Here is a 121,896-nt window from a genome sequence, read left to right on the forward strand (position 1 = left end):
CAGACAGGGGCCTTCGATCTCAGACAGGTTGTTCAGACCCTATGTGTGCGTTTAGTCTGCTAGCGCCGCACATTCCTGCTTGGTACATTAGCGCCACGCATTCCTGTCTTTTCCGTCATAGATATTCATTACTATTTCATCACTTGCTGTCCACACCAGTGGGTGGAGCTTGATGGTACGTATCTAGGGGTGTTTATGGGGGGTTGTTGCTGCTTTGGTCACTCTTGCCCCAGCCCTCCATGATATCCATTTGTTCGGTTTTTCGTTTTAAAAAAATTAATACAGAGATCTCATGCAAGAGTGATAAAGAGGCTTTCCATGAGATGTCTGCAGGATGATTGTGATGATGATTACAGTGATTTTAAGTGAGGTGTATGTGCTGTGATTGCAGTCCTCAGGGCAATCTCCCACACATACTTTGCGGAGATCCTAAAAATGCAGCTGCTCCTAACAGGTTTTCATAAATTCAAACATGCCTTCAATATACAGTGGTTAAGAACTTAATTTGTTCTGGAGGTCCGTTCTTAACCTGAAACTATTCTTAACCTGAAGCACCACTTTAGCTATTGGGGCCTCCCGCTGCCGCCGGAGCACAATTTCTGTTCTCATCCTGAAGCAAAGTTCTTAACCCGAGGTACTTTTTATGGGTGAGCGGAGTCTGTAACCTGAAGCGTATGTAACCTGAAGCGTCTGTAACCCGAGGTACCACTGTACAGTGGTACCTTGGTTCTCAAACAGCTTAGTTGTTGAACAAATCGGCTCCCAAAAGCCGCAAACCCAGAAGTGAGTGTTCCAGTTTCTGAATGTTTTTCGGAAGCTGAACATCCGACGCAGCTTCCACTTGAGTGCAGGAAGCTCCTTGGTTTTTGAATGGTTTTGTAATTCGAACAGACACCCGGAATGGATTAAGTTCGAGAACCAAGGGACCACTGTACAGCAATTTCTGTACTGTTTAGGCCACTCAAAACAAAATGGCTAGGTTGTGCTTAGATGAGAAGCAAATGGAAATAGGACTGTAGTAGCAGAGATGACCCACAGAAACGACCTCAGAAGAGATGGAATGATATTTTTGGTTAAAAATATGAAAGATGAGAGTAAAAATAAATTACAAGATGTGTCTGGATTAAAGATTGAAGGGAAAGTTAAGTATTTAGGTGCATGGTTAACAGCAAATAGTATAAATCTGTATAAGGGTAATTATTTTAAAACTTGGGAAGATATTAAAAGAAATTTGCAGATTTGAAACAGAATGAGTCTTTCACTGTTAGGCAGGGTGGCAACTATAAAAATGAATGTATTACCAAGAATGTTATTTTTGTTTCAATCGATTTCGGTGATCGGCAAGGCAGATTGTTTAAACGTACGGCAAAAAGATATTTCTAAGAGTCCACACAGTGTCGTTGGCATCACAATATAAGCCTGGATTTCCCCCCAAATTAAATGCGGATTTACTTTCTACTGGAAAAAAATCAGGTGAGTTTGATTAAAACTCTTACCTGTGACCCATTTGTGATATGTGAATGGCCTGTTTGCCACATTAAGTCCCTGTTTGGAGGAAGTTTACTTGTGTCTTGGCTATTTGCAGGCTAGGATCACTGCAGAGATAGGTTTTATCTCCCTGCAGATCTTTTTACATGTAGTGCTTACCTGTTGATCACAAACATGGCTTACCTCACCCATGGGTCAAGAGATCCACCGCTCAGTCTTAAACAAAGTGTGAACACAGCTGCTCAAGGCCGGGTGACATTTAATCCTTCGCTGCTCCCGTGGTTCGAAGATGCAAGAGGGAACTATGAAGGTTTCTTGGCCCTAAGAAAAAAGGCCGGTCTTCAAAGTTCAGAAGGTGATACAAATTTAATGGGAGAGCACAGAAAATGGTTATTTGGGGGCAGCCACAAGCGTTTAAAGTGGTATGATACAGCTTTAAACGTATAGTTCTGTTGGGACTGCCAATGTATGTAATGACTCTGCCTCATGGGAGCATCAATCTGTTAGGAAAATAATATAAACAGAAGATATTGCCTTGTGGAAACATCATCTAGCCCACCTTTCCTTCTGTTTTCCAGAGTTGCCCAGCAAGTATTTGTCTTCAGAATCTGGTGTTCACAGGTATCTCCTTTTACAACAGTTTCTCAAAGAGAATATACTAAAACAAGTCAGCATTCCTCTGAAGAGCTGCTACTATAACTTTAAATGCACCTGTTAGGGCACATTGGACAGTTTCGCATTGTTGAGAAGTGTTATGTACTGAGTTGAATAGGACCCAAAATGCAGCAGTCTGATTGGTCTTAGAACAATAGGATTCAGAATGCAGCAGTCTGATTGGTCCTAGAACAATGCAGCACTCTGATTGGTTCGCAGGAGCCACCTAATTCAGGTGGAAGTGAATCCGCAACCTGATTGGCCTACAGGAGAATCTCGGAATTAGCCAATCATGTGCGGCCCATTGTGTAAATAATGTATATAAAGCAGATATTGGGGGAACTTTCATTCCTCCTCACTAATATGAGCTGAATAAAGAGCATGAAATCCACACTCGACTCCGAGTATATTTCAAGAAGTAAGCTTCAGTGGGCTTGATGAGGCTTATTCCCAGGTTACCAGACATAGCTGAGCTGAGGAACCAGGAGGTCCATCAGATGTCCTTGTCTTCAAGCACCCATCAACCTCAGCCAACATGGCCAATGGAGCAACATCTGGAGGTCCTCAGTTTCCCCAGACATTGCTGCCACCACGGCAGTAGCACTGGCTGATGTACTCCTTGGAGGCCAGATCCGTTGCCCCTGTGAATTTTCCACCCGAGGCAGTTGCCTCACATTGCCTCATAGGTGGGCCAACCCTGCTCAGGAAAGGCTCAGCTACAATATCAATCAAGCGTGAAGTCGTAGAAAGTGTTGAGAACTGGTTCCTAGTTCTGCATTCCAGTTCTCTTTTTAAGGAACCAAGGGTAGAGGCTAAAACAGGAGTGGGGAATGTTATGTACTGAAGTTCTCACCCTGGGCCACCAGGGGGATACTGTAGATAGTTCAGGTCCACATATGCAAATAAGGGATTGAAAGTGACGTTCAGTGATTGGATAGTTACAGAAAATGGTTACTGTTGCGTTCTAGTCTATATAAGGAGGCTGGCTGAACCCTTCAGTTCAGTTCTGTTCTGGCCTGTGAATAAACAAGAGCTGTTTGAAGAATCGCTGTGTCATCTGATATGTTCACCCACAACTTAACAGGGAACCTATAGCCCTACCCCCTAAATGCTGCTGGAGCACTGCTCCCATCATCTCTGACCATTGGCGATGCTGGCTGAGGCTGATGGGCATTGGAATCCAGAAACATCTGGTTCTCCACCTTTGAAGAATGCAGTGGTTGTATACAGAGCTGACACCCCACTTGCGTAACTGAAGAGGGCCGGGAGTGAGTGGATTGACACGCTCAGTGAGTTAGGTCAGATCTGGAGGTTTTACTGTGCTTAAGGCTAAGCTGCATATATTGCTGTTATGCTGTGAGGGGCAGTAGACTGAAATCCATCCTGGATTCCCAAATATGCAGGGTTGCCCAAAGAGACATGGGTCTCTAGCTTCTTCTCTTTCTTTGGACTGCAGTTCCCATCATCCCTGACCACTGGTCCTTCTAGCTAGGGATGATGGGAGTTGTAGTCCAGCAACAGCAGGAGACCCAAGTTTGGGAAGCCCTTTTCCTAAGGGTTTGAACACATTTCCCTCCTTAGCGTAGGTTTTCCAGATCGCTAGATGCCATTCCCTGACCTGAAAGACGGGAGGCCAGTTCTATTTCTGGCTTTGCTACCGATATGCTGAGAGATCTTGGAAAGGTCACCTTTAAAACGATCAGAGGAAAAATCATGTGTGAGAGAGACTTTTTTGGCAGGAGTAAAAAAAAAAGTGATAAAAGTGCTAATGCGTATGAGGGTTCTAATATAAAAGGATGAGGGCTTTAGCTTAAAGGCCGTACAGCTTTGTGGGTTTCTTTTTCAGTTATGGATTCAAGCCCACACTTGCTTTGTTTTAATGTGGGGAAGGGAAAGATTAACAGAAGGGTCAACCCAAAAGGCCAGAGATCGTGACAGATCAGCAGCACAGCATGGAAAGTACAAAACTGTAGGACCAGAAATCTGATTGCCACAATGGAGTCATGCACGATACTTACCTATTACTAAGCGACAGTTGTGATGAGGGTTGCTTGGTCAGGATCACCTCAGACCCTGACATAGGTAAAACGTAAAGGGGCCCCTGACAGTTAGGTCCAGTCGTGGCCGACTCTGGAGTTGCGGTGCTCATCTCGCTTTATTGACCGAGGGAGCCGGCGTACAACTTCCGGGTCATGTGGCCAGCATGACTAAGCCGCTTCTGGCAAACCAGAGCTGCGCACGGAAACGCCGTTTACCTTCCCACCGGAGCGGTACCTATTTATCTACTTGCACTTTGACGTGCTTTCGAACTGCTAGGTTGGCAGGAGCAGGGACCAAGCAACGGGAGCTCATCCCGTCGCGGGGATTCAAACCGCCCACCTTCTGATCAGCAAGTCCTAGGCTCTGTGGTTTAACCCACAGCGCCACCCACGTCCCTTCAGACACTGACATATCAGGGCCCAAACCTGAGATCTAGGGGTGGTCCCTGGTGAAGGGACAGACAGGTGGCGCTGTGCTCTAAACCACTGAGCCTCTTGGGCTTGCTGATCAGAAGGTCAGCTGTTTGAATCCCCGCGACGGGGTGAGCTCCCGTCGCTCTGTCCCAGCTCCTGCCAACCTAGCAGTTTGAAAGCACGCCAGTGCGAGTAGATAAATAGGTACCGCTGCGGCGGGAAGGTAAACAGCGTTTCCATGCACTCCGGTTTCCGTCACGGTGCGCCAGAAGTGGTTTAGTTCTGCTGGCCACATGACACGGAAAGCTGTCTGTGGACAAATGCTGGCTCCCTTGGCCTGAAAGCGAGATGAGCGCCGCAAGCCCATATTCGCCTTTGACTGGACTTAACCATCCAGGGGTCCTTTACCTTTAGCACCTGGAGACAGAGCTTAATTGGGAGAGGGGAGCAGAGAAGGCAGGCACCCCCACCCACCCCCAGATAGTGTATGCTATAACTTGTAGCCAGCTCCTGCCAGGCTGAAATTTGCACTCTGCATGCACAGTCTTCTTCTTCTTCTATAAAATTAGAGGCTCTCTTGGAAAAAGCAGACTGGCATAAACGTTCCGGTGGACATGAAAAGAGCTCAAAAACAGCTTGCATTGTAGAAAAGCCTTGTGCTTACAATGACTTGCACAAATGGGAGTTTTTTTGTGTGGATTTGGGATAGCTTTCCGCACACAATGTTTGTCCGCTAAGCTGGAAGCAGCCTTTCTATGAGCGAGAGAGGGGTGCGTTTGGATCCAAGCCAGTGTCATTAAAGGCACCTAATTGGTATTAAATTATCTTGAGTATGCACGGGGCTTAATCTGAGCCGTTCCTGTTCCTTGGAAACCAATTAATTGCCTTGCCAATGTTTAGGTCTGGGAGCATATGGAGTAATGAGAAAATAATGTCTCTGAGGTTAACTAATACCCACATACCTGGGATTAGAGGCAAGGTGTTCAGGTAGTAGAGCACAGCACCTGCCTTTTGAGAAAGCAAAAAGTGAGTACTCTGATACGAATCCTGTCTGCATTACGGGAGCCTTTCTAGGGCTCGTCTACAGGATGAAAGTTGGGGGTTTTTTATTTAATTTTTGCTCATCTATTAACACAGGGAGATGTTATTCTCCCTCTCCCACCAGAACTAGGGGTAGGGGTGGGAGTTATCCAAAGCAATGGTGGGAGATTCACAACAAGCTAAAGGAAGGACGTCTTTGCTCTGCGCCTGGAGAGGCAGTGTCGTGTAGTGGCTAGGTCTTCAAATCCCCACTCAGCCAGGAAGCTCACTGACCTTGGGGCCAGTCACATTCTCTCAGCTCTAACCTACCTCACAGGGTTGTTGCAAGGATAATAAGTAGGTGGTGGGTGCAGAGCCATATACGTCCCCTTGAGCTCCTTAAAAGAAACGTAAGATAGCACACGTCCCTCTCAACTTAGGGGGCAGGGCCCAGTGTGTGTGTGTGATGTCACATAGTGGGAGGAGGCCAGACAAGGTCTGTCGTAGATGTGGGAAGGCCTGGCAGGGCCCACCATGGCTTCAGGGGGGCCATGCGGGCCCCTGTGTGGCTTTGAGTAGGGGCCTGGCGTGGCAACATGTAGGTCCAGTGGGGCTGCAGAAATGCCTGCTGCAGGCTGTGGGATATTGAGAGGTCCTGGCATCCTCCTTGAATTCTTTTTGAGGGGCTCTGCCCCCTGCCCCCCCAGATGACACCCCTGTAGGATGGATAGATAGATAGATAGATAGATAGATAGATAGATAGATATAGACAGTGAAATATACTCGGAGTCTGGTAGTGATTTCATGCTCTTTATTGCAGCTTGTAAAACAGTGATTGAATTGCCCCTCAAACCTCAGGCTTTTATATACATTATTTACACAATGAGTCCCGTCTGATTGGCTGATTCTGCTTCCCTCCTGGAGCCTGATTGGTCTTTTCCTGCAAGCCAATCAGTTGTTGTGTTCTAGGATCCTACTTGCCTATTGTCTTCTAGGATCCTACTTGCCTATTGTTATAGGATCCATGCTTAGTACATAACAGACAAATAGATAGATAAGGGTTGCCATATTCTTTTAAGTGATAATTTGTTTGTTTGGGGTTTTTTTGCCAAAGTTGTTGAGCTTTTATGGCAGAATTGCAAAAGAAATAATGAGCTCTTTTAAAGGAAAATCAGCAAAAAACTGACACTGCCGACATTGGTTGCCATAGGTCCGGATTTTTCCCTATTTCCACCCGGATGCTGCTTCCGACTGCTGTATTCCAGGAAATTCCGGATGTATGGCAGCCCAGCAGTTAACCAGTTGACTCTAAGTGCTGAATGGTCAGCCCCCCTGAAGGTAAACTATCTTAGTTAGCCTCCGCTTCCCCAGGGTCAAAGGGCAAGCGTGCCATGAAGGACACATCCCAGCAGAGTCCACCGTGGTCGCCAGGTTCCCCCCAGAAATATTTAGGAATTGTTGACTCTGCGGTGTCAGCGAACTCAGTTGACTAAGTTAATGTCACAACAAACTGTCACCGGGCCCTTTGGAAAGGGACAGAGATCAACATGGTTGATAGTGGAACTAGAAAACAGAGGCTTTGAGAGTGTTCTCTTGTAACCTCCAGTTTGGATTACTTGAAGGAGTTATTCGTGGGGCTGCCCTTGGAAGACGAATCGGAAGCTTCAGTGAGTTGTCACAATGCCATCTGGACCAGCCAGGGCAGATCATATTGCACCAATCCTTAAAGAATTGCATTGGCTACCTGTCTGCTTCTGAGGCCAATTTAAGGTGCTTACCTTTCAAACCTAAATGACTTAGGACCTGAATATCTGGAACAATACCTCTTCCAAGTCAGTCTGCTTCTTCTTTAACATCGGTCGAGGGTGGGGAGCAGGGTGCCAACTTGAATAAAATTTTGTGGGGGCCCAGGTAAGTTCTGCTCTGCATCATCGATCACATGAGGCAGTGTGCACACCCCATTTAAATGGGAATGCCCCTCAAATATGTTATTGTTGGGGCCGGAGCCCCCATGGCCCCTAGGAGTTGGCTTCTAAGATGGAGAGTCACCATTTCTTTCCCACTACTAGGAAAGGCCTGTTTGGTGGTGGCGCAGGATTTAGAGATGGGATAGACATTCAATTCAGTTTGCAATTACAGTGGTACCTCAGGTTACAGATGCTTCAGGTTACAGACTCCGCTAACCCAGAAATAGTATCTTGGGTTAAGAACTTTACCTCAGAATGAGAACAGAAATCGTGCGGCGGCAGCGGGAGGCCCCATTAGCTAAAGTGGTACCTCAGGTTAAGAACAGTTTCAAGTTAAGAACGAACATCCAGAACAAATTAAGTTCTTAACCCGAGGTACCACTGTAAAGCCGAACCCTCGCTCATTTGCAAGTCCCAAAACCATACGAGAACTGAAACAGGGCTGCCTTTCAAAATTTGCAATGAAATTCTCTGGGGGTGTAATGTGTACAGTGCAGCATACCATAGCAAAGTACACAAGAAAATGCATTTGCTAGTGACAAAAATGCAGTATATATAGGGAATGTGTCTATATTAATCAAAATAGCATACAAATGTGAATATCAGAAGAAAATTGTATTAAACTGCATAGCGGCTTTTTAATAAATATATAAATCACAAAGTGAGGTGGAAATGTGGGGAACTTAACATAAGGTTAGAAAAATGAGGAACTGAGAGAAAACACAATTGACAGATTCACCTCTCCCAAAAAAGGGTAAGTCCTTCTCCATGACAATATCCCTTCTAGGGAAGGTTCCAGCACTGTTGCTGATTGCTTTCAGTAGCTGACCTTCCAACTGAGTAGGCTGGCGAATGCCACACACACCCCCGCCCCCGCAACCCCATCTAAGGATGCTGGTACAGTGGTACCTCGGGTTAAGTACTTAATTTGTTCCGGAGGTCCGTTCTTAACCTGAAACTGTTCTTAACCTGAAGCACCACTTTAGCTAATGGGGCCTCCTGCTGCCGCCACGCCGCCGGAGCACGATTTCTGTTCTCATCCTGAAGCAAAGTTCTTCACCCGAGGTACTTCACCCGAGGTATTTCTGGGTTAGTGGAGTCTGTAACCTGAAGCGTATGTAACCTGAAGTGTATGTAAACCCAAGGTACCACTGTATCTAGGTGTCTGTATATGAAAAGAAACTGCCATTTTTGAGACTCAGAAAGACCCAATGAGCTGAATTTGGACTGTGGCCTCTCCAGACTGGGTTGGGTTTTGTTTTGTTTTTCTGCAGATGTATTCTGCAGCAGGTGATTGATGCAATATTATTGATGCAATAACAGTGGTGGAATTATACTGGCTGGTCCACATATTACTTGTTCTGTGGTGTTTCCCTGTTACTGCCATCTGGAGAGACACTCTTGCACTAGATTAGGGTTGCCATACCTCTGCCATCTATGCTCATCCCGTATCTCTGTAAATCAATGCAAATAGAGCAAAATGCCAATAAGCTTCCTGCAACCTCCTTCTATAGGAAACCAAGCCCAGGTAAGTGCTGCGAACCTGGAACTTCTCATCACTTGGAGAAGAGAGGTAGGCGTAATCATACGGATATTACAGCCTTCTTTCGAGCATCTAACTGCAGTTGGTGCAGTAGGCAAGATCCCGGAGAAAGCAAATTCTCGTGGAAAATAATGCTTTATCCAAAGTCAATTGCTGGTCCAGGAGCAGCTGAGTTCTAGGTTAAGAACATCACATGCTGCCATAAGGAAAGAGAACGGACAGTTTGCTCCGGCCAGGCAGCTTAGACACACTGAGAGCCCTTCGCGGTTGCCATGTGATAGTGAGTAGCTCTGGTTATAGCTCAGTAAACAGGGCCTTAGCTGCTGCTTTGCTCTGCTAGCATGACATCAGGGAGCTGCTTCATAATGCGTAATGATTAACCATATTGTATTAACCGTCTATTATGAGGGCTTGTGGGGTGCCTGTACAATTTATAATGTGGTCCTGTGTGTGCGTGCGTGTTTGATTTGTAGTCCAGTCCACTTTGGAAGCTCATGTTGGGAAAGCTAATTATATAAACTATAATTTCCCTCTAATAATATAATACAGTGGTACCTTGGGTTAAGTACTTAATTCGTTCCGGAGGTCCGTTCTTAACCTGAAACTGTTCTTAACCTGAAGCACCACTTTAGCTAAGGGGGCCTCCCGCTGCCGCCGCACCGCCACCGCGCGATTTCTGTTCTCATCCTGAAGCAAAGTTCTTAACCTGAAGCACTATTTCTGGGTTTGCGGAGTCTGTAACCTGAAGCGTATGTAACCTGAAGCGTATGTAACCCGAGGTACCACTGTATACCAAACTTTATATATGTAATTGTTGTTGTTTTAATTGTTTTATATGTACTCATTGTTGCTTTTGAATAAATAATATAAATAATAAAATTATTGTTATTATTTAACAAAAACATAGAATAATGTTAGATATGCAATTGTTTTCACTGTTTTTAAATAGCCAGCTGTTTTTCATGTGTTTCTGTTGTATTGTAAATTGCTTTGAGGTTCCTCATGGGAAGCAATTAATAAATGTTGTTGTTGTTGTTGTTAAATAATCAATATAAAAATGCCTAATGCACAATAAACAGTTTATTCCTACTCATCAGGATCCAGTTATGATAGGAAAGATTTACAATGTCTCTAGTTAGTACAGTGAAGGGGGAAAGTATTTGATCCCCTGCTAAATTGGCCTGTTTGTCTGTTGTTATTCTGTCTCTCACAGCTACAATAAACCTACCATTAAAATTATGGACTGGTCATTTCTTTGTCTGAGGGCAAACGGGCAAATTTAGCAGGGGATCAAATACTTCCTCTCCGCCCCCCACTGTAGATGATCAGGCTTTAACTGTGGGGCCGCCACCAATAAGTTCTGTCTGCTGGGTAGCCATGGGCAAGCCATCACAAACCTGCTGCGATGGCAAGCAGCCCTATAAGGTGAACAAAGTGCTTAGTACTCTGATTCAGTGCTATTAGCATTTTTAGCTTACTCTTTAGCCCCCCCCCCCCCGCCCAGCAAGGTCAGTGATAACACAAAAGGAAATGAGATTGGGAGCGAGGAGGAAAAAGAAGGCAGTGCTTCTTGGTTATAGGTTTCTTGTAATGACCATCCGAAACAGAAGCATACTTATAATTTTCCTAAGGATGGCACAGCGAATTGGCAATACTTACAGTATTAGAACTGAGTCCTAGTACTGGTTAAATATTGTCGCTCACCAGCCCAATCCCCAAGTGGTGCAAAATTCCAGGGGTCCAGGGGCTAACCCAGGGGTTGTGTTTCCTTTGGAAATGTGGCACAATGGAGACAGTGGTGTCTTTATGATATATGGTTTATTTGCACATATATATACAACCTGAGTCTCTGATGGACGGGCTTATAGTATTACACTCCAAGAGGTTCTTGCTTCTCCCATGGCCAGTCCTGGATGCCAGCAGAAACCAGCCATGGTTTCTTATTTTCACAGTATCTTTTATTTTATTTTTAATGAGGTGGTTAAGCTGAGAGAGCAAGACTGGCCCAAGTCCACCCAACAATCTTCACCTGAGAAAAGGAATTCAAATCCTGGTCTCCCAGGTCCTAGCCTGACACTCTAACCCAGGGGTAGGCAACCTAAGGCTCGGGGGCCGGATGCAGCCCAATCGCCTTCTAAATCCGGCCCGTGGACGGTCCAGGAATCAGCGTGTTTTTACATGAGTAGAAGGTGTCCTTTTCTTTAAAATGCATCTCTGGGTTATTTGTGGGGCAGAGGAATCATTTTCTCCCCCTCCAAAATATAGTCCGGCCCACCACATGGACGGTGGACCTGCCCCCTGCTGAAAAAGTTTGCTGACCCCTGCTCTAACCACTACACCACGCTGCCTCTCAGGAGTCATTAGCCCAGGATTTTATTTCACGCAACTAATGAAGTCTACCGGGGTCGGCTTAACCCATCATAAAATTAAGTTTCTTAAATGCCACAAGGGTCTTATTTTTAACTCGTGTTTGGCGAACTCTGGCAGGCGAGATATTCTTTTGCGCCGTTTCCACGTGCGATTAAGGCTGCTGCTACTTTTTGAAGAATCCGCTTCCACCAGCGCAGATGCGCCTGTCAGTGCATGGAAGCGAAGCGCGCAGCCTGCCCGTCTCACGTTGCTGACAGCCAGAGCGACCAATAGCCTGGCCAAGCCCGCCCAGCAGGGCGGAGCTCAGGAGTGGGAGGAGAAAGGGGCGGGGTTGCATCAGAGGGGAGGGGCGTGGCCTAGCCGCGGTGGGCGTGGCCCTCCGCCCGTCTCCAACCCCGAGAGGCTTCCCCGGGGATTCAGGTTGCGGCTCCGGTGTCGTCGGAGCTGCGCTTCTGCTGCAACTTCTTCGCAACTTTCCCCTGGCTTGGCCCGAGTCGCGGCCGCGATGTCCTCGGTGCAGGTGCTTTACCCTCCCAACGTGCACCGCTGCAGCATGCTCAGCTCGGCGGCGTTCCCCAAAGACGAGCCGGCGCAGGGTGAGTTGCTCCGCGGCCGCGGCGGAGGCGCTATTCGGGGGAGACTGGGGCGGACGCGCGGGAGCTGCGAGAGGGCGCCGCCTCCGAGGTCTGCAAGGACCCACCGCGGCTTGATAAGAGTCGGGGTCAGAGTGGATCCCTCTGCTTGCAATGGGGTCTGACTCGTCTTCGCCCTCTGGGGATCCTCACGCTGCCCACCGGGGGGGGGGGGCAACAGGCTTCCTGCTGCCCGGTGTCAAAACTTCTGAGAGCCCACCAAAATAAAAAGGGGGGGGGATACTTCTTAGCTGCACCACAAGCTTATTATATTGGCTTTGCATTATCGGTTTAATTCTCGCAGCCTCGTGCAAACTTAATTTGCTGAGAGTTTTCTACGAGAGGTTCCCTAACTCCTTGCACTCCTCCGAATGAGCGACAGGGAGATCGAATGAATAGCCGTCCCGCGGAAGGTGACATCCCCTCTCTGATCGGAGGCTGCAGTGCGTGGCCGGATCGTTGACACGAGTCTGCGATCAGATTGCTTTTAGTCAGCGCTGGGGATCCGTGGAGCGACGACGCGTCCCCGCGCCAAATGCTTTAAAGCCGCTCGCGGGGCCGTGAAGCTCCGCTCCTCCTCCGCTCCTTTTCTTTGATCCGCTTGCTATGAATGCGAATTAACGACGGAAGCCCAATCTTGGGCTGAAAGACCCCCGCATTGCAGGGGGTTGGGATGGATGACCCTGGTGGCCCCTTCCAGCTCCACGGTTCTATGATTCCGTCAGTGTGTCGTACATTTGCAGAAGTTGGAGCGGTTATTTCCTTGGCTTGTAGGAGGGGGCGCGCGGCTCTTGAGAAACTCCGGGAGATTTCCATTCGGTTGCCTGTTGCCAGGTGCGACGAGGGGAGCAGCCGAGTTGCCGCTCAGTGCTGACCTCTGCAGGCTGGTTTTCTGCGTTCCTTTTCTAGTGCGTTTAAATCTTCTTTTTTCTTCAACCTGTTGCTCACCGTTGGACTCGCAACTCCCATCGTCCACAAAACCCTTGGCTGTACTGGTTAGGACTGGCAGTAGTTGAACACCATCCAAAAGGCAACAGGTTCCCCACCCCTGGCAAACCAGTTTGGCGTGACACTCACTGGGTGACTGTGGGCCAGTCACCATTGCTCTGCCTAACCTACTTTTTACAGGACTGGTGTTGCTAAGAGGGCAAGATGGAGGTGAGGGGAGTAAGCCATGCAGAGTGGCCTTTGAGCTTCTCTGCAGGAAATGTGGGGGATAAAGGTGTACACAAATTAAACACCCATTGGTGTCCACTGAGTTGAGGGGAGGGGAGGGAGAGAAGAAACCTGGCTTGTTTTCTGCACATGGCCTTGAAACCATCCCAGAGTGGACTCCTTTGTGTCACAACAGCTGTTTAAAAAAAAGAAAAAGCAGTCTGCTGGCTGGGTCCGCAGGCTTTGCTGACCAGAAAGCGTGTCACCCTTGAAAATAATTGACCTCTTCTTCTCTATTGCTGCTCTTTCAACGTATTTCAAATAATGGCCTCCTTTATTGTTACGACGACCCTGTAAGATAGGCCAGTAATGTTATCTGCATCGGTGAGTTCGTAGCAGAGGCAAGGTTTAAAGGAGGCCTTTCTCAGCTCTCTGCCTTTTCCGTCACTCAGCTGCCCATGCAATAACAGGGCCGGCCCAAGACACTTCGCTGCCTGAGGCAAGGGACATGGCACACACACACACACACACAGGCTGGTCAACCTCACCACCTGTCCCCGGACAACACCATCCACCTTCCCTGAGGCTTTCTTAGGGGGACACTCCCCCCCACAAGACTTTCTGCTGCCTGAGGGAGTTACCTCTGCCTAATGGTAGGGCCAGGCCTGTGTGACACCCCCAGCCCCTTTACCTATAGTAAATGGGGTTCTCCTTTGTTTTATTGACACAGGGAGATGACTGAAAATCTGAGCTACCTTTAGCGTAACTGAGAGTGGGGGGGGGGGAATACGTTGGCATGATCCTTTCCTCTTCTGCTCAATGACTGCTTGCCCATGAGGAAGAAACACACTAGTGTTTCGTCGTATTTTGCATCCCTCTGGGCCGTTCCCAGTGATTTATTTTTGGAATGATGCTTTAGGACTTTGGCCTCGCAGCTTTATCCCACGTGGCTGTGCTTGTGTTGTCTCCCACAAAGGTACACAAACAACAAAGGTGCCTGTTTCTCTGTCCAGTAGGCGGGAAACAGCATGTTTCCTGGGAATCTGGTGCGGCAAAGTCCTGTCCCGTCAAGGCGCCCCCTCCCATCACCAAACCCACAGACTAGCCCTCTCTCGGGGCTGAGCAAACATCGCCTCTGCCTCGTGGCCCTGCCTTGCTGCTGTGCTCTGTGACGTGGGCAGTCCCGTATCAAAGCGTTTGTGGCTATTCCTCCCTGTCTCCAGGGACATTTCTGGCATTCCAAAGGAGCTTAGATAGATATGACAAGGCTTGGCTTATCATTTGGAAGCTTATCATTTGGAAGCCCGCCTTTGCGGGAAAGTGAAACTTGCTCTGCTGCGATGGAAAAGGTGATGTGGTCATCTGGTGTGTCGCTGGATGATTTACACTGATTTGGGGGTATCTGCTCGGCTGCAACGCACTCCTCGCTTTATTGAGTCAATGGGGTTGTTGTTGTTAGTCATTTCCGTAGCTGGCTCACGCCCTACTTGAAAGAGGAAAGGATTTATGGCTAAGAATACGCAACGTGTGCTCGGATTGATCAGCCCCAAGTCCGTGCACTGGTGGCAGATATGCATTGAGGCCGATCCTATAATATTAGTAAAATGCAGCCTTGTGAAAGGAAGATGTGGTGAACTCCTGCTATGCAGTAGCTAAATACAAAGCCTGGGTTTCTTTATTATAGCATTGGAGGCTGGCCGCTGGTGATATGTTTTGGCTAACTTTTGACCTAAGCAGCCAAGAGTGTGGTACACGCCAGGGCATTTTCACTTCCATTTCCAGAATGCAAAAGTGGTGTCATAGAACGGGGTGCATTGGCTAGTGCCGTGGGTTTGCAAAACAGCAGTTTTTGTCTTTGTTGACATATGTTCTGAATGGCTGAGCGGCTGGTCTGAATTTGGGGCAGGAAATACTTTGGGTCAGCTAAGGTAGTTGGGTCCAGACCTTGAGAGAGAGCGCTGCTGTGCTCCTTATTAGGGAGAGCTGTGCAGAACAGGAAAGGACCAACGAACTGCAACAAGACTGCAATGCCTCTAGGGCCGCCTTTCCCGGTCCTTGAGGTTTGAACTGACCCTGTGCTTATCATTTGAGGCTCTTCTTCATGAGAGGCCTGGAGGGAGGCAACACAAGACTGGGACTTTTCTGCAGTGGCTCCCCACTTGTGGAATGCTCTCCCCTGGGAGGCTCACTGGATGCCTTCATGACAGGCAAAAACGTTTCTCTATAACCAGGCCTGGAGCTATCAATCCATTGTCTTTTAAACTGTGTGTGGGTTATTGATTTTGTTTGACACTATGGTATTTATAGGGACGAGGGTGGCGCTGTGGTCTAAACCACTGAGCCTAGGGCTTGCCGATCAGAAGGTCGGCGGTTCAAATCCCCGCGACGGGGTGAGCTCCCGTTGCTCGGTCCCAGCTCCTGCCCACCTAGCAGTTTGAAAGCACGGCAAAGTGCAAGTAGATAAATAGGTACCACTCCAGTGGGAAGGTAAATGGAGTTTCAGTGCACTTCTTTGGTTCGCCAGAAGCCGCTTAGTCATGCTGGCCACATAACCCAGAAGCTGAACACTGGTTCCCTCGGCCAGTAAAGCGAGATGAGCACCACAACCCCAGAGTTATTTGCGACTGGACCTAACGTTCAGGGGTCCCTTTACCATTTACCTTTACGGTATTTATATTTGTGTTTTTATATTGTAAACTGTCTTGTGATCCTCAAATGAACAGCAGTATAGACATTTAATAAATGAATAATAAACAAACTTGTACCACCATGGCAATGAAGGGGGCGCCGGGAGAAACTCAGCTAGACACTCAGGGTCTCTGGTCAAGCAAATCTAGTGGAGTGGGGGGGAGCAAATCTGTATTTTAAGACTGCAGGTATTTTTTTTAAGTGGGTGGGTGGGACACTGGAAGCAATGGGGGCACTTGCTATTTAATTAAAGAGGCGGAAGGCGAGCAGAGTGTCCCTCTCGCCCCGTGAATCAGTGGAGGCGGAGGGCGAGGAAAGGTTTCCCCACCGCTTTCTCCTACTTCACAGCCGTTGCTGGTTGCAACTCAGCCCACACTTCGGAAAGACGAAAGAGGGCTGATTGAGCGATGGCTTTTGATGTCCAGGACAGGAGAGCTCCCGAAGCTATCAAGAGCTGGGCTCAGGCAGCAAGAATGCGGGGTGGGGTCCGGGGAGCGCGTCGGTGCAGAGCATTTGCTAGCGGACTTTGCAAGCGCCAACTTTAAAATAGTATATCGCACGTGGGTCAACAAGCGGCGGCGGCGGCGAGGAGAAGCGTAAAGGGCCCTCGCGCGCCTCTCCTCGATTGGCTGCCGTTGCCTTTCCAATTCGTTTAAAGGACTCCTGCCTGCTGCGCACCCCGCCCCGTTTTCATTGCCGTGCGCGCTTCTCCCTCGACGGTTTCAAAGCCTCGCCCTGTCGGCGGCCGAAAAGAACTCCTCCTTTTACCCCCACACACGCCTCTTCTGATTGGCTCGGCTTTTTCGCGGCTTCCTCCAGCTCGCCCCGCCATTGGCTGAGGTCGGCGTGGAGTTGGAACGTTCGTAAAAGCGAAGGAATTCCGAGGCGCACGCGGTGGGGGAGGAGCGGCCACACACATACACACAAGCTCACGCGAGGCAATATTGGCCGGAGAGTGACCGACTGACCTGGCCATGCTCTTGGCTCAAGGCCCCATTTGCCACCAGGGTCCCGAAGGGCCGCCGGCCGCCGATGCCGCCGAAGAGGAGCCTCGCTCCGCGGGTAACAACAAGGAGCACGTGGGGCGGTTTTTGTGAATGGAGCGAGCGAGCGTGGTTTTCGTTGTTGTTGTTTGCAAGCAAACCGCAGCCGGTGTGGGTGTCTGGCTGGCTGGGCGGGTCCCGGCACAACTCGCCACGCTGATGCGCTGCTTTCCTTTTCTCCATCCCCTGCAGGGAAGGCGACCTTGGAGACGCGCTACCGCTTGGGAGCGTTGATTGGGAGCGGCGGTTTCGGCACCGTCTACGCGGGGACCCGGCTCAGCGATTCTCTCCCGGTGAGTGACCGATCGGCGTCTTTTCTCTCTCTGTAGATATCAGTCGCGCGTGCATGTGTAGATACACGTATTATGTACATTATAGAGACACACACACAAACTCACACGTAAATATACATAATGCGTATATCTACACGTGCACTGAAATGACCAAATGCAGCACCAGGAGTCGACCGGCGGCTTTTAGGAGAGAGGGAAATAAATGGTATACAGTGGTACCTCGGGTTAAGTACTTAATTCGTTCCGGAGGTCCGTTCTTAACCTGAAACTGTTTTTAACCTGAAGCACCACTTTAGCTAATGGGGCCTCCTGCTGCCACCGCACGATTTCTGTTCTCATCCTGAAGCAAAGTTCTTAACCCGAGGTACTATTTCTGGGTTAGCAGAGTCTGAAACCTGAAGCGTCTGTAACCCGAGGTACCACTGTATTAGGGTTGTGCGGTTCTGGGGGCTGGAGTGGAATTAATGATCCGCGCAGAGAGAGAAGAGAGAGAAGCCAGCAGGGAACAAAAGGGGAGGGGGAGGCGTGAGTCTTGCTCCAATTCGGGGCTGCACCATGCGGGCCGGCTGCTTTGAATCCCACGTTATCGTCTGGATTTCCCTTTCTCCAACCTGTTCTGCCTCTCAGAGGGTGTGTTAGTGTCCTGGATGAGTGATGCTCCTGAACTCCTCGCTATGCTCTGTGTTGCTCGCTAAGCCTTTGGCTCCACTTCCGGCGCTTGGAGCACACAGTGGCTCATCAGTCTGGTTTCCTGGTAATAATTATTAAGGAAGGAGAGAGAGAGCGCACAAGCAACAGTCATCCCGTGACGAGGAAGGCATCACTGCTGTTTAATATATGTGCAGTAGCCATGCAGGGCTATGCTGAGTTCCAAACTTGGAAATCAATGCAGCGGTAGCAGTTTAATAATACACAGCTGCAGCAAATAATGATGCACACCTGTTTATCTGTTATTGGCTGTGCTTGAGTTACAAAATGTATGCATGTTGCATTGGTTGTGTGTGACTTGCAGGTGTGTTAAGTCACTGCTGTCGGTGGGCAAAATCCTGGGTGTACTGAAGGGAGGGGTTGAGAAGGTGTGGAAATTCCCTGGTTCTGTTATTTTTTTCAAGAACATATGGGGTAGCAGAGTCAAAAGCATTAGGACTGGATACTGAGGCAAGGGGCAGTATGCTATTTTGAAGCTTGAATAAAACAAGCCCTGAGAAGAGAAATTGTGGTGGTTTTCTCTTTGGAAGGGAGTGTAGCTCCATTGTGGGGTTTTTAAAGGTATTCTTAGGGACGCGGGTGGCGCTGTGGGTAAAAGCCTCAGTGCCTAGGGCTTGCCAATCGAAAGGTCGGCGGTTCGAATCCCCGCGGTGGGGTGCGCTCCCGTTGTTCGGTCCCAGCACCTGCCAACCTAGCAGTTCGAAAGCACTCTCGGGTGCAAGTAGATAAATAGGGACCGCTTACTAGCGGGAAGGTAAACGGCGTTTCTGTGTGCGGCTCTGGCTCGCCAGAGCAGCGATGTCACGCTGGCCACGTGACCCGGAAGTGTCTCCGGACAGCGCTGGCCCCCGGCCTCTTGAGTGAGATGGGCGCACAACCCTAGAGTCTGGCAAGACTGGCCCCTACGGGCAGGGGTACCTTTACCTTATTCCCAAAGGGACAGAATGGCTACTACACCAGTGTTTCCCAAATTTGGGTCTCCAGCTGTTTTTGGACTACAATTCCCATCAACCCTGACTATTGGTCCTGTTAGCTAGGGGTGATGGAAGTTGTAGTCCGAAAGCAGCTGGACACCCAAGTCTGGGAAACATGGATCTATACTTTTAAGAGCTCTCGATCAAGTAAATTCAGGTGTTGCTAAGAAAAAATAATTACAAAAACACCACCACCACCCCTGCTGTACATTTGCAGCCATAAATAGAAAATGCACTATTTCCAACAAATAGTTCTCTCTATTCCTAAGGGGTGGGGGTAGGGAGGGTCAGTATACTTTTCCAGCAAGGAGACGTTAAGACCTTACTTCTAATAGAGAGCATTGAAACAAGTAATGTGGCATGCTCTTTCCTTCAGAATCTTACATTATAAGGGACATTTCTGTTAGAGCAATCTCAAGCCTAAGATGACATGTGCTGAAATTGAAGAATAATCAATACTCTCTCGGCAGAGCCTTTGGTAAGGCTTGGTAACGAAATGCAACAACTCCATGAGAAAATACCACATTGTTCAATTTAGACATTTCAGTTTGTTGAAATTCTGGTTTGCATGCCGTTAAAATATTTGTGAGAAACTCTGCATTAGACAGGTACCAAGCAGGCCTTATTGATAAACTTGCTTATATATAATCTTGAAGCTTCAGCAACCTGCCATGGGTTGGAATCCTTTCATAGCTTGCGGAAGATGACTTTCCTTTGTGCAAAGAGTCCACTAGACGGTTGCTGGATCTGGGTTGCAGCAGGGCTGGCTTCAAGTTTGAATGGGGTCTTGAGTGAAGCGCCCCCTGGTGGCAGCATGGCTGGCAGCTGGGTCTGGCCACCATATAAATCATTCCTCTCTGGGGTATTGTGGGGAAATGGCAGCTGGGCTTGGCTGCCCAGTGCTGCTTGGAGCCCTGAGTTGGAAATAAAGAAATACAGTGTTACCTCAGGTTACGTACACAATTTGTTGTGGCATTTTTTGTGTGTGGAACAGAGCCTTTTTGAAGTACAGTGGTACCTCGGGTTACATACGCTTCAGGTTACAGACTCCTCTAACCCAGAAATAGTGCTTCAGGTTAAGAACTTTGCTTCAGGATGAGAACAGAAATCGTGCTCCGGCGGCGTGGCAGCAGCAGGAGGCCCCATTAGCTAAAGTGGTGCTTCAGGTTAAGAACAGTTTCAGGTTAAGAACGGACCTCCGGAACGAATTAAGTACTTAACCTGAGGTACCACTGTGAACAAATCATAAGGGAGCCCAAGGCAGGTGTTGGTGGCAAACCCCTAGCAGTTGCCCAAGAATGCCTAATAATAATAATAATAATAATAATAATAATAATAATAATAAAAAATTATTTATACCCTGCCCTTCCTGGTTCAGAAAACCGGGCTCAGGGCAGCTAACCACAAATTTAAAACACTTAATTCATGCAACAAAAACAGCATAAAATACAGTATAAACCGTGAATAACAATAAATTCAGAATTCAAAAATCAATTTAGGGGGGAAATCTTGGCACTTCCCCCAGGCTTGCAGCCTGACCCGAGACGGGTCACAACAGCCATGCTTATCTCCCTGCATGGTGAAATGGGGTTTGTGCTAAAGGTGGATCCCAAATAGTGCTGTGAATTCTGCAGTAGGCTTTGCCTCCTAACAGCATTCTCCTTCCTTCCTTTTGCAGGTGGCCATCAAATATGTTGCCAAAGACAGAGTCTTGCAATTCCAACACATGGTGAGTTGCTGCCCTTTTGTGCCGTTTCTCTTCCCATTGAGGCAGCCTGACTCGTTGAGCTGCGGTGCCAGAGGTTGCTCTCATCCCTGTCTCCCTTTCTCTCTCTTTCCTTCCTTCCTTTCTTCTCTTTCCTTTCCTTTCCTGCTGCTTGCCTTCTATCACTGTGCCATTGAGAGCGTGCTCACTTATGGCTTATGTGTGTGGTACGGAAGCTGTACTACCCAGGACAGGATGGGGTTGTGCAGGGTTGTTAAGGCAGCAGAGAGCATTGTTGGCTGCCCACTCTCCACCTTAGAGCAGATTTATGCCACAAGGTGCCGTAGGAAGGCACTGGACATAGTAAAAGATCCATCGCATCCTGGTCACTGTCTCTTCGAGCTCTTGCCGTCGGGACGGAGATACAGGACGATGAAGACAAGAACGAGCCGTCTTAAGAACAGCTTCTTCTCCAGAGCGATCTCGGCCCTGAATGGGAAGCCCGGACTTTGAAAGTCATCTAATCTCCCTTGCTGTATTATAGTGTATTGTTTAATTAGTGTTTTTATGGAGCAGTCAAGTAATTTCGTTGTCCCCGAAGGGGGCAATGACAATAAAGATATTATTATTATTATTATTCCTTCTCCAGAACGGCACCCTGGTCCCGCTGGAAGTGGTGCTGCTGAAGAAGGTGTCTGCCTCAGGCTGCCGAGGTGTCATCCGCCTCCTGGATTGGTTTGAGCAGCCCGACGCCTACTTCATCGTGATGGAGCGCCCCCTCGTCTCCCAGGACCTGTTTGACGTCATCACCGACAGGGGTCCACTCCCCGAAAGCCTGGCCGCTGGCTACTTCCGGCAAGTGGTGGAGGCGGTGCGCCACTGCCACCTCTGCGGTGTTTTGCACCGAGACATCAAGGACGAGAACATTCTGGTCGACCTCCTGCAAGGAGACCTAAAGCTCATAGACTTTGGCTCGGGGGCTTTGCTTCGGGATGCTCCCTATACAGATTTTGATGGTGAGTGTGTGCGCGAGAGAGAGAGAGAATGCCAGAGACCACCGCTCGGCGACAGGGCACACACACGCTTTGCTTGCAAAAGGGTCCTGGGTTCAAGTTCTGACACCTCCAGGCAGGGCAGAAAGATTCGACAGCAGCTACACTGTTGTCGGTGTAAGCAAGCTGTTGCCAACCTTTGGGCTTGTGGTTCTTTTATTTTTATTTATTCCACCCCCCCCCAAAAAAATGCTTTTTATTGAGATTTAAGAACACCAACAGCAACCAACAAAAACATCAAATCTTATTACATATATCCTACTTTATGCTCCATATAGCCGTTGACTTCTGTCCTTCCCTTCCGCAAGTTTTCTTATTCCAATCTATAATTCACAGTTTCTTTTTTTTTTGTAATAATTTTTATTAGTGGTTTTGTGGTTACAGAAGAAAAAAGAAATATGAGAGAGAGAGAAAACAATAGAAAAATTAACAAGCAATACATCATCAACAACAAAAACAACACATCAAAACAAGAAAAAACAAAAACATTTAAAAACACATCCAATTTCCTATAATTCACAGTTTCATTGGTTAAAAATTACACCGTGACATAAGATTTAATTCAATCCTGCCAACGTTTTCATATTTCTACAGTTCTCGCTTATATAAACCATAAATTTACTCCATTCTTTTTGGTACTTCGTCTCCTCCTGATTGCAAATTCTGTGTTTCAATTTTGCCATTTCAGCGTATTCGACCAGCTTTATCTGTCATTCCCTTACAGTCAGAATCTCCTGTAACTTCCACTTTTGGGCTTGTGGTTCAAAACATCTGGTTGGCACCAGGCAGATGGCTGCATGGGACTCAGTGCTCCCGATGCAAACGGTGGCAGGTTTTTGGTTTTGCAGAGAAGCACCCAGGAAGGGAACAAGCTAGGAACACAAATCAATGTTGGCGGGTGAGGAGGTCAACCTCAGCCAAATTTTTTGCAGGCTTTGGCCTAAATCTGAACCATAGTTCAGACCTCTGGCAACAGCTGATTGTCTCTTCCTCTTAGCAGCCTTCTAGGAAGGAGAGTGAGATGAGGAGATGTCAAAAAAGAGAGAAGGGAGAGAGAAAAGGGGTGGCAGGAAGCGAAGGAAGAGTGGAAGGGGATAGTCCCGCCCACTGCTGGCTTCATCCTCTCACAGACAAGAGTGTGGCCCTGAGGAATATGGCCGTTGGTGGGAACAAATATTTCCTCCCCACTCCAGTGTCAGAGGAACTGCCTGAAAATGTGCTGCAGTCTCCCTATGAGAAGTACAGGAAGTTGTTATGTGGAGGTTTGAGCAATTCAGTGTCACCCCGCGTCTGGTTTCCACATAGCAAAGCACATTATGGGCCACTGCCCATGTAAAATCAGAGGCTTTGGGTTGTGCCTTTTGTATTTGACCGAGGGGGGGGCGCGTGCAAAGTATAGATCTGAAGGTTGTCTTCTGAGCGTTTGTAAAGTATCATAGAATCATAGAGTTGGAAGAGACCACAAGGGCCATCGAGTCCAACCCCCTGCCAAGCAGGAAACACCATCAGAGCACTCCTGACATATGGTTGTCAAGCCTCTGCTTAAAGACCTCCAAAGAAGGAGACTCCACCACACTCCTTGGCAGCAAATTCTACTGTCGAACAGCTAAAGGCCTAAAGGCCTAAACGGTCTGCTCTGTTCATAGGTTGCCTGGTCTTTTTCTTGCTGAGAGATGCCATTGTTGCATCTTTTGGATACACACAGGTTGCAAAATAAAGTCTTGCAGCAGCTTAATTTTTGGCCTGAAGGTGTACACTCTTATTGCTGTCACGTTGGGTGAGTTAGTCCTTAATTCAGTGTAGCCATCCTGGTTTACACTCTCCCCCCCGCCCCGCCCCCAGTGTTTACAGGGAGAAGAAATTCCAGTTGGTCAGTGGTAATTGTTAGCTGGTCTGTTTGTATGCGCAGTTGCTCCAGATTGCCTCATCTGTATTGGTGTTCTCTTGTGTGTGCGCACCCTAAGGTCATTGGCCTAGATGTCACTGGCCTGTAAACCTGATTTCACGTTGCAGTACCTCAAAATGCAGGTAAAGGTTCGTACGATGGAATGTTGTTGCACAGAAATCAATTCTCTCTCAGGGCATTTATTTACCGTATTTTTTGCTCTATAAGACTCACTTTTTCCCTCCTAAAAAGTAAGGGGAAATGTGTGTGCTTCTTATGGAGCAAATGCAGGCTACACAGCTATCACAGAAGCCAGAACAGCAAGAGGGATTGCTGCTTTCACTGCGCAGCGATCCTTCTTTTTGTTCTGGCTTCTGAGATTCAGAATATTTTTTTTCTTGTTTTCCTCCTCCAAAAACTAGGTGCGTCTTGTGGTCTGGTGCGTCTTATAGAGCGAAAAATACAGTATTTATGGAGGATCGTTTATAATCTTGAGGATGTTTCCAACTCAGAGTGGATCCGCTGAAATCAATGAGTCCCTGTCTGTTAATTTCAGTGGGTTTTTATTCTGAGACACGACCCGCAATTTCACTTATCCCCTCGAAAATCCCTCTCTTCCCATCTCTCATTCTGCTTGTGCCTTGCCTTTTACATTGCAAACATTTCTTATTATTGGTGCTTTGTAAGCATAAAAACACTTTTAAGTAAAAAAGACTGTCGAGAAAACACCCCATTTTACAGATGGGAGGACGGGAGACTGAGGCTGGAGCAGCAGTACACCAGTGCCAATTCATCGTGGAAGTCTCATATATGGGGGAACCTGCTGCCCTAGGCTTCTTTGGGAAGAAATTGTGGGATATAGATTTAATAAATAACACAAACATTTCATATCTGGTTCTTGAAATTTAGGCAATGGTGGTGGCCCTGCTCAACATGGGTGAGGAAGGGGCAACCTGGGAGGGATTTGGTAGCTCTGTTTCTGGTTCCTTTGATGCCTCTCCAGGTATGTATTCACCGGCTCCTTTCCATTCTTACAGGCACCCGGGTATACAGCCCTCCTGAGTGGATAAAATACCACCGGTACCACGGCGTGTCTGCCACTGTGTGGTCCTTGGGCGTGCTGCTCTATGACATGGTGTGCGGGGACATCCCTTTTGAGCGCGACGAAGATATCCTCCTTGGGAAACTCCATTACCACTGCAGGGTATCCTCAGGTACGGACGCTGTCCTGGACCCAGGCCAGTGGATATTTGAAAGGGTGCAAGAAGGGGCTGTATCTCAGTTTACCTTGAGATAGATGTTAGTCCACAGAATGCCAAAGTTAATTAGTTGATCTTTAGCAGGGGTCAGCAAACTGCGGCCCACCGGGCTCGTAAATCCGGCCCGTGGACCCTGCTGCCCGTTCGGTCAGTCCCGGCGCGGCGGCTGACTTTCGTGACACTGGCACGGCTTTGGATTGGCTGTAGGAAGCTCCTGCAGCCAATCCAAAGCAGCGGATGCCTCTGGGCGACACCCTTTCCTTCCCACTGAGACGGCTGTGTGTGGCCAAGAGCTGAGCGGGAGGAAGCGGTGGCACCGGGCAGGCTGCCTCCACCACCCAGGCCAGCGGTCTGGGCTCTGGACCCCTGGCTGAGGCAGAGGATGATGACGCTGCCGAACATGCGGCGGGGGGAGGGTCCTTTCAGGAGAGGGTGGGTCCGGCCCTCACAAGGTCTGAGGGACAGTGGACTGGCCCCCTCCTGAAAAAGTTTGCTGACCCCTGATCTTTAGTTTTCTTTTTCTTTCTTTCTTTTTCAGTCAAGATGCTTATTTTTGTCAGACCAGCAATTTCACCCCTGGGTTCCTTAAGAATTCTTAATGTATGCTTCTTGAATTTGGCAACTCCTTTGTACTTAATTTGTCACTGAGCCCTGGAGTGCCACAGTGGTTTGGACTATGGAGCGTTGGTAGGCTCATGTGACAGGATACTGCCCTTGGGGGCGGATTGGCCTACCTCATAAAAGCTGATTGAAGTCTGCTCCATATGCATAGCACTTCCTGCCTCGTTCAGTTGAAATGAGCGTTGTTGAATTGAATAGACTGTGCTCTACTGTAAATAATATCCTGAATACCCTTAGGGAAACTAATAATCTTCCGACTCCTATTCTTATCTCTTAAAATAGGACTAATTGTCAGGCATTTTGGGATAAGTTCTTAATGAGGTGCAAGGCACAAAGTGCTTTGCAAGACAAGGATAACATAACTCAAGTCGGCAGATCATGAGGCTGTTAATCTCAGAGTCATGGGTTTGAGCCCCACTACAACTCCCATCGGGACGCGGGTGGTGCTGTGGGTTAAACCACAGAACCTAGGACTTGCCGATCAGAAGGTCGGCAGTTCGAATCCCCGCGACGGGGTGAGCTCCCGTTGCTCGGTCCCTCCTCCTGCCAACCTAGCAGTTAAAAAACACGTCAAAGTGCAAGTAGATAAATAGGTACCACTCCGGCAGGAAGGTAAACGGCGTTTCCGTGTGCTGCTCTGGTTCGCCAGAAGCGGCTTTGTCATGCTGGCCACATGACCCGGAAGCTGTACGCCGGCTCCCTCGGCCAATAAAGCGAGGTGAGTGCCGAACCCCAGAGTCGGCCACGACTGGACCTAATGGTCAGGGGTCCCTTTACCTTTACCTTACAACTCCCATCATTCCTAGCTAGTGCAACCCAATGGTCAGGGATGATAGGAATTGTAGTCCAAAACTGCTGGAGACCCAAGTATGGGGAACACTGGACTTAGATGATCCTCGTGGGCCTTTCCTGCAATTCTTTTATTTGATGATATGAGGAAGGGCTGTAGCTCACTGGCAGAAGGCCCCAGATTCAATCTCTCCAGGTAGGGTTTTGTGGAAAAGGATCCTTCCTGAAGTTCTGGAAAGCTGCTTGCAGCCAGAGTTAGGCCACAGGCAGTGTTAGAAACTCAGATATCTAAGCTTAGGCACCAAATGGCTCCTTAAACCAGGGACAACAGTCACCAAAGCAGAATGTCTGGCTGCCATTTTTGGGCATGATGGCTCTAAAGTCTTATATTTCAAAGGATGGGAGTGACTGTGATTGATCAGTTAAACATCTGGCTAGTTCAGGTGGCAACCTTGAGCTACAAGTTAAGAACTTTAAACAAGAAAAGTCACTTGATCCAGGGACAGTCCACATATATATTGGACCTATTCCTACCTCTTTTTCTTAATGGTGACACGGACCATTCATAACGTAACAATATTCTTCACAGCTGTGTGAGGAGGGCAGTGGGATGGGTTAATCGAAGATGAGCTACAGCAATCAGCTATAACGTCGTTCGCTGCCCCTGCTCGGGCTGCACAGGGAAAGCATTTGGTTCCTGAAATTCATTCCAATTGTGCCGATAAAATATAACGGACAGAATTCTACAGGATGTGTTATTAGTATGTGGAAACAGTTGAGATCCAAGGATCCCCAGGCTTGCACCTCCAGATGGTGGAGATGTCAGGCACCGTCCTGGGGCCAGGGCACCTTCACTTGGTCGCGAGTGGCCAATAGCCAGGTGCAAAATACACCTGGCTAATTTCGAACACTGGCCCACGGGTCCAAAAACTGTGGTCCGCGAGCTTCATTCAGGTGATTTGCAGTGCGGCCACATTCAATGTTTATGTTTTCTCGAAGTATGTATTGCTTCTTTTGTTTCTTATGTTGTGTTTGATGCTGTTCCGATACGGTACTACAATATCTAAGAAATGAAAAAGCCATAAAAACACAAAGCACATCACAACTACTACAGCAGGCAGAAAAACCATCAAATGGGGTGCCAAGACCCTCAGCAGTTTCCACGTGGGCCCTGGTGGTTGTGGAAACAGGTTAGGAACCCCCGGTGTAGGAAGAGTTGAGCTTTCCAGAGCAATGCCTTGACTCCGTGCAACTTCCTGTGTGCTCCTATTGGGCGGTGTAATAACCATGGTTCTTTCCTGCTTTGGCAGACTGCCGTCACCTGATTGAGTGGTGCCTCTCGCTGGCCCCAGAGAACCGGCCTTCCCTGGAGCAGATCTTGGCCCACCCGTGGCTCCTTGCCTTCTTGGAGCAAGGCGGACGCAAAGCCCAGCAGCCCACAGTCCCCAAAGCCGGCACAAGCCTGTGACTCTGGTGGCCTCTGGACAGCAGTACTGGGACGGGCCATTGCAGAATGGATGGACGTATCTCGGTTTCTCCTGCGACGACAGGCTGACATACTCGTTATTCCTGCTGATAGCTGAGTTCCTGCCCCTGGGTGGACGACCTATGAAATCCCAGGCCTGTGGCAGGGACGCTGCCCACCCCGACTAGACAGGGGGTCTGGCGTGCAGCCCCTGGCCCCCAAGACAAAAGAGACCAATGAGCTCTGCTCTGTTTACACAAGGACTGTCCCCTGTCTTCACCAGTGAGGGCTGCAGAAGACTGGCAGCGAGTGAACAGTGTTTGAAGCCGTCCCTGCTGGCTTCCTCTTGTTACGCCTTTCAGTATTGGGAGTTTGGTGGACCTCTGGACCGACCTTCATGCGCCAGGACTGGATTGGCGTTTTGATGTCACGCCGGGTACGGGGGGTTGTTTCTTCTGGTGGTCAGATGCTTATTTATTTGGCGTGACGTTCCTTTGGTGGGGAGCCCCGGGGCCTTCCTCCTCCTCCTGTTGTTGTTTTTTTGCTAAGCCATCATCTACCTGCTGTGGTTTTTTGGGCATAGAAACATTTTCTCTGGCCCAGCTGGGAAGTGACGTGGTTATTGTGAACAGCCCCCTGCTTCCATTCCTGTCCAGCCATTCCAAGTCCGAATCCAGTTTCCTCCAGTGCCTTGACTTGATGGGTGTGTGTGTGTGTATGTGTGTTTTACCCCCTCTTCCTTTCACTTGGGGGAAGTTAAAGGGGTGGCAGGGGGAAAGCGGGCCCCACTTAACCTCATCAATAAGTGAAAACGAGGAAAAAAATAAATCCATGAGTTGCTGGGTTTCTTTGTCGGAGTTGATCGAAACCCCTGGTGCCAGGACTGTCCCGTACAAATGAGGACCTTGAGTTGTGTTTGCCGCTTCAAATTTGAAAGGCAAGATTTTGGAACTTCAGAAAGCACTGGCGCTAGGTATTTTGGCCCTGCCAGCCAGCCAACCACTGACAGCTTGAATAACTTTCTGTTTCTGTCTCGGCAACTTGGCGCTCACGGTGGAAGAGGGGTTAGCCAACTTGGTGCCCACCAGATTTGGAAGTTGCTGTTAAGGCTCCCAACTTGCATGACTGATGGTCGGGGGATAACAGTGGGAACTGCTAGTCTGGTGGGTACCAAGTTGGCTATTCCTGCTGTCTACTTTTCTCACCAGTTCCCATCTGTCAGCTCCTCCTTCCGGGAGATCTTGAAGTTTGGTCTTCTGCTTGTGGCTGCGGCAGAGTGTTGTTTTCTCCCCCCCCCCCTCGCCCCCCAGTGGCTCTGATCCCAGTCCACCCAAGTGGTAGCCTGTAAACTTGAGGTCTTTATTAGCAGAGAAGCAGGCCCGATGGCGCCACAGATATTTTTCTGAAGCTGAACAAATCCTCATTTAGCCACAGGTTGAGTGTCTCCCCACCTTCGTTTGTGTGTGTGCGCGCTTTGGAATCTGAGAGAACAACATGAGCCTATAGCATTGACTCTGAATCTTGGAAGTATGTTTCCCTTGGGGGCACCTGAAATAATTAGGCCAATGCCTTCTTGCCTTTTTAATGGGAGGTTGTTCTTCGAAAGAGTGCTGGCAGGGCCTTCGTCAGCTCCTTGCATTGGCCCCATAGAGTATCTGGGATATGTATTTTTAAGGATAGCTAGTGGGGCCCAGCCTCTGGCAGATTCAAGCCTGAGTGGCGGATCAACGCCCTTCTCTTAGCCCAACTCTCCTCCGATCACTGTAGAGTTTATTTATGCCAAATCACAGGAGGAGAGGCCGATATTAGCGCCAGGGGCCACTAAATCTGACAATGGCGAATTGACTTAGGCCAAATTCACGCTGTGCATTTCAAGCACCGTGATATGCTTTTAAACATTCATGGCTTTTTCCAAAGAATCCTGTGAGCTGCAGTTTAAGGGTGCTGAGAGTTGTTAGGAGACCACCCCCAATTCCCCTACAGTTCCCAAAATTTCCTATGAAGAGGGATTTAATTGCTGTGAAGGGACTAGTGGCTTCTGAACAACTCTCTGCACCCCTTAAACTGCTGCTCCCAGAATTCTTTTGGGGGGAAGCCATGGTTGTATCACAGTGCTTTAAACACACGGTGCTAAGTGGCCCTGGATGCTCATCCAGTTATGTCCTCATTAGCCAGGTATCCACGAATCACAGCCAGCCTTAAGAAGCAAACCTATTGCGTGCTGGTCACAAACCTGCCCCTCTGCAGTATGAAAGGGACAAGGGTCTTGCATGATGCCACGCTGTGTTCAAGATCCAGGGGTAGCTTCCTTTTTCCAGTTCTTACATTGGAAAGGAGAGCGAGAGCTCAAGCCACTATCCTGAAGACCTTTGGGAAGCAGTGAAGAAAATTTTTGCAGGTGTTTCCAGGGCTCAGTGTGGCCACGAGACTATTCCCCCCTCACACACACACACTAAGGACGATGCTTCCCTTGCCAGAATAAAGCATACATCCCTCAGGGGCGATCCAACAAGTGCCTGTGTAGATCTCTGCGCGCGCGCACCAGTGTGATACCCCTGGTGAGTTGAGCCAGCCTTGCAATGGTTTCTAATACTGCCTTAGGCATACTGACACAAGCAGAGTGCTAGCCAAGGGAGATGGGAGCCGTCAGATTCCAGCCTGGGAAAATGCCAGCATCGCTTTCTGAGCCTGCTACCTCTGAGCAATGTTGCTGAAGAATTATTTATATGCCAGTTCAGGATTTGATTTCCATATCTATGGATTTGTGTGTGTGTGTGTGTGAATTTTGTTACTGCCTCCTATTTGTGCAACCATATAACACAGTGCCTCGCCCGTCGTGGGCTCCATCATCTACCAAGCCCCTTTCCGGGATAAAATAAACTTTTTCTAAGAAAAAAGAAGCAAATCTTGTCTTTCGTTCTTACGTGCAGTTGATCAATCGCAGCGCTCTGCATTTCTGGCAGGGCCGGATTTAGGTTTGATGAGGCCCTAAGCTACTGAAGGTATTAATGGGGCCCTTTATATGTCCAGCTGTCCTTTGTCAACAACAAATTGTCGCTGTTTTTTGTGTTGAATATATGCTCTATGGTAATTTATGGACCTAATAGGTATCTGAAGCCATTTGCACATGCAGAATGTAGGCACCCTATATCTAGAAATGAACAAACCAGTGATATTTTAGGGAGCAGGCGGGGCCCATTACTTATATTATAGGGGCCTACACAACACAAAACACTCTTGCTGTGTGTAGGTTTCATTTTATTTGTTTGTTATATTTTGGAAATGTACATTCAGCTCCCCCCCCCCTTTAGTTTTTTTTTGGGGGGGGCTTAAGAGAGTGGGGTCTTAAGCTATAGCTTGTTTAACTTATAATCCAGCGCTGAATTTTCTGGTGCTGCATGTGTACCCGCCGCCACCATATCAAAGCTGTGGGTATATGAGTTTAAGGGTTGCTTTGCAGCTGAGGAGCACCCTTGCATTGAGTTCAAATGAGACCAAGAAATGGAGGTTGGCTTGAGGCGTGGTGGTTGGCTCAAGGTCACATAGAATCATAGAATCATAGAGTTGGAAGAGACCACAAGGGCCATCGAGTCCAACCCCCTGCCAAGCAGGAACCACCATCAGACCACTCCTGACATATGGTTGTCAAGCCTCTGCTTAAAGACCTCCAAAGAAGGAGACTCCACCACACTCCTTGGCAGCAAATTCCACTGCCGAACAGCTCTTACTGTCAGGAAGTTCTTCCTAATGTTTAGGTGGAATCTTCTTTCTTGTAGTTTGGATCCATTGCTCCGTGTCCGCTTCTCTGGAGCAGCGGAAAACAACCTTTCTCCCTCCTCTATGTGACATCCTTTTATATATTTGAACATGGCTATCATATCACCCCTTAACCTCCTCTTCTCCAGGCTAAACATGCCCAGCTCCCTTAGCCGTTCCTCATAAGGCATCGTTTCCAGGCCTTTGACCATTTTGGTTGCCCTCCTCTGGACACGTTCCAGTTTGTCAGTGTCCTCCTTGAACTGTGGTGCCCAGAACTGGACACAGTACTCCAGGTGAGGTCTGACCAGAGCAGAATACAGTGGCACTGTTACTTCCCTTGATCTAGATGCTATACTCCTATTGATGCAGCCCAGAATTGCATTGGCTTTTTTAGCTGCCGCGTCACACTGCTGGCTCATGTCAAGTTTGTGGTCAACCAAGACTCCTAGATCCTTTTCACATGTACTGCTCTCAAGCCAGGTGTCACCCATCTTGTATTTGTGCCTCTCATTTTTTTTTGCCCAAGTGCAATACTTTACATTTCTCCCTGTTAAAATTCATCTTGTTTGTTTTGGCCCAGTTCTCTAATCTGGTGAACATTGTGCCCGAGTGAGGATTTGAATCCAGGTCTCCCGATCCCTTGCCTGACACACTAAGCGCCATGTCACACTGTAATTCAAAGCACGGGAAAGCTTGATGTGCTCTGACCAAACTCTGGCCTAGCAAGTTTGGTCTCTTGCAACCTGGAAGTCTGCGTGAAGCCTTTCCTGCTTCCTTCAAAGTTGCAGTGGTAAACCTTCCCAAGGGTGTGAAGGGAATTAACTGGCGGTGTTGCAAGAACACCTGGAAACAGCTGCAGCGATTGACTTGGAGTTGCACAAGCTTTTGAGACTGATTCAACCCGTTCTTAATCATCTGTGGTTGCACACAGGTTGATGAAGCTGAGGGAGTTGTCCCTAGAGCCTTCGCTGGGGTAGCGTCCGGTGGGAGGGGTGGAAAAGTTGGGACGAGGTCACAAGCCAAGCCTACCGCAATCTGCGGTAGTCGCCCTGCTAAGGAAGTGGCCAAGAGTTTGTGTGACACGATTGTTGCACGCCCAGGGCGAGGGAGAATCTGGCTCCCCAAGATGTGTGGGATGTGTCTGCTGTTGGCGTGAGGCAGATAAAACCTGTAGTTTTGCTCTTCAGGTCCTGACAAGATCAAAGCCCAGCCTTCAACGCCCCATTTAAAAGGGGTGTGTTTGTAACACGGGGATATAAACACTTCTTGTGCTGGGATAGTCGTTTTTTAAGACACAAAGCTGTTGATGCCAGTCGTCTCGGGTAAGCCACGCCACCTACCTAAAATGGGGTTTAGGGGTGGGGAGAGGGGTGTCCTGCAAACTTTGTGGTGGGTTGCTAACAGTCTGGCTAATTCAGCCTGGTGATTTCTGAGCAGGATTGCTTACCCCACAGCAAAGGAACCGAAGAGTCCATCCAAATTTACCCAGCCATTTGCATTTTGTTATTTTTTCTCTGATTCATAGAGTACAATATTAGAGTAATCTCGATTCAGTCTTTGAGACATAGGTGTCAACTTTCAGATTTGAAAATAAGGGATCAGCAGCCTCACCTGTCCCGGGGATAGTTTACGGGATATCCAACAATCCGGGATAGCAGCGGGAAACGGCGCTGGAATAAGGGAATTTCCTGCAAAAAAAGGGAAGGTTGACAGCTATGCTTTGAGCGCAGGGTGAAAGAGCTGAGATGCCAAGTTCTGCATGCCCCTCCCACATTAAGATCGCTGCTGAGATTTGGACCAGCGGCTTCTAATTTATAGGTGATGGGCCTAATCGCTGTTCTGTGTCAACTTGCACACTTTTAACATGTGCGGAAATGTTCTCCTTGATGTAGATCGTTCTGGTTTTCAGCTTTCACAGCATTCGGAACACTTGGGCAACGTGTACCGCAGAAGAGAGGGAGAACAGCACAGGGATATAAGTCCTAAAAACAGGACATACGAGTGGGATCTGCAACAAAATGTTGCAGGGTAGCCTCACCTAACAGGAATGCTCTGTTTGGGGTTCCGCCAGCCAGCTATGCCGTTCTCTAGGGTGGAATGTTTCACCCCACCCACCCCCATTTTCTGACTTTGTTATCTATAGCTTATTAGGGTTTTCAGCATTGTTTACAATTTACAAGCACAGTGTGCAAACAGACATTTTACTTTAACCATGATTCCTGAGCAAGCTTGGTCCTCACCCATCCCAATTTAAAATAATAATAATAATGCAAACTTCGTCTTCCTCTGAGCGTGCTTATACCACCCTTCTGCTTCTCGGTGGTGCTATTTTAGATACAGTTTTGTCGGCACCCACCCTGAGTTTGGTATTAGAGGGAGTGATTATGTTTGTGTATCATTTTAGCGAAAGAAGCTTAGAAACCAGTATCTTGAGCCTTTGTTAAATGCAGGAAATATTTTTTTAAACTTTAAAAAATAATAATAATTTTGCTCTTTGCCTGCAGAGAAATTAACCGAACCAACTATAGTTCACTGCCACCTCATTGAGAAGCTCTCTGCAATGTTCTGTAGTTACTTGAAAGTCAAAGGAAGAGGGAGAGAGTGGGAAAAAAATTGGTCCACACACACCCACAACTATAATTTCAAATAGTATATTGGAAGTAGGGATGGAGGAGAAACTCAACTCAGTTCGCATTCAAAGGTGAATCTATCAAATCTACATTTGAGGTTTGAACTGAAACTTAACCATCCTTTTGAAATTTGCATGTATCTGAATTTTGCAATGCACTCATCCAACCAATGTTTACCCCCCCCCCCAAAAAAAAAATATTAGGGGAAGTCCTGCATGAAAATGAATATGCTCATGAAAATTGCTTGCCAGAATGTGTTACGTTAGTCAAAGCTACCCCTAAATGTGTGTACTGGGAGAAATTCCGATCTAAAACACTGATGGATTTTCAAGAGGGTTATTTTTCTTAATTGCAAACTTGCTGCTGGAATGTGGAAAGCTGAATTTGATATTGGAAAAATGAAACACCGAGAGAACCAGTGTTGTTATTGTTATTATTACAACAGTTAAAACACAACGATCGAGCGTTCGATTCCTGATGGGAAAGGAAGAATTAGGTGCCTGGTGGTGGGAGCACTTAGTAACTTCAGTTTGGTCTTCCTTTCTGCTGTTTTACAAACTCATTGCCTGCCTCATGCGTGACTCTGAGCCTCTGGGACAAGGAACCAAGTGGGAGTTTGGGGCATGCTAATCCTGCAGTCATTAGGTTTATTACTTGATGACTTGTTTGAAACTACCATAAGTTGCCTCGCCAGGCTTTCTTGGCGCCCTCGGGTGAGAACCAGCCAAGGCGGGTAGTGCCAAGAAGAAGCAATGGCTTGGTTTACTCACACACCCAAGTTGGCATGTTGGAAACTCAAGCAGGGTGAGGAATCTGCTGCTCATCCAGGGAAGGAGTCAGGTCATTGCTCATGAACTTATCCGGCTTGAAACCTAACACACATTTCCCAAGTCAGTGGAGAGCAGCCAAGAGCATCGGTGCGGTAAATATTGTTTTGGGGCATGTGCTCAGCATGAGGTTGAGTTGGGTTTACCTGTGAGAGCCAGTGTGGTGTAGTGGTTAAGAGCAGTGGACTCGTAATCTGGTGAACCGGGTTCGCGTCTCTGCTCCTCCACATGCAGCTGCTGGGTGACCTTGGGCTAGTCACACTTCTCTGAAGTCTCTCAGCCCCACTCACCTCACAGAGTGTTTGTTGTGGGGGAGGAAGGGAAAGGAGATTGTTAGCCGCTTTGAGACTCCTTCGGGTAGTGATAAAGCGGGATATCAAATCCAAACTCTTCTTCTTCTTCTTCTTCTTCTTCTTCTTCTTCTGTGCAGCCACATAACCTGTATTTTCTACGGTTGTGTGAATGAGTCCTAGGAATATTTTACATCACTTATATTGTTTACAGTGGTACCTCGGGTTAAGTACTTAATTCGTTCTGGAGGTCTGTTCTTAACCTGAAACTGTTCTTAACCTGAAGCACCACTTTAGCTAATGGGGCCTCCTGCTGCTGCCGCCGCGCCGCCGTGCAATTTCTGTTCTCATCCTGAAGGAAAGTTCCCGAGGTACTGTTTCTGGTTTAGTGGAGTCTGTAACCTGAAGCGTATGTAATCTGAAGTGTATGTAACCCGAGGTATCACTGTACTTCAAAAAGGCTCTGTTCCACACACAAGAAATGCCACAACAAATTTGTTAAAAGGCTATGGATAAATATGATGCATTTTTTGGTGTGGAGTGGCTTGTGGGGGGAAGTACAGTCGTACCTTGGAAGTCAAACGGAATCCATTCAACTTCCAAAACGTTTGGAAACCAAAGCACGGCTTCTGATTGGCTGCAGGAAGCTCCTGCAGCCAATCGAAAGCTGCAGAAGCCCCATCGGACGTTCAGCTTCCAAAAATAGTTTGCAAACCAGAACAGCCACTTCTGGGTTTGTGGCTTTTGGGAGCCAAAACGTTCAAGAACTAAGCTGTTTGAAAACCAAGGTACGACGGTAGTTCTGTTATAGTCCTCTGAATCAAGGGAGACATGGTTGTCTGAATGCTTCACTATCATAATCATATCCTGATTTCTGCTTCTTGTGACATGCCCATGTTCTCCCACACCAGGCGCTTACATTTTCCAAAACTTAGAAGGGGTGCAATAAATTGGGTTTTGCGTTTGCATCTGTTGACCCAAAGCAAGGGGTGGGGGATGGCATTCGGCCTCACTTCTTTCCACCTAGAAATTAACTGGAGTCCTGAGTTCAGGGGGGCTGCGCGGCCAACATGGTGAAACTGGCTCTGATACATTGAGCCTTCAATATCTGCGAAGGAGTAGGTTGGTTTCTTCCTTGGAGCCCTAAGCTCATTGCGTTGTAAATCTATATGGCTTTGCAAACAACATACATTTAAAGCAGCGTCTGCCCCAAAGAATCATGGGAATTATAGTTTGCTAAGGGATGCGGGTGGTGCTGTGGGTTAAACCACAGAGTCTAGGACTTGCCGATCAGAAGGTCAGCGGTTCAAATCCACGACAGGGTAGGCTCCCGTTGCTCGGTCCCTGCTCCTGCCAACCTACCAGTTCGAAAGCACGTCAAAGTGCAAATAGATAAATAGGTACCACTCCGGGGGGAAGGTAAACAGCGTTTCCATGTGCTGCTCTGGTTCGCCAGAAGCAGCTTAGTCATGCTGCCACATGACCCGGAAGCTCCCTCGGCCAATAAAGCGAGATGAACGCTGCAACCCCAGAGTCGGCCACGACTTGACCTAATGGTCAGGCGTCCCTTTACCTTTAAGGGTGCTGGGAACTGTAGTTCTGCTCCAAGAGTAAGCTACAGTTCCCATTATTCCTTTCTGGGAGGGGAGAGATTTAAAGGTGCTTCAGAAGTGTGCTGTGTCTGCAGCCGAAGTGGCAACGCAGAAGATATCCAGACTGTTTCAATCCAAGCATTGCAATACAGGGGGAATGGGTTCACATCTGTCACAAGGCTCAGATCACCTTCCTCTCTGGTGAAATGTATTCGGCTACATCATTGCTACGGGGTTATAGCGGACAGAATCCTTTTAGAAAATGGGAAGATCAGCCAAGAGTGTGTTTTGGTTTCCCCAAAAAGGCCAACCAGATGTTCCAGGAAACTCTCAAGAAGGTGATAGTGAGCCTTTACCTCCTTCCTGATTCCTATGCAGTCCCCTCAAGAGGCAATTTTGAACGATTTGCTAGTCATTACTTGACTACCCTTCCCCTCCCATGCTCAGTAGTCTTAATCATAGGGCTGCCAGACATCTGGATTGTCCCAGACATTACTGGGATTTCAAAGGCGGGATTAATGTCTGCATCTTAGGCAAGTCAATCAAAAAAATTCCTCTTTTTTTTTCTTTCAGGGTGTTCTGGTCTTTACTTTTGGAAACAGAGCAACCCTACCTGATCATTAGATATAGCATAAAAGTGTCTCCCTGCCTGCGCCACAATCTGCTGCTTCCTTGACAGCTCAGTAATTTAGATTTTTTTAAAAGCAGCATAGCATAAGAACAGAATAACAGTGGTACCTCGGGTTAAGAACTTAATTCGTTCCAGAGGTCCGTTCTTAACCTGAAACCGTTCTTAACCTGAAGCACCACTTTAGTTAATGGGGCCTCCCGCTGCCGCCGCACTGCCGAAGCACAATTTCTGTTCTTATCCTGAAGCAAAGTTCTTAACCCGAGGTAATATTTCTGGGTTAGCGGAGTCTGTAAGCTGAAGTGTATGTAACCTGAAGCATATGTAACCCGAGGTACCACTGTATTAAAATACAATAACCTATTAAACATTAAAAGCTTCCCTAAACGGGGCTGTGAAGCAGAAGCTTATACAGTGGTACCTCGGGTTACATACGCTTCAGGTTACATACGCTTCCGGTTACAGACTCTGCTAACCCAGAAATAGTACCTCAGGTTAAGAACTTTGCTTCAGGATGAGAACAGAAATTGTGCTCCTGCGGTGTGGCAGCAGCAGGAGGCCCCATTAGCTAAAGTGGTGCTTCAGGTTAAGAACAGTTTCGGGTTAAGAACGGACCTCCGGAACGAATTAAGTACGTAACCAGAGGTACCACTGGCCTGTCAACCCCAGCTTCCTGTTCTCACCCTTGTCTACAAGAAGCTTGTAAGCAGATCCTGAGTGCGACAGCACTATTCCTGCAGGCAAGATTCTCGGAGACTGGATTTCAAAGGCGCATTGCCTCCAAATGTGGATGGAGAACAAAGCCTATGCGGGAGTGAGTACAGAGGTCTGTCCTGAAACTCCCAATGTTTCATGAGATGGCACAAAGCTTCGTTAGATAGCAAAAAAAAGTTATAGCATTAGGAAAGCAGGAGAGAAAACATGTCTCTCTCCACTTTCTACACACACCTTGATTTGGTCCCAATAATTGGACGCAGGGCCCATCCTGGCCAGCTCTGCTAAAGGGAAGGCCCAACTACTCTTAGCTGTGAAACCAGCATTTCTTTAGCATCCACATTTTAAAGAATAATTACTTTATTATTTCTGGGCGTTGAGCCATCCGATCAGTATTTGTGGGCTAGGAATGGGTGAAACTTACCAAGTTTCTCTCAGTTTCCTGTTTCCTTGAGTTTGTGATTTATTTTTTTATTTTTAAGCCGACATGGACATTCGCCAGCATATTAGTATAATTGTCTCCTAATATACATATTTTTGCAATGTTAACAACAACAACAATTTTATTTATACCCCGCCCTCCCCGGCCAGACAACAACAACAATAATAATCAATTTTATTTATACCTCGCCCTCCCCGGCCAGACAACAGCAACAATAATAATCAATTTTATTTATACCCCGCCCTCCCTGGCCAGAGCCGGGCTCAGGGCAGCTAACACCAGTAAAATTACAATAAAAACATAGTAGGGGGAAAAACCAATTTAAAATACAGGTTAAAATGCAATTTAAAATGCAACCTCATTTTAAAAGTAGCCCATAGGTCAAAACCATAAGGGGAGGGAAACATAAGGGTTAGACTGAGTCCAAGCCAAAGGCCAGGTGGAACAGCTCTGTCTTGCAGACCCTGTGGAAATATGTCAAGACCCTCAGGGCCCTAGTCTCTTGTGACAGAGCGTTCCACCAAGTCAGGGCCAGTACTGAAAATGCCCTGGCCCTAGTTGAGACCAATCTAACCACCTTAGGACCTGGGACCTCCAAAATGTTCCCTAATATAATGCATGTTTGCATGTTATTTCACTAATATATGCATTTCAATGCACACTTTAGCATTCGCATACTTGCACACATTCCTCATCCAAGAGCTGTGTTGCAAAATTCAGAGAAGCATGAATTTTCAGAGGATGAATGTGTTTTGATTTGTGTATTAGGTAGATTTGCCTTTGCATGAGAACTTAATCAAATTTCTCTCCCATCAATACTATTGGCTTCACTTCAATGATATGTTAATTTGTGTGTCATCTTGGCTGGTTGGCTCTTTTTTTAAGTCCATGGAAACTGTTTAGATCTGGTATGTTGACAGAAGAAAGTTTCATGCATGTACTGAATGGAGAGGACAGTTTGAAATGTAATCTCAGTTTATGGTACAATGAGCCTAGATGCTGCTGCACCGTAAAATATCTTAATCCTGTCTGTCTACTGACAACGGAAAAAGACAACGACAGTTGGGTGGGAATGGTGGCAAAGGTAACAACAGATGAGGGCTTTTGCACTTTTGTACATTTCAGTTACAAATGGGTGTACAGTGGTACCTCGGGTTACATACGCTTCAGGTTACATATGCTTCAGGTTACAGACTCCGCTAACCCAGAAATATTACCTCAGGTTAAGAACTTTGCTTCAGGATGAGAACAGAAATCATGCTCCGGCGGTGCGGCAGCAGCGGGAGGCCCCATTAGCCAAAGTGGTGCTTCAGGTTAAGAACAATTTCAGGTTAAGAACAGACCTCCGGAACGAATTAAGTACTTAACCTGAGGCACCACTGTATTTCAGTTAGGGGTGAGGACTAAGGCCACATTCACGCCATACATTGAAATCATTATGATACTACTTTAAACACTTGTGGCTTCCCCCAAAGCATTCTGGGAGCTGTAGTTTGTTAAAGGTACTGAGAGTTGCTAGGAGGTCCCTATTCCCCTCACAGAGTACTTTAGCAGTCCTCTTCTTTTCACAAGGAACTCTGGGAATTGTGAGGGGAATAGGGATCTCCTAACAACTTTAACAAACCCCAGCTCCCAGAATTCTTTGGGGGAAGCCACCAGCGTTTAAAGGAATATCATAATGCTTTTAATGTGTGGTGTGAATGTGGCTCTATTTTCACCAAAAACATAGATTATTCTTTTTAGAAGGATTTGGAGGAAGAGGGAGAAAAGTCGCCCCATGCAGATGCATGCAAAGGTCTTTGTTTCCATGTGAAATTGGTACAATCGAACCAAGAAAGTAAATCTTTCCACTTTCCCTTCTAGCAGTGGAGACCTGGGCAACACCACTGTTTCTGACTCCCATTTGCCATGGGAGACGCTCCTGCAGAGGTTGTGATGTCTGCCAGACAGCCCAGCGTGAACAAGATAATTGTGTACGACAAGGCCAATTTTCAGGGGCTCAGCAAAGAGTTCACCTGCGACATCCCTGACCTTCACGACCTGGATTTTGGCGATTGCATCTCCTCCCTGAAGGTGATTGGGCAGCCTTGGGTGGCCTACAAAGCCTCCAAGTTTGAGGGCGATGGCTTTGCTTTTGAGGAAGGGGATTACGCAGAGATCGACAAGAGCAACAAAATCTCCTCCCTCCGGCTGGTCCACTACGATCTCTCTGACCCCCAGATCACCCTCTACGAACTCCCCAACTATGAGGGACAGAAGAAAGTGGTGAAGGAAGAAACCAACCTCGCCTACGGCTACTTCAACGACCGGGTCTCTTCCCACGTGGTGCAGAGCGGCGCCTGGCTCCTGTATAAGCACCCGAACCGTGGCGGGTGGTACCACATCGCCTGGCCCGGGGAGCGTGTCCACGACTACAAAACGGAGCTCGACTTTGACGACAGCTTGTCCCACTTGCGCCCCCTGCAGGCCGGCCGCCCCATCGTCACTGCCAAACTCCTGTGGGACCAGAAGAAAGTGGAGGACGAGAAGGACGTTCTGATCGACGAGATTGTGGGAACCAATTGCACCGAGTACGAGCAAGCGTTCACCGCCAACACTTGCCGGGAGTACAACGCCACCGTCATCCAGAGCTTCCACTTCAGCAACACCACGTCCCTGAAGCTCGGCTTCTCCTTCCAGGTCACCGTGGGAGGTGCCAACGTCTTGGCGGTGGAGAAAGGGAAGCACGAGTCGACCACCACCAGCGAGAAGGTGGAGGTTATGCTGCCTGCCAAGATCCCTCCTTGCACCCAGCTCACGATCCACGTGGTCAAGAAGGAGACCACCACCTCGGTGCCGGTGGAGCTGACCATCTGCCAGAATGGGAAGGAAAGGAAAGAGCATGCGGAATACCGGTGTGTGTCTGGCCGCACCATCAGCACCAGGTACACCATGAAGCCTGCCTCAGCAGCGCAGGGTGATGCCTTCGCCAAACCTTCTCGTGTGGAAACAAGGGAGCATTCCCATGCTCAGCCTCAACCAGGAACATCTGGGGAGAGATCCTAAACCCCTGCCTGAATGAACTTTTTGGGTGTTGCCTGAGGACCTCTGTGGGGTGGCCACTCCCATATCATACTCTGCGGGTGAAGGGGAAAGTCTTATTTCAAGGGTGTGGGACCTGTGGCCTCCAGGTGTGGCTGGACTCCCAACCCTCATCCTCCTCAGCTGGCAAAACCAGCGGTCAAGGGATGATGGGAGTTGTAGACCTGCAACGTCTGGGGGGCCACAGGTTCTGCGTCCCTGCTAGGCTGTTATCGCTGGGCATGGTGATGGTTTCTGGGTTTGTAGGGTTCGTTTAGAGAAGGGTTGAAGATAGCATTGCATGGGAGTAAGCTACTGTGGTAGTTCAGAGGGCAACCTCCACATTGAAAAACACATGAGGTTGACTAACAAAATGTAAATAAACGAATAAACGAATAACGACTCAAGTCTTCTCTCAAGGATGTTCCAGCAGACAATAACAAAGCCAAGAAGGAGTCTACTGAACTGCCTCTCCACAAACATCTCCCAGTATATTTACGCTTATCTGGCAGGAGATGGTCAGGGAATGGTCCACCTTGGAGGAAGATTAGTTGAGGCGTCTCTTTAATCCTGGGCTTTCCAGTACCAGTCCTAGAATAGCAGCAGTAGAATAGCAGCAAGACTATCTAGGTCAAAGGTGGCAGGACCAAGAAGAAGGGCCATAGCTCAGGAGACAGAGCCCGTGCTTTGGATGCAGACGGTCCCAGGTTCAATTCCTGGCATTGCCAGACAACAAGGCTGGGCAAGGATTTCGGCTGAAGCTCTGGAGGGCTATTGCCAGTCATTGTAGGGGTAATACTGGGCTAGATGGAGTGATGACTCAGGATAAAGCAATTTCCAATGACTTTACCTACCCAAAGAAATGGACTACAGTGGTACCTTGGTTCTCAAACTTAATCCGTTCCGGAGGTCCATTCCAAAACCAAAGCCTTCCAAAACCAAGGCGCGCCTTCCCATAAAAACAATGCAAAATGGATTAATCCGTTCCAGACTTTGAAAAACAACCCCTAAAACACCAACTTAACATGAATTTTTACTATCTGACGAGACCGTTGATCCATAAAATTAAAGCAATAAACAATGTACTGCAGTCATACAATCAATCGATCAGTAGCTGAACTGGGTTCCACACAGTCACAAGAACAAAACAAAAAAGAGCCGCAAAACAAAAATGCAGAATAAATAGCAAAAACAGACAGACCTCGGTGTAACACTCAAAATGCAAATTCTGGTTCTAAACACAGCATAAGGAGTCTCTATAGTATATTTTATTTTAAAATGGGGTTTCAGAGTTTTTAGGGGGTTTTGAATGTCTTATGTAGATTTTTCAGTTTCGTTGTTCTGTATGGGACAATGACAATAAAGATATCGTATCGTAAAACGGAGCACATTTGGCTTCTGAAAAAAGTTCACAAGCTGGAACACTTACTTCCGGGTTTGCAGTGTTTGGGTTCCAAGTTGTTTGAGAACCAAGGCATTTGAGAACCAAGGTAGCACTGTACATCATCCAGGATGTCTGGTTGCATGAGCATTTAAGGTGCACGACATCAGCATTGAAGGCAATAAAACAAAATTCTAATGGTTTGAGCAAGTGAGCACAGGTTACAGAAGACTCTTCATGGTCCCCTGTCAATTCTAGGATTCTCTGGTTTGTTTGTTTCTTTGACCATGCATCTGCTTGGGATAAACAACTTCACTGTCATACTGGGTCTGAAACAGGATTGGGCAACTTCTGGCCCACCCAATAGTGTTGGACTACAACTCCCATGATCCCAGGCCATTGGTTATGCTGGTCTGGGGCTAATGGGAGCTGTATCTAGAAGACCACAGGTTCGCCACCCCTGGTCAAAAAGAACTGAGATTTTTCTCTGCCGTCTGCTTTCCAGGAAGAAAGGAGGAGAGGAGCACAAGGAGTCTTGATTTAAAATAAAATAAAAGTGCTTCGTGCATCCGCATCTAATCTTGACCCTTTCTAAAATTTATTTATTGGCATGTGTGTGTTTTTTCTCTTTGTAAAACTACAAAACAATAAAATTAAATGGGGATTAAGGGTTTTTCTCAGGACAGTGGAAAGTGTGCTGTGTTCCATGTGGTGGTGGCACTCATCCTTTTTTGGGGGGGGTAGGTTAGTGAGAAATGCCCCTATTTTCATCTCAGGAATGTTGGAGAGCATAGCATTCTTTGTTCCTGGCAAAGCCAGTGTGGTGTAGTGGTTAAGAGCGGTAGTCTCGTAATCTGGGGAACCGGGTTCGCGTCTCCGCTCCTCCACATGCAGCTGCTGGGTGACCTTGGGCCAGTCACACTTCTTTGAAGTCTCTCAGCCCCACTCACCTCACAGAGTGTTTGTTGTGGGGGAGGAAGGGAAAGGAGAATGTTAGCCGCTTTGAGACTCCTGAAGGGGAGTGAAAGGCGGGATATCCAATCCAAACTCCTCCTCCTCCTCCTCCTCCTCCTCCTCCTCCTCTTCTTCTTCTTCTTCTTCTTCTTCTTCTTCTTCTTCTTCTTCTATAAAAGTGCTCACTTGCACCCATCTCTCTGTGCTGAGCTTCCTGCTCTGCCCACTGTGCTAATTCTCACCCCAATTTTGAACTCACCTGGTTGTGCAAATGTCAAACGGAACAAAAGGCAGATGACTCAAAATTCTGAACCCACGTAGGCTTAAGTAATTGGGCGGCTGGCACAAGAATTGGGAAACGAACAGGATATTGTATGGGGTTTCTGAGAAGGATTGCTAAAACGAGAAGCGTCCCCGTTTGTTGAGTTTGTCAGAAAGAGTTTCCAGCCCACGGGATTGCACAGAGGACCTTAAGATGCACCATGAATAATGAGTACACCTAGATCCAAGAACAGGAAACCACAGTAGGATTAAATGGATAGTTCTCACCATGGAGGGGTCCCGCCTGGGATTAAATGCCAGTTGAGAAAGAGAGAGACTACAAATGGGAAAGCTAAATCAGCCCTGAACTTTCTGACAGTAAGAGCTGTGTGCAGTGGCAGAGTGTTCCCCACTGTAGCTGGGATGGACGTGTATGCTGTGGAGGCAGGGGGCACGGCCGGAGCGACTCCCACCCACTGGACCTAAACAGGACCATGCTGTGTCACCTGCCCAGTGGGGAGTCTGGCCGGCTGACATGGCCCTGCTTTGAGGGACGTACCTGAGAGCCCAGCGCTGCTTTGTGAGACTCATTCAAACTGTGCAGGGCTCTCAGGGCGCTGTGAGCTGTTGCGTCCTTCTCAAGGTGCCCTCCAACTGGTGGGCAATGTGCGAAGGACGCGACAGCTCGTGATGCGTCAGGGCATTGTGAGGAATGTGACATCCTCAGACTGTGCCCTGGGTGATGGTTTCTCCCAGCCTTGCCCACGCTACACCACAGGCTGTGTGGTCGTGGACAGACTACCCTGGAAGGTGGTGGAGTCTCCTTCATTGAAGGATTATCAAGAGAGGCTAGGTGGCTATCTATCAGGGATCCTTTTAGCTGTGATTCCTGCATAGCTGGGAATCAAGACTAGTTGAGCCTTGGGGTTCCTTCCAGCTCTACAGATCACCTTCAGGACATTGTCAAGAACAGCGTGGAGAAAATACAAGTCATTTCACTGCTCTGGCTCCTGGTTGTCCTCGCTGTTTCTTCTTGCTCACGCTGTTGACCCTTGGCTTGCACCATGCTAGTATTAAACTATGACCCCTCTGGGGTTGTCATGTGAGTTTCAGGTGCACGGCAGAATAACACATAGAGTTGCCAGAGAGGAGGAAAGGTCCCTGCTGTTCATTCAAGTGTTAAGGAGAGCAACTCTGCACTTGAGCCCCACTCCCTCTGTGGGCCTTGGTCCACCCATTGAGCTTGCGATGGGGGGGGGAGGCAGTTAATGGGGTCTCTTGATGTTGCCGCTGGAACTGAAAGTTGGCCCCTTTCTGCTCTTCGGAAGGGTCAGGTCACCACTACTTGGTGATTCAGTGCTGTCAATCATTGATCCGGCGGAGACCTGGCCGTGTCGTAACCTTTGGCCTAGTTAAATGTTTTGCAAGGAGAGGGGAGAATCCTGCCTGATGAAATTAAACAGCCCTTTGGTCTCAACAAGGCATGACATTGATGACTCTGTGGAAAAGACGCAGACATTTGGCCCAAATAATAATAAAAAAATGTTTACAGCCTTGGGAGCCCAATCCCTCTCTTGCAGGGACTGCTGAATCAAATTTGGTGAAAGGACTGAGTCCACCTCCTGATATTATTCTGGAAGGCCTCATGTACAATAATATGAGGAGTGTTCCCTCTAGGATATCCACGTTGCCCCCTACCCATTAGTTAACGGTTGTCGCGTCCATATAAGATGTATAAGAACGAGAATCAGCATTCTTCATTTTTTAATGTGATAGAAAAGCTGCCTTAGTTGTCCCACGTCTTGAAATGGAAAGGTTCCGAGCTCAGTTTCTGGAGCCTCAAGACCAATGTGCTGGAAAAGATCTCTGCTGTAGACTCCAGAGAGCTGCTGCTTTTCAGGGGTAGACATTGTCCTTGAAGCTGACCCAGAAACTCCAGCGGGTGCAGAATGCTGCGGTGAGGCTCCTTACAGGGTCCTTGCCGCAGGATCACATTCATCCAGTGCTTTACCTGCACTGCTTTACCTGCACTGCACTGGCTCCCGGTGGAGTACAGGGTCAGGTTTAAGGTGCTGGTTTTGACCTTTAAAGCCCTATGCGGCCTAGGACCCATGTACCTAAGGGACCGCCTCTCCTGGTATGCCCCGCAGAGGAACTTAAGGTCCACAAATGACAACATTTTGGAGGTCCCAAGTCGCAAGATGGTTAGTTTGGTCTCAACTAGGGCCAGGGCCTTTTCAGTACTGGCCCCGACTTGGTGGAACGCTCTGTCACAAGAGATTGGTCCCTGGGGACTTGACATCTTTCCGCAGGGCCTGCAAGACAGAGCTGTTCCGCCTGGCCTTTGGTTTGGACTCAGTCTGACCCTTATGTTTCCTTCCTCTTATGGTTTTGATTTTTGGGCTATGATTAAAATGAGGCTGCATTTTGAATTGTATCTTTAACCTGTATTTTAAATTGTTTTTTTCCCCCTATTATGTTTTTATTGTAATTTTACTGGTATTAGCCGCCCTGAGCCTGGCTCTGGCCGGGGAGGGTGGGGTATAAATAAAAAAATATTATGATTAAATTACCGATGCCGTGCGTAAGCCAAGACGTATAGAGGGGTTTAAAACTGTGTAGAGAAAGTGGCTTGGGAAAGGTTTTTTTTTCCCTTTTCTCCTTCTCTCTTATAATGCTAAGGTCACAAGAACAGGAGCCTGCTGGATCAGACCAGTGGCCCTTCTAAACCAGGATCCTGATTGCACTGTGGCTGACCGGATGTGTGCGGTGAGCCTACAAGCAAGACCTGAGTGCCACCGCCACTCTCCCCACCTGGGATTCCAAGGTACGCAGAGGCATCATGCCTCTGGCAGTGCTAGTCAAGCAGATCCTCCATGAATTTGTCCTAATCCCCTTTGAAAGCCATCCAGTCATCTAATGAATCTGAATGGCTGACAAAATGAGGTCTTCAAACACCACACAGTTAAACTAAGTTGCTCCCGTGTAATGTGATGGCGGCCACCAACGCGGATGGATTTAGAAGAGGGCTGGACCCATTCGTGGAGTATAAGGCTTCTAGCCACGATGGCTATGATCTACGTACCTCTAATGTTGGCAGCAGTATGCCTCTATAGCAGTGCTTCCCCCCCCCTAAAAAAAGGTTTAGGGGTACTCTCATTTTGACTCAAGAAAATCACAATTTTTATAGTTCAAATCGGGAAAAATAAATACAGTAAAGGGACAAAAGTACAAAGATTCACAAACTGTTTAGGGGAATGGGAAAGGAGAATGTTAGCCACTTTGAGACTCCTTCGGGTAGTGATAAAGCGGGATATCAAATCCAAACTCTTATTCTTGGCTCCTGCTTGTGGGCTTCCTAGAGGTACCTGGCTAGCTGCTGTGAGAGCAGGATGCTGCACTAGATGGGCCTGATCTGCCAGGGCTCTCCTTATGCTCTGATTGCGCCTATGGAGGCGGCGCATGGTTCCGTGTGACAAGACTGTGCTTCTGCCCCTCGTCTCCAGCTCCGAACCTGCCTCCTGCTTGGCCTCCTCCCATTGACTGGTCTAAGTTCTCTCCCATCCCAAAGGAGGCTCTGTGCTCTCAGGAGGGGCAATGGAGAGTGCTGGTGGATCTGCTCCCCTTTTTCCAACATTTGGAGTCACAAGGGGAGGACCTCTATACCCTTCAAGCTGTCCCGCCCTGCTTCTTCTCCTTCCTCCTCTTCCATCCACAGCCATCAAACCATGCCAGATCCTGATGGAACAGAGGGCTCATGGCAAAGTCTCCTTTTCTATTTTTCAGCCATTTTGCACTTTTGGGGCTGAGCCTGACTTATCCTATGATCTGCATGGTGCCTCAACAAACTATTTCAAGCATAATAATTTGTGTGATTATTAAAACAGGCTGGTGCTGTTATTTCAAAACCCTTCCCATCAGTTCAAAGTACTTTCAAAGTGGTTTATGATCAACAAAAATTTAAGTGTATGTAAAGGTAAAGGTAAGGGACGCGGGTGGCACTGTGGGTTAAACCACAGAGCCTAGGGCTTGCCGATCAGAAGGTTGGCGGTTCAAATCCCCATGACAGGGTGAGCTCCCGTTGCTCGGTCCCTGCTCCTGCCAACCTAGCAGTTCGAAAGCACATCAAAGTGCAAGTAGATAAATAGGTACTGCTCCGGGGGGAAGGTAAACGGCGTTTCCGTGCGCTGCTCTGGTTCGCCAGAAGCGGCTTAGTCATGCTGGCCACATGACCCGGAAGCTGTACGTCAGCTCCCTCAGCCAATAAAGCAAGATGAGCGTCACAACCCCAGAGTCGGCCACGACTGGACCTAATGGTCAGGGGTTCCTTTACCTTTTAAAGGTAAAGGTAAAGGACCCTTGGACGGTTAAGTCCAGTCAAAGGCGACTGTGGGGTTGTGTCACTCATTTCGCTTTCAGGCTGAGGGAGCCGGCGTTTGTCCACAGTCAGCTTTCCGGGTCATCTGGCCAGCAGGACTAAACTGCTTCTGGTGCAACGGGACACCATAACAGAAGCCAGAGTGCACAGAAACGCTGTTTACCTTCCGACCGCAGTACCTATTTATCTACTCACACTGGTGTGCTTTCGAACTGCTAGGTGGGCAGGAGGTGGGACCGAGCAATGGGAGCTCACCCCATTTCTGGATTCGAACCGCCAACCTTCTGATCGGCAGTCTCAAGAGGCTCAGTGGTTTAGACCACAGCGCCACCTGCATTCCCACTTAAGTGTATGTATGACACAGCAAGGACAATAACTAAACCAGGGCAACAGAACTGGAAGAAAACAGAAGCCTTGGTGCTTTTAAAAGGAATCTGTCCTAACCAGACAACAATCAAAAGTGGTTTCACCAGATGCCTTATTTTCTTTCACGTGCTGTTGATCTTTATCTTCTAACCTGCCCTGGGACCTTGTGGTGAAGGGAGGGCAAGGAATCCAAGTAAATAAATAAGTTCAGTCCTAAATCAAACAGACCCTGCATTTCTGTAGCAGTAGTCTGCTTTAGGCCTGCTATTCTGTTGTGAGATACAGAAATGTTATACTGTTAAAATGGACTATAAATTAAATTTGCTTCCATTTTTTGTTTCCCCCTCCAGAGCTGCTTGCCCCAAAGTCAAATAGTGAGTTAAGCCTTGGATTTCTTCTGGTGAGCAGCAATCAGGGTCAGATCTTTCATCAAACAAGGAGTGAAGGTGCTTAGTCTAGCCTGTTACTGTGTGTTACTCTCCTAGTAGGCAAAAGTTGCTTCACATCTTAACCCAGGCACTCTCTCCCTCTCCCTCTCTCCCAGACATAAACAAGTCCTAGACTGACAATCCTTCTGTCTGAAGATGGGACTTCCTGATGACTTTTGACACCATTTCTCTTCTCCTTTGAAGGTTGCAACTGCCAGCTTGCTCCCAGGGCTCTATGATAGCTATGATTTCGCAATAGCACATGGTCTTATTGTGTTGTGAGAAATCCATTTCTGTTGGTTTGTAAAACATTTCCACAGTCTTCCATCAGCCTCTAGCAAAGGGAGAGATGAGACTGCAGGGCATTTCTGTCAGCTCTGATGAGAGATCAACAACTTTTGGCTCCTTTTCTCCAAATGGTTCTGTTCCAACTGGTCATTACAAGAACGAGTTGCCAGGCTTGCTTCCCCCCCCTCTGCCCTCTCAATCACTTTTCCTTTTGTGTTATGTCTTTTAGATTCTAGACCTCAGGGTGGGGGCTGTTTTATCGCTGATATTTATAAGCTGTCCTGGAAGCCTTTTCTGACTGAAGATGAAATATGCTTGGAGTCGAGTGTGGATTTCATGCTCTTTATTCAGCTCACAGTAGTGAGGAATGAAAGTTCCCCCAAAATATCTGCTTTATATACATTACTTACACAATGGGCCACACATGATTGGCTAATTCTGGGATTCTCCTGTAGGCCAATCAGGTTGCGGATTCACTTCCACTTGGAGCTGGATTGGGTGGCTCCTGCACACCAATCATACCGCTGCATTGTTCTAGGACCAATCAGACTGCTGAATTCTGGACCCTATTATTCTAGGACCAATCAGATTGCCGCATTCTGAATCCTATTGTTCTAGGACCAATCAGACTGCAGCCTTTTAGATCCTATTCAACTCAGTACATAACAGAAGAGCAGGATGAAAATGCTATAAATGAATATTTTTTAAGCCCTGCAAATGCTTCCTGACTGAGTGGTCAATTAAAATCATTCTTATTGAATATAGGGTGGGAAAGGTTCAACAGTATTATCTCTATATTGTGGGTAGTGCAGTTATCTGTATTGCGGGTAGTCCAGAATTATTTGTATTTCCAGATGTGGGGAGAGGATTCGTGGTAAGAGAGAGATGATGCTATGTAGTCTAGAATTATTATTCCCTACTGTAATACTACAAAGAACATCCTTATCGAGACAGAAAATTAGGGATGTTATCAGAGTTTAAACTGCTGCCTTCACTAATGTCCAAAAACACTGCTGCAAAGGATTATTCTGGTTGCTGCTAAAACCCAATGCCAGCTCTCAAAAAGCAGGTAGCTGTGCCCATGCCCCATTTACTTGCACAACACTCAAGACTTCCCATAATAAACATCTTTATTATAAAAGGTTTTAAAGTGACAATGTAGTGCAACGTCAAGGTTGCAGGTTCAATCCCTGTATAGGACAGTTGCATAGTGCTCAGGGTCCCTTCCAACTCTACAATCCTATGATTACACAAGTCAAAACATTGGCCCATTTAGCTCAGTATTGCCTACACTGACTGGCAGCAGTCCTCCAGGATTTTGGGCAAAACCTACCTGGAGAGGTATAAGGGACGCGGGTGGCGCTGTGGGTTAAACCACAGAGCCTAGGACTTGCCGATCAGAAGGTCGGCAGTTCGAATCCCTGCGACGGAGTAAGCTCCCGTTGCTCAGTCCCTGCTCCTGTCAACCTAGCAGTTTGAAAGCACATCAAAGTGCAAGTAGATAAATAGGTACCGCTCCGGCGAGAAGGTAAACGGCGTTTCCATGCACTGCTCTGGTTTGCCAGAAGCGGCTTAGTCATGCTGGCCACATGACCCGGAAGCTGTACGCCAGCTCCCTTGGCCAATAAAGCAAGATGAGCGTCACAACCCCAGAGTCGGCCACGACTGGACCTAATGGTCAGGCGTTTCTTTACCTTTTAAAGGTAAAGGTAAAGGACCCCTGGACGGTTAAGTCCAGTCAAAGGCGACTATGGGGTTGTGTCGCTCATTTCGCTTTCAGGCTGAGGGAGCCGGCGTTTGTCCACAGTCAGCTTTCTGGGTCATCTGGCCAGCAGGACTAAACTGCTTCTGGTGCAACGGGACACCATAACAGAAGCCAGAGTGCACAGAAACGCTGTTTACCTTCCGACCGCAGTACCTATTTATCCACTTGCACTGGCCTGCTTTTGAACTGCTAGGTTGGCAGGAGCTGGGACAGAGCAATTGGAGCTCACCCCATTGCTGGATTCGAACCCCCAACCTTCTGATCGGCAGTCTCAAGAGGCTCAGTGGTTTAGACCACAGCGCCACCTGCATTCCGACTTAAGTGTATGTATGACACAGCAAGGACAATAACTAAACCAGGGCAACAGAACTGGAAGAAAACAGAAGCCTTGGTGCTTTTAAAAATAAAGCGAGATGAGCACCGCAACTCCAGAGTCGGCCACAACTAGACCTAACGGTCAGGGGTCCCTTTACCTTTACCTGGAGAGGTCAGGGATTGGACTCAGGACTTTCTGCTGCCTTTCTTTCTACTCTTTCTTTCTTTCTTTCTTTCTTGATAACAATTTATTAATTTTCCACAAATAACAATACAGGAAAAACCAAGAAAAAAATCATAACCAAATTAAACCATAAATTTTGGTCGACTTCCCTCCACTCTCCGTCTTGGTTCCATTATAATATACTTGTTTATGCACGTCCATAAAACCTTATAAACAATCTATTTTTAAAACCTTCTTCATCTTATTACAAGTGACTTTTAATGTAAAAATCTGTGCACAAAGCTCTCTCTACCCTCTTTCTATCTCTATGGCCACCTGATCCCTCGCTCTTCAAAAAAAGTCACCTTCGAGTAATGATGCAACGAGAAGCAACCCGCCGCCCCGCCCAGCGCCACATACGCCTCTCTCGGATTTGTCGCGGGCCCATGGGGAGGCGGGCGTTCCTGGCGGCGCTTCCCATTGGTCGCAAAGACCGAGGGCAGCCTCGGGTTGGCTTTCCCCCGCTCCTTGCCCCGCCTCCCTACCTACTTTGCGCATGGTTGGTTGGGCTAGGAAGCCGGCGCGCCCTACGTCGGGCGGAAGTAGAGGCGGCTGTGAGGAGCAGCATGGCGGCCGAGGAGCCGGGCGCGCTGGAGCTTTTCGTTAGCATCGGTCTGAGCGAAAGCAAGGCTCGCGAGACCCTTCGGAACCAGGCGCTCAGCGCGCTGCTTCGCGAGGCCGTCGTGCAGGTACCGTCGCTTTGCCCCTAAGAGACTCCGTTGGTTTCAGTTCCCAGGCTGCCAGCTCTCGCCCTCTAGTCTCTCTCCCCACACCGGTAGTGCTCCTGTATCTTTGAGAGCAACCTGAGAGGCTGAAATCCAACAGGTGTAGCTCACACCCATCACTGCATTTCCAGGCCAGAAAATGCTACAGAGGGGCTGAAGTTCTGCTGGTCATATAGCTTCTCGAAGGAGGAGTGGGGGGAACCAACCCCTAAAAAAACCCAAAAACAAAAAACCCTTCACTCTCCTCCATTCCTCTACAGTGGTACCTCGGGTTACATACGCTTCAGGTTACAGACTCCACTAACCCAGAAATAGTGCTTCAGGTTAAGAACTTTGCTTCAGGATGAGAACAGAAATCGTGCAGTGGCAGCACGGCGGCAGCAGCAGGAGGCCCCATTAGCTAAAGTGGTGCTTCAGGTTAAGAACGGACCTCCGGAACGAATTAAGTACTTAACCCGAGGTACCACTGTATACAGGTGGTACCTCTGGATACAAACGCGATCTGTTCCGGAGCCCCCTTCGCATCCTGAAGTAAATGTAAGACTCGACTGCGTGGGTCGCATTTCGCTGCTTCCGTGCATGCGCCTGATGTCATTTTGAGTGTGCATGCGTGAGCGGTGAAACCCGGAAATAACGCGCTCCGTTACTTCTGTGTCGTCGCGGAGCGCAACCCGAAAATACTTACCTTGAAGCTACTTCAACCCGAGGTGTGACCGTATATGGCACAGTTTTGAATGATCTCTCATTTTTATCATGCTTCAGTGAGTCTTCACAGAGATAACGCAGTTTGGCGAAGCCTCTAAAATTAGGAGATCTGCAAGTCTTCATCAAAGAGAGGGCAGAGGATAGATAGACTGGGTGTGACTGTAAGAAAGGATGGCTTCCAAGTTCAGTGTTCTATCCTGTGATCTCCTGCAAAGGACGAGAAGATCTTTTTTATTTTAAAGGTTTCTTTAAAATCTGAACTTGCTGCACCATCATGCCTCAGGAGCTGTCCCTAGCTATTTTAGCAATGCAATCTTAAATGCACTTCCTGGGCAGTTGGACCTCTTGAGCTGAATGGCACTCACTTTTGAATAAGCCTGCATGTAGTCCTGTCCTACTCAAGATGTGACTACTGTTGAATTCAGTGGGGCTTCCAGGTCAGTGGGGTTAGACACTGGTTTGGGGAGACCTATCTATCAGTGAGGCCAGTTGAATACAGCAAGACTTATTTCTAAATAAGCATGCTTAGGATTATGCTGTAAGACTGGATTCTGTCCCGGTGGATTCTGTATGGGGTCACTCTGGAATCTGTTCCCTGCCACTTGCTGTTATATGTTTTAACTGCCTGTTTTCATCTGGGACTCAGATTGATGCTCAGTTTGAGAATTGGTGGTCAACTATACCTCTGCAATTTCAAACTCCCAAGAATGAAAAGGAAAAACAGAATAATAATATCAAATGTTTAATAAGTATTATCTGTTGGGTTAGGAACTGAGTTTTGGAACTGAACTTATTAGGGCCTCCTGTGATTCCCCAATGGAGGTGATTCAAAGCACGGATAACTTCTCAGGAGCCTTTTGTAAGTCCTCTGACTTGTTTACTGTTGTAGGCTGGACTCAAGTTCAATCTGTGGTTCTGTCCCATTTCATGAACTCTCTTGTTTTTATTCGCCTTACATCCACTTTGGGACTTTTTTTGGATGAGGAAAGAGGTAGAAATGCTTCAAATAAACAAATTTCAGTTGTTGTTTCAGATGATCAAGTTACTATGAGTTTTTTCCTGCTTCTACATGAAGGATAGGGACGTGGGTGGCACTGTGGGTTAAACCACAGAACCTAGGGCTTGCCGATCAGAAGGTCGGCGGTTCGAATCCCCACGACGGAGTGAGCTCCCGTTGCTCGGTCCCTGCTCCTGCCAACCTAGCAGTTAAAAAACACGTCAAAGTGCAAGTAGATAAATAGGTACCACTCCGGTGGGAAGGTAAACGGCGTTTCCGTGCGCTGCTCTGGTTCGCCAGAAGCGGCTTAGTCATGCTGGCCACATGACCTGGAAGCTGTACGCCGGCTCCCTCAGCCAATAAAGCGAGATGAGTGCCGCAACCCCAAAGTCAGCCACGACTGGACCTAATGGTCAGGGGTTCCTTTACCTTTGCCTACATGGAGGATACATTTCATTTGCTTGTAGCATGGCTTGCAATTTGTGGTGACATGGGAAGGAGAGAGAAAGGGAGCTATGTGTACTTGGGCTTAATTCAGTTTCAGGATGAGGACTAAAAAGCAGGTGTGCATTCAGATTTACTGTTAAGGTCAGCATATGCTTCTGTGTTTATGTGATAAAAGTAAGGTTGGTGGAAATGTTTCCAACATATTCTAGCTTACCACGTTGCAAGCAGTGACTTTTCAGACAGCATCAGCCCTGTTCTGCAGCGGAATTGCCTTCTAGTTTCCAAGAATCTGAAAGTGAAAGTCCTGCTGGTGCTGAGAGGAGCTCCTTGAGAATAACCAAGAAAGCAAGAAGTCAGCTGATATTTGCGCTTGATTCCTGTTTTTCTTGACCAGGATGAAATCATTGGGGTGGGGTGGGGTGGGATTGGCCGGTGTCTACTTACAAAGCAGGGTGTACCCATTCATTCTGTCATTGGAGAGTAGACTGTTTAAATTATAGTTCCCAAAATGCACATGATTAACCTACATTGCTGCAGAGAGATGCAAGAGTTTCTTCACAGGGTTTAAAAAACCACAGCCATATCCGTTTGGGGCTGTCGTAATGCAACAGCATGCTGGAAATTGCTTGTTGCATAGTTATCCCTTGTGCATAGGCACCCAAACGCAACGGTGCAGCAACCCAGCGAAACGACATGGGGGTTACATAAAAATCCCTCTGCTGGTGGCTGGGACTTTCCCCTCTGCAACCAGGGCAGTTCTGTAATGCTGGCTCTTAAGTTAGGAAGGGGCAGGGTAGAGATGGTGTCCTGCTGTTGCACAAGAAGTTAACTGGGAAGAGAAGGATCATAGCTTAGTGGTAGAGCATCTACCCAAGTTCAATCCCTTGAAGGTAGGATGGGGGACGTTTTCTGCCTGAAACCATGGAGAACTGCTGCCAGTCCGTGTAGACAATACTGAGCTAGGTAGACCTCAGTGGTCTCACTCAGTATATAGCAGCTTCCTAAGAGCTCCTCTGTCTCATTCTTCAGAAACCTCTCCTGTCACCTCTTCTTAACATCTTTAGACGGACATCAGCCATTACAGTGGTACCTCTGGATGCGAACAGGATCTGTTCCGGAGCCCCATTTGCATCTAGAAGCAAACATAACAAGTGGCGGCACGTCTGCGCACGCATGCATCGCTTTTCGCCCCTTCTGCACATGCGCATGACGTCATTTTGAGCGTCTGCGCACGCGTAAGCGACGAAACCTGGAAGTAACACACTCCGTTACTTCCGGGTTGCTGCGGAGCGCAACTCGGAACGCGCTCATCCCGAAGCACATTCAACCCGAGGTATGGCTGCACACCAAACCAGCTTTTAACTCTCCTGTTGACCCCTCTCTCCCTTTTAGGCTCGAGGAATCCTTGGCTCAGCTGCTGACAAGACAGTTGGCACCCTGTTATACAATGTGGCCTCCAGGCTTAAGGACCCAAAGCACCTTGGCTTCCTTGTGGAGTATATCGCTACCAAGAAGATCGTTACAGACCTGCAGCTCAACGGTACACATTTAGGGTTTACGCCGGCTGTGGCAAAGATGTTCCCTTCACGAATTTCACCCTTTTAATTACATAGCTCTGCCTTAAGTCACCAAGCCTTGCACTGAATGCACAACCAGGCGTTAGGGCAAAGGTCGCCAACGTGGTGCCTTCCATGTGTTGTGGACTACAACTCCCATCATTCCTGATCATTGGCAATGCTGAATGGGAGTTGTAGTCCGAAACATTGGGAAGGCACCTTGTTGGCTGTCCGTATATTAGGATTGTGTCTCTCTTCAGTTTCTGGAACAACAAAGTTCTCCGGCAATGTAATTCACAGTCCATCAGGACTTTTCATCTCCTGCGGCTTAATCCCAGTGTAGTCAAAATGGTGCCCTCTGGATGCTTCAGACTACAGTTCTTATCGGCCCCACTCAATGGGGCCAATTGTCAGGGATGGTGGGAGTGGTTGCCCAAATATCTGGAGGCCAGCACATTGGCTATCCTAGCAGCCTCCTGAACGTAGGGTGTTCCATGCAGAAAGCAGTGTTTGGCCTGGTTCTCCCATGCTGAAGCCTTCTGAAAGTGGCATAGTAAAACAGTCCAGGTGGCTCACACAGACTGTCACAGGGAAACCTGGCACAAGAACCTGCCAAGGCTGCTAGCTAGTCTTGCCTGTGGACAAATCCTTCCTTGAGCCCAAGCTGCGAAACTTACCGGAAAAATAAGAAATCAAGATAACCAACTTTTTATAAAAGAATGGAAACGGTTTGTTGAATATTTCCAGATAAATTGTAAACAGATGAAAACATTAGCAGGATTATTGTAATAACCTGCAGTTTTATAAGAGCATATATTTACAGTAGATAATTAAGTGAGCAGGTTAAATGAATTTGGATATGCAGAAGATATTAAAAAATAAATTTAAGGAACCACAGAAAAAGGGGGGAGGAAGTCAAATTTTGAAATGTTAAAATGGTTGTAAATCTAATGAAAAGAGTAAATTTGAAAAGTATAAATAAAAAACTTTTTAAACAAGGAACTGAATCATGAGCATAATGCAAAACGCCGCCGCCTGCCTTGCCTTGAGAAGGCTTGTCTTGCAGGGCCAGGGCTGCTGCTTGTTCCTCCCAAGGACTTTCCTTTCTTTTGATTTGTTAATGTGTTGATTTATTGGGGGTAGCTCAGTTGGGTAGAGCATGAGACTCTTAATCATAGGGACGCTGGTACGAGCCCCACATTGGGCAAAATATCCCTCTGTTTCCAGCTGACCCTCGTGGTCCCTTCCAACACTTCTACAATCCTATGGTTTAATTGTGGTCTCGCCCTCCAAGGAGTCGGGGGTGATGAAGATTGGCAATTCCTCTCTCCCCACCCCGATGTTACCTTCATAACAACCTTGTGAGGTTGGTTAGGCTGGGAGACGCTTAACTGGCAGAGAACACCAGATGAGCTTTATGTTAGGATATTCTGTATTTTTCGCTCTATAAGACGCACCAGACCAATAAGACGCACCTAGTTTTTGGAGGAGGAAAACAAGAAAAAAAATATTCTGAATCTCAGAAGCCAGAAGAGCAAGAGGGATCACTGCGCAGTGAAAGCAGCAATCCCTCTTGCTGTTCTGGCTTCTGTGATAGCTGTGCAGCCTGCATTCGCTCCATAAGACACACACACATTTCCCCTTACTTTTTAGGAGGGGAAAAGTGAGTCTTATAGAGCAAAAAATACGGTAGTTCCGTTCCACCTTAAAAGGGAACAGGCATGACTGTTGTGTGTCACATGCCTCTTTACTTTCAGCGCAGTCTGCTGGGAACTTCCGTTTGTATGTTGCTTTTGCTATCTTGCTGTTTTGCTGGAGATGAAGGGAAGCAGACATGTTTTTTCCTTTGTTCCCGAACTATGCTGATTAAATGCTGTAAATAATGCTTACACATGTCTTTGTCCGCCACTTCTGTTGTGAGGATTTATTCACTCTGCTGATGAGAGCGTGCAGTGGCGTAGCGTGGGTTGTCAGCACCTGGGGCAAGGCAAGTAATTTGCGCCCCCTAACCCGTGGATTTGCGCCCCCTAACCCTAAATCCCAGATGTTGCGCCCGGTGCAGCCGGCCCCCCTGCACCCCCCATGCTACACCACTGAGAGCGTGCACAGCTTCTAAACGTATCTGAGCCTCGTGTCGCTGATGGATGCTGTACTGGGAACCAGAGTGTTGCCCGGCTGCCGACCGGTAGCTAGAGCCAGCTGGGAGCCTGCCAAATGCCCCCATCTCCCTGGCAGCATCCCAACACTTTATAGCTAAGTGCGGATTTGAACCCAGGTCTCTCTCCAGTCCACTTTATCCACTCTTAACACACAGGCGTTCCTTCTCGTAATACACCTGCGTTCTTTGTGCTTGCAGCGGCTCTGGAGTACGTCAAAAGCCACCCCATGGAGCCCATTGATGCAGCAGACTTTGCCAGAGAATGTGGCGTTGGCGTGATCGTGACGCCAGAGCAGATCGAAGAGGCGGTGAGTGTCAGCCCTTGCTAGGAGCAGCAAGTGACGCCATGCTCCAACATGGGCCCATCTTCCACGCTTGGAGCTGGGCAAAGGGTGTCTACCCAGGCCTCTGTGTGTCGTGGTTTTTTTGTCAAGAGAGACGTGTGCAAGGCAAGGTCTGTGTTGTTGCTTAAGCCTGAATCACAGAGAATCCTGCCAACCACATCCACTTGGGTAGTTGCCTGGCCAAAAGGCTTTTAGGAAGACTCAGATATCCAGGGAGCATCTTTGCCCAAAGGTGGGAAGTTGTCCTAATGGCTCAGTAACTTCCCTCCAGTGTCGGGGAGGGTTTGGGGAGCTCTGTCTGGCAGGAAAGAGGCTCTATTGGTCGGCAAAAAAGGAAGAAAAGTGTGTATAATAATAATAATAATAATAATAATAATAATAATAATAATAATTTATTATTTATACCCTGCCCATCTGGCTTGGCTTCCCCAGCCACTCTGGGCAGCTTCCAACAAAATATTAAAATACTGTAATGCATCAAACATTAAAAGCTTCCCTAAGCAGGGCTGCCTTCAGATGTCTTCTAAAAGTCTGGTAGTTGTTGTTCTCTTTGACATCTGGTGGGAGGGCGTTCCACAGGGCGGGTGCCACTACCGAGAAGGCCCTCAGCCTGGTTCCCTGTAGCTTGACTTCTCGCAGTGAGGAAACCTCCAGAAGGCCCTCGGCGCTGGACCTCAGTGTCCGGGCAGAACGATGGGGGTGGAGACGCTCCTTCAGGTATACTGGACCAAGGCCATTTAGGGGTTTAAAGGTCAGCACTAACACTTAGACCTTCCCCACCCCACCTTATTGCCTTGTATTTAGCCTTGTCTGGAAGCCACTTGAACTGGCTCTAGTTTCTCTCTCTCTCTCTCTCATTTTATAATCAGATTTTCTCTTTTCCTTCCTAGGTGGAAGCTTCCATCAGCAAACACAGAGCCCAGCTCCTTTCAGAGCGTTACCGCTTTAACATGGGGCTTTTGATGGGTGAGTGACAGGCCGGGCAGGGGAGTCTGCAAGTACGTTCCCATTGTGAGACACCTGCTTACTGCTGGTGCGTCACTGCGCTCATTCTGCAACCTGGCCTTGTGCGCTTTTCCAGACTCTGCTCGTTTCTTCTTAAACCCGCCCACTCCCTTTGCAAACTCAGCCAGCGCACTCCGCAATAGGACTAACCGTGAACACAGGAACATATCGGAAGGGGCCATAGCTCAGTAGTAGAAAATCGCCCTTGCATGCAGCAGAAGATATCTGGTTAAATCCGCCCCCCCGGTAGGGCTGAGGATGCTTCCCTGCCTTGAAATCCTGGAGAGCCGCTGCCAATCAGTCCAGACCAGGGTTTTCTCAAACTTGGGTCTCCTGCTGTTTTTGGACTACAACTCCCATCATCCCTAGCTAGCAGGACCAGTGGTCGGGGATGATGGGAGCTGTAGTCCAAAAACAGCGGAAGACCCCAGTTTGGGAAACCCTGCTCTAGACCAAGATGGACCAATGGTCTGATTAAGACAGCTTCCTGTGTTCCTAATGTACGAAGAGCCCTGCTGGGCCAGACCAAAGGCCCCTCTAGTTGGGCACCCTGGTCCTGCAGTGGCCAGCTATATGCCTCTTGGAACCCCACAAGCAAAGCATGAGGGCAGCAGCCATCTTCCACCCGTGTTTCCCAGCTGCTGTTATCCAGAAGCCCTAAGAACACCAACAGATCCTTGCCAGATTAGCACATCATTCCAGCGTCCTGCTTTCACAATGGCCAGCGAGACGTCTCTGGGGATCCTGCAAACAGGGCCTGAGGGGTTTGTGTGGCTCCATTGGGCCCTGGACTTGTGCTTCAGAGTCCTGCCCAGCGGATTGTCAACGACTGCTCTGATTTCCTTTCTCTTTTGCAGGGGAGGCGCGGAGCAAGTTGAAGTGGGCTGATGGGAAAATCATTAAGAACGAGGTGGACCTTCAGGTGTGTCAAGGGGGCCCTGCAGATCTAGACAAGGGATTTTGGAGAAGGCAGGTGGGGATTGGCCGGGTCGTTGCAACAGAATCAGCAGGTCCTCCCCCTTAAAGAACCAGTGTGATGCAGAGGCTGCCAAGGGTCAGCCCTGTGGAGACCCAGGTTCAAATCCCCGTCGGCTGTGAAGCCCAATGGGCCAGTTGATCTCTCTTAGCCTAACCTACATCGCAGGATGGTTGTGCAGATAATATGAGGTGTGGAGAGAGCCCTGTGCACCACTAAGCTCCCTGGAAGAAGGGTAGGGTTAAGAACGTGTTTTAAACAACAAATAGTTTCCATAACCAAGACTCTGCACTGCAAATTTCTCCTGCAGTGCCGCCCTGTGACCTCTATATATTATGTAACTACATTTGCATGTATATCCGTTTCTCAGATTTTTGGGAGGGGCCAAGGTGCTAAAGGTCTGCCTAAAGGTCTGGACTACAACTCCCATCATCCCTAGCTACCAGGACCAGTGGTCAGGGATGATGGGAAATGTAGTCCCAAAACAGCTGGAGGGCCAAGTTTGGCCATCACTGTGCTAAGACAACTGCCTTGGTTTCTGAGATCTTCATCAGCATCACCCACATCCCTTCAGGTCTATTTTTGTAACTGGAAACTTAAAACCAAAAATTAAAAACCCTGGCATTCTCAGGATGCTGTTTTTTCTGCCGAATGCTTCCTTACCCAGTAGAAACACTGGATTCACAACAGAACCACAACTGCATCCTCCTATCCGAGTTCAAATCGGGAAAGGAGGCTGTAGCATCAGACTAAATTTTGTGCTCCTGCAGAGGCACGCTGACATTTACGCCAGATCAGTGGGTTTTGCTTTCTTGCTTTGGCCTGGTGTGTTTTTTGTAAGGCAGTGTTGGGCCAGCTGTCGCTGAACTCCATTGGCCAGGCTGAGGGGGGCTGGTGGCCAGCAGTATCTGGTTCCCCATCTGTGACATAAGAAGAGTTTTGCCCTGGGGAGGGGAGGTAGAGAGAAGGAACTTAAGAGGGCCAGGTCAAACCCAAGGCAACCAATCAATTCCTTCCGTCTGTGCTTTTCCTCTCCTGTAGGTGCTCCACTTGTTGGGCCCAAAGACAGAAGCTGATCTGGAAAAGAAATCAAAGGTAAGTGTTTATCTTCCTTCCTTCCTTCCTTCCTTCCTTCTTGGGGTGTGTTAGTGGTTTCCCCTCCAGGTGTGCAATAGAGTGCAGAGGATTCATCTAAAACCCCCAATCCTGCGGCCCTCCCAGATGCTGACTACAACTCCCATCATCCCTGACTCTTGGCCATGCTGCCTGAGGCTGATGGGAGCTGGAGCTCAGCAACATCTGGAGGGCCCGCAGGTTCTCTCCATCCTTGTCTAATACGGGCAGACGCCATTAATGGTGGGGATGTGTGAGCCTTTCTTTGAAACGTCCGCTGCCTCGGGGTGTGTAGGTAGTGGCACCTGTGCTCAGGGCAGGAAGTGGTGTCTGAGGGGCCAGTGAAACATCCATCCCACCCCAGTCTTTTAAAGCATGCTTTACGGATTCTTCCCATTTATTTTGGCCTGCGTGTCTCTGAATCTGGGAATAAGGCAGCGTTGCAAACTTGGGATTTCCATTGTATACAGTAAGTCGGGGAGAGCAAAGAATTGTCACTTGACATAGGGATTCTAGGGCAAAGGTTGAGAGACTAGGGTAAAGTTCTTTTTAGGAAAACATTGGCCTCCTCGCCTTTAATTCCCCACTCTTCCTTTCACTGCCATTTCCCCCCAACCTTCCCTGGTCCTTTTCTTTTTAAAAAAGATAACAGCAGCAGGTAAAGCTGCTTCTTTTTTTTTCTTTTTTTTAAAATAATTTTTATTGAATGGTTTTATGTTACAAAAAACAATACAGCCATACTACCACTAAATATAATTAAGAAATAAAAATTACATACATCGATATTTAATTTGTTATTTACCGTCTTATTTCCTGCCAAACATTACATACAACAACACACATATGTGCAGACACCCACACACCCACACAGAAAATGATAATAATGAAAGTAAATATCCCCCCCCCCTTTATCTTCCAAAATCTTTTCTTCAACTTTGACTTCCTGTCAAGTCCCTAGGTAAAGCTTCTTCCATGGCTTGCCTCTGCACCAGGAAGAGCTTTGCCTGCTAGATTTCCGTGTGCGGGGCTGCCTTTAAAACCTTGGCTCCTCTTCACCACAGAGGCCCTCAAGGCCAGGTCTAGTTAAACTCAGTAGCTCTACCTTGTTGCTTTGTCAGGCCCCGAAGGCCCGTGCCACTGAGCCAGACAAGAAGGGAAAGGCAGCAGTGGTGGAAAACGGTAAGTCCTGGGCTGAACCTGCTCTCCCTTGTGTTTGTTTTGGAGGCCTCATAGCTGCTCTGGATGTTTGCCTGTTCCTGGCAAGCACACAGCTCTGCCGGACCCAAGCGCCCTTCTCTCTTAGGAAAGGGCACACAGAGGACTGGGAGGGTGGAATGCTGGCAGCAGTATCTCCCCATTGTGTTTGCTGTGTCGCTTTTAAAACAATAATCACGCAGCGCACTATAGAACCCGCTCCCCCAGGAAATCGCAGGAGGGCATCATGTGCTTGTGGCTCATGCTCTGGTCGCTGGTTTCCCCACAGGCATCTGGTGAGAACTAGATGCTGGGCTGATCCAGTGAGTGGCTCTGATGTTCTTAATAATAACTTGCTGCCGTGGAAAATTCCGCTCACCTCCTGGACTTCATGTGATCAGCTTTGGCAGAGATCTAGTGCGCCCTCTAGTGTTCTCGAGAAGTAATTCATCGTGACAACAGCCTTACAAAGGCTTTCTGTAGCTGTGACAAAACTTGGTTTTGCTTCTCTGCCTTTCTCCTCTTGTGAGAAGCTGAAGATCGTATATATAGGAAGGGCAGTAATTCAGTGGTTGAGCATATGCTATGCATGCAGAAGGTTCCAAGTTCAGTAGGGCTTGGAAAGGGAGATGCTCTGCCAGCCAGTATAGTCAGTACTGAGCAAGATGGACCAATGGCTTTTGTCCAAGGCAGCTTCCTACATTCCTGTGTAGGGAGATCGATGTAGGCACAAAACAGACCCAGGCCTGCATTAGGGAGGCTGCTGCACCATGTGACCTGTGACCATAGCCAGGGCTGTGAGTCCTTCAGGCTGTAGCATGTAACACAGCTGGAAACAAGGTCTATGAGACTCCTGACAAATGCTTTCCTTTTACTTCTGGCTGTCTCTACCCCCACTATGAATGCTGGCTCTCTGTTCTACAGTGTTAGTTAAGGTACGTGGCCGAGTGATGAGCAACAAGAGAGAAGCCCTGCGTGGGGGAGTTTCCAACGGGAGTAAAGACATAGGAAGCTGCCTTATACTGAAACAGACCATTGGTCCAGCTCAGCATTGTCTACACGGACTGGCAGCAGCTCTCAGAATTTCAGGCAGGAGGCTGCTAGCTGTATGTGGAGATGCTAAAAGATGCAAGGGAAGGAAGTTATCCCAGTTGCTGCTGCAAAAGGGGGTCTGTTTCTTGAGTCTCTGGCTTCTGACCTCAACTGCTTTCCCTCCAGGCGATGCGTGCCAAGAGACGAAATCCCTTATGGAGCAGCTGAGGGGCGAGGCGCTTAAATTCCATAAGCCAGGTAAGCTGCCCTGGAGGCCGTGTCTCTTCTCACCTTCACCGATGAGCTCCCTGATATGCCAGGAAACCACAGATATTGCCTGATGTCAAGGAAAGGAGTGATTGGGGTTAGGAGGGCCAGTATCCGGCTGTGCTGTGCTCATGCATATGGTTGTGGGAAATGGCACACCAGGAGCCTGCCTGTGAGTTTAGGAGATACTTTATTTATATATTGGGATATATTTGCACCCTGCATTTCCGTGACAAGACAGAACTCAAGGCAGCTTACCGTACAAATCCTTGAATGTTATCATTGTAGGCTGTGGTGGGCCTATAAAGACAGGTGAAAACAAAACCGTACAGCATTGGTCAGTATCGGGTTACAGTTTTTTCTTTGATCATCATCATTTATTATTTATACCTCCGCCCATCTGGCTGGGTTTCCCTAGTCACTCTGGGTAGCTTCCAACAAAACACTAAAATACAATAACCTATTAAACATTAAAAGCTTCCCTAAATAGGGCTGCCTTCAGATGTCTTCTAAAAATTTGGTAGTTATTTTTCTCTTTGACATCTGGTGGGAGGGCGTTTCACAGGGCAGGTGCCACTACCGAGAAGGCCCTCTGCCTGGTTCCCTGTAACTTGGCTTCTCGTAACGAGGGAACCACCAGAAGGCTGGACCTCAGTGTCCTGACAGAATGATGGAGGTGGAGATGCTCCTTCAGGTATACTGGACCGAGGCCATTTAGGGCTTTAAAGGTCAGCACCAACACTTTGAATTGTGCTCGGAAATGTACTGGGAGCCAGTGTTGGTCTTTCAAGACCCGTAATGGAAACGTCCGTCCTCCCCCAATAAAAACTTTAATACATGCCTACAGGCGCACGGATATGCATATATAGAAGCTAAATCGCCACAGAATTTAAAACAAAATGGTAGCAAAACAGCATCATAGCACAATCTGATTTGGGGCAAAATTGCTGTGGCCTTGCTTGTGCTTTTGAGTGTGGGCCTGGACCTCTGCTTCCAAGCCCTGCTCTGATGGTGACACTGCTTATATTTAGGCTTTCGGTGGCTTATCTCTTGTAGGTGGAGTTGGCCCCACTTGCCACCAGGCGGCACCCAACAGCACCTGCCTCTGCCAAAAAACAAGTGCGTTTGGGGGTGGTAGGTAGGGAAGATTGTTTATGAAGCCACAACCCCCCATTACTAAGCCCCACAATCCTGGGCAAATGATCAACTAAAGAATGACAGTGAAGAAACTTGAATGCAAAATTATCCCTGTTCTGTGACTTGTGTGTTTTTTGTTTTGTTTTGTTCCTTCTGGGCACAGAGATTTGATTTTAATGCAGAAGACTATTCAGCCGCCACTGCCTGCAGTTTGCTGATTTGCATACCGTGTGCTGATCATGTCCCTTGTACCTTTCCAGGTGAGAACTACAAAACGGAAGGCTACGTTGTCACACCCAACACCATGAACTTACTGAAGCAGCATCTGGAGATCACAGGCGGACAGGTGCGCTTGGGGGGGGTGTGCGTGGAGATCTTCCGTCCTTCTTCCTTTGGGAGGCTGGGTTCACGGAGCAGTTGGCCCCCTTAACTTGCATCTCTCAGTCCCTGTGAAACCTTGTGCCCACTGAGCTGCTGTTATGGCAAAACCCAGATTTGGGGAAGCAGTGAGATGCCACAGATGCATAGCTCTAGCAGGCGTAGGACAAGGGGGTCTGTGCATGGGAGCAAAACCCCGGCATTTTCCAGGTGCTAGATTTACTGCCCAGCAACAGAATAAATTTGATGCCAATCATGTGCAGGTGAACAAGGGTTCGCCTTTGCAAAGGTTTTTGAGAAGCAGCAGAGACCTCTGTTTTCCCTAGTCCTCACTTCCTCGGTGGTGAAGCTGCTGTTTTCCATGTCCTAAATCCCTAAGGATGTGCTGTGCATAATGAGAGGGACCAGAAGCCCTGCAAATGAGGCCTCGTAGACAGCCAAATTCTCCCCCCTGCCTTTAGCACGTATGTGATGTCAAGTTGTATGAAAAGAGGACACAGCCATGGTTGCTTAGTGAGCTGGATGTTGCTGCAGACTCCTGCAAGGTCCGCTGTGGTCTAAACCACCGAGCCTCTTGGGCTTGTTGATCAGAAGGTCAGCGGTTCAAATCTCCATGACAGGGTGAGCTCCTGTTGCTCTGTCCCAGCTTCTGCCAACCAAACAGTTCAAAAGCAGGCCAGTGCAAGTAGATAAGTAGGTACAGCTGCGGCGGGAAGGTAAATGGCGTTTCTGTGTGCTCTGGTTTCCGTCTTGGTTCTCCGTGCACCAGTAGCAGTTTAGTCCTGCTGGCCACATGACCCGGAAAGCTTTCTGTGGAGAAACGCTGGCTCCCTCGGCCTGAAAGCGAGATGAGTGCTGCAACTCCATAGTCGCCTTTGACTGGACTTAACAGTCCAGGGGTCCTTTACCTTTACCTTTTTACCTAGCTTTTTGTCATAGCTTATGATCTGGGGGGAGGCCCCGCCCTGGCCTTTGGGTGGGGCTGGGTGTGGTGTGTCTTTGAGGTTTTGAGGGGGAGACTGCATCCAGAGAGATCTCAGTTAACTGCATTGAAAATGTTTTCTGCCACAGGTGCGCACGCGGTTCCCTCCAGAGCCCAATGGCATCCTGCACATTGGCCACGCCAAGGCCATCAATTTTAACTTCGGCTTTGCCAAGGTGAGAGACTGGGCACTTTTCCACACTCTTCCCTGCTGCAGACTCAGCTTTTTGCTGAACTGGGGTTGGGGTGGAAGGCAATAGTGAGTGGGGAGGGACAGCCTCATCTTCATCTAGCGATGTGTGTTTCATTTTTTCAAAAAGATAGGCCCCAAAGTGGCTCATAGCATATAAGAACATATGATGGACATATAGGCCAGAAGACATAACAGTAGGATTATATGTACCTTGTTTGAAAGCACGCATTTATTAATTTGCTTCAGTGTTTTATACATTGTTAGTGTGCACTGTACTCCCTACATGTTAAATTGAAGTTTTAAATTGGAACATGTTAATTCTACTTATTTATTTTTTGAGGTAACATCATTTTTCTCCATTTTCATCTTTAAACTGTTTTAACACATTTGCACTGAGCTATATCTTTGTTCACATTAAAGCATATGACATGCAACTATTACATAAAATTAAAACTAAAAATTGAAGAGTGAACACTCAGATAAACATTTCCGAATATATCAACCAAGTTGCATCAAAGTGTGTGTGTGTGTGTGTGTGTGTGTGTGTATTTCCCCCCAGCATTATTACAGATATGAAATTATGTATAGCAACGTGCATTGCTTAAGTTGGCGGCCAAAAGGGAAAGGTATTTTGTGTCAGTAATGATTAGAATTTAAAGGGATTTGTAGGAAGAGGGGCGGGAGGGGAATAACAAAATGGAATTACTTTTAGGGACCAAGCTGACGTCTTGCTGAACTCGTGGGTGGCTTAATTGTACGGCTTATTTTCTCTCCCCACAACCAGGCAAATGGCGGGATTTGCTTTTTGCGCTATGATGACACAAATCCTGAAAAGGAGGAGGAGAAGTACTTCACAGCCATCAGGGACATAGTGGAATGGTTAGGTATGTGCATCTTGTGCTACAAAACGTGGAAATGTTGCCTGGGCGAAAGAGAGGTGTGTCTCTGGGTGGGGTGGGGGGAAGGTTGTTGGCTTTGTGAACCCCATACTAGGTCAACATCAGTGCTTTCCTTCTAGAAAAACAGATGCCAATACTCAACATGCAGTTGTTACAATAAGTGCCACACTTTTAACCAGTGGCTTCTCTCCTCTTTTTTTTTTTTTAAATAATATTTATTAGATGTTTAATAGTTACAGAAAGAAAAAAGGTGAAGAAATAACAAAAAATTTAAGAAACAATACAAGAAAAAGAAAAAACAGTACAACAAAACAACAAGAAAAAGCAAAAACATTTTAAAAACACATCCAAATTTTCATATCTTTATCTTTCATTTGCTTGTTTCCTCGACTTCCTCACACCTCCCTTTTTTGTATTCTAGTTCAAATTAGCTGGTTCAGCAAATCCTTTCCCTCTTTCTCCATTTTTTGTTCTATAATTTATCTTGACACAATCTAACTTTGAATTCTCCACTTTAGCCCATTAACAATCAGTTTTTACATAATTCTTAATAACATTTCTGCTAAAACCATATAACTTCATTCCAGTATTCTTCTAACATTCATTAATTTTGCAATATTTCTGTAAATATACTTTAAATTTTTTCCAATCTTCTTCCACCGACTCTTCTCCCTGGTCTCGGATTCTGCCAGTCATTTCCGCCATTTCCATGTAGTCCATCAGCTTCATCTGCCATTCTTCCCGGGTGGGTAAATCTTGTGTCTTGGCTTCTCTCCTCTTTTGTTGGAAGCCGCCCAGAGTGGCTCGGGAAACCCAGCCAGATGGGTGGGGTATAAATAATTTATTATTATTATTATTATCATCATCATCGAAAAAAACGGCGTTGGTACCCGCAGAAAAAACAACCACTGGTTAGCCCAATTTGCACCATGGTGTGAAGCTCAAGTGCAACAATGAGGCCCTTACAGATGGCTTGTTTACATGAAGCTTTTAGAAGTAGCAACAGCTTGTTTACATGAGAGGAGCCTGCTGGATCAGGCAGTCAATGGCCCCATCTAGTCCAGCAACCTGTTCTCACAGTGACCGATCGGATGTCTGAGAGGGGGTTTCGGGGTGTTGTTGCCCTAAGACGTGGGCTTGAGGAGAGTGGTGGCGACTTCTGGTTCAAGAAAGTGGGGCACACTTTCTTATGACCTGGACTTACTTCCCCCAGGTTACACCCCCTATGCGGTGACACACGCCTCCGATTACTTTGACCAGCTGTACACCTGGGCGGTGGATCTCATCCGGAGGTGAGGAGGGTGGATGCTGAAAAGGGGGAAAGGGTTAACACCCGACTTCGGCCACAGGTGCATTCTTCCTCCCCTTGTGACTGGTTGTGTCCTTTCCCTCCCTCAGGGGCCATGCTTACGTTTGCCACCAGAAGGTGGAAGAAATCAAGGGACATAATCCGCCTCCTTCTCCATGGCGAGACCGGCCGGTCGAGGAATCGCTCCTGCTTTTTGAGGTATTCCCATTTAATGTGGGAAATCTAGGGTGGCTCCCCCTAATAATTTATTATTATTATTAAACATCTTGAAGGTCCCAGGCCACAGAGAAGTTAGGCTGGCCTCAACTAGAGCCAGGGCTTTTTCGGCCGTGGCTCCGATCTGGTGGAACACTCTGTCACAAGAGACCAGGGCCCTGCGGGACTTGACATCTTACCGCAGGGCCTGCAAGACAGAGCTGTTACACCAGGCCTTTGGCCAGGGCACAGCCTGACTCCCTCCCTCGGCAATCTTTGCGGAGCTCTGGCCCAATGGTTGCCAGTGGCTTGAATTAATTAATTTTATAATGAATGATTTTAGAGTGTTGTTTGTGCTGTACTTTTGTACTGTTTTATTGTTGTTAGCCGCCCTGAGCCTGGCTTCGGCTGGGGAGGGCGGGATATAAATAAAATTTATTATTATTATTATTATTATTATTATTATTATTATTATTATAGAGTTCAGCATTCTCAGCCTTGCCTTTTTGGTGTGTGTGTTTTTTTAGAACAACCACCACAAGTTTCTAGCCCTCATGCCTGTAGTAATTGATGATGGCTCAGAAAATTATACAGGTGTGCTTCCAGCAATCAGAGCCCTTATTTTATACACCTTTCTCCCTGCCCTCCTTAGATGGCTATTGTCCTTTGTCCTAATCTGGGGGTAGCCAACATGGTGCTACAACAGCTTTAGCCAGCGCGGCCCATGGTCAGGCATGATGGGAGTTGTACTCCAACAGGTATCTGGAGGGTCGCATGTTGACGACCTCTATCTGGGCCCTTCCACTTAGTTTATTTCCTTTCATTACTGGTCAAAAACTCATTGAAATAACTGAATCTTGGAAGCAGGATTAATTTTTTTTAAATAAGCAAAAAAACAACAGCAACATGTTGCTCTGATTGCATTCCTTGGGCTTCATTGGCATGAATTTGGCATTTTGGGGAGCAGCCTTTGTTGCACAGTACAGTGGTACCTCGGGTTAAGTACTTAATTCGTTCCGGAGGTCCGTTCTTAACCTGAAACTGTTCTTCACCTGAAGCACCACTTTAGCTAATGGGGCCTCCTGCTGCTGCCGTGCCGCCGGAGCACAATTTCTGTTCTCATCCTGAAGCAAAGTTCTTAACCCGAGGTACTATTTCTGGGTTAGCGGAGACTGTAACGTGAAGCGTTTGTAACCTGAAGCATATGTAACCGAGGTACCACTGTATGTGTCTGCCTATAGAGCAGAACAACTGGAAGGTTGCTCCTGCCAGGGCAAAAACTGAGGCGGCAGAAACTGCTGTTTTTTAACCTCGCGGCGAGCTTTCATGTCTGACTGGCTCAAAGGTCCGGTGTGGGTTCCTCCTCCGCAGGACATGCGCAAGGGGAAGTTTGCAGAGGGCGAGGCCACCCTGCGCATGAAGCTGGTGATGGAAGACGGCAAGATGGACCCCGTCGCCTACCGCATCAAATACACACCACATCACCGCACCGGGGACAAGTGGTACGCGAGGCGGGGTGTGTGTGTGTGTGTCTGGTGTGGGTACTGGAGGATTGGGTGGGAACCCTGTGGAACATCTCGCTTGGGGTTGCTGTTTCAGAGATGGGTTAGGTGTTTCTGGCCCACATTTCCGGTTGGGATGGATGACTGTGCCATAGGGCTTAATGTGTCTGCAGCAGCCCTTCCCTCCCATCTCCGGGGCTGCTTAAGAAAGCCCTGCGTGCCCTGAAGGGAAATGGAAGTGAGGGAGACTAGGCCGGGGAGCACACGTACCCCAAGGCCCTGAGAGAACCATCCATGGCCTGAGGAGAACCATTGCGGCGAGAACCTTCCCCTAAAGACCTGCGTACTCTGAGGGAAGGTGGAAGCGAGGGAGGCCAGGCCGAGGATGCCCCCATACCATCGGCTCCCAGTTGCCCCCCCCCCCCATGGGACTCTTGTCTCTTTACATTTCATATCATGTGTCTGTTTTTGCTGTTTAAAGCTTACAAACCACCTCAGGGGCCTTGGCAAAATGGCGGCTCACAAATCCAGCAAACATTTTTGGCAACTGTGGCTCAGAAACTTGTGCTAGCACTCTCGGATTTGGGGATGGTGGGAAGTGGGAGTGCTTCTGAATTTGGGCAGGATGCCATCCCCTTGGCCACAGTCGACCCTTGCTCTCCTCAGGTGGGAAGGCTGGGCTTTCCCCCAAGCAGATTAAAAAAAAAGGGCACACGCCATGGTAGGACAGTGGATCTGCAAGAGCATTTTGAGGGATGGGGTTGATGGCTGGGTAGGGTGTGGGTGGAAAAAGAGCTGAGCTGCATAGAGGTGGGCTGGTTCTTGTTCTGGAGATCTTGACCTTACAGCTGTACACTGGCTTCCAGGTGCATCTATCCCACCTATGACTACACACACTGCCTCTGCGACTCCATAGAGAACATCACTCACTCGCTCTGTACCAAAGAGTTCCAGGCCAGGTGAGAGACAACAGAGCTCCTTGCTCGATTGGGAAGTGGCTGAGACGCTCTCCTGTTGTGGGGAGCAACCACAGGCCTGAATCCCTTATCCTATGTGGAGAAATAGAATCCCATATTTAGGAGGCTTGGGTTTCTATGGATGTAGACTCCTCATCTGTGCAGGGGCAGAATCTGCCGCTTGGATATCCTATCCTGAGGATTCTGGTTTTACCTCTAGTGCAACACAAGCTTCTGGCCCTCATGGCAAAGGTGAAAACTAGATCTAATGGGCTTCATTTAGAGAAAGGAAGATTTCAATTGGATGCTAGGGGAAACTTCCTGAGGATGAGTTCAGTGGTGGAACTAATGACCACTCCTTCAGTGGAGGCCTTTGAACAGAGGTCAGATAGTCGGCTGTCTGTCAGGGGCGCTCTGCCTCTGGATTTTCTGCCTTGAGCATGCAGCAGGATTTTAGTAGGTCCCTTGTGACTGGGTCTCTGTCCTGCTCTCATCCTGACCGCGCATAATTATTTTTGCTCAAAAACAGGAGTCCCGAAAGCCAAACAAATTCTGCGAAGCTAGATAGTCACAAGCAGGTAGCCGACGTCAGCCTCTTGACAGGAATCGATCTGCTTTTCCCTGTCACAGGGGTGTGGAGTCTTAGGCCCGGGAACCAATGTGACTGCCTCAAAACTTTTTTTGGTCCAGCCCTCAGGACTCACCTCTGGCCACACCCCTCACTATCCAAGCTTTGTAATTTCCTTGACTTTTTTTTTTCTTTTGCCTTGTTGAACTCCAATAAAACCTCTTGGCTGCATGTAAGGAGGATAGGGAAAGCTGTGTGACAGTGTAGAAAGCAGACTGAAGGCAAAATGCTCCACGTGCTCCTGTGACGGGTTTTGCCATGCGGCCCTCGGAAGGTTGCCCAGCACGGAATCTGGCCCCCGGACTGGAGAAAGGTTCCCCGCTGCTGCTCTGACAGCTGTTGCTCTTCTCTCTCTTGGCAGACGCTCCTCCTATTTCTGGCTGTGCAATGCCCTGGATGTCTACTGCCCTGTGCAGTGGGAGTATGGGCGCCTCAATCTCCTCTACACGGTGGTCTCCAAACGCAAAATCATTCGCCTGGTGGATTCAGGGGCTGTCAGGTGAGAAACAAAGTTTGATTTTTAAAATTATTATTATTTGAAGTACTTGTATGCCACCTTTCAGGGGAAAGCACCACTTCCAAGGTAGTTCACGAAATATAATCGGCTTCAGATTCATAACAGGAACATGAGGTTCCCAAGTACAGTGGTATCTTGGGTTACATACGCTTCAGGTTACAGATGCTTCAGGGAACAGACTCCGCTAACCCAGAAATAGTACCTCAGGTTAAGAACTTTGCTTCAGGATCAGAACAGAAATCGTGCTCCGGCGGCATGGCAGCAGCAGGAGGCCCCATTAGCTAAAGTGGTACTTCAGGTTAAGAACAGTTTCAGGTTAAGAACGAACTTCCGGAACGAATCAAGTACTTAACCCAAGGTACCACTGTAATTTTATGGAACAATCCACTTGCAATATACCCTGAATGAGCTTCTTTTTACCCATCTCTGGGCAAAATATGTGATCCATCCCCTTAATGCTGCCCCTCCCCACAGCCCTGGGTTCATGTCCCTCCTTGGATGGCCCAGTGCCTCAGGCTGTGAAGTTTCGTTAGAACAGTGGAAAGGGCCTTTGTAATATGAGCAGCGCTCCCTTCCTGGTATGGTGCGGAACCAGGTGCCTGCAGACGTCATTGGACTACAACTCCCATAATCCCTTGCCATTTAGCCACGTTGGCTGAGGCTGGTGGGAATAGCAGTCCAAGAACACCTGGAGGGCTTTCTGAACACCAAAGCCCTTCACATCTGGAGAGCCAGTGTGGTGTAGTGGTTAAGAGCAATACTCGTAATCTGGTGAACCGGGTTCGCGTCTCCGCTCCTCCACATGCAGCTGCTGGGTGACCTTGGGCCAGTCACACTTCTCTGAAGTCTCTCAGCCTCACTCACCTCACAGAGTGTTTGTTGTGGGGGAGGAAGGGAAAGGAGATTGTTAGCCGCTTTGAGACTCCCTAGGGTAGTGATAAAGCGGGATATCAAATCCAAACATTTGCCTAAGAAGGCAATAATTCAGCTGGATAGAGGGGTCCTTTGCTGCTGCGTCCTCTCCCTCTGGCGGCCTCAGACATTTTAGAAGATCGATAATCCCACCTTTTGATGTAATGATCCTCAAGGTGGCTTATAGGAGAATCTAGCACATGCATACTTCAAACCTACTCATCCAAGCGGCCCTTAGGCCCTTGGTTGCCAAACAAGGCCCTATTTCACTTCAGCGCTGTAGTCCCAGGTTTGGGGGGTGGGAAGAGGGGATGCACGCATGGCATGCTGGGAAGGAACTAGGCCGGTATGTTTTGGAGCAAGGCCTCTTTCTGCCTCTTGCCACTCACTGCTGCCATTGCCATTCCAGGGACTGGGATGACCCACGACTCTTTACGCTGACAGCTCTGCGGCGCCGGGGCTTCCCGGCAGAGGCAATCAACAACTTCTGCGCCAGGGTAAAGACATGTCCTTTGGAGTTCGGTGCAGCTCGGCCAAGGGGAAAGCGTGGGTGCCTAAATGCCATGGGGTGCTGGGTACAGAGTTCAGGCCCTGTTCCGGGTTTTGCTTGCGTGTCATGGAGCTTACGCACCACTTTTTCCTTTGGGGCATGGTGTGAGCAGCAGGGCGCACCCCCAGCACCTTTGTTGTGGAGATGCTCCTCAGTTACATGGCTTCAACGTGGACCTGGCTAAGGAACCTCTTGGATTCCTGCTAAGCAGCCGCAGGGTGCCACCTCTGTCTCCATGCCTCCAGAGGCAGCAGGGAAAAGTGCCATCTCCCTGGAGCCATATGGGCATTGGAGAGATTGGGATTGTGGCCCCTGAAAACGGCCTGGGTGTTGGCATAGGAGCCTGCCTTAAACTGAGTCAGGCCATTGGTCCATCTAGCTCAGTATTGTCTGCCCTGATTGGTGGCGTCTCTCCAGGGTTTCCCAGCACTGCCAGGGATTGAAGCTGGGGCCTTCTGAATGCATAGCAGATGCTCTGCCACTGAGCGACAGGGCGGCCATCTTCCCCTTAGAGCCGGGATGAAGAACCCCTGCTCCATGGGCCTAATCCGTCTTGTCAGACTTCTTAATCGAGACTGCCCCGCACTCCCTCCCTCCTTCCCTCCGCCATTCCTCTGCTCAGTGAGCTGATCATTCAAGAAGAGATTTGTTCCCATGTTCTCAGATCCCTTTCTTTTCTGTTTCCTGTCTCTGTGTGGGAGCCGAGCAGAGGAAAGTTTGTGAGCGAATGGGGTGTGTGTCTTCTGGCACCTCCAACTACAAGTGTGTAGGCCCCCCAATTCCTCTGGGGACCACTTTCCCCAAAGGGAGTTCAGCCCTTGGAGCAGCCTTTCTCAACCTGTGGGTCCCCAGATGTTGCTGGACTACAACTCCCATCATCCCTGAGCTCTGGCCTTGCTAGCTAGGGGTGATGGGAGTTGTAGTTCAGCAACATCTGGGGACCCACAGCTTGAGAAAGGCTGCCTTGGAGAAAGAGAGAGAGAGAATATGTCTCCCACCTCTTGCTTGGAGCCGGTAGGTTGGCCTTTCCCTGTTGCTTGGCTCACTCCAACCTCTTCTTGACAGGTGGGCGTGACAGTCGCCCAGTGCACAATGGAGCCTCATATGCTGGAAGCCTGTGTGCGGGAGGTGCTGAACGAACAGGCGCCCCGGGTCATGGCTGTGCTGGAACCACTGTGCGTGACCATCGTCAATTTTCCCGCACCGCACAAAGTAAGCCTGTGGCCTTTGCAGCATGGGGGCTGGGTGTCTTGCCACCTTGCCCACCTCCCTGTAAAATCTAGACCTCTTTTAGCACCTCCGTCGAGTGTGCATCAATCCTTCCTTTTTTCTTTATAGACCTTAGAAATCGACGTACCCAATTTCCCTGCTGATGAGACCAAAGGTTTCCACAAAGTCCCCTTCCAGCCAACCATCTATATTGAGCAGAGTGACTTCCGGGAGGTGAGCCTGTGGATGGGGGGGGGGGGAGGGAGAGGCAGTGCATTGAGGAAGAGAAAGAAGCTGATATTTGTGACGCTGGGGGCACAGAATGGGGTGCTGCAAAAATTGTGGGCGCCTGAACCGGATGCCAGCTGGGCATGCTTCATCCTGCTGTAGGACTCTGGAGCAGATAAGGCATCATCTCTTCCTTGCTAGAAAGCGAGGTTTGTAAAATGCGTCAGCATAAAGGCTCTCTCTTATTTTAAAGGGACTTTGCTGTCTCCACCGACCTCTCCTGTATGGGAAGGTGTTTTAGGGTATGTATCTTCAAGTTGCCCATAGTTCCTGGTGGTCTTGGCAGTCACCACTGTCATTTGCGGTTCCACCTTTTCTTTTTCCCCAGCGATTTTGTGTAGTTTTTGCATTCTCTGGATGGCAGCCATGGCTGCACTGCAGATTAATTCACTTCTTTTTGTAGCGCCGGCTCCTCTGACTCGGAGAGTGTATTTTGAATCTGTCATTGGCTGTTTGTATTAGAAGTCCACCTTGTGGCCACGTCTACTGGTCTAGACCATCTCTGCACGATCTTTTAAAAATACAGATTTTAAAAATTAGAACCATGCACACAAGAAAACGTCTTGTGGCACCCAAAGGGGCCCTGTTTATGTAGGTTGGCTTTCCTGCCAAAACTAGGCCTGGTGGTAGATAAGCTGAACCCCAGATCTATGTCCTTTGCTCTGTGCTTGGACAGATTGGCAGCTTGTAATTGGTACCTGTCTTACGTGGGAAGATGCTCCTTGTCCAATACAGTCATGCCTTGGGATAAATACGCTTCAGGTTGAGCGCGTTTGGGCTGTGCTCTGTGGCGACCCAGAAGTAATGGAGTGCGTTACTTCAGGGTTTTGCCGCTCGCGCATGCACAGATGGTCAAAATGACATCACATGCATGTGCTGAAGCGGCGACCCATGCTTGCGCAGACGCGCTGTCGCATCTTACATTATGTTCAGGATGCAAACGGGGCTTCTGAACGCATCCCGTTCGCATCCCGAGGTACCACTGTAATACTACATGTGAGATAAAAAATACTTAAAAATCACTGCACTGCCCAATATAAATGTTATACATTTATATGTTCCTGAGTGTTTGTATACACACATGGTTATATTATTAGAAAGTATGTTTTGTCGTGCAAGCACATTATAATGAGGCTTATTCCCACCCACCCACCCAACCTTCTAAGGGCACACCTTTCCCTCTCTTGTTTTCCGTCTGAGCTTCATTTGACAGTCTCTTAAACTGGAAGCAAATTGTTTGCCTTTTTCGTCTGGAATATCCATGCCCACTCGTACTAAGGGCTGTTATCTGACTGCCCACACCAGGCTACATTCTGCAGGCATATTAACCAGGTCATCATCTTGGCCAAATTTCACCAGGAGCCCTAACTCTGCCCCCTTCCTGTGATCGGTGAATCCTGAGCTATGACAGGACCTGTTCTTACAGAGCGTTGGAGAGTTCAGGTGCCCAGTTGATTGCTAGCTGCGCTGTTCTGGCTGAGGCCGCCATGCCCTGTGGAGAGATTCTTCTGAAGAAGCATCTCCACCCCCATCGTTCAGCCCGGACACTGAGGTCCAGCTCCGAAGGCCTTCTGACGGTTCCCTCACTGCGAGATGTGAGGTTACAGGGAACCAGGCAGAGGGCCTTCTTAGTAGTGGCACCCTCCCTGTTGAATGCCCTCCCATCAGATGTCAAGGAAATAAACAACCATCCGACTTTTAGAAGACATTGGAAGGCAGCCCTGTTTAGGGAAAATTTTAATGTTTGATGTTCTATTGTGTTTTTAATATTCTTTCCACAGGGCTTGTAAGACAGAGTTGTTCTACCTGGCCTTTGGCTTGGAATCGATCCCTTTTCCCTCGTTCCTTTTTCCTTTCTCCTTCTGTGATGGAACTCCTATTTGGGGACTTCCCTGGCTTTTTTCTGGCCCACGTGGGACCAGTCTGGATAGTTGGCCTTGGTGAAGATTTGACGTTTTCATCCCCAAAAAGTTTTTGGTTTGAGTTTCTACTGAAATGAGGCTGCATTTTAATGTTGTATTTTAATCTTGTTTTTAAGTTGTATTTTAATCCGTTTTTATACCTGGTGTTAGCCGCCTTGAGCCTGGGGAGGGCGGGATATAAATAAAATTTATTATTATTATTATTATTATTATTATTATTCTGTTGGGAGCTGCCCAGAGTGTCTGGGGAAACCCAGCCAGATGGGCGGGGTATAAATAATAAATTATTATTATTGTTATTATGGGGATCTCTGAGAATAACTACGGGAAGCTACGTTGCAGATCCATGCTGTGAGGGAGGTGCCTGGCCCCATAAGAACTGGCAATTTAGTACAGAACGTTTTTACATCCATGTGCCAGCAGACTGAAGTGATTTGATTCCCCTTGTTTGGTCTCCACTGACGTTAGCATCTCTTCCCTGGCAGGTGCCAGAGAAAGGTTACAAGCGCCTGGCGCCCGGCCAGCCAGTGGGTTTGAGGCACACGGGCTACGTCATTGCTATCCAGAGCATAATTAAGGTGAGTGTGCCATGGCATCTCCTTACAGCCCTCTTACCGCAGCTCTGCAGCTATCCCTGTAGATCAGGGCCTAAGAGCTTCCCATAAAAGAAAACATCAGCTGTGGCATTCAGCTTAGATCAGCCTCATGGACCGTTCCAGCAGCTATGCTTACAGCTTTGTATGGACACTCCTTGAGCCAGCTGTGGCTCTGCTAGGTCTTTCTCCCAATTCGCTACCTGCTTAGTGGTTTCTGTCTGTCTGCACAAGCAAGCGGTGAAATCTAGTTCTTTTTTTAAAAAACAACAACATACCTTTTGATCAAATAAGCCTTGAGGTTGCTGCAGTAGTAGAAAACGAAATCACACCCACCCACCGCTTGGTTCTCCTCCAATGATTTCTGAAGCTTAAGTTTATCTCTCTTGCTAAGGCTAGAACTACCCAAAGTTGCTGCAGGCACTGTGTGATTAAGCCCATCTGCCCCAACATCCTGTTCCTATGTTACATTCTCCACTTGAATATTTCATCCCTGAGATTGGAGTAAAAGACGGGGAAATCCATTTTGCTGCCGCCTATGCAGTTGCATAAACCAGTACTATTACTATGAGGAGTTATCTGCAAGAGCACAGCAGGGCCTTTTCTGTGGTGACCCTCTACATTTTTCTAAATGAAACTCTGCTGAGTCCAAGTCTGTTTATTGGAGTTTCCTGCCCCCCGCCCCCACCCCATGCTTTTAAAAGGAAGTGTTGTATGTCCAAACATTTTCTGGCGTTTGATATATTTTTGTGGCCTGATAATTTTGCTTTTGGTTCCTGTTGGATTGTGATTTTGATGAATAGTGTCTTGAAGCATTTCATATTTGTAAGTTCCTAGTTTCTTCTGTGTCCTGTTGAAATAGCTTATATGTGTGGCAGATCAGCTCTGAAACAACTTTTTTTTGAGGTGGGGGGGTCATCTTGCAGCCATAGAACCACCAAAATGTCTCTTGATTGTGAAGCAGAGTGTGGAAAATAATTTCTTGACTTCTCTGCAACTGGCCAGATAAGCTAGCGCCAGTCAGTTAAATGGAACTGCAATGAACTTTTAGGGAGATACAGACATGGATTTGAGGTCTGCAATGTTAAATGGAACTGCAATGAACTTTTAGGGAGATACAGGCATAGATTTGCGGTCTGGGCTCATGCGAGAGCAAGTGAGCTGGTCATCGCAAATGCATTCCCTTCTTCTGCACTGAGCAGAAGAGATGAGGAAGGCAATCTGCTCCACATTGCAAGGGAGTGTTTTCTGAGAGGCGCTAGATACCCGAAGCATGATGGCAAAGTGGCTGGGTGGATGCATGGAAGTGACCTTCATCTCCTTGCCTAGGACACCAACGGACGTGTGAAAGAGCTAGAGGTGACCTGTACAAAGTCGGAGGCAGCAGAGAAACCCAAAGCCTTTATCCACTGGGTGTCAAATCCTCTCGTGTGTGAGGTTCGACAGTATGAGCGACTGTGAGTATTAGGATCGCTACCTCTTTGCAAATCTGTTGTTTGAGAAGGCTCCCCATGTGCCTCCTGACCTTGGATCTTATTATTCCTGGGAAGAAGAATAGGCAACAGGAGTCAAAACCACTTCCTTATCTTGTCTCTCTCCTCCCCTGGGTTTAGCGCACAGATGCTATATATTCAAGCATTGCATAGTGGTATTATGTATTCAAAGGCGGGTTGACAGAACTAGATACCAACACTTTCTGAGTTTACCTTGAAATGCCATCTGTTTTAATCAAACTTACAACTATATCCGGAAAGGGGGGGGGGGGGTCTGGGGAAACTGATTACAGTGGTACCTCGGGTTGAGTACTTAATTCATTCTGGAGGTCCGTTCTTAACCTGAAACTGTTCTTAACCTGAAGCACCACTTTAGCTAATGGGGCCTCCCGGTGCTGCGCCGCCAGAGCACGATTTCTGTTCTCATCCTGAAGCAAAGTTCTTAACCCGAGGTACTATTTCTGGGTTAGCAGAGTCTGTAACCTGAAGCGTATGTAACCTGAAGCATATGTAACCCAAGGTACCACTGTATACCGTTCCATTTTATTTACTTGTTTCCTTAGGGAATTTGTACACTGCTCTTAGAACTATTCTTTCGAAGCAGCTCAAATAACTAAAATAGCTCTAAAACTCATAAAAACAGAGACAGTAGAGCTGCCGGCCATGTTTGGATGAACGATGCACTATGTACAAGCTTCAGGAACCTGTACATGGCTGCTTTGCTTCTCCATTTGCAGGGGTAGCAAAATAAGCCAAGAAGTCATAGCTAACCATAGTTTCCTGTTACGTTCAAACTGGGAAACCATGGTTCTGAACAAGCCAGGAACCACAGGCCAATTTTAAACCATGGCTTCAGATTCCAGCTTGCTTGGAAGACATTAGCTACCATTTCCCAGTTTGGACTACTGTTAACTATGGATTCCTGGTTGTTTGCTCAGTTGCGTGACGGGAGCAGCGAAGCAACTACGCAGACGTAGCCTTATTAAACCAAGATTCACTAATCTGTACTCGGCCATAGTAAAAGTCGGGTTTAAACCGTGCAGAACTCCTGTGGAATTCTGGGTAGTCTGGGCAAAAAGAAAGCCATCTGGCACCAGAAAGACTTCAGCTCAGTGCCTCAGAAGTCTCCAGGGGAAGGAGGGGGAGGTGTTCCAGATGCTACGGCTGAAAGAAGCCTAATACTGGAAAACACACACACACACACACACACACACACACACACCCTATGTAGGGCCTCTGAAGGTGATCGTCATGTTTCATCCTTGATATTCAGACAAATTTATAGGGAAGTAGGGCAGTCTTGGAGGGCGCTGGGCCCAAAGATATGTAGGGCTTTCAAAGTTAAACCAAGCACCTGGAAATGAATTGGAAACCAGTGCAGATCTTCATAGATTGGCAAAATAAGACTTCCGGCACTCAACTTGGCAGAGAAAACCCAAACCGGCAAGGCTAATTGCCTCCCGAGCTACAGCAAAGTGTCTCCGCTCCATCGGCTTAGTAGCTAACGGGGGAGTTTACATCGAGTTTGTCAGCTGCCCCATTACAAAAGAGGAGTTTCTCCCTGAGATAACGCTTTTGCTGCTGCTTCCTGCCAAGTCAGGGTTGTGATGAGCTCATTGAACATGGGCTGGACCTTCTGTGAGGCTGGCCGTCTGCACTGCCCAGCTTTCTCCATTCAGTGAGTAGACTTGACACCATGGGTGGAAGTAACATCGAGCCCAAGAAGGACTTGGCTCGTTCCCCAGGGCCTGCAGAGAACATCTGGAAGAGCCATGCTTAGGATACGAGAGTGCCATTGGCCGGCCTGTGCAGCAGAAGCTTCTTGTCTTCTGTTCCGGCAGCTGAATCTCATCCTCAGTGTGACTGTAAACCCTTTTTTTGGCTTGCAGGTTCCTGCACAAGAACCCCGAAGACCCTGCAGAGGTGCCACAGGGTTTCCTGAGTGATGTCAATCCTGTGAGTGCTGAGCCCAGAAGAGTGTTTTATTATTATTAATGCCTTGGACTAGGGAAAACAGAAGGAGGGAGGAGGAAGAGGTGGAGCTATGTTGGGAGAAAGAAATGGTGTGGCTTGAGAAGCAGGGGGGTACTCAATTTTTATTTTTATTTTAAATGGAAAAGTAGAAAATTGCAAGAACAAGAAGGCATCACATTCCATTATATAATATGACAAGATTAAAGGAGAGGAATGAGAGGGAATAAAATATTAGAAATCAACATTTTTATTATTAAGAGGTGAGGTTAACAATGCACAAAGAAACTGCCAGGGAAGCATCTCATTGTACTAACATTGTACACCTTGCTAAGGAGTTTTGTAAAGTGGTTCCTGCTAGGCCAACACCTGTGTGTGGGCGTGCAATTTGGTAGGAGGTATAAGTGAATTAAGGGACGCGGGTGGCGCTGTGGGTTAAACTACAGAGCCTAGGACTTGCCGATCAGAAGGTCGGTGGTTCGAATCCCCGCGACGGGGTGAGCTCCTGTTGCTCAGTCCCTGCTCCTGCCCTCCTAGCAGTTCGAAAGCACATCCAAGTGGAAGTAGATAAATAGGTACCGCTCCGGTGGGAAGGTAAACAGCGTTTCCGTGCGCTGCTCTGGTTCGCCAGAAGTGGCTTAATCATGCTGGCCACGTGACCCGGAAGCTGTACGCCGGCTCCCTCGGCCAATAAAGCGAGATGAGCGCTGCAACCCCAGAGTCGGTCACGACTGGACCTAATGGTCAGGGGTCCCTTTACCTTTACCTATATAAGTGGATTGGAGCGTGTGGATCAGGGTGCGCCTGCCAACCTGGGCATCTCCTCCCAAGCAAGCCATGCAAAAATTGGTGAAGGCGGGTAACCACAAGAGTTCATGCGCTGCACCCGTGAGTAGCAGGGCCGGCCCAATACACTTCGGCACCTGAGGCGAACTGCAAAATGGTGCCCGCCCCCATTCCGGGCCAGGGAAGAAGGGATGAGTGAAGATCTACATTGGGAACAAGGGCAGAAGGAAAAGACTGCTGTAGAGGCAGCATAGTGGGGGGCTTCCAAGGAGGCGACAGATCTGGTCTCACAGGAGCACGCCGTCACTGCCACCTTGGCAGCAGCAGGTAGCGCATTCCTTGGAGGCCGGATCTGCTGTCTCAGTGGATCCCGTTTCCTGAGGTGATCACCTCACTTTGCCTTCTGGGTGGTGTGTCTCTGGTGAGTAGAGAAAAGTACTGTTGCTTATTTTAATCAGCAGGGCTAAACAGTGGCGTAGCGTGGGTTGTCAGCACCTGGGGCAAGGCAAGTAATTTGCGCCCCCTAACCCGTGGATTTGCACCCCCTAACCCGTGGATTTGCGCACCCTAACCCTAACCCCCAGATGTTGCGCCCGGTGCGGCCGGCCCCCTCTGCACCCCCCACGCTATGCCACTGGGCTAAAGACTCTTTGGCCCGCCCATCTATGAGAAGTTCTGCTGCCTTGTTTTAGTCTTCCCTGTCCCCTCCTTTCCATCTTTCTCTGTCTCTTCTCTCTCCCATTCCAGAACTCCCTCTCTGTGATTGAGGAGGCTCTGGTGGACAGGTCTGTGTGTGGGGCCAAGCCTTTTACCAAATTCCAGTTTGAACGCCTTGGCTATTTCTCAGTCGATCCTGACAGCACGAGTGCAAAGGTCAGTACCCAAAAGATGCAAAAACATGGAAGGGTTGCCCCCCCCCCTCCCAGTTCAAATGACAAGGAAAGGAAAATTCAGCTGCACATGAGGGATAACTTATTGACAGGACGAGCAGTTGGACGGTGAAACAAACAAACTGCTTTGGAAGAAGTCAGACTCTCTCCTTTGATAGAGGTTTTCAGCCAGAGGTTGGATGGGGCCTCCTGCCAGGGATGATATACCAATAGAGACCCTGTGCTGACAGGGAACCTTTGACTTTCCAGGTGTTGCTGAACTACAACTCCCATTGCCCCAGGCTGTGTTGCCACTCTTGCTGCAGTTGATGGGAGTCGTTCCCCGGAACCTGCCTTTGAGCTTCCTTCTATCTCTTAACGGTTCCTGTAAGGCAGTGTTTCCCAACCTTGGGCCTCCTGCTGTTTTCGAACTACAATTCCCATCATCCCTGACCACTGGTCTTGCTAGCTGAGGATTATGGGAGTTGTAGTCCAAAAACAGCTGGAGGCCCAAGGTTGGGAAATGCTGCTGTAAAGCCTCAAGGTCTGATTAGAGAGAAAAGCCACTCACTAAAATGGGAGGTGATGGGGAGGAAGAACTTGGCTGGCAAAGGACTCTTGCTAATGTCGCTTGCTTTCCCCCCGCAGCTTGTGTTCAACCGGACGGTGACTCTGAAGGAGGATCCTGGGAAAGTGTGATGATGCTTCTGCCGGCGGTGTCTCACCGTGCCCCAAGTTGCTCAGGAGTCACGTTCTTCCCCTGCATGGCAGGGGGTGATGGTCGCATGCAGCACCAGCACAGTTGCCTTAACATGCATCCTGGTTTCAGATCCATCACATCAATAAAAGGGAGCCTCTTTATGTTTTCCCGTGTTATTGGCTATTGCATGCAAGGGTGTGTGTGTGTGTGTGTGTGTGTGTGTACACTGATTTGAATCTGCAGGTTCAAACAATATTTATTGCCTTTCTGAAGTGGAGCTGCAAACTAGAATTATGATTCCTCCCCTTCAATTTCTTGGTGCTTGCCCCACACCTGACGGGTGTGTTTGGAGAGGAGGGCATGTCGTGGAGAGAGTCCTGATGGGCAGATAAGCTGCATCCAATTCTGGGCCTCTCCACACCTCCTCAAGCCACAGTTTCCCACAGAAGTAAAATTCTAGGTGGGTTGTATGTCTAGGACTAAGGATGAGGCTACCACCCACACTTAAAGGTAAATGGACCCCTGACCATTAGGTCCAGTCATGGCCGACTGTGGGGTTGCAGCGCTCATCTCGCTTTATTGGCCGAGGGAGCCGGCGTACAGCTTCTGGGTCATGTGGCCAGCAGGACTAAGCCGCTTCTGACGAACCAGAGCAGCACAAGGAAATGCCATTTACCTTCCCGCCGGAGCTGTACCTATTTATCTACTTGCACTTTGACGTGCTTTCGAACTGCTAGGTTGGCAGGAGTAGGGACTGAGCAACGGGAGCTCACCCCGTCGTGGGGATTCGAACGGCCGACCTTCTGATCAGCAAGTCCTAGGCTCTGTGGTTTAACCCACAGCGCCACCCACACTTAGATGGGGCTAAAGGTATGAATGATTTTTTAAGAGTTGTCCTCATCTCCTTCAGAGATTATTTCCAGCTCGCATTCCTCCTTGCAGTCTTTCCACATTTTATCTCCATCTGAGAGTTGCCTTGCACTTCAATAGCGATGGATCAGAAATGGGCAATGGGGAAGAGAGCCTTTCTCATCGGTATTTTAAATCAGACCACTCTTTCAACCAGAGTTGTTTTCAATAGTGTTTGTAAAAGAAGGCAGCCAAGGTCTGACCTCGTAGCTCTACTTTTACAAGGGAGGACATTTGTTGGCCATATGTTCTCTTTTTCCAGGACACATCCTCTTTTTTTCACGGATCTGTAAAATGAGTTGTGTCGCAGCAATCCATAATTAAAAGCAGAAGTCGGCAAATGTGTCCTCTTTTTTGCTCTTCAAAATATGGCAACCCTATAAGGAGTGCCAGGTGGCACAAATGGTTCCCCTTGCAACTCCCCATTTTATATTTAGAACCATGAGTTTTGGCCACGTGTTGATTTTGTTAAATTAAACAAAATCAACACTGAGGATGTAAGACAAGCCTGCTCCATCCATCCATCCAGGGTCCCACCTAGTCACCATCCTGTTATCACAGTGGCCAAGCAGAGGCCTTTGAGCAGCTTGAAAGCAGGACCTGAATGCAACAAAATTCTACCCTCTTATGAGTCCCAGTAGCTGGCATTCAAGGGCATACCTCCTCCAGCTGTGGAGGTGCAGCCTTGTCCTCCATGATTCAGATCTAGATACCCGAAATTCTTCATAGAAATTATGCGGGCTAGAAAACGGAAATGTCAACAAATCCCCACGGACTGAGAGCAGCTATTAAAATATTCAGAATGGGCAGAAATAGATAAATTAACTGAACTGATAGAAGAGAAGGAAGATGGCAGAATACCAACTTTGTTGGGAGGTGGACTTGATTTGCCAGTTATTGGAATTTACGACCGATGGCAACAAAAGTAAACCATAGCAGTGAACAGCTGAACAGAAATTAGAGTATGAGAACAGAAATTAGACCTAGAGTATGCCAACAAAGGTCCGTATAGTAAAAGCTATGGTTTTCCCAGTAGTGATGTATGGAAGTGAGAGCTGGACCATAAAGAAGGCTGATCGCCGAAGAATTGACGCTTTTGAATTATGGTGCTGGAGGAGTCTCTTGAGAGTCCCCTGGACTGCAAGAAGATCAAACACATCCATTCTTAAGGAAATCAGCCCTGAGTGCTCACTGGAAGGACAGATCCCGAAGCTGAGGCTCCAATACTTTGGCCACCTCATGAGAAGAGAAGACTCCCTGGAAAAGACCCTGATGTTGGGAAAGATGGAGGGCACAAAAAGAAGGGGACGATAGAGGACGAGATGGTTACACAATGTTCTCGAAGCTACAAACATGAGTCTGACCAAGCTGTGGGAGGCAGTGGAAGACAGAAGTGCCTGGCATGCTCTGGTCCATGGGGTCACGAAGAGTCGGACACGACTGAACGACTAAACAACAACAACAGAGTATGGGGGAGGGTAGCAGAAGCAATCTTGGGGTCCAGAGAGGAGGAAGTGAGTTCCTACCTTGCACTCTGCTCTCACCTGGGGCTCCTAAAAGCTGTCAGTCTGTGACACAACCAGCAGACAGCTTTGCTGGCTAAACCAGGGGGGCAGTGGGGCAGATGGGGCATGTCAACCTCCTCTGCCTTGCGGGACATCTGGAGGGGGAGGGGACCCTATGGAATAAACCCTACACAAATCCCTAAGCGGGTTGGCAATTCCTGCAGCCAAGCTGGTGCATTGCTCTGCCTTCCTTTGGACCGCATCGGCGAGTCTTGTCCCTACACACTGCCCACCCAGACTGCCCACCCAGCCCAGGACCTCCCTACACACTGCCCACCCAGACTTGCACCCTGCAGAGGTCACTTTGGTGCTGCTAACGCAGCGCTTTGGCTTCAGCCCCGGAGGTGCACGCCATTGTCTCTTTAGATCAACGGATGCCAGCAATTCCTGGTGTCCGTAAGCCCCCCCCCCCTTCCCCCGCAAGCCCTTTTATCAATGACAAAGGCAGGAACGCTCCTTCCGCGCCTGTCCAGCTCTGCAAAAGGCAACCCTTTCAAGCGCTTGATTTGCAACCCAGCCCAGCCGAGCGGTGCCCTTTCGGCTGCACCATTCCGGCTTTCTCCCTCTCCTCCTCGCCAAGCCCCGAATCGAGCCCGCCCTCCGCTGTCAAGGCCTGTCTGGCTTGCAGTACCCATTGCGGCGCTTGCTTCTGGGAAATGCGGATCGCTTCCCGGCTCTCCGCCCTCGCCTTGCCCGCTTGGAACGGAGCAAAGCCCACGACACCGGCTGCGCCATCGCGGGGTCCGCGCGCGTAAGAGCCGCCGCTGCGCACGAGGCTAGGGATCCTTCTCTCTCTCTCTCTCTCTCTCTCTCTCTCTCGGTTCACCTTTGGCCCTGATCGGAGAGGCCTGATCCCGGGCCATCGCTCGCTCCCTCTTCCCCGGGTGACTCGCCCGCCGCCGCCTCCTCCTCTCCTCCCAGAAAGCAAGGCTGGATGCGGGAGGGTCGCTGCACCTTTAAAGTCCTGCACATTTTCTGCAGTGTGTACAAACACCGAGGTCTAGCCGCAAAGTTAGCAAGCCTAGGCCCTTGTTAAGGTGGGCTGGAGGAGGGTTGGCTCGGAAAGCCGCGCGGGTCGCTCTGTGCGCGCCCCCCAACCAAGCAACCCACGCGCGACGGGTGCTGGATGAGCAAGGTCGCTGCTGCAAAAGAGAGCACGAAATGCAAAACCCGCGCGCCAGGGGAAGCTTGGCCGGAGGAAGCCGAGCAGCAGCGACGGCGGCGTCTCGCTCTGCTGGAGGGATGGCAGCCGAAGTTGTGTCACCTGCTGCTGCTGCTGGCCCGTGCCACCTTAAGGGCCGGTTGTTGGTGCTGTGGAGTGGGAGGTTGTCAGCAAGCACATGGGGATATTAAAGCAGCCTGTGCTTTTCCTTTGCAGGCTTGGCACAGCCCGGCCTGGTCCCTGGGGTGCGGGGCCGTAAGAGATGGAGGCAGGCTGGGCCCTCTCCCTCCTGGGTGAAGCACCTGCCGGAAGCCTCGTGGCAATCGTCCCCTCGGGCACACGCAACAGACACCGGGGCCAACGGAGCGTGGTGGGTTAGGATGGCAAAAGCCTCTCTGATCTGCGCAGGAAAGCTGAACTTGCACCAGAGCCACCTCTGACCCACATAATGTTCTATTGCAAGCTTGTATTTTAGGGAGCTGGTTTCTTGTTTTCAGCCTTGCAGCAGCAGTACCCAGCTGCACACACCTAATGTGATCTCACAATAACCCTAGGAGGTAGGCCATGATTATTCCCATTGTAGAAGAGAGGGGAAATGGAGAGATATAATGCCAGTAGTAGTATAAAAATGTCCCCATACATGGACCATACAGGTTTTCCTCCATACTGGAGAGAAGGTATATTTGATACTTTTCTAGCAAACTATGCACATACCTTACATTTAAAGCCCATGAACTCCCCCAAAGGATCCTGGGAATGGTAGTTTTTAAAAGAGTGCTGTGAGTTGTACCTTTATGAGGGGTAAACTACACTTCCCAGCATTCACTGGGGGACATCATGTGCTTCAGATCTATGGTGTGAGTGCAGCCTGTGACAAAGGGGAGGAAGCTAACCTTCGTGTAATTTTAAAAAAAGTACCAACTAGTTTCACAAATATGGCTTAGATGCCTTCAATGCTCTGCTGCAGCAAGCTGGGGGAAAGTAGTTAATAGTGCCAGCCAAGCAGTGTAGAGTTATTTCATCCAGATGCTAAATCATTTCCCATTTTTAGCCACAAAACAAACTTGGACATGTTTATTAATTTGTCTGTACTGACTTCTGGTCTCTGTGTGGCATGTGAGCTGGCTAGGTTTGGTTTGTCAATAATGTGATACTCTTCAAGAGAGAATAGCTTTACTGTAGGTTTGGGAGAGAATGGTTGCTTTCATGTGATTGACTGCTAGAGTCGTCTATCGAGCCACAACTGGTGTGATGTTTCTGCATAGTATCAGTGGAACTAAAATATTCAGCCTTTGGTTGAACTGGCTTCAAGTTCAGGTGGACTCAGACTGATCTGCTGAGCCCACAGCTGCTTCTGTTGTCATTTCAGATAATAGAGACAGTTTTAGTAGCCACTGGCAGCAAAGAGCAGCATAATTTAACAGCAGGAACTGCTTAAACAGTCAATTAGCCCATCTGAGATATATTGCTAGGTTAGTTACCTTTGTTTTCTAGGGGAACTACTCTGCAAGAAAGGAGAGGAAATGTGCTTGTGATAAAAGAATGTGCTTTGTAATTTCCGTTTGTGCTGTGGGATTTTGTTGGAGATCAATTCTTATTTATTAGCTTGCCGGTCTCCCCACCGCTGAATCCCTTTTCACTTGAATAAGGCTATTGGGAACAAATGGAAATCAAATTAATGTTGCAATCCTGTATCCAGTTATCTGTCCCACTGAATTCAATGAGAATTCGGAGCAGATTTTACATTACTTCATACAAATTATGTTTTTGCATCTGAATTTCACATATTTGCACAAATCTCAAACGAGCAAGCTGCATTGCTGCTATTAAGATTCCTTGTAAACTATTTCTATTGCTAACATGCATGGGGAAGGGGGCGGAGTTCTGTGTGAACCAAGCTGGAGCTATTTCTCTGAATTTCTTAAGAGAAACTTTGCTGAAAGGTTTTGGATGGTGAGGATTGCTTGAGATGCAGCTCCATGTTTCATAACTGTGGACTTGCTGGGGAGATGCGGAACACTGTGTTGATCATTCTCTGAATTCTTTATTCCTGGAACAGACTCTGGGTCTGCAAAAGTGTTTCCTTTGTTCAGCGCTGCTGCACAGAGCAGGTGTTAACCTCCTTTATTATATGATCTGATCTCTCAATAGCTGTAAAAGATTTGTGCCATTCTGAAAGCTCTTCTACTGAATCGTACCCTAGAGAGCTCTTCAGCTGCTCCATCATGAGAACTCTTCCAAGATTTATCTATAACTTTGTATTAGCTGAAAATTAGGGACTTTTTCTTCCTTAAAGGCATGTTTCTGTAGCTTCAAACTGCGAGTTTTCAAACTGTGGCTATGCAGCTTTAAATTTGTGATAGCAGGATTTTCCCTCTTTGAACTGAACTCCTGTGAGTAAAAAAAATATTTTCATTGCTGCCACAAGCCTTTACCAGTAGCTATAAAGTTTCAAAAGGGGTGCAACTCTATGCAAGCTGCTGATTGGATATGACAGCATTTTACCAAAGCTGCAGATAGAGGCCTATAGCTGCTTGGCTTTTCCTTCACTCCAAACTAGAGTTCATTTCAACTGAAAAAGAATACCAATCTACTCTACAGAATGGCATTTCAAATCTCAATGTGCATATTGCCTGCTACTCATGAAAACAGTGTGCGACAGTTTGGGATTTTCTTTGAACCAGCGTGTTATGGAAATCTAGGTCTTTTATATAAGGTTCTTTTATAATACAATACATAAAGATGAGTGATTACTTGAGATTGGGAATTTCCCACAAGGTTTGTTCGCACCTTTCTTCTCGAATAAAAACATTGTATATTTTATGAGACAACTCTTCCTGGCCTAGGTAGTGTTTCTTTCTTTTAGGAATGATTCCTGTAATACTTTCAAAGCTTCCTAGACTCTCTGTCAGGCTTGCCCAGAAGCAAGGGACTTGCACTGGAAACTATGGCCTGCTTACAAAAATATACTGCGGAAATATGTCACGTTACAACGGAGGGGTGTGCGGGGAGAGTGCTGTCTAACAAAAAAGGTGATTTCATAGTTCTGTAATGGCTTATACAGTTGTAGAAGGGATTGCTTATTCTTGCTAGAATATCTACTAGAGAAAAATCTTATTAGTCTGTAAGGTTGTGCATGATTCCTCATTCGTTGTGGGACACCAACTCCCGTTAATCTGCGACTATTAGCCGTATGTCTGGCTGTTGGGAGGTTCACCCAGCCACATCTGCCCTAGGAGTAAGTGTCCAGATTAACACTGGGGGGTTTGTCCTTAAATTCCTTGGTGCCGCAAGCTTTTCTGAGCCAGCACAAAACAGCAGAAAGGGATGCCGTGTGTAGGGGTGAAGCAGAGTTTAACCTTCTTTTGGGGGAGGGGGCACAGTATGCCAGGGAAGGCGAACCTGTGGCTCCCCAAATGATGCTGGACTGCAAAACCTATCCCTAACCACTAGCCCTGCTGGCTGCAGCTGAGGGGAACTGGCATCTAACAACCTCTGGAGGGGCCCAGGTTCGGGGGGAAGAGCTGTAGGATTGGAGTGGGGCCTTGAACTAGAGATGGGCAAGAGCAGGCGAGCCGGACAACCTGCCCCTCAGCCCTAAGCTACTGATGGTAATGGGGCCCTTTATATGTCCAGCTGTCCTTTGTCAACAACAAATTGTCACTGTTTTTTGAGTTGAATATATGCCATATGGTAATTTATGGACCTAATAGGTATCTAAAGCCATTTGCACATGACAAAATATGTATTTTATCAAAGTAACTGTTGAGCTGAAATACAATGAAGAAGTATATTAATAGTGAAATACAATTAAGAAGTAGTATATTTTGGGGGTCTCCAAGAGAGTGGGGCCCTAAGCTATAGCTGGTTTATCTTATGCTTAAATACGGCACTGGGGCCCCTGGCACCCTCATCGCTCTTTCCCCCTTTCTGGTCCCTCCCCCTCCTCCTACCCCTCCCGTCCCCTCCGTCGTCCGCTTTAAGGCGAGGGGCGTCTACTCGGCGCGCAGCTCTCGCGCGGCTTGGAGGCGGAGCTGTCGCGAGCTCGAGCCCGGGCGCCGATTGGTTGCGGCGGGTTGAATGTAAGATGGCGCCCAGGGACCTGTGAGGGGAAAAAAGACGCGGGGCCTGAGGTGGCGACGGCGCGAGGCGGCAGAGGGGCCGGGGTGAGGCGGCGCTGGGCGGGGACGCTGACAGCCGAGCGGCGGACGTGGGGCGGACGGGAGGGCTGGAGTGGGGCGGGGGTTGGTGAAGAAGAAGAGGAGCTGCCTCAGACCGGGCGGGGTGGAAGAGGAGGAGGAGGAGGAGAAGAAAAAGAATAGCGGCGGCGGGGGGGGAGGGGTAGCGGGGCCGAAGCGCGCTCCCGCGAGCCCGGCTGCTGTGTGTGTGTGGGGCGCTGGGGAGCGCGTGCGCGCGCGTTCCGCGGTGGTGGGGGGCGGGCGGTGGTGGGGGGGCACTCTTTGCGTGCGTGTTGGAATTGGAGACTCGTAGGGCGGGATCGGGCCGCGGCGCGCAGACTTCGAGGCCTTGCGTCGTTCGTTCCACGGTGCCCGCGGCCCCGCCTTGCGCTCCCGACTCTTCACCAGCACCCAGCTCCCCCTCCCCGGTTCCAGAGGCGGCAGTAGGCGCGCGCGTTCCCGGCGTTTCGCGCGCTGCGAAGTCCACCACCAGGGCCCTGTGGGGCCGGGCGCGCGCCTTGGGTTTGCTGCTGCGGGCGCGCTCGCGCCGCTTCTCCTTCAAAGGCGCCGACTCGGGTGCAGCAGCAGCAGCAGTCGCAGGCGAAGTTCCAGGATGAGGCCGGCGGGCCCTAGTGCTGCAGAGACCCTGGGGAGGCGGGGTGAGCTGCCACGGCTGTGGCCAATTTTCCTCACTCTTCCCAAACCCCTTCGGCCGCCGTTGCTTCTTCTCCTCCTCCTCCTCCTTTTCACCTAGCCATTCGCGCGCCAGTTTCGTGCGACCAAGGATGCTCATCCCCACCCTTGGCCAGAAGGCTATAATAAATGGAGGCGAGGCGGATCAAGGCGGGGCCTTTTCGGTGTGCTGGCCTTGTCTAGGAGCCTGCAATATTTACAAATACTGTACCTAAAAGCGCTTCGTGCTGTGCATTACAGTGGACCGTTGAGTGTAGCCTTGTGCAATACATCTGACAGGACAGTTAGGCTTACTTGAGCGATTCTCTCTCTCTCTTCCCCCACCCCATACACAAGCTGAGTAACTTTCCCTATTCAGCTGATTTCAGCTGTATGATTATCGGTCTCTGGATTTCGTTTTCCTTAAAACCGATAGATACCTTTTAACACTGCTGTTTCCCTGCAACCAGTGACTGGGGGATTATTTGCCCTATTTATCATTACTAATGATAGATGAGTGGAGGAATCTACCGTGGGCCCTTTCCTGGCTTTCAATTCCTGTGGGTCTGTCACGTGAACTATTCCTTTAGCATCCCAAAGAGAGTTTTGTAGTACTTGAAAACCTAGGTTTTTGTGGATAAGACCACCTTTTGTTCCTGTGCATTTTCTTAGGGCTCTTCTAGGCTTTCGGACCCTTGGCTGGAGCATTTGTAAATGTAAAGCACAATATGCTACCATTACTATGGAAATGCACTAATCAACTTTTATGCCAGCATGTGCCTAATGTCACAAACATGTCTTGATCAGTAGGGTGGGCAAAAGATTTGCCCAGATGGAACTGAGAATCTTGCTGCTTACTTGAATAATAGCACTAGTAATAAACAACTGTCGTGGGTGGGTGCATATAAACAAGAGGTTGCAGGTTCAGCCCCCACAATCTCCAGATAGGTCTGGAAGTTACATTATTCTGAAACACTGCGGTCCTGCAGATGTTACTTGACTACAACTTGCTTCATCCCAAACCATTGGCTGTGTTGCTTGGGGATGACGGAAATTTAATCAGTATCTGCAGGGCCAGAAGTTTCCCACACCTGGTGTAGACGATACAGATGTTCAATACTTCCTGTATCTACTGCAGCCATGCCTGTGGTGTTTCACTTGCTACCTCATTCAAGGTTTCTGAAACCTTGTCCATCTGCAAGCTTTTATACTAACACATTTTTACCAAGTTAGTTTATATTCTGCTATTCCTCTATCACAGAGCTCAAGGCAGCTCATAGAAGTAAAGGGAGCATGTCACATACACATCACATAATTCAGCATGGAATACTGAGTAGTTCTTGTTTCAGAAAGTTTGCGTTTTAATTTTATTTTCTTAAAAGGCACTGGAATTAGAAAAGCTCTAGAATTGCCTTTTTAAAACAATGAAGTAGCTAGAAATGTGAAAAAAATGGGGAAAGGTGGGGGATTGAACTTTTTTGGAGGGGCCTTCACATCTCTACCAACTTTGTCATATAACATTGTCTTCTCCCTTTATATTTCTTAAATAAATACAATTAAAGTGGGGATGGAAAGGGTTTCTTTGTTCTGTCTTCTCCAGAATGTCACGAGTCTAAAAGAGTTCAGGACACGAATATCAGAAATACATACAGCATGGTGCCTGGTGAGTTTAGATTGTCTGCATACTACAAATGTGTGTGCTTTCAATAATGTTTAAGTTCTGAGAACTAACTGCTTGCTAATCAGTTGGCTTGGCCTGACTTTCCAGATTTAATATTTACATGAAAATGCAGATAAAGGAATACTTGTTTCCTTAGGCAGGAGTCGTTGTTTTACATATCATTTATTTCAATTTTTCCTGAAAGTTGATGGAATGCACATTATACCAAGGTCATGTAAGGATGAAAGCTCAGTAAACAAACAACTGATCTTTGATTCATATATGATTTCTGCAGCAATGGTATCATTAACATAAATGCATTTCTATATTTATGGATGTTGGCTAAAGCATTAACGCACTTGATGTGCATTACTTTTTTCTGGATGGTATCTTGGCACAGTGACACTAGGCTGAAGAATATCTCCTGCAATTCACTGGTGCTTGTAGCTTATATAATGGAAGGTGATTGCTTCAAGACTGGAAGATTCCAAGGAGGTAAAATAGCTTGTGATGGTTCAACTTGGGGTGAGCAAATTGCCATTGTAGAATTCTTGTCAACTTTTGTCCTATACCACTTTAAGCTTCCTCCAGAGTTGATCTTGCTGCTTCTAAAATATTTGGTAAATGAAAGCTTCAAATGTTTAACTACTAATCTGCCTCAGTTTTATGAAACAGTGGTAGTGACAGTAGCACCTGTGAAAAGAAAAGTTGTTTCCTACCAGTAAATTACCGGTACATTAGGTTACAAAGGTGTGGACAAGGTAGGAAAATACTGTAACTGTGAATTTCAACTGTTCGCCAGTATTTAATTGGAAAAAGGATCTTAGAAGCAGTGGTAAAGTATTTAATGAGTTGGTCAAATCTTCTGAAGTAGAGAGTTATCAACCCTTACTGTATAATGTGTCTGGATGTGTCAAGATTTACAGGAAAGGAAAAATATATTTCTGGGTAACTTCTGTCAAACAACTTAGACTGGCTGTTGCTTCTTTTTGAAGTGGTGGCAGAAAAAGGCAACAGTTATAATGTTAGGCCAAATTTTTATCTTGATTTCAATCATTGGTTCTCAAAAGTATGAGATGTGTGATCCACCCTTTAATAATTTCATAGAAATAAAAATTAAGATCTTAAGTCCTAATTGTATTTAAAGGTACAGTGGTACCTCGGTTTATGAACTTAATCCGTTCCGGAAGTCCGTTCTTAAACCAAAACCGAGGCACGCTTTTCCTAATGAGGCCTCCCGCTGCTGGTGCCCTTCCACCGTTTGGATTCCATTCTTAGACCGAGGTAAAGTTCTCAAACCAAACCAAGACACTATTTCCGGTTTTGCAGAGTTTGTAAACCAATTTGTTACTAAACCGGACTCTTCTTAAACCAAGGTACCACTGTACTTTGAAAGGCAGGCTCTTGAATATTGTATGACATTCTCTAGCTAGTATATTTGTGGAAATCATATCAGCCCTAGAAAATGGGGCCCATGAATATTTCCCAATGTTATAATAATACTTTATTAAGTAAGAATACTTTATTAAGTAACTCAGAATCTTATCCGTTTACATAAGATTGAGGCAAACTAAAAGGGTCTGCATTTCAAAATCCACTGATTTGAAAACAATGATGACTCCTCCAGTGTCTTGATAGCCATAATGTTCCAGAATCCATATTGCCTTCCATTGGGCCAACCCAAATGCCCACAAAATATCGTTTATCAGCCTATTTGACTGGGGAAGCTACTTTGTCTGCATCTGGTCAGAGTCCTTAATGGAATGTGGGAGGTAGTAGACATTTAAATGAACCTCTCTTAGATATTATACAGGTTTCAGTTTTCACCTGGGACTTATGGGAAGAAGGAATGGTTAATTCCTCAAATCCAGCCATATGTCTCCATTGTTAACTACTCCTAAAATTTGCAAAAATTGCAAAATTAAGGCGGTGGGCAGGGGAGACACACAGACTGTTCTTGTAACTTTTCCAGAATCTGACTATCCTTAGCAGCTTGATTAAATGTAAATTCCCTTGAGTAAGTGGGGCTTAGCAGTATGTTTGGAATTGGAGTATAATTTTATTCCAGTGTGAGGTCCAGTATTAAACCTGATAATTATTACCCCATTCTGTGACAGCAATGCATTTGAAAAGGCTACTTCTTTGGCTAGAATCAGCTGATTCTAGCCAATGCCACCAAATGCTTTTCTGCTGGAAAAAGCGGTGTGTCAAAATGTTAGATTTAATCTCCCTTGCTGTTGGGGAATTGTGTTTACTGGGTCAGCAGCAAAGGGAATAGCATCATTAGTTCTGCCTTGCACAGCCAGAACATTTTTGCCACCTGGAACCTTGATTGGAAAAGTGGGGATCTTTTTTATTAAGCATCTTAATTTGAATACTTAAGTGGCTAAAATATGGGAGCAATATGTTTAACGTACAACTTTCTAGAAAAAGTAGATCAGATTTACTAGTTAAATATAAAGACTTCTCTAGGCAATGTGTATATTCTTCCCCTCTAAACTTTAACTATTAAATAGGCCTGATTTGAAAAGCATTCTGTGACAGTGGCAGTCAATTTATGTGTCTTATTTTAAAAACATAATTACATTTTTGGCTTGGGTCTCCTACTTTTTGGATCCATCTGCATCTGATGATGTATCTGGCATGGCAAGTTTGCAACTATTCTTGTAGCAATTGGGCCTCATATACGTTAAATGTAATTGATTCCTTTAGGTTTGCTTGGTGTGATATTGATGCCCATGATCTGTGGGAAACTTTCTAGTGCTTTACTTTTCTGCAGAAAATTTTCCATAAATTCAGTAGCAACAATGAATGGGTGCCAATTACAAATACAATATTGTGCAAGTGTGGCAGTTTCAAAGTTTTTAGCTTTGCTTTCTAAATACAGGTAAAATGAGTATTGTTTTATATATAATAAAATATATAAATTAGATCACTCTCGTAATTTGCATAGGATCCCACCTGAAAATCTACATAATTGTTGGGGCCTCATTTATACATGGAGTACTGCATTTGCTGCCTTCCTGATGGTTGCTGCCACATGACCATTGCTAATAACTGCAATTTCCATCCTCACAGAGTGAATCATGTAGTTATACCATGATGCCAATTTGACCCAATTTGGTTATTCATTGCTGGCATGGTATGTTCCATCCTAATAATGTAGATGGAAGTTGCAGATGATACCAAGAGTAGTGCAGGGAGCCAGCATGGGGCAGCAGCATTCATGGTGCTCCAAATAATATGTAGCCAGGGCCAGAGACGTCTGCTTGACTTTTCAAAAACAAGAAATTCGATAGAGGGCCCAGACATCATCTTCTGGTCTCAATGGTAGCTGAAATCTGAGACATGTGTTTGAGTCCTACAGTAGTCCACTGTAGGTGATTATTGTTAATATATGTCTTGTGAGCAGCTCTAGAGGTGATACGACTGCATGCAGGGCTACCTTTGTACAATAAATGTATTAATGTGAACAAATAAATGCCTAGATGCTGGGTGGCTTCACTTCAGTGATTATTGAAGTGATGACTTTTCTCTCACCTCAGGCTTTCTCACTGTGGAGTAACTGTGGCGGTGTCTCTCTTGAGCTTTCATTTCTCTTTAATTGCAGAATTTCTTTGGTAGTGGAAACTACAGTATAATGCTTTATGAGTGAGAAACTGGTTTGTATGTTGCTACGCCTTGTCACTCAGTACTGTTAAGCGTTCAGAATTATTAGCAACGCTTATGTTGCTTAAAAAACAAATCCTGCTTCTCAGGGTTTATGCGTATTGACCAGGGATGTGTGTGTTCTGTATACATTTTTCACCCCATTTCATATTTTTCATAAGGAAACACAAATTCCATACTTATACCGTCGTACCTTGGAAGTCGAATGGAATCCATTCTGAAAGTCCGTTTGACTTCCAAAATGTTTGGAAACCAACATGCAGCTTCCAGTTGGCTGCAGGAAACTCCTGCAGCCAGTCGGAAGCCGCAGAACCTGTGTTGGACGTTTGGGTTCCAAAGAACGTTCACAAACTGGAACACTCAATTCCAAATTTGAATCGTTTGGGAGCCAAAATGTTTGACTCTCAAGGCATTCGACTTTAAAGGTACGACTGTAATATGAAAAATGTTAGGCAACCTAATGTATAATATATATTTACTTTGAATTTATTTTCCAAAATCTTTGGACTTTTTGAATGGCCTATGTTGTTCAACTGTAAGTCAATAGATTTGGCAAAGCCTTTGCCAAAACGATTACTTTTGCTTAATGAAAACTTTATCACTGTGGCCTGCCCACCAATTGAAGGAGGCCTTGCAGCCTGCAGATTTAGTGAATCTTATGCAAGACTCAGTGGGTATACAGTAAAAAAAATACTCTGATTACCTTGCTTTGCATAATTATTTTAGTCATTAGGATACATGCTAGGCTAAACAATAAGGTCCTACTAGTCCCTCCCAGTTCCTGAAATTTCGCTGGGTGCTGACCCTTCCACACTTTAAATAGAAACTTGGTGTGCATGTTTAATGGAAGCTGAGATCATTTAGGCATTAAATTGTACACTTGTGCAAAATGTCCAGGCCCTGATGAATCATTTCTACTTAGTGTGTGGTTGATACTGAAGCCATGAAACAATGTGTTAGAGCATCCACAAAAAGGAAGGTCTCTTTACTTGGAGCAATGATCCACTTATTCTCTGAATCAGAATTACCTCTGCAGAGCCTGAATGTTTCCCTTTTGGAAATTGGGAACCTTCTGGAGGGATTCCCTCATCTTCCCTCTCCCCCCACCCCACTTCCTTTTAGATTTTCCTGTCCTTGCACCATTGTGACTTGGTTTTGGGTGCTGAGCAATGTTATGCTACGTTGCTAGGAATGGTTACCTTTTTTGCATGCACAGGGAGACAAACATTTCAGGGGAATCGGTAGCCTGTTGGAGTTGTGGAACCTTTTTTAAAAACAACAACAACTTTTATTCCATGCCTAGTGGGAACTCCCCAGTTTTTACAGAGGGTACCATATATCAGTGGCGACTTTAATCCTCTGATTTGTATTGGGCTTGACTCTGCCTTGAGTTGAGGTTCTCATTGAAAGACAATGGGTTTGTAGATTAGTGGATCTTAATAGAAAGTTGCATGTGTCTGTTATGCATGACTTTTCAATAAATTAACTTGTGGTGAGTAGTCAGAATGACCCGAATAATATTTCTACCTTATTGATAAAGACATCAGAAATGTAGAGAGAGTGACTTAGAGTGTAATTGTAACTTCTTGCTTTGTTTCTTTTAAGGAATCCTGAGTACCTTGCAATATGAATAATTCTTTGGATAACACCATTTCCTTTGAAGAATACATCCGTGTCAAAGCACGAACGATCCCACAGCATAGGATGAAGGAATTCCTGGACTCCCTTGCCTCCAAGGGTCCTGAGGCCTTACAGGAGTTTCAGCAGACGGCTGCTACCACCACCATGGTATACCAGCAAGGTGGCAACTGCATCTACACAGATAGCACAGAAGTGGCTGGATCTTTGCTTGAACTTGCTTGCCCAGTAACAACAAGCGTCCAGCAGCAAACACAGCAAGAGCAGCAAATACAAGTGCAGCAACCCCAGCAAGTTCAGGTAATCTTAAAAGGATGCGCATCTTACTCTCTGCTGCTTTCATACATAAAAGCATGCAGGGATTTGTGCTCTGGGCAGCTTTCATAGACAACTGTAGAGACACACTCCTTGCATTTTCTCTCCTCCAAAACAAATGAATTGAAAAAGAATGTAGTTGTTAGGTACAAATGTTTTTGCTCGTCGCTCAGATAGGTTAAAGATTTTATTTAGTTTTCTATATATCTGTTACATGGACCAATCTAATTCAAATCAGAAACTTAATTTAAATTTCTCCACCCTGCTAATTTTGCTTTTTCTTTTCATAGTGCACAAAGTACCTGTGTTAAGTACTTGGGTGATATTCAGTTGTCCAAATGTTGGGCATGCGTGGGGCTGCAGAGGAGAGGAAGGGGAAAGTCCTCTCAGTGTTGGATATCTGTGAATGTTCTTTAAAAGCAAACATGACCATAAGATAAATTATTAAGAGTACTGTATAGTCTAAAGAGCACAGGAATAAGGCAAACCAATTTTAACTTTACTTCCCAAATGCCACTCTTTCAAACAGTGTATCCGTATTTCTAGAGGCCTGGTGTATCTTGAATTTTCAGACATACTCTTCTGCAGAAGTGACTTTTAAAGCACATTTGCACAAAACTTCCTGACTGCGTCTAGTGTTTCATTTAAACCAATAATACCCATCATTCTGGTGAATACCTAATGGAAAACAAATGGCTTACTGTAACCTATATGATTCAGTGTTAATAACTGAGTCATGCGTTCCTTAGGAACTTTGCATTTGCCTGCTGGTGAAAGGAAAGCAGAGAGGGGGCCAACCTTATCTCCCATGGAAGAGAGTTTACAATCTGGGAGCAGCCACTCAGAAGACCCTCTCTTGTGCCTTCACTAAATTTACCTGTGATGGTGGAACCAAGAGCAGGGCCTCCCCTGAAGATAACAAAGCCCGGGCAAGCTCATATAAGGAGGTACAGCCCTTCTGATAGCCTGGATCCAAGCCATTTAGGGCTTGTCTAGCAGTCAGGTCCATAACTTCTCTGTCTTCTTCCTTTCCCTTTCAACCCTTAACTGAATTCAATCAACATAAACCTGATCACAAAAGTTTTGAGTCTGCCATCATTGAGCTTTACATTTTGAATAGTGACTGTGGAGAGATTCTTTCAAGGCTCTGCATCAGCACTGGCAGTAGGACTCCTGGGGTCAATTGGCTGTCACCCAAGGCCAAATTCTACTTGTGGCCTTATGGTTGCCAGTTCCTACTGTATATGGAATTATAATTGCATACATACATGAATCTGAGTAACAGGGACGGTTAACCTTAGATTTTTAATACTGCTAATATTTGATTTGACGCGGGTGGCGCTGTGGGTTAAAGCCTCAGTGCCTAGGGCTTGCCGATCGTAAGGTCGGCGGTTCGAATCCCCGTGGCGGGGTGCACTCCCGCTGTTCGGTCCCAGCGCCTGCCAACCTAGCAGTTCGAAAGCACTCTTTAGTGCAAGTAGATAAATAGGGACCGCTTACTAGCGGGAAGGTAAACGGCGTTTCCGTGTGCGGCTCTGGCTCGCCAGAGCAGCGATGTCACGCTGGCCACGTGACCCGGAAGTGTCTTCGGACAGCGCTGACCCCCGGCCTCTTTGAGTGAGATGGGCGCACAACCCTAGAGTCTGTCAAGACTGGCCTGTACGGGCAGGGGTACCTTAATATTTGATTCTGCCAGTCCCCAGTAATTGGAAACACAGTGAGCAGTTTAGTTCACCCTTGATTTAGGAATTATTAATTTTCCCCATGGAGGAATTTAGACCTTACTTTATTATACTACTTGAAGCAAACACATGCTTTGTGGCCATATTGTGTTTAACTTGAAGTACAGACAATAACAAACTAGCAGAAAATGTAGTCATGCTTCAGAGCTTAGTAGACTAATCCTATATTTCTCTGTATTATGAAACCTAATGTGAATCAAAAGTACATGGCTCTTTGCTACTGTGTAAACAGTTACAGGCTAGTGCTTTCATTTGGATTTCTTCAAAGAGTTTTATTTACATTAGAAAAACAGGACTTGTTCAGCAAACCTAGGTGCCCCTGACATTTAATTAAATGCAACAATACCTAGGCAAAGCACTCAGCTGTAGGTCTCCATTGGAAATTTGAGTTCTAACTATGTTGCCTTGCCTGGATGCTATTTGCACTTTCAACCATCTATCTATAATAGTGAACTTAGCATATGATAGTTCTGGCACTGATATATAGATAGAATCAGTGTAAGAATCAGTTGTGGTATACTGAATGCTTAAATTTAGGATTAGGCCAGTCTTTTTTTTAAAAAAAACCCTATTGATGCACAGAATATAGAAATATCTAATAGATGAAATAATGAGGGTGTTGAACAACACTCTAATTATTCGAACCTTTTCCATCGGACCTTGTATAGCTTGAAGGTATCCTAAATATTGCTGCTCTAAACCTCTTCAGACCATTAAAAATAAATTTTGACGAAAGAATACAATCCAGTTAAAAAACAGCAGCACTGAAGTATAATGCAATACAAAATAGAAAGCACTGGGGATTTCATTCATTGTGAGCAATGCATAAGCAATGTATTGACTACTCTACATAGCTATTTTGCATTAGCTAGTTGCATATTACATTTCTTTGTAAACACGAAATATAAAACTATAGTCACTTTAAGTATTGAACTTAATTTAAGTATTGAACTACAATGTTCTTACTCTGCCCTCAAATATGAAATAAAAATTGATTCAACTCTGTGTGGCAAGGGGGTTCTATGGACAGATAGTTACCATCACCATGATGTGAGAGGATGATATAGGAATGTGCATTTGGGGAAATTAGCACACCCACCCAATTCCAGACACGAAAAGATTGTCAGAGCTGTTTTGTTCATGCCTTTGCATGACTAAAAAAATGGGACTGCTTTTTGAAAGATAAATAGCTCTGAATTTGTGATGTGTACCATTTTTGCCATGATACCTTCTGGGCCAAGCTAAATGTGACTAAGAAAATGCTCTGTGAGTGTCCAACTGCATATATGGTTTGGCACTTAAACTTGTCTCTGGATAAAATACATTTCATTTTTCAAATATGAAAACTGTTGCAACTCACAAAAGCGCCTGTGGGCTGCTGAAGATTTTTTTGGGGGGGGGGCACTTGCATATTAGTAGTAAGGCATAATAGAATTGAGGAATACTAGTGCAAAATGATTTTATAAGTTGATACCAAATTTTATCAAAAGTATGAATTGTGTATCATATAGAGGATTAAAGCAAACTAGTCTTCCTTTTTAGTTCATATGATTCTATACTTGTTCTCCATGTGCATGTAAGGCATTCCTAGTCAGGTACCTGAAAGAAAGTTTTCACAGATGAGCACTAAAGCTGCTGAATGACATCTATATGGTCATACCTTGGAAGTCGAATGGAATCAGTTCCGGAAGTCCATTTGACTTCCAAAAAGTTTGGAAACCAAAGCACGGCTTCTGATTGGCTGCAGGAAGCTCCTGCAGCCAATAAGAAGCTGTGGAAGCCCCATCGGACGTTCGGGTTCCAAAGAATGTTTGCAAACCAGAACACTCACTTCTGGGTTTGTGGCGTTCGGGATCCAAGGTATATGCAGTCAAGGTGTTTCCCATCCCACAGTCTGCCCTGAAGCACAGCATTAAAAACAAACAAGCCTGCAGTGTGATATTTGCTGGTAGTCCTTTCTAAGCTTCAGAAGAAACCAGTTTCACTACCTTCCTGAGATACACTTATATGTAAGATAATAAGGAGCTGCCAGCAAGGAAGCCTATGCCCAAGCGCCAAGGAGCTTAAACAATACAAAGCTTTGTCTTAAGGAGGAGTAAGAAGGTGCCTCGTTAAATATTTATTAAACTAACAGGAAGCTGTCTAATTTTAAGAACAAGATAAGCAGTTAGCACCTATGAAAATAAAGCTCAGGAAGTTTTAACTTGTTTGCTTTGATAGGCTCCCCCAAACAGTTTGACTACACAGTATTCTTGCTTCATACATGCATATACGTAGCTTGGTTTCTCATTGCTTAATTCCTCAAATTTGTTGGTTTTCAGCTGAACTAAAAACATTGTTTGAGTTAGCACAAAAGTCAATCTCTTTGATATTTGATGCTGCAGCCATGAGTGATAAGCATGCATTTGTGAACTATTCTTAGATTGTTCTTCTGTCACTCCACCCCCCTTTGCCTTACACTTTGAGAGTATCTTTGAAACAATAGGAGACCTTTTTTGTCATGTTCCTTCACCACCACCACTTTGGTTCTGTGTTCCATGTATAGCTGGAAACTAACAGCAAATGCTTCTGTATTGATTATATCAGTGGACATGAGAGAAGTCTGTCTGATTATGCTTTGGTTTGACCAGCAGGATTATTACAGACACATTCCTTTCTACTGCCTGTGTAGAGTTTAGGTGGGATTAGTTCATATTCTACATACAGATTGCTTTAATCTTCATAGAAAACTATTTGGAGCCTTTTTGTGAGTGAGGGGAACTTCACAAATCTTGTGTGTGATAGGAATGTAAGTATGTGCTTGGTAGCTTCTTTTAAAATGGTCAGCAAAGTTTAAATTAGACAACACATGCTGGACAGAAAAAGGTAAACTGTTTGATACATGTGGCACTGAGAGAGCTTACTGCTTATAAAAAGGAGCTATTGAATTCTGCAGCTTTAATCCCAAAACCCTAATTTGGGATAAACCCTAGATTTTAAGCATGTTCAGTTAACTGAGCATATAGAATGTACTTCAACACTTGTGTCTTGTTATGGAATTTGGAAACTGCTGTGATTAAGTCAGAATTCGTTGCTGCTTCTCGTCAGTTTCAATAACTGACTTAGAGCATTTTTTATCATATCTAGAAATGTGGTTTTGCTTTGACTTATTTCTACATTAACTTAGCTGGTCTTTGGATAATCAGCTATCCTATCCGTTTTCTGCTTTTAACTGTTTCTCTTTTCTGCATTTCAAGATTAGCATAAGAGTTTTGAGTGATAGATAGCATGTTCTCATTACTATATTAATTTTTTATATCTAGTATTTCCACCCGTAGTTATTTTTGTAGGTGGTATCTGCAGAATATTTTGGGACTCAACACATTTGCAGAAAAATTAGTAGTTTGTAAATTAAAGACCTGTAAATGTTAAAATCTTCTAAGAAACACCTCTGTTTAATTTGGGGAGTAATTTGTTCACAGGTTTTCCACATAAAGTTACCATGTTAGATTTGTGACTTCAGACAAAAGTGCACCATTACATTTCCCATAGGAGTATGCACATGTAAGAATTTGCCCCTAGTTTGGTGTTAATAAGAGGACAATAATGTGAAGTTTGGAAAGTATTGCTGCCTCTGTTGCAGGCTTTTAAGTATTATATGTGATACTATTACTAAAAAAAGTAAGAATTTCTTAAGTTTTGTTGAGTGCTTCAGCTATCACCTCTTACTACAATTTTGTTGCATTATACTCATTCAAAAACACTTTCTTCCAGTATAGCAAGATGCCTCTGTAGGAAATCCATTCCTTCCATTTTCTTATAGTTGCACTATTAAGATTACACCTTTTTGAGAAGTTCTAACTACATACACACACTTATAAGAAAACGTTGTCTGAATAATAAGTTTATGGTATCCTGGGAAGGTGCTATTCAGCTCTCAAGCCAGCCTAGAATAGAAGATTCATAGTGCTTTTCAGGACTCCTGGGATGGTGGCTGGTTGGAGAGGTTGGGGAAAAATCTCCTTTTATCATCATTCTGAAAACATCCCTTGCTCTTCTGTACATCACTAGAAATTTACTGCCTGCTTCAAACCAGAGTGCTTTTTCTGGAGAGTAGGAAAATGAAAAAGTGCCTATTCTCTCCCAACTTCTCTTCCCAAACCTTCACATATAGTGCAGGGAAGATGAGTTATTTAGCCTCAGATGCACATTCTCTGATCCCAATTTCTGCTGCCACCAGCCCTTTTCCAGCTGCATGTGAGCTGTTTACAAGCTTGAGTACACTAAATTCTTTCATAGTCAAAAACTGATGTACAGCTGCCTTCAACATTCTGAGGCTGTCGAAGGCCGCCTAAGAGTGCTCATTCTTCACTGGGATATTGTCAGTTTTTCTCTCTTGCCTTAATTTACAAATTAATTTGAAATATTGGGTGGTCCCCAAGTGTACAGAAATGACTACTTTTTATGTATGGCCGCATTCTGATACCCAACTGACAGTTCACTTATATTATACTTTCTCCTTGGCCTAATCACAAAAGTCAGTAGATCAGAGGTTTTGGAGTTAATGAATGCTAACTTTTGAATCCTTGTTTTACAGGTGCAAGTTCAGGTTCAGCAATCCCCTCAGCAAGTCTCCACTCAGCAGCTTTCTCCCCAGCTCACTGTTCATCAAGCCTCAGATCAGCCCATACAGGTCCAAGTGCAGATCCAAGGTCAGGCACAACAGCCGGCACCTCAGACGATACAGGGTCAAGCGCTTCAGAGTCCTAGCCCTTCTCAGTTGCAGGCAGCTCAGATCCAGGTGCAGCATGTGCAGACTGCTCAGCAAATCCAGGGTGCCGAAATACAGGAGGAGCATATGCAGCATCAGCAAATCCAGGCACAGCTTGTGGCAGGACAGGCTATTGCTGGGGGCCAGCAGATCCAGATCCAGACAGTTGGGGCGCTTTCCCCTCCTCCATCTCAGCAGGGCTCACCACGCGAAGGCGAGCGAAGGATCAGCACCGCCAGTGTCCTCCAGCCAGTAAAGAAGCGCAAAGTGGATATGCCTATTACTGTGTCATATGCTATTTCAGGGCAGCCGGTTGCCACAGTCCTGGCCATCCCCCAAGGCCAGCAGCAGAGTTATGTATCGTTAAGGCCGGACTTGTTAACGGTGGATAGTGCCCACCTGTACAGTGCCACTGGGACCATAACCAGCCCTACTGGAGAGACTTGGACCATCCCTGTTTACTCTGCGCAACCACGTGGCGACCTGCAGCAGCAAAACATAACCCACATTGCCATCCCCCAGGAGGCCTACAATGCCGTCCATGTCAGTGGCTCCCCGACGGCCCTAGCCACTGTGAAGCTGGAAGATGACAAGGATAAGATGGTGGGAGGTGCATCAGTAGTGAAAAACTCTCATGAGGAAGTGGTGCAAACCCTTGCCAACTCCCTTTTCCCAGCACAGTTTATGAATGGCAATATCCACATTCCAGTGGCAGTGCAAGCAGTGGCAGGGACATATCAGAATACAGCCCAGACGGTCCATATATGGGACCCACAGCAGCAGCAGTCCACACCGCAAGAGCAGGGGCAGCAGCAGCAGCAACACCAGCAGCTGCAAGTTACTTGCTCTGTAAGTAAACTACTTTAATGAACAACCTGTCTGCATTGTGGAGTGTTCCAAATGTAGAGAGCAGTGGCTTAGCCCAAGGGCAGAACTGTCTGCAGTGTGTCAAAGACAGCGAAACTTTACTCAGAGTAATATGTACGTTGTTTTTATGTAAAGTTACTCAGCTTGCATGCACTTGGATGTTCTTCCAGAATTTTGTATGGAGAGGTGGGCGTATGATGAGGATTTTGAGCGTTAAGGGTTCAGGTAGCAGCATGGGGCACAGATATTCTGCTCTTTCCTGCTGTAAAGAACTGTGCAGAAACTTGACTGCACGTTTTGAAATGTAATGTCTATATTCTCCTCTTCCCCCTTTTGAGGACCATGTAATATACTTGTGTTTCTGCAAATGGTTTTCTGCCAAAAACAACAACCCGAGGGTGTGTTTTTTAAAAAAAGGAAATGGACTTGTAAATTGCAAAAGGTAAATGGTCCTTCCTCAGGGTGCTAACTATCAGAAATGCTGAATTAGTATAAATTTCACTTGATTCCCAAATTTGAAACTCTGGACTGGGAGTGGACATCTATTACTGTTCAGGGTGAATGAAACATTTTTTGTTCTTTTTCTGGGAATGGCAGAATGGGGTAGGGGTTAGTTAGTATTACACTAGGATGCAGAAGAACAGTGTTGGTACTTCTTCCTACCCTACATTTAATTCTAATGGTGTACATAAGGCAAACCTTCTCACCTTTCCAATCTCTCCAATATTTATGCTAAATCTTCTGTTGGGCTAATCATTAAGCTTTATTAGCTGCCATTACAATGGGTTGTGTTGAGACTAAATCACATCAGTGATTTGCAAAACACTAACTCTAGAGTCAGGTGCTGTTACTGAGAGAGTCCTTCTTGTCTGAAATCTGTCATGGATTGTGAAGGTAAAGGGACTACTGACCATTAGGTCCAGTCGCGGATGACTCTGGAGTTGCGGCACTCATCTTGCTTTATTGGCCGAGGGAGCTGGCATACAGTTTCCGGGTCATGTGGCCAGCATGACTAAGCCGCTTCTGGCGAACCAGCGCAGTGCACGGAAACACTGTTTACCTTTCCGCCAAAGTGGTACCTATTTATCTACTTCCACTTGGATGTGCTTTCGAACTGCTAGGTTGGCAGGAGCTGGGACTGAGCAACGGGAGCTCACCCCGTCGCAGGGATTTGAACCGCCAGCCTTCTGATCGGCAAACCCTAGGCTCTGTGGTTTAACCCACAGTGCCACCTGCGTCCCGCGTCATGAATTGTACCTGGGGCTATATACAAAGCCTATCCCTGTTGGAACTGCAATCCCTCCTTTGTACGTGTTAGTGAGGTTCATATATGTGAATTTGCAGGTTGTGGTGTTTTGGTTGAAGTAAGAACAGGTTCTTTAGTAAATACATGGTGACGTGGCCTTTGAAAATACACCTCACCCCATATATGGAATGGCATATGATAGAGCATGCTGTACTCGTGCTAAACTCACTTCATAATTCAGTTGTCCATACAGCAATATGGGGTATGGATAAAAAAATGGGTGTGGCCACAATTGCCATTATAACGGAATACACTTTGACAGAAATATTCCACTATGAGTTAATGTTAGGAGTGATTACCACTGGTTCAAAATTTTCAAGTGCAGTTAAGAAATTACATGTAGATTTTTTTTGTTCTAAGCTCTTAAGTACGTGCAGTGAAATATAAACTTAATTGGATTTCTCTGTTCTCTGTTTATTGTGCCAAATTTTTGCTAGAAAGCAAAATGTAGCATTTTTGTGGTTCTCTTAACATAACTTGCAGCCTGACTTGCAAGAGTGTTGGGTTCCCACAGCTACTCTATTCCTCCTAAAATCCTATTCGTCCATGGGATTTTAGGAGGGTTTTGATGTTGTCTTAGAGCATGTAGAAGATTGCAGATTTTTTGTTCTAGACTTACTGAGGCCAATCCTTGTTGGGTCCAGTAGCATCGCCAAATTTTCTCAACTCCCATGTTGTTTCTTGCATTTCTTTTGTCTCCAACAAGACTACTTTCTGTGTGCCATCTACCCCACTGGAACAATTTTCACATTAGAAAATTGATCTTACACAACAGTAACTTTATCAAGCATCAACATTGCTTGGTAAAGTACCAACTATATATTTAGTAAATTGGGAGCTAAAACAGAATGGTTCTTGAGACTAGCAATAGAAATTAAAAGCTATTATTGTTTTGGGGTGCAAGTGTATCTTTTTAGGGAGATTATTCTGATCACAGCTTTTAGAGTTGGGTCTTTGAGATATTAAAAACTCAGAAGATTCCTTGGCTGCTGTTGCTTTTAACCTTAGTAGTTTAAAATAGAGCAGGAGTTCTCAAACTTACTACCCTCAGTGCTTACTTGAGAGGGCAGAAAATTACTGAGACTCATCAGTCACAAAATGACACTGTAAGGATAGAGGAAGGCACAGAATCGAGGCAGAGTTTGGCATAATCATGTGGCGGTTACTGCCCTTATCTTCTATTGATAGCCAGTCCTTTTTCAAAATTGCTAATAGTTCAGACTGCTCAAATTAAGCACAGAGATTGGCTGAGGAGCTATTGTGACTCAGCATTCTTCTTGTAGGCAGAATTTGCTGATCTAGAGGTTCAATGTGGAATCGGCTTCTTTTGTTTTTTTAATCTGCTGGGGTATTCTTACTATAAGATCTCATATATTGATCACAATTTAGAGCTAATTTAGAACTAACCTGTGTCCTAGCTAAGATAATAATTCTCACTGCCCCCAGCCATTGTGACTGATGGTCAGGAATGATGGAAGTATTCTCAATAATATCTGGTGGGCCACTGGTTAGCCACACCTGCTTTAGAGGTTTTTATCATAATGTCAAAATACTAGCTCAATTCCTCTTGAACTGAAAATGCACCATTTAAAATGAATGAATTGTATGTTAAACGTGGGATATGAAAAGAGGGGAAGGAAAAAGTAGAAGAGAAGGATTAAAGGAAATTGGGAGCAGGGCACTGCTATCAGTCTTGTATAGGTTTCAGTTAAGCTATTCAAACTTCTAAATGTTTATGCTTTCTCGCCCTCTCACTGCTAGGCAGGTCAAATATGGAAGGGGCTCAAGTATTAAAACATGGGTCAGCAAACTAAAGTCCGCCGGCTGGATCAGGCCCAATTGCCTTCTGGATCCGGCCCGCGGACGGTCCAGGAATCGCCACATGGATTGCCAGTGCTTGCGCTCTTTCCCTCTCCCTCACACGGTGGCACCGGCGCCGCCTCCCTCCCTCCTCCTGGCTTCTCCCCGCCCTGCCTAGAGGAGGAAGGGAGCTGGTCTTTGTTCGGGCCAGCAGCAGCAGCAGCGCTCAAGCGGCCACCATTTTAAGCAGCCCCTCTCTGGAGCCCTTTTCACGCCGCTCATCGTCCCTCCACCGCCACCACCAGCCCCTGCCACTTGCAAGAGACAGGTAAGCAGCCACCAGGGCTCGTGGTGCTCTTGCATCATCCTCCCCCCCCCCAAAAAAAAATATAGTCCAGTCCCTCACAAGGTCTGAGGGACAGTGGACCAGCCCCCTGATGAAACAGTTTGCTGACTCCTGTATTAAAACTTACAAACTTAAGCTATTAGCCTTATTCCCTGTTGTTTTGGTTAGGTAAGACTTTAGGTAAGTGTGTATAATCAATGACCGAAGCATTCTCATGTTTTGCTATCATATTGTTTTGTTCTGATTGTAGTCTACATCCAGGTAGGTAGGTAGCCTTATTTTTGGTTTTATTATTATTGTCTTGTTTTGTCAAAAGGATTGTAACTGAAAACTATAATAATTGCCTGGCCAGCACTAAGATACAAAATAACAGTTTGGCAGGGCTCCTTTATAGTATACTACTCTTAGGCACAGGGCCGCCTTTTACAAAAATCTATTCTAATGGAAATATTGCACTTAGAAGTGTGGGCAAACTGATGATGCAGTGACCTTCAGATTCTGTGTTTGCTAGCAGATGTATTTTCTGAAATGATTAGCATTCAGCTTTCTCCCAGCAGAGGGCAATCTGTTCACTCTGTTTTATCTCTTAATTATTCAACGTTTGTTGACATCTTCTCCTTCTTGTACCCAGCCGCAAAGACGGTTTCATAAATCAGTTTACAGTAATGTCTGAACTAGGAAACTGGTTTGACAGCAACCCACAAACCAGAATTGAAGTAACTTTATGGAAAACTGGTTTTAAGAAATTAGCGGTCTGCTTTGCGACTGGCCTCATTAGAAGAGGAAGGAATGCTTGAACTTGACAACAAACCATGGTCTTTTTGCAGGCAGGGGGTGCGCAGCTTATCTTCTCTGAACTAGACCTCTGTAGTTGCAACAAACAAAGGCAGTAACCACTATGTTACACAGGGTTTTGATTCTGCATTTTGACTTTGTAAGACGTGTTCACAGTGGTCATGAGGTAGCAAGCTAAATACATGGAATTGAGAGTGATCAGTATTTGTAGTGAAATATCAGGGGCTTCTGAGCATTAGAATTAAATGAAGAGCAAACAGCCTGAACCCACCTCCTATGAAGATTACCATTTTTATTATCTTTACTTCTCTTTATTGAAATATTTTATAAGCCGCCTGGAGGACCGTTCAATTAAAACTGCCAGGGTGTAAATCAAATATAGTACAGTTCTTCTAATGAACTGAAGTCAGGTGAGTAGCTCTGCAGGCTGGAGGAAGATGCTACAGTACTGGTAAGCAAAAGCTTTTCATACCTATGTGATCAGAATTGACTTTTTTCCACAGGCTCAAACTGTTCAGGTTGCTGAAGTTGAGCAGCAACCACAGCCTCAGCCTTCACCTGAACTTCTCCTTCCACACTCTCTCAAGCCAGAAGAGGGACTAGAAGTGTGGAAGAGCTGGGCACAGACTAAAAATGCAGAGCTGGAGAAGGAGGCTCAGAACAGGCTTGCACCTATTGGCAGTAAGTGTTGTGAGCAGGGAAGTACTGCTCCATCTTTCAAACAATAGGAATCTTTTGCTTTGTAAAGATTAGTTAGAGTGCTATAGGTTACTGAATTACTGGGGCTTTGGGTGGGTTATAATATACAGTGAGTGTGTGTAGGCCACTGTAATCAACAGTTTCTAGAGTTCTTGCTAATGATCAGGGCTTAACTTTTCCCTTCGGGCAGCTCAGCTCATTCTCTAATAACTTTTCTGCTAAGTGATGGAGTCTCTGCTTTTCTTGCTGATTTCATTCTTAGTTGCATTCTTGAATCTGTTTTGGTGTGTTTACAAAGCAAGGCAAACTTTCATTATGTATGTTAGGTTTTCAGTTTAAAATAAAAATGCAAAAGCCTTGTTAACTTTAAAAACAGTTAAGCTTATATGCAATGTTTGTGGCACCCAGGATTTTTTTCATTGACACAGCAATACGGATTTAAAAGGATACTAATGTCAGTCATGCTTTGAATTGTCTCTTGGTACTCTGACCTCAGACTCCTTCCCATTGTTATTGAGGAATATTCAACCATTTGTGAATTGTCAATTTACTCTCTGAGTGGCAAGTCATGTGTTTGAAATCCATTCAGTTTCCATTTCAAGCAAATTTTGGGGTACCTTTGTATATGCTGGGGACACGGAGAAATATTTGCAAGTGACAGTATAGGCTTATTGGGAAGGTTGCAGCGGGAAAGCGTGATTGAGTCTACAAAAAGACATCCCTGTTGAGAAATGCCAATTAGTAACCTTCTGTGCCATGGTTTGCAGGACGCCAGCTGTTGAGATTCCAGGAAGATCTCATATCCTCTGCTGTAGCAGAGTTGAATTATGGGCTGTGCTTAATGACTCGTGAAGCTCGCAACAGTGAAGGTGAACCCTATGATCCAGAGGTTCTGTACTATATCTTCCTGTGTATTCAAAAGGTATGGTATTTTGGAAGCCCTTGCTGCAAACAATGTTAAAAGTGGTATGCTAGGCATATGTTGTCACTAGGAGGATTCTTGTGCAAGACTTGAGTGAGAGAGGCAGACATTGGCTTCCACTCCTGAGATCCTTGGCTTTCTCTTTCACTTGAGATCGCTTGACTGGATGCTGTTCTGATCTTTAGTGGCACATTACTAAACATACTCTAATAATCATTATGCAAGAAACAAACCATTAATAGCTGCAAATTCTGGAAATTAGCCCAATATCACTTTAATGCTTTGTAAATAGTAATCCCATTAATCTGAGTTTCAGGTGCTTCATGGCCTAGCCTTTCAGGCTCTTTGAATAAATGTGTTTGTTGTGCACTATGGGTTTTACATAGGAAGGCGTGATAAGTAAAACTGAAGCTAGAGAGTTAATGTTGAGTTTGTTAGGTGATTCCTAATCTCTATTGTCAGCAGGGGGGTGAAGGATTTCTAATCCTCATGTTTCACATGTGCACTTCAAACACACAGACAGTCTAACTAACTGATTGTTTTGTATTTAAAAAAAAAATTCTATGAGGAGCAGGTTTGCCTGACCTCTGTGTTACTATTTCTTGCAGTATCTATTTGAAAACGGGCGAGTCGATGACATTTTTTCTGATCTATATTACATACGGTTCACTGAGTGGTTACATGAAGTGCTCAAGGAGGTGCAGCCTCGGGTCACTCCTCTTGGTAAGAGAAACTTCAGTCCGCAGATAGGCTTGGTAACCACTGTCTAGACACCATGGTCCTCAGAGAACATTTGAAGAGGAGTGCTCCCTTAATTGACCTAGGAAGAATCTGCAATAAATTCAAATAATTGCTTTTTGTCCTAGACTTCTAGGCCTCAAATTGTCCTTGCTTTTCTGCAGAGAAGTATGGGTATCGCTGTATAGCTGGACCCATATTGTCCCTTTCCAATATATTGTCTATAGTACAAAATGCAGGCTTGCATTATTCAATATGGATGGAACCACATCTGGGCACACATTGTGCAGCCTTCGCTGTAGTTTTTGCCGGGCTCATCCCAGCTATCTGGTTCTCTTCTTACATCTGCCCAAACTCTCTACTGATCTGTTGCCATATGCTGGAATTTTATAACAGAGCTTGAAACAATGAAAACGTATGGTAAGGCTAACATTCAGAAGCAGAACAGAATAGTCCTCATCTGTTTCCAGAATGTCACGAGAGAGTGGGAGCACAAATGAATAACTCTTGGAAGTGTCCCAAAGCTTTGGGGTGCTAATTGAGAAAAGTCTTCTGCTCGTAAAGCCTGTTCTGGTGAGATGGAACTTGAAGTTGTTGATTTTTTGAGGAGGTGGCATTCCCTGTGAGAACTGGTTCTAGAATGTTTAGGGCATCATAAGTTAGACAAGCCAATGTCTCTGCCTTTATCTTTGTGCAATGGTATGCTTGCATAGTAGTTGCAACAAGATAGCATGAAGTATTTTTGAGTGTATAATAATACAGAGCTACATAAGGTCAAACATTCTACTCGGACACACTAAAAGTAATTAACATGGTTAACTTAGGTCCATCAGTGTCATTGGGACTATTCTGAGTTGTATCCAAATAAGCTGTACTTACAAACTATTTGTTAGAAATATCAAACCAGCTAGTTAGACTTGATGTCATTGTAAACTGAAATGTATGCTATATGTAGGAGCTGCTGTCGCTTTGTAAATTAGTTTTCTCTCTTAATAGGAACTTTGGGGTGGTTGGTTGGAGATGCTCCTTGGTTTCCATACATCTGTTGAAATTATCTTCTGGTCTTCACAGGCTATGTTCTTCCTAACCATGTGACAGAAGAGATGCTGTGGGAGTGTAAGCAGCTTGGAGCACACTCTCCTGCCACCTTGCTGACAACGCTCATGTTTTTTAACACAAAGTAAGTACTAATAAAGATGCCTCCTTCGTGGAAGCTTATTCTTTAGTGAACTGCGAATTAATGTGCACATTTGAGCACAAACTATCAATGAAGAATTACTTAGATGCATTTTGGTATGAGCTATGAGAGCTAGTTTGGCATAGTTAACTACTAGATGAACCAGTGAACCAGCAGGTCTCCAGTTTTCCTTCTTCAGTGAACTTACTAGGTGGCCATCGGAAAATTCAGTCTTCCCCAGTGTGCAATATGGCCATAGTTCTGACTTCTTTACGTGGTTGTTCTAAGTTTCTCTATCACTCTCTCGCACGCGCACACGCATACATGTGTGTATGTGTGTAAGTATAATCAATCTTTGAATGCATGACAGCAATCAGTCTAACATTCTGTTTCTAGAGTGACCAGCCCAGTGTTTCTGGGAGTTCACAGAAGTATGATGTTGGTGCTCTGTCCTGCGGCCGCTTCCTATTATTTGGGTTATACTGTCCCAAAATACAGAGATCCTATTTAGCTATTGAGATTAATAGCCATTGTTAGCTGTATCCTTCATGGATTTGTATGACCACCTTCTCAGTTCACACCACCCATTTGATGCTAACTATTGCTTATAAAACATGCCAGATGAGCTGTCTATTGAACTGTATATGTCTGTTGAAATAAATGCACGTTTTAAAAACCTTACACGCCATCAAATGTTGGCTTTTAAGAGCCTTGTTTTGTTTCTGCCAGTGTTGGAAAAGTTAAGATTTATTGTGCATCTTTAACTGATCTGTGCCCTCCACCTTTTCCACTTGATGTTCAGATACTTCCTGTTGAAAACAGTAGACCAGCATATGAAGTTGGCCTTTTCAAAGGTTTTGAGGCAGACCAAGAAGAACCCTTCCAATCCCAAGGATAAGAGTACGAGCATCCGGTACCTGAAGGCACTTGGCATACACCAGGCAGGCCAGAAAGGTAGAACTTAACATGGAAAAAAAAAGCTGTGCTTTAAGTAGCTGATCATATTTGTTTTGCAGCTCTCTCTCTCTTGAGAGAGAGAGAGAGAGAGAGAGAGAGAAAGAGAGAGGGAGAGAGAATCACAGGATTAAAGGAAGACAAAACAATGGGATTCATAATTAAATTTGCAGCCCAGTAAGCCTGGGTGGTGAGTATGGCTAGACAATTTCTGGTGCTGATGGTGACTGATTACAAAGCCACCTTCTGGGACTGGGACTTACTATATCATGGAACTTTATTATGAGATATCACAGGTATTTGATCTGCAGATGCAAGTCCTGTTGCAGATGCCATCATCCCTGAAGATCAACTGTAGCACACAGTGGGGATTTTTTTCTTTTGGTAATGATGCTTTTCTCTTACTTTCTGCAAACAAAAGTATTTCTTTGCATTCCTACATTTTATTGAAGGTCCTTTGCTGCCTTACCCTGGCATTTACTGAAATGAGTGCATGTGTGTAGCTTACTGTTATTAATTGGGTTATATCAAAGCTAGTTGTTTGTGGTTGGAAAATGGAATATTAATTAAATGTGTCAAAAAGGAAAAAAAAGGTAAAGGACCCCAATAGTTAAGTCCAGTCGCGAACGATTCTGGGGTTGCGGTGCTCATCTCGCTTTACTGGCCGAGGGAGCCGACATTTGTCTGCAGACAGTTTTTCTGGGTCATGTGGCCAGCATGACTAAGCCGCTTCTGGCAAACCAGAGCAGCACACGGAAACGCCGTTTACCTTCCCGCCAGAGCAGTACCTATTTATCTACTTGCACCTTGATGTGCTTTTGAACTGCTAGGTTGGCAGGAGCTGGGACCGAGCTACGGGAGCTCACCCTGTCGCGGGGATTTGAACCACCGACCTTCCGATTGGCAAGCCCAAGAGGCTCAGTGGTTTAGACCACAGTGCCACCCGCGTCCCAAATGTATCAAAACAGCATCTAAAAGCTTTAGGTATGCCAAGCTTCTGAGATGACTCTGTAGTGGTACTTGCTTCCTTGCTTTATATGCCCCTGAACTTATGTTGGACTGCTCTTGGGGGCACAGTTCTGTTACTGTGCATTCAGAGATTCTCTATGAAGCCCCAGTTGCTTTTCCTTCTTATTTATTTATTACCTTTTATACTTGTCTCAAGGCAGTTTAGAAACATACCATAAAACAGCTATAAATAGTTTTAAAACAGTACATAAAACAGCTAAAGATAGGTTTAAACTGAAGACCGGGACCTTTTAGTCCAGCTGGAAAACCTTTATATGAATGATACTCCCATGGATCCTACTGCAAAGAAGGTGAAACTTTGACCACCAAACTGTTCCTGGAATGCTTTTTGATAAGTAGGACTCCTACCTCCTTGCTAAAAACTAGACAACACACTGAGATATTTATGTTTGGATGTAAACAGAACTACAAAAAAGCACAGGTAGCAGTGGATGTGTTCTTTGTTTAATGGTAACATAATAGTTGTCCATCTGCAGCAAGAAAGCCATTGTGTTGCTGTGTCCCATCTTTTCAAATTGTGGGATTACTCACATCAACTTCAAGGTTTCTGATGTTCTGTATTGTTGGGATTGACTTGCAGTTACTGATGACATGTATGCAGAGCAGACAGAGAACCCAGAGAATCCCTTGAGGTGTCCTATAAAGCTCTATGACTTCTACCTCTTCAAATGGTAAGTGTTCCTGACATCCAGAGCCACAGAAGGATAACTATCTGGATGTTCAGGGTTTGTGTGTACTTTCTACTGTTTTAATCAAACTTAGCTATTAATTTATTGGAGTGATGACCTTGTATAAAGAAGACTACCTTATGCTTCCTACTTGAATTGTCAAAAATGCAAACTTAATGGCATGCATATTGAGAGGCTTGTAGTGTAGCTTATTTTATTTTAAATGCTGGGCATTGCATAACTCTTGACACTGTGTTTTACTGGAAAGAGTTTGGGTATATAACATAGTGTGTTTGAAGTGGGCAAACACTTTGTATTGAGTAAACTGGAACTTGATGTCCCTGGCAGAGGTCTATAAAATAGATGGAGGTATATTGGTGTGGCATTGTGGAAAAAGGTGCCCAACATGTTGATTAGTGACTGGCAGTTTCTAGTCTTTAAAAACATTTTTGGACTTGCTCTTCATTTCCAAAGCCCGGTGAAATCCCCAAGTTAGTGTGAGAAGTCTGTGGTGTAGAATGTAAAGAATGCACTGTACAAATTGGGCATTTCAGATACAACCTGAATTCCTGCGCACTCACAATTCACCCTTTTTCGAATACCTTGAAATGTATTACCAAAGGATAGGGTTGCAGATGTAGTGCAGGGGGGGCAGATATAAGAGGGGAGACAGGTGCTAGAGCAGAAAACCTCATGGGAAGGCCTGTCCTAACTCTCCAGTTTTAGTCTTCAATGCCACAGCCAGCTTAAACTGTTGTAAAATGGAGGTTGAAATGATCAGGACGTCACTTTTTGTATTGTGTTACATGTGGAACCTTTGGCGGTTCAGAAAAAAACGTAGATGTTTGTAAGATAGTGTTCATAGCTGTTTCAAGTGTATGCTGTCAAAGTAATTGCTTAACGATATTCTCTGTCTTCTCAGCCCCCAGAGCGTGAAAGGCCGGAACGATACATTCTATTTGACTCCTGAACCAGTGGTGGCTCCCAACAGCCCTATCTGGTATTCCATCCAGCCAATCAGTCGAGAGCAGATGGAGCAGATGCTCACCCGGATTCTGGTGATACGAGAGATTCAGGCAGCTATTGCTGTGGCGAATGCCAGCACCATGCACTAAGGCATCCCTCCCAACTCAGAAAAAGGGTGAGGTTAGGACAGGGTGGGAGGGAAGGCCGGGCCATAAGGCCAGGATCAATTGTACAGCCTTTTACACTAAAGGAGATGCCTAAGGTTTTTTTTCCGGTTTTTTTTTTAAATTGGTGTAGTTATGGAGCCCTTTTAGGCTTCTTCTGTTTAAAGGAGACCCTCCCCATTGTGTATCTGACCCAACTGCATCAGCCTTCTGGACGCATTGGGGGCTGCGTTCTTTCTCTGGGAGCTGTGAGGTGCTGTAGATTGACTTTGGGGTTTTTTATGATGTGAAGAAAATGAAACAAATCTAATTGAGGGACTTGGCCTAGCTGGGCCATTGCTTTGGAGCTCATGCACTTGGAAAGAGCGGAAAATGGTGGATATTGGCCAAGAGAGGCAGTTTGCAGTTTCCTTGTGCTCAGAAACTGACATGTTCTGGAGGGGAGAGGAGAGTGACCTGCAATTATGATTTATAAGGAAAAAGCAAAACAATTTCTATTAAGAACTTAAAAGTGACATTTTTAGATGTTAAGTACAAACTACCACACTTCTCTCTCTCTCTCTCTCTCTCTCTCTCTCTCTCTCTCTCTCTCTCTCAATCTCTCTCTCTCTTGCTTTTTCTTTCTTTCTTTCTTGGCCTGATGTTGAGGCCTTAAAACCTTGAGGCTCCTGTGCCTGATGGAATTCTTGTAACATACACTTGTGTATCATATAAAGATACCACCCTGTTTCTCTTAATGTATTCTTATGCTAGTTGTTTATTAAGAATGACGAGCACGTCTTTTCAACATGCCATTGAACAATGTGTGTTTATTTGGGGGGAACAAATGTAAAGGTGTCCACAGAATATTAGTACAGTGGTACCTCCGGTTACGAACTTAATTCGTTCCGGAGGTCCGTTCTCAACCCGAAGCCGTTCTTAACCTGAGGTGTGCTTTCGCTAATGGTGCCTTCTGCTGCCGGCGCACCACGGGCATGTGATTTCCGTTCTCGCCCTGGGGCAAAGTTCTCAACCCAAGGTACTACTACTGGGTTTAGTAACTCGAAGTGTTTGTAACCTGAAGAGTCCTGCTGGATCAGAATGAAGGCCCAGCATCCTGCTCCCACAGTGGCCTAACAGATGCCTTTTGGAAGTCTGCCGCTGAACATGAGTACTTTCGCCACTCATGTTGTTCCAGCAGTTGTGTTCAAAGACATGCTACCCCTGAGACTGGTGGTAGTAGCACACAGCAATCATGATGAGGAGCTGTTGATAGCCTGATCCTCCATTAATTTCTCTAAACCTCTTTTAAAGCCATCCAGGTTGGTGGCCACACTACATTTTGTGGGAGTGATGTCCATAGTTGAACTCTGTGATGTGTGACATTCTTTCCTGAATCTTCCAGCATTCAGCTTCATTGGATATCCCCAACTTCTAGTATCATGAGAGAGGTAGAAATACTTCTTTCTCTATACTTTCTCTACACCATGCATAATGTTAGGTAAAGGTAAAGGGGCCCCTGACCATTAGGTCCAGTCGTGACCGACTCCGGGGTTGCTGCACTCATTTCGCTTTATTGGCCGAGGGAGCCGGCGTACAGCTTCCGGGTCATGTGGCCAGCATGACTAAGCCGCTTCTGGCGAACCAGAGCAGCACACAGAAACGTCGTTTACCTTCCCGCCGGACTGGTACCTATTTATCTACTTGCACTTTGATGTGCTTTCGAACTTCTAGGTTGGCAGGAGCAGGGACCGAGCAATGGGAGCTCACCCCGTCACGGGGATTCGAACCACTGACCTTCTGATCAGCAAGTCCTAGGCTCTGTGGTTTAACCCACAGCGCCACCCGTGTCCCTATGCATAATGTTACATGCTTCTATTACGGCTCCTGCTCATTTTTCTCTAAACTAAAAAGCCTCAATGTGATCTTTCCTCATAGGGGAATTGCCATACCCCCTAAAGCATTTTGGTTAGCCCTTTCTTAAACTTTTCCAGCTCTACGATATACTTTCTGATGTAAGGTGACCTGTACACAGTATTCCAAGCAGTTTCACCACAGATTTGTATAATGTCATGATATAAGCAGTTTTATTTTCGTTCAATTTCCAAATGATAACTGGTATGGAATCCACCCTTTTCAACCGCTGCAGCATAATGAGTCAACATCTTCATTCATTTTTTAAAAATTATTAAATTGTTCAGACCCATGAGTGTATGTGAAATTTAGACACACACACACACACCTGGTGTGCATCACATCACGCTTTGTTTGCATTGAATTGCTTTTGCTATTTTGCTACACGCTTCTATGGCCCATTCCCATTGCACCCCTTTCTATCTGAATTTGGCGTTATGTATAACCACTGCAAATCATATTTTAATCCAGGGTTGGATTAACTGCATTCAGGAGCTCCACTTTGTTGTCTTCCTTGACAACAGTTGCATGTAATGCTGAACTTGGAAAGGGGAGGAAAGCTGGGAGCACAGAATCCTGTGACCCTCTCCCTAGTTCCATATTATGTTTGCATGTGGGTTCACTTTCAGTAGCTCCTATGTATTTTTCAGATAACCACAGATTCCTGTATTAACTACCAAAATCAAATTTTGTGCTGGGGATAAAGCTTGGCACATAGGATAAATATCATTGGGCACAA

At 46.7% G+C, this 121,896-nt stretch overlaps 4 protein-coding genes and 1 long non-coding RNA gene across 12 annotated transcripts; 4 read left to right on the plus strand and 1 right to left on the minus strand.

The window, feature by feature from the left end:
- Positions 1 to 11,866: 11,866 nt before the first annotated feature.
- Positions 11,867 to 28,566, plus strand: LOC310670600 (serine/threonine-protein kinase pim-3-like). Of its 2 annotated transcripts, none has more exons than XM_083426176.1 (6): positions 11,867 to 12,091; positions 17,206 to 17,306; positions 20,667 to 20,717; positions 21,343 to 21,709; positions 24,668 to 24,844; positions 27,610 to 28,566. In XM_083426176.1, the coding sequence occupies exons 1-6, from the start codon at positions 12,001 to 12,003 to the stop codon at positions 27,765 to 27,767; spliced, it is 945 nt and encodes a 314-aa protein (XP_083282302.1). In that variant the 5' UTR covers positions 11,867 to 12,000; the 3' UTR covers positions 27,768 to 28,566. The 2 variants fall into 2 exon arrangements, with proteins under 2 accessions (XP_083282302.1, XP_083282303.1); XM_083426177.1 differs by lacking the exon at positions 11,867 to 12,091 and adding an exon at positions 16,933 to 17,032.
- On the plus strand, positions 27,845 to 43,666 carry LOC310670712 (epidermal differentiation-specific protein-like). Its single transcript, XM_083426409.1, has 3 exons — positions 27,845 to 31,301; positions 32,104 to 32,845; positions 40,510 to 43,666. The coding sequence occupies exon 3, from the start codon at positions 40,555 to 40,557 to the stop codon at positions 41,689 to 41,691; it is 1,137 nt and encodes a 378-aa protein (XP_083282535.1). The 5' UTR covers positions 27,845 to 31,301; positions 32,104 to 32,845; positions 40,510 to 40,554; the 3' UTR covers positions 41,692 to 43,666.
- Positions 43,667 to 52,557: 8,891 nt separating this feature from the next.
- On the plus strand, positions 52,558 to 84,734 carry QARS1 (glutaminyl-tRNA synthetase 1). Of its 2 annotated transcripts, none has more exons than XR_014507541.1 (24): positions 52,558 to 52,754; positions 56,332 to 56,479; positions 58,852 to 58,961; positions 59,888 to 59,963; positions 60,860 to 60,924; positions 62,020 to 62,073; positions 63,210 to 63,270; positions 64,504 to 64,575; positions 65,982 to 66,067; positions 67,171 to 67,257; positions 68,059 to 68,158; positions 69,387 to 69,465; positions 69,572 to 69,680; positions 71,049 to 71,179; positions 72,046 to 72,138; positions 73,125 to 73,262; positions 74,602 to 74,689; positions 75,808 to 75,954; positions 76,081 to 76,185; positions 78,647 to 78,739; positions 80,084 to 80,211; positions 82,137 to 83,474; positions 83,650 to 83,877; positions 84,522 to 84,734. XR_014507541.1 is itself a non-coding variant. In XM_083425076.1 (24 exons), the coding sequence occupies exons 1-24, from the start codon at positions 52,632 to 52,634 to the stop codon at positions 84,570 to 84,572; spliced, it is 2,337 nt and encodes a 778-aa protein (XP_083281202.1). In that variant the 5' UTR covers positions 52,558 to 52,631; the 3' UTR covers positions 84,573 to 84,734. The 2 variants fall into 2 exon arrangements, 1 of the variants encoding a protein (XP_083281202.1); XM_083425076.1 differs by having other exon boundaries at positions 82,137 to 82,203; positions 83,752 to 83,877.
- A 7,488-nt stretch (positions 84,735 to 92,222) lies between these two features.
- On the plus strand, positions 92,223 to 120,053 carry QRICH1 (glutamine rich 1). Of its 6 annotated transcripts, none has more exons than XM_083425091.1 (11): positions 92,268 to 92,375; positions 94,660 to 94,722; positions 99,994 to 100,326; positions 106,660 to 107,682; positions 112,451 to 112,628; positions 113,414 to 113,568; positions 114,177 to 114,291; positions 115,378 to 115,486; positions 116,286 to 116,437; positions 118,047 to 118,137; positions 119,057 to 120,053. In XM_083425091.1, the coding sequence occupies exons 3-11, from the start codon at positions 100,015 to 100,017 to the stop codon at positions 119,247 to 119,249; spliced, it is 2,328 nt and encodes a 775-aa protein (XP_083281217.1). In that variant the 5' UTR covers positions 92,268 to 92,375; positions 94,660 to 94,722; positions 99,994 to 100,014; the 3' UTR covers positions 119,250 to 120,053. The 6 variants fall into 6 exon arrangements, with proteins under 6 accessions (XP_083281216.1, XP_083281220.1, XP_083281217.1 ...); XM_083425093.1 differs by having other exon boundaries at positions 92,275 to 92,291; XM_083425092.1 differs by lacking the exon at positions 92,268 to 92,375 and adding an exon at positions 92,831 to 93,046.
- On the minus strand, positions 119,797 to 121,479 carry LOC310671157. Its single transcript, XR_014507841.1, has 2 exons — positions 121,081 to 121,479; positions 119,797 to 120,712 (listed from the first exon to the last, which is right to left on the minus strand). It is a non-coding gene; the product is annotated as an uncharacterized lncRNA (long non-coding RNA).
- Between the last annotated feature and the right edge of the window lie 417 nt (positions 121,480 to 121,896).

Source organism: Podarcis tiliguerta (assembly GCF_965153285.1).
Source record: "Podarcis tiliguerta genome assembly, chromosome: 2".
Taxonomy (NCBI): domain Eukaryota; kingdom Metazoa; phylum Chordata; class Lepidosauria; order Squamata; family Lacertidae; genus Podarcis; species Podarcis tiliguerta.

Coding starts and splice junctions, on each gene's coding strand:
- LOC310670600 (XM_083426176.1), top strand. CDS start 12,001: ATGTCCTCGGTGCAGGTGCTTTACCCTCCCAACGTGCACCGCTGCAGC. Junction 12,092..17,205: donor CAAAGACGAGCCGGCGCAGG/GTGAGTTGCTCC, acceptor CATCCCCTGCAG/GGAAGGCGACCTTGGAGACG. Junction 17,307..20,666: donor GGCTCAGCGATTCTCTCCCG/GTGAGTGACCGA, acceptor TTCCTTTTGCAG/GTGGCCATCAAATATGTTGC.
- LOC310670712 (XM_083426409.1), top strand. CDS start 40,555: ATGGGAGACGCTCCTGCAGAGGTTGTGATGTCTGCCAGACAGCCCAGC.
- QARS1 (XM_083425076.1), top strand. CDS start 52,632: ATGGCGGCCGAGGAGCCGGGCGCGCTGGAGCTTTTCGTTAGCATCGGT. Junction 59,964..60,859: donor TAACATGGGGCTTTTGATGG/GTGAGTGACAGG, acceptor TCTCTTTTGCAG/GGGAGGCGCGGAGCAAGTTG. Junction 64,576..65,981: donor GCTTAAATTCCATAAGCCAG/GTAAGCTGCCCT, acceptor GTACCTTTCCAG/GTGAGAACTACAAAACGGAA.
- QRICH1 (XM_083425090.1), top strand. CDS start 100,015: ATGAATAATTCTTTGGATAACACCATTTCCTTTGAAGAATACATCCGT. Junction 100,327..106,659: donor AGCAACCCCAGCAAGTTCAG/GTAATCTTAAAA, acceptor CTTGTTTTACAG/GTGCAAGTTCAGGTTCAGCA. Junction 112,629..113,413: donor CAGGCTTGCACCTATTGGCA/GTAAGTGTTGTG, acceptor CATGGTTTGCAG/GACGCCAGCTGTTGAGATTC.